Source organism: Haemaphysalis longicornis, unplaced genomic scaffold (genome assembly GCF_048455015.1).
Source record: "Haemaphysalis longicornis isolate Haplotype H1 unplaced genomic scaffold, Haemaphysalis longicornis Haplotype H1 scaffold_4, whole genome shotgun sequence".
NCBI lineage: Eukaryota > Metazoa > Arthropoda > Arachnida > Ixodida > Ixodidae > Haemaphysalis > Haemaphysalis longicornis.
In genome coordinates this window covers 189,998,652-190,142,830 of record NW_027526361.1, presented here as the reverse complement: position 1 = coordinate 190,142,830, position 144,179 = coordinate 189,998,652, and the positions used below count along the sequence as shown (strand labels likewise).

Below are 144,179 nucleotides of genomic sequence, written 5' to 3'. Positions count from 1 at the left end.
GGCGGCAAAGCAGCGGTCAACAAAGTGACTTGCACAGGCGAGTGTCGTCGAATCGAATGCCCCGGCGTCCGCACTGAAGGCCTTTTATCTTTCGGCGCGCGTGGTTCTCGAAACGTCGATTCACATCGAGCACATAGTAGATCCAAGAAGATTATTCTGGGCTGTTCACGTTAGATCGGAATGCTCTCCCTATCACGACAGATAACACATGCGGCACAGAAAGAAAGAATGGAACACGCGCTTCCCTTGGCGCAGAGATAACACAGACCGGCGCAGCCGGGCGGTAAAAGCAAAACACAAATAAACAAACCCAATGTATGGTTCGCGGCATTATTATTCGATTGCACAAAAATTGGGACCTTCCGCCCCTGAACCCATCCCCTTCCCGTGAGCAGTGGGAGATAGTGCTGTCCAGCTGTCGACCTGAGGACCAGGTCCTGCTTGTGACCAGGGCTACGGCAGCCTGGACAGCACATGGGCTCCTGGACTGGGGAACCACTCTCGCATTATTGCGTAATAAAGTTGTCTCTCTCTCTCTGTCGACCGATCACGCATTCACAAATTACCAGCGACAGCGTTTTGGGTATTCGCGGTCGTTGAGGAAACTATACACGCGTCCGACTGTCTACCACCTTAGCGTCGTAATCCTGCGGGGCAACCAGATCTGCCTCGAAGTCCTACTCGCTGAGGCCCTCCTGTATCTTCTGGTCGAAAACCTTAATCTTTTCATTCCTCATGTTGACGAGGTTCAGGGGCCATTGAAGAGCAACAGGGGTGTCTGGATCCAGAAGCAGGAATTAAGTGGTGGCAATTCCCTTGGTTATAGCGGCCCGACCCACACCACGGTCACGGCGGGCCTTGTCCATGACTGCAGACTCGCCAAAACCAGGCGACCGGGGTGTCCTCGGCAGGAGGAGCAGCGGCGGAAAATATTCGATGACGAGGCTCACGGAATGGCGCAGCCTCCCTGGAACCCAGGCCCTGCGTCCTCGACGTCTGCGCCGCATCAGGTCAGGTCTGCTTGTGGCCTCAGTCTCCCGAGTTTAACGGCACCAGAATGTCGCGGATCGCGACGTAAGAAAAAAGCCCGACAGCGGTCGCCCGTTCGATGGGCTCGTCACGCAGAACTGCCACGAGCGCGAGGCGCGAACTAGGCCCGTGCCCCCGTTCCCGTGCGAGCCGATTCTTTATTATAGTCATTAAAACTTCCACGAGCGCGAGGCGCAAGGTAGGCTCGTGCCCCTGGGCTCGTGTAGCTTTCTTCTTTTATTTGCTATCATCCTCAACACACTCCCCGCGCCGCCAAAGTGCGCAGGCGTATCAACATAAAAATAAATGGGAGCTTGTGGTGGCAAGCCACACACTGAAGTAAGATGGACAAAATAGGCGGTCAGAGGGCAGGGGGAGCAGGGCGACCAAAGTGAAGCATTCAAATGCCAGAAAAAGTGTGTGTGAAGCTGGAACAAGCTCGACTACATCGCCGCACACCCAGAGTCCGGCATCAGAGTTGAGGAAGCCCCGGTTAAGGAAGCAAGCAGACAGTTCTTTCGAATACCAGGCAGCATTACCTCGAGCGACCAACTTCAAGATTTCAAAGATGACGGCGCTTCGAGGACGGCATCTTACTTCATTATCCGTGGAGGTGCAGTTAGGAAATTGTGGAACTCGTAAGGCAGCTAAAACGCTAAGCTGACCCCGCAGTAGCCCACTGCTAGATTGCTCACCAAACGTAGGCCAAAACAGCGATGTCCAGGTACTCTGTGTCCTCCTTGGTCAGCTCCTGCTCCCCTGTAGCCAGCACAATCATAGGGAAATTTGCAGTGCAGGAGGCGCAGCCCTCGGTCAACGGGCACAGCCATGTGACCCTTGCAGGCACGTGCATAGCCAGTACAGGACGGCATGGCTTATTGCTGGTCGTAGTAGGTGAACACTCGTAGTGTGGCCTCATGACTCAGGAACGATGTTCGGTGCAACAGATTGTGTGGCTTCAAGGAGATTCCCAGGAGGCCGCCAAACGTGGCAGTTGAAACTGTCGGGTGGCGGTTCATGAAACCTCCAACCCAGGGTGTCGAACCGCAATTTTTTCGGGTTGGGTTCGGGTTCGGGTTGAAGCCTTTCGGGTTCGGTTCGGGTTCAGTTCCGGCGCACCATTCCGTTCCGGTTCGAACCGGTTCGAACCGGTTCAAACGGGTTCGAACAGGTTCGGGGGAAAAAAAAGCAAGCGTGTTTTTTTTCTGTTAATTTTTTTGTGCTGGGTTTTCGTTTCCTTGTCAGGTTTCCTTCTCAAAAATGAAGCCATAATGTAGGTTTTTTTTGCGCAAATGTTTTGTTTTGGCCAAAAATAAGCAACCCTGCAACACTTTTTTCAACTTTGTTCGAAATCGTGAATACTTGCAGAAAGTAGTCAACCAACACATCCAGTACTTAGATCAGGGAGTCGGAAAGTCCCTCAGACCAAAGTACTGCTCTGTCCCCATCAGATAACTTACAAACTTGCTTGAAATATTTTTCTCTCTTCCCCAGTCTTGGCGTTCTTCTACCGCTGGAATGACGTCATTACAGCCATGTAGCGGCTATATGCCGGCTTTCCTTAAGTTGCGACATTAAAATGAAACCACAACAGCGAAGCAGAAACGGAAGGCGTGTCTGCTAGGACGAGCACTGCTCCTCTGTGCTGGCAATAGCTATAACTTTTGCAGTGCTTGAGTGAGAGCGTTGATCTAAAGTGTTGAAGAGTTTCTTTAACTGTAAAATGTACTGCAAAATGTTTTCTATAGTGGGTCCAGGATTACAACATTAAATGAAGCGAAATGAAAAATTCGCTCGGACACATAAGACTGCATATTTGTATGAATTTGAAATCCCTGCTTTTTATGGCCGCAAGTTTATTTTTATTGATTTAGTTTCATTCATTTTTATAATTTAATTTAATTTATTCTTGGATCATAACACTGCAGTTTTATACCCCGCAGTTGTTTTCTTGAGGAAGAAAATGACGGACGATTACGACACTCAATAATGCGAAATTTGAGTGCAGCGCAAACTGTAGTCTTCTCGGCGACGGCGCATAGATGCTGTGCCTCAGGAAGTGATCGCGTCATCAGCTAATGCACGACGGCGCGCGGCATACTCTGTCGTTATCTCGTAAGGGGGCGCCACTGTGAAGCACGTCTAGCACGGTCACGGAATTACGCCCTCCCCCTTACACTTTCGTGATACTTGCAACCTCCGTTTTCCTGCCAGCTCTATCTTCGGTGGCGTCTTCGTTCTCTCGTTTACAATTTAGTCCAACACTGAGGGACTACGCGAAACCACAGGAGCGGGTGCTTAAGGGCTGCGCTCTAATGCATGGCTCTACGTAGCCACTGTGCAGCCATGTGATCCACTCCCTTCGCCGACAAGTGACGGGCCGCACATCGTCTCCAAATAATGCGTTCTCACCACAGTCTTCTGGAAGGCAAACAGTTAGCCTCCTGACCTGTGGGCAGCACACGGGTTCCTCCGACGCCTCCCACTCGGGGCATCTTCGCTAGAATCTTCTGGTAATGGGCAGCCTCGCTGCAGACTGCCTATTGCCCCGTCCTACTAAGCAGACGACCCGTCCGCCCACAATCGTTTTAATGCGCACCATTCTTTGCCCACAGCAAGGACCGTGTAACCCCCTTCATTTCCACAAAAATAGAGATTTCGCGGGAGTTCCACCTGTAATCGCTATAATAGCGTACCGTATTTACCCGATTCTAACGCGCCCCCCCATTCTAACGGGCACCCGATTTTCCTGGCAAAAAAAACAAAAAAAAAAACTTGCACCTCCGATTGTAACGCGCACGGGACATTGTGACCCAGACAAATGAATGCGAGAGAAACGGGCGATTTATTTCCCGAAGCAATCTCACTCATCTCACTCCTCGTCGCTCTCCGCTGACCACAACATCTAGGCCTCGGTGCCTTCAAGCGCGTTCGCGATGCCACACTTCTGAACGAACACTCAACCATGGTCGATGAGATAATGGCCCACGACTCGCACGCCCATCCCGAGAGCTTCTCCAGAGGAACACGCTTCAGCCGACCGCTGGTTTTGAACGCGTGGGAGCCGCTGCTGCCATTGCTGCTATCAAGCGCGCAAGTGAAACGATTTGCCGATTTGTGTGAACGCCGATAGAAAAACCTAGGCGCCTAGGATTACTGCTATAGAATACTTGCTGCGTCCGAAAAATCGTTGCTAAAACCTTTGGCGCCATCTTGAGATGGCGATGGGTGGGACGAAATTTCCGCTGTTTCAGCAGTTTCGGTTTTGTATCCGATTTTAACGCGCATGCAATTTTTCGGCCTATTTTGTCGGGAAAAAAGTGCGCGTTAGAATCGGGTAAATACGGTAAATGGAGATAACTGGTCGCACAAAATTTATGAAAAACTAAAAAATAAAAAAAGTAATCACCGAAACTGGCAAACCGTGTGACACCCTGCATTTCCACAAAAATGAGGATTTCGGGAAATTTCCACCTGTAATCGTTATATAGGGTAAATGGAGATAATTAGTCGAACAAAATTTATAAAGGTAAAAAATAAAAAAATGTAAAATAATTGCGGAAACTGGCGAACCGCATTTCCACAATAAGGCCGATTTCGCGAGTTACAAATGTAATCGCTATAATAGCGCAAATGTAAATGATTGGTCGAACGAAATTTTGAAAAAACTATGAAATAAGAAAAATATTAGGCAATTAAGGAAAATGGGAAACCGTAAAACTGCCTGCATTTCCACAATATTGGAGATTTCGCGAATATTCTATTTGTAATTATAACAGCGTCAATCGAGATAATTGGTCGGACAGGATTTATAAAGACCAAAAAATTGGCTGTAGAAACTCACACTGAGGACAAGCGGTATAGAAATGCTACGCATTAGTAGATAATTGTTTGAATTTCTGCAGAATTTTTTTTAGTACCCTGGAGTGTCGCCATGGCACAGTATTTTGCGTCTCCGCCGCCTCCCCTCTCCGCCCGGGCTTCTAGTGGCGGGCCGCCCCTCGTCCCGAAATCACGCATCCTCACAGGAATCGCCTGCCTGGCAGGCAGCCAGGAAGGCAGGTAGTTTACTGGCGAGCGGGCAGTCTTTTTGGCGCGCAGGATAGCCTGAGCGCCCAACATCTTTTTTGGTTCCACCAAATGTCTAGGCACGCACGCGCGCATGCACCCCCGTTTTTGCACAATGAGCCAAATAATTTTGCATTTAAATAAATTGATTGGTCTGCTACGCTTTTCATGTACCCCTTGTTTCAATGGCGCTTTAGCTTTAATACGAAATCATTAGCACTGCTAGAAGTCGAAAACAGTCCCGCGTCGGCGTCAACCTCCGACTGTCAAGCGAGGCTGGTGGCGTTTAAAGCGATTTCCTTCTGCTCATCTTTCATATGCTAACGCATCAGTTAGAAAGAAAGAACGCCTTTAATGACTCATTGGACGCCGTGTACAGGACGGCATTGGATAGGGAACCACCAAAGATAGGAACTTGCTAAATGGCACTTCAGCGACAAGTGAGAGCGGTTGGGCTCTACGAAAGATAATAGCTACGTGAAGTCACAAGCAGCAGTAATTATCCCTCGCAGAGAGAGGGAAAATGAACTTTAAATAAATCGAGGAAAAGTTTCAGAGAGGCGTCCTCATTCAAGGAGTAGAGTTGACAGTCGTTTCCATCAAGAGAAACTGATCTTCCAGGCCGGAGCTGGCCAAGGCTTTTTCCCAAATCTCTATGGAAACGTGTATGTTGGGTGGATCTAGGGTGGACTTGTCGCAGCAGCCTACTGTGTGTATGAGGTTCCCAGGCTCCCCACAGAAGCGACGAAATGGAGAGAATTGTGTCCGGTCAAAGAGGGGAAGACTGGTGATGTGTGGGAAGGTGTTAATCCGCAGTGCAGGGAATAATCTTTCCTGGTTATTCGCTAGCGATTTGTGCGGGAAGGAATACATTCTACGGGAGAGCCTATAGTGCTAATTAATTTCCTGGTATGTATACAGGATGCATGCGCTCGGCCTCGGCTTCATCAGTGCTGGCTAAGCGGGTCAAATGTCCAGCCACGAGGTTGGTGATCTTGTCTGCCGGCGATGCAATTATGAGCTGGTGCCCATACAATCCTGGCTGGTCTTCGGCAGTGACCATCTTCCAACTTACACAATAATCAAGGGAATTGGTGGTGGTCCGCAAAAACTCACAGCGTGCAGCATGAATTGGGAGAAGTTTAGAGGTATCCTGGAGGATGGCAGTGCGACTTTTACTACAGATGAAAAGTTTGATGACGCTATCTCTAACGCGAGGGCTGCGTCCGAGAGACGTTGTTTGCTTCCCAAAGAAGTATCAGCGATAGACAGTGAGTACGAGCGCCTTCTCGCCCTTCGCAGGAGAGCAGAGCGGCGAGCACGCAAGACGTCGTCTCCGGACGACATTCGAGCTGCTAGACGTGCGCAGAAACATGTCCAAAAGCACATCCGCAAGCTGGCTAAACTGCGCTGGAGCCAGTTCTGCTCTCGGCTGGATCCACGAAAGCCACTAACATGTATATGGCAAATTTGTCGCACCTTAAGAACCCCGTCAAGTCCACTTTAACCGTTCTCGACCGTTGCTCTTCAGAAGGGCGTTAGTGAACTGAGTGTTGCAGAAGAATTTTTCATGAAGATCACCACTTCTCCCTGCAACGTTGTGATCTCGGAGGTGTCCATGTTTTGTCACTCCACCACAAATGCGACGCTGATGGACGAACCTTTCACCATTGAAGAGCTCACCAGGACGTTGAATAATCTCAATTTGTCTTCTTCCCCTGGCGCTGATGGCACCACGTATTTAGCTCTACGCCACTTGGGCCCAAAAGCTCTTCATCAGCTCCTCTCCGTGTACAACGAATCGTGGCAGAGAGGGCGCCTTGAGGCCAGCTGGAAGTCGCCCGGATCGTTGCGGTCTTTAAGCCAGACAAGCCGGCAACCGATATAGATTCATACCGGCCAATTGCACTTTTAAGTTGTATTGGCAAGGTGATGGAGAAGATGGTGTTAGAACGGCTTGCTTGGGACCTTGAAAATTGAGGTGTTTATCCATCGCAGATGTCTGGATTCAGGAGAGGACGAAGCAGCAGGGACAACATACTTTCCCTGGCGGTGGATATCTCGCGACAAAAAGCAGCTGGAAACATCACCATAGCTGTCTTTTTGGACGTCAAGGCAGCGTTTGACAGCGTGGCACACGAAGCTATCCGAAGAGAGATGACGTTCGTAGGGCTTCGAGGACGTATGTTCCAGTGGCTCTGCGATTACCTATAACATCGGTACGTCTATATGGTCACCAGTGATGGCGCAACTACCGAGCATCCTGTCACACATGGAGTTCCTCAAGGCGGCGTCTTGAGTCCGACCCTCTTCAGCATATGCCTTATACGCCTGCCAACGGTTCTTCCCCAAGGCGTCAATATTTCGCTGTACGCAGATGACATCTGCATCTGGGCCTCAGGCAAAAACCGCCGAAACATTCGTGCCGTACTTCAGAGAGGGATCCTGGCGTTGCGAAAGTACCTGAGATGTTGCGGGTTGATCTTTTCCCCTCAGAAATGTGCAGCGATTGCGTTCACTCGGCGTGACGTCTCACGTCACACGCTCAGTGTAGAAGGTACGCAGATACCCTATGTCAAATGTCACAAATTTCTCGGCGTCGTCTTTAACCGCTCAATGACTTGGACTCCTCATATCCGGCAGCTGAAAGAAAGGCTTTTGTCTTTTGTGCGCATTTTGCATGCTGAGTGGACAATCTTGGGGATGCTCCGTGTCCTCTCTTCTTGGACAATCTTGGGGATGCTCCGTGTCCTCTCTTCTTGGACTCTATCAAGCACTCTTTCTCGGCCTTCTCCGCTACAGCCTGCCGGCCCTGAATCAGCTGTCTTCTACAAATTTTAAGGTCATAGATTCAGTGCTGGCGAGAGCTCTACGCGTGTGCCTGGGTCTTCCCAAATGCACGTCGACAATTGGAACACTGCGGGAAGCTCGGTGCCTCTCTGCGTCAGTGCTTCAACATCAAGAGTGCCTTCGAACGTCACTACGCCACGGCACTCGGTGCCATGCGCATCATCTGGCAGCCACCACTGCATCCCATGTAAAAGACTCGCTTCCAGCAAATTTCCAGCGACCTGTGAAGCCAGCATTGCCACTGTGGTAACTTGCACCATGGAATATAATAACGACAATTCCCGGAATAAGCAATAAGTCGTCCATGCCCGCACCTGCACTGAAGTTTTTTACACTTGAGTATTTATTTACCGCGTACGCAAGCCACACCCACGTTTATGCGGATGGCTCAGTGACCGAAGAATCATCTGCCATTGGCGTGTTGATTCCGTCGGTCCAGTGCACAATCAGAAAAAAACTGAGTCATAAAACATCATCCACCGTTACTCAGCTAGCGGCTGTAAGGGCTGCCCTTCATTTCATTGGTGCACATCAAGCTCGACTATCGGTGATCTTAGACTCGCGGGGTGCTCTGCAAGCTCTAAGAAGGCTGTCCAACCACTGCAGTCAGCTTGTGTGTGAAATCAGTGAAATCCACACAGTGGTAGTGCACGCGGGCCATTACATCGTGCTTCAATGGCTTCCTGGTCATTCGGGAATAGAAGGAAATATAATATCTGATGCAGCCACCAGCGCTGGTCACTCTCTGCGTAACACGACACAGCTTCCTTTCTCTCGAGAGGATGGTTGTGCCCTTATCTATCGAACTGGTTGGAGAGAGCAAATGTTGAAGTGGCAGCACCCTCGCAGCGGATATCCACCTCTACATGGAATTGACCCTTTCTGTAAATTCCGTGTTCCACCCGACCTAAGCAAAGCGTCTGAAGGTGTACTGCATCGTTTGCGTCTCAACGTGGCTTACACCCGAAGCTTCAAGTTCACAATAGGGTGGGAGGATTCACCACTGTGCCCCACGTGCGCTGTGCTAGAGACTACCGAGCACTTATTGTGTATATGCCTGCGATTTTCCGCTCCGCGAGTTACAGCGGCGAGCTGCCTGTCTCGTGTTCGACGCGGAGCAAGCCTTCAGTTGTGTCACTTTCTTTGACCCTGGGACAACAACAATGACTCATATTTAGGGACAAAAATTCTTCTGCGTTTTTTTCGAGATTCAGGACTAGACAAAACTTTGTAATTCTTCCATTGTGCGCATGGCTTCGTCTGTACGCGTTTGCGTCGTCGTGTGCGCTTTGACTCCTTTTTCTTGTTAGGCGCTCTGCGCTTCCTGGGCTCCATTCGCTCAATTTTTATCTCTTTTCCTTAACTTTATTTCGAGTTTTTTCCTTGCACTACATTGCGTGCCCTTTTTGTTGAACTTTTTTTTCTCTCTATTGCTGCTTTCCCGATCTCTCACATTCACTTCACTGCATTGTAATCATCCCCATTTGGCGTAGCAAGCACAGCCGCTAGCAGAGCTGACCTCTCCAGCCCACATTAAAGAGTTCTCTCTCTCTCTCTCTCTCTCTCTCTCTCTCTCGTTGGTGGTCTCTGCTTGTTCATTCGAAGTGTTGTAACAGGCAATATGCTATTGGCAAAGTTGCGCCACGCCTGATAAGAGTTTGTTATTATACTTTTGGCGGCCCTTTGGCTAAGCGCACGTGCTATCGCCTCTTCCTCAGCTTGGAAGGGGCTGTGTTCGGAGGTTGAGATGCTACATCTGTCGAAGGCTGCAGAACGGTAGCACGAAGAGAAGGTATCGGAGAATGCTATCGGGTGTCTTTCGCATCAAACCAGTTGATCTTTCCTTTTTTTTCTCTTTCAGTTTAGTTGTTTCCTAGTCTTACCTCATATATATACACATTTCGAGAACCTTTTGGTGAATATAAGACATGCATTAGGCAATTAGTTTTTAACTTCATTGCGAGATGTAAATCTTAAGCAAGACATTACATAAGAGCGTAATACGTACATAAAAAAGGCCTTTTATAGCATTCAGGTGATCGACACATAACTTTCCGGCTATTTTGTGCGTAACTAAATTTCCTGATTGGTCGAGAAAGAGAACGCTGCAAAATTTAGAAATGCAAAGGACCCCAAGTATATCATGTTTGGTCCAACCCTCTAATCCGCCTTAACTGACCCGCTAATTCCTCTAATCCATATTAATCAACACCGCAGTCCCACTAATTCACATTAGTTCATTCACTCATCTCACTAAACCACCCTAGTCTACCCACTAATCCGGGTTAATCGACTTAAATCCATGCATCAAAATGCTATCGCATTTACTTTAAAAGTGAAAATGAGAAGGCCCCTATTTTTTTTCAATTCTTATGTTCTCCTAGGGCAGTAACCAAAGGTCACAATGGCACTGTACAAGAAAAAGTGATGGTGACGTAGAGAAGTTAGAGTGTTTGTGTCTCAGTGCTGTTTTTATATAAGTGTCAACTCAAACTAAAATAAGTATAAGATACGGATTTATTGTTGATGGGGTCCCTGAATGCCTTCACAAGCGGACACGGATGCATTCGAATTAACAACGTGAAAACTTCACACGATTTTAAACACACTGCAGATAGAAACCATAAAGAATACCCCATGATATGTTGCCACGGAATATGCGTTCTAACTTAAGTTATTGTAAATGCAAAAAGATAATTTGGGGAGATGAGCAATACCTAAAGCAAACTAATAGTGTATACGGACTATACATTAAATTTAGGGTAATAATAAGATGAGAACCTTATGGGCCTTGGGAACTGCAGACTATGCAAAATATTGCGTGGTGGCGTCTGGCGAATGGTAAAAATATCTTCGGATGCAAGGTAGGGTACCGGGATGGAAAACTAGAAATCACAGTTTTGAGGCCCCGGAACCGGTTCGGAACGGTTCCTTCAATTCGTTCCGGTTCGGCGTCAGTTCCAAAATGGCGGAAAAAATATGGTTCCGGTTCAGTTCCGGTTCCGGGCAAAAATACGGGTTCGGTTCCGGTTTTCGGTTCGGTTCCGGTTCCGGTTCGACACCCTGCTCCAAACAGAGTTCCTTTGGCAGCTTGGAGAATCCGACAGCACTTGGTGCATCGACCGCAGGCGTCGACTCGTGGAGGCGCCAAAGCCCGCGGTGGTTCCAAGCAAGATGCCAGCGCCTAGAGCAGCCCGTCCACAATCTTGCAAATGACAACGGCGTTCGCTCGCGACGCCCACCCACATCCTCAGTTAGGAAGGAAACCCCATCACCAGCAGCGACGTCCGAATCGTCTGGGAACATCACGCTGGACGGGAGCGGGTCCGCCGCCTGATCGTACATCGGAGTCGCAGGTTCCTTGCAGTGGACGGTTCCGTGGCCATCCTGGACGATGAGGCAGCCCCACCGCTAGGCGGGCAGCTGGGTACCCCCAGTCGTTCCTCGTGAAAATCCGTGGACTTCTAGGCTGGTCGCTGCTGAGAATCATGAAGCTCGTCGGCAGCTGTGAGGGCGTGTTCGCACGCTAAGAATAATACGGCTCAGACGCAGCGGGCACGTTCACCACCTTGTCGGCCTCCGCGGCCCTCCTGCTCTTACCGGAGGGCACCGCGGTCTTGCCGTGCCGGGTGACGACGAAGTAACGGTTTGGTGCGCCGATGCTCGGTGCAGCAACTAGCGAAGCAACCGCAAAGATTCTGCGAAGTTGACCTGCGTGCGTATATCGGCCTTTTCCTCATACTCATAACTCTCAAACAGATCCGCCTCCAGTTCATTCAAATCGATGGTCTCGTGGATGCGCTTGTCGAGGGATTTCAATTCCTCGTTTCTGCTGTTAATGACGCGTAGGTGCGAACGGATCTGAGCAGGCCACGAGAGTGGATCATGCGGCAGTGACCGAATAACATCGACGCCCCTTGGGACGACTTCTCTCACAATGTCATGGCCGCGGCGTAGCTCCTCCATGGCAGTGGACCCGAAGATGGCCGTCCGGGAGGCGTCGGCACGAGTACAAGCGCCAGACAGCATGCGATGACGAAGCTCGCCGAACGGGGTAGCTTCCAGGTGATCCCAAGCCTAGCGTCCTCGAAGTTTGCCAAGCATCAGGTCAATTCTCCTCGTGGCTTAAGCCTCCTGGGTTTCACGGTAACAGAATGTATCGGATATCCATGCATGAAGGGAGCCAGACAGCCAGCCGTCTCTTTGCCGCGCTGATCAGGACCCTGCTACCACGAGCACGAGGGGCAAGCTAGGCCCGTGCCCCTGTGCTCATGCAGCCCTGCTTCTTTTATGTGCTATCATCCTTACCAGTACACGCGCCGGGCGCGCTTAGGATGAAGGAATCCATATTTCAACATAATAGAACAATAGCACTGAACTTAAGACGACGATGACAGCGTAAAGAAACAAAGACACACGAAACGGGAGATGCGATCCCGTTTCTCCCATGCCCTCATCTCCCGTTTCGTGTGTCCTTTTTTCTTTAGGCTGTCGTCGTCATGTTAAGTTCAGCGCTATTGTTCCATTATGTATAGATACCAACTAGCCCAAGACCAAGCTTTATTGAAGACCATATTTCAAACCATTTGGGACTCAATGCGGCGAGTTATCAAGCTATAGTTTTTTGAGAAAGGCCTACGAGGTGTTAGAAATGACACAGTGGGCGGTAGAAATGTCCACTTGCAATTAAACAAATCTGAAAAATGGTGTATCATTTGATACGATGGTCATTACAGGGTTAATTAAAAGCTTCTGGCAGTAATTTTTCCCGGGGGCGTATCCCGAACACAGCTTCTAGAAGGAACTCTAAAAGACGGGTAACGCGGACTAGTTGGTACATAATGCCTAAAGAGAAAAACAGCTCTAAACACAGGACCAAGGGAAGTCTACATACACGAAGCGCTGACTGCCAACTAAAGTGTTTTTGAAAAGAAAGCGGGGTTTTGAGCCCGCGTATCAGAAGGAACCTATACAAAAAATAAGAACACTACCAGTGATTATGAAGTGAGATACCTAAAGTCATTTTCCATTGAAGGACTGCTGATGCAATCTTGGCGCTTTTGGTGTATGACTAATGCTTAGAGTGTCTATCGCGCCTTAGAAAGGTGACTCTTTCAAAGGCCGGCCTGCAACCGCTACACTTCGGGGAGTGTGCTGCAAGGTGTCTGCCCGCGCCTAGTTGAATACTGACAAGGTAGCGAAAGGACCTCACACTGTCAACGCCCCTAGTATAGACGCCGGGAAACAATGGTTTGGGCGCAAATCAGCAGCCGCACGCTGTTCTCGAGCGTCTACCCACCCAGAGCCACTTAAGTCAGAGATGGAAGTCTCGCAACCCATTCAAACGCAGCATTGCGAAATCGTACAGCAATATCTTCCCTCACCTCAGAAGCTGTCCTTGCCACAGGAAAAACTCGGTGTAGAGGTCACCATCTGGCGACGTCTACACACTAACACGTACTCGCCCATGAGCCCATTACATGCCATCTTTGCTAGCCCGTTACCCCCGTACAAATGCGCTCACTGACACGACGAATACAAAACCTCTCTACCACATCAAATGGGCATGCCAAAATACCCAATCTGTCTCTCGTATTACCTATCCGTACCCTTAGCAGTGGAAGGTTCCGCTGGCCAGCTCGGACCGGAACGACCAGCCTGTGCTGATCACTGATCACCAGGGCTCCAGCAAGGGGAAAGAATCTGGTGCCTTAGACTGAGGGCTACAGCACCTCAGGAAGCAAACGAACTTTCGCTCTATAATAATAAGCTTGTTGCTCCTCCTCCTCCGCATCAAAAGGCGGGTTGCTTCCTTCCACTGGGAAGGGAGAGCGTATGACGCCTCCCGGCTCTGACGCCCAACACTGGGCCTCTACAGACTTGTAGCCTAATATCACGGCCCTTACAAAGTTGTCGCCCAAACTTCATCAATAAACTCCAATGTGGAACCAGTCTTCCCCTCCTCTGACCTTCGCCGCCGAGGGCGTGAAACTGTCCACGTTGAACGACTGAAGCCTTACTACGCCCCCTGGCGTCGTCCTCACCATAAGTCGCCAGGTTGGCTCCTTTTCATCGGCGGCGATTGTAGCAAGGATAATGAGCAGCTCTTGTAACGCCATGAGCTTATCGGGGTATGCAGCCCATCAAGAAAGAGTGCCATGCAATGGTGGCCAATCTATGTACGACGGTATGCGCGCTCGCTGGTAGCAGCAGAAGAAGTACGGCAGCAGGTGCTCGGTGCGCCAGTTCGGCCATCGTCTGTACGCTTGTACCTACGCTTGCCTTGCATCTGCTCGTAAACGATGGTCGATCTAGTACCGGAGGGTGTTTAGCTGCCAATTCCTCCGCACGAACAGCAGAATTTGCGAGGCGACGGCTCTGCCTCTCTGCGGAAGTGACTGTTTACTGTCGAGCCGACCCAAGATAACCACAGCTCTGCCGTTTCCGGAGATGTCACAATGTGGGAAACTGCGTGAAACGTTTTTCCCACGAAGTCTCGATTGGTATTCGAATGGGTAGAATGCCCACTAAAGGCGATGCTCCAATGGTAAGGGCAACTGCTGTAAGTAGCGGCAACGACAATCGAATGCAGTTACTCGCATTGACGTACGGTGATAAGTAAGAAGCAGAGCCATTGCTCTACCCCAACTCCACACGCCACATGGAGCACGGCTTTCTAGGTAGACATAAGATCTGATAACGTGGCCTAAATTCGAAAGCATCAAGGCTTTTACTTGCGATAGTTTGCTGCTACATCACCTGTGTGTCAACATAGCACGGAACATAGCACGGAAGAGTTCCAGTTGATCGCCAGAATGGTCGCATACACAGTAAAGGGTGCAAGCCAGATTGTTTAAATTCAAATTCAGTTGAATAACGGCCCTAGAAAAAACAAAAAAATGTGGCAGAAATGCTAGCCTTAAAGTGGTTAATAAAGGAGCTGGACGAGAACTGTACTACCGTCAAAAGCAATTGCAAGAATTACTGCCGCCGGAACGTCAAATTCGATTCACAAATACCACTACACCCACAAAGCCTTCTCTCAAGATAATTGGCTGGTAAAGAATGCGGCCACTATCAAAAGCTCATGGCCAGTTCACAATTGCCATTGCCGTAATGCTTTCGCATTTCAATCACGTATTCCTACCTAGGTAAAGTTATTGAGAAATTTGTAAACATTGGGCTCGAACAAACAGTCTGTGGACAAAAAAACGAGCACGCAACACTGACGCAACGACGGCCACGCACATCCATCTTACTAGTATCTATAAAGAGCCTAGTATCTATCAGCTTACTGGACAAGGCATTGAGAATTGCAAAATAGATAACGACAGTCTCAACAACCGTATCCTTTCACATTGAGAATAGAGGCTATAAACATAATTTTATATTTGTGACCATATATTTATTAAAAATCATTAAAAAAATTAAAAAAAGAAGGTTGATGGGTTTTTTACAGTTACACTGGAACCCCAATAATACGACTTTCAACGGATCGCGAAAAAAGGTCATGTCATTGGGGTGTCGTACGACCGGGGTGCTAATAGATGCCGGCCTAGTAGACCGTCTCATGCAACAGGTAGGCTAAGAACAAATGTACACTCAATCTTAAGTACAAAAACGCCTCATTTGCCCCCTCCCCTTCACAGTGTTTGTGCTATCCCGCCAGCAAAACGCCGCGCGCTACGCAATACCCGTGCCGTATAGCGCAGCGCTATTTATGGTCCGCCAGCCCCGCGCTTGCGGAATCCAGAATAGGCCGACGTGGTCGAGCAAATTGATAGGGGGAAAGCCAGTGTTATACTGCCAGGCCTAAGCAAAACGGACGAGTGCAATGCGGCGATGAGAAAAAACTTATATTTCCGTACAGGACGAGACACCCTTTGAACTGTCCCATGTCGTCACAACTGGGTGAAAGGGCTCAACACATAGCTGTTTTAGTTTCCCGCAATGGCCAGCAACGCAAAATGGGTAACATATTTGAACTTTTGAGTAAACCGTGTCGGGGCGAAAGTTTTAGCTCGGTCTTTGCACAGTGACTTGCGGCGGCGGCACCGAGTGACCCAAAATGGCGGCGCCAACGTATACGCCTCCACCTTTGCGGCAGACGCGAAGCAAAGAAAGGAGCAGAATGACAACGTGACTTCGAAAGACACCGATAAGCAGAGAGCAGGGATATAGGGAGAGATTGAGAGTTGTGAAAGGAAGAAACTGGGATCGAGCGGGCGGGGAAAGCGGGTTTTCAGTCATCACCGTGGGGTTGCGTCGTATGTGTTTTCGCATTCGTCGGGGGCTCGATGGGAGCTTCAAATTCACGGTCCGCCTGCTACCTGAACTTCGACTTTTCGCGGTTGTGCATTGGCGTACTGATGGCGCTTGAAGCCTTCGGAGGTTAACTCCCGCTCACGAGCAGCCGCCTGCTTGCTTGCGTCTGTTCAGCAAGTGGTCTCTGCCGCATGAGGACCTTTGTACATCAAGCAGCATGAAATGGGATTCAAAATAAAAAAAAGGTCGACACCAAGCGGCGAAGTGGTGTATAGTATGGGAACAAACGCCGGTTTACTCGCGCAGGATCCATCTTAAGAAGCGGACCGCGTGCACCGAGCATAATATCATCGGGGTATTTTAATGCATTGTTTCTATGGGGAGTTTGCCGCACCGCGGAGATCCGTCGCAAGAAGCGGGTCGCCGTACGTTCGAGGGACGTACGAGCGGAGTTACACTGTAAAATAAAAATCGTTTTACACTTACAAAATGATGATATATGCTCGGAATATTATTCACTGTAATTACTTACCACTGTGACGCTGTACAATGGGTTTACATCCTGGCCGATGTCGGTTAACGTGGAAAGAGGCCAGGGATGTGTTCTGTGAAGAGCTTCCTCCTTCCCGTTTACTGGTGATGACGTTGTAATTGCGAATCCATTGTTGTAGACCCGCACGGTGAATATTTGCTCTCCAACTTTATTTGGAACTTCAATCTTATCATGGCCTCCGTCTGGCCATACTGTACTGAAAAAAAAACGCATTTAGAAATTACTTTCAGTTTTATTTTTGTTGCTGCAATGGGTACAATCAGCACTAACCTAGTCGGTCAGGTACTGCTTTCATCACTTTATTGATGAGTAACCCTTACAATTTTTACTCCCGACAGACACGTGCTTCGGAGCTTAGCTGAAATTGTTTTTTTTTTCGTGCAGCTTTCGAAATTCCGCCAAAATACTCACACAACACGCAATACCCTGAAGCTAAAGTGAGTACGATAAACATAAGCGATAGCGTCATTTTCTTACTGCGTGTTAACGGCGGCCGCATACGCTGAGAGTAGTTCTGCAGCCAAGCGTTTATACCGCAACAAGGGCTTTTTCGCAGGTGTGGCGGCGACACTTCTTTTTAGTACTGCTGAAATGTTTCCCACCAGAGTGTACTGCCGAATATAGGTCACTGCTTCCTATCGATAAGCATTGCTTCCGTTATTCTTCTTCGCATGGCCCGTTGGCCAGAACTGAGTTTTCTCTTCGTGAGTCCAAAAGCTTCAGCTACATGAAACAGTGGCTCAGGTCGGCTATGCCAGGATATACGCAGCGTGAGGTAAGGTTGAGCTGGTTATTACTAGGTTTCCTGGTTGTGTAGGATGAGCTGGTTATCATGCTTACTGCTACTAAAAGGATTTTCAATTCAATCCGGTCTAGTCCAGTCACTGCTCCTCGCGGATGCGCAGCCCGGCTCTCCAGGAGCAAAACGGCCATCAAGCGGCTCCGGCGCAGCGTCAGGCTTGGCTACTGCGCAACGGAGGAACACAGCGGGGCACGCGCAGGCGCCAGTGCGCCTGCCGCGGCTATCACGCCACTCCTCTGGAATGCGCAGGCCGCCGAATGTGCAGGCACAATTCTCTACTCACCCGTACTCTAATTGGATTGGATTTTCAATACAATCCAATGCCAACCCCAGCCAAGCCAATCCAATTCAATCCAATCCAATCCAATTCAATGACCCTCGCGCTTGCGCAGCACGGCCCTTAAGGTCCACGCGAAACTGCTGAATCTCGGCCAGTGTAGCTTACGCTACAAAATATTCGGACGTAAGCGTTTGCAATACAGCTTTCTTGTTAGTAACAGGGGTAACACACACTTCAGTAACTAACAATGCTGCTTATGCACCACAGCACATACTGATTCAGTGTTCCTTAAGGCAACAACATTATATATCGACCCCTGAGAAAAAAATCTGGCGTCTGACGCCGGCGTTCCTAACAACGAAAAAAGTCACTGCCTTTTGACTATGTGAGAAAGCATGATCGACAAAACTGGCCACAGTTGAAAGATGATGATGATGATGGTTTTAGTTTACTGTCGCAAGGTCGACAAGGGCAAAGAGCGCCAAACCAAAGTAATTGATGAGGAGAGGTGTGCAGTAAATACCCAAAATACTCAGTAAAAGAAAAGTGAAGTGAATGCATGACGAGGACTGGTGTAAAGGGCCAGGTTGTCATGATGCATGGTGTCAGAAACTCAAGCCTACGACGCCTAAAAGTACCGTATATTTTTAAAATTTTATTGTACAGCGCCTAATTCTTTTTAAAGTAGTCCGATTCATTCAGTTCGGTTCTATTCGCCCCGAGACAATGCTGGAACTCTCTCGAAGAAAGAGGCGGTAACACGACCACTCGCCGGCTCACCGGCAAGAAAATACCAAAATAAAAGCTCCGCCGCTCAGCTTACAACGAAGCTTAGAATTCTTTCGAGGGGGCATGCGTGGCCTCGCAAGTGCTAAAGCGCGCCGATGATGCTGGAAGGGAGAAAGAGGGAAGTTATTCGCTTACGGCGGCGGGCGCGTTGTGTGTTGTGCCCTCTCCCTCCGCGCCGGCAGAGTTACAAAAGAGAAGCCGCAAGGACCTCCAAGCCATGCATCCTGATTACCGAGTTGCATCCGGCAAGCCACCGCACGCGCTTCCTTCGAGGCGACTGACCCGAGCTGACCTTGCTCTCCTTCTTCGTCTGCGAATCGGCTGTCACCACTGCGCGGAAAGAAGTCACAGGCTTGGCATCGCCAGTTCACCCGCCTGCCTACACTGTCCTGCAATAGAGACACTCGCGCATGCACAGTGCGAGTGTCCACAACATTCGCAGGCTCGATCAGCGCTGAGAGCGTCGTATGCGAAACTGGGACTGCCTTCATGCACCTCATCAAACCTGTTGTTCCCGAATGGTCATAAATCAAATCGCGAAAAAGCGTTCCTGCTGGACTTTTTAAAGTACACGACACTCTCGGACCGGCTATGATGCCGTCAGGACCGTCCATGCTGCGCGGCTTGTGAACCGTTATCTTATTCTCCCTTTCTACCTTTTTCTGTCCACCCTCTTTCTTTTCTATCCCCTTCCTAGACTCAGCCCTGATTGAGGTGCCCTAAACCTGAGAGGCAGTTATCGGATGAGTCAACTTTCGTTTCTCTTCTAATAGAAGCATCTCTCTAAACAAACCAGCTACGATTGGAAGTCGTGATGTGACAATGGCACCTGCCAGTTTGTTCATCACACCATGGCGACCCGCGCCCTGGAGGACTCAAACGTACTCCCGGGCCTCGAATCACCGTGATCGTCTCGGACAGCCTGACCTACGACGCCACGCTTCCCAGGTAGCCGAATCGCCTCCGACAGCGGTGCATCGTCCGGCCCGGCCGGTGAGTATTGTGGGACTCTGTCTCTCATATGCATCGACCTGTTCGTTTTTTTTCTTTTAGTTAACTGCTCCACTTCGTAATACACATTTGTTAACGCTCCTGATTGTATCATTTTTCTAATTTTGAACTGTTTCCTGCATTTGAATTCGATTTAAGTTGTCTGTGATTATCGATTCGTTACCTCGAGCTTGTGCAGTGTTTTGCCTGTCTAAATATGTCTTTGTGATGTTTTCGTGCAAGGCTCTACTCATTCTTGCCGCTCTGGTCGGCGACAGCCGCACATCAGCATGCCAACCCCTTCGTCACCTATGCCCTGTAGATTCGGTGGGGTTGTTGGCGCGCTTGAGTCGACTCCACATATCTTCTGACAGTGCACCCTATTAAGGAGACGGTGATAATTTCTGGCGTCCACGACACGACGTATGATGTGAGCGGTGGGGAGGAGAAAGTGCCTGTAACTTTTGCGGCGTAGGTTGCTACTGCGTTTATAAGTTCGTGCTGTCGTTAGCTTTCTCTGAGTGGATATACCTAGCTAGAGGCTAGAGTATTGTGACTAGATTGCGATAAATTTGCAATCATGGATTTAGAGAATATTTTAGCGTTTGGCTGTCAGCTGGGCCTGTCAGGGTCCCAACTATGAAAGTGGGTCGCGTAGAAAGAAAAAGAAGACAACGAGAAAGCTGAGACAGCAATACAGAGAGCACGAGAAGATGCTGAGAAAGCAAGACAGGCAGCACGAGAAAAGGCTGAGAGGTCTGAAAGATAGAGGAAAAAAGAAGTTCAGAGACAACTTCAGTTGGAGCGAGAGAAAGCGGAGTGAGAAGAGAAGGCCCGCCAGGCAGAGGCCGAAAGGGAGTGAGCGAAAGCGGAGCAAGAGAAGAAAGCATGCAATGATGAGATTTGGAAAGTAAAAACAGAAATCGAGGCACTGCGTTTGGAGAGAGACTCTACGCCAGCCGAACGGAGCATAAGAGAAGAAAATAACGGCGTACGCCTGAACAGAAGCAAGCTCCTTGTGGCATTTGACGAAGAAAAGGGTGATCTCGACGCTTGCATTCGTCGGTTCGAAGGAATAGCCAGAAGCCAAAACTGGGCGGGAGACCAATGCTCTACTGCTCTAAGCACCCGTTTAAGCGGCGAAGTACTGAGTGTGTTTGGGAGATTGACCCGAGAGGACGCCACTGATTACAGCAAGCTGGAGGCCGCGCTGTTGAAAAGGTTTTGCTTCACAGTGGATGGCTTCCGAGAGAAGTTCAGAAGTGAAACGCCCGCAGATGGCGAAACCGCCACACAATTTGCTGCACGCCTGAGCCACTAGTTCTTCCGCTGGACAGAGTAGCCGAAATAGATAAAGTGTATGCATCACTGCGGGAGCTGCTCATCAAAGAGCAATTTCTGAATGGGTGTCACCCAAGTCTTTCTCTGTACCCGAAAGAAAGAAGAGCGAAGTCTCTTGCCGAAATGCTGGAACTGGCCGATTAGTACCTTGAGGCGCAGAGAAGCACCAATCTAGGAACGGCAAAAAGATAGAAACGAGACGAACCTGGACGCATTGAGCCGGATAAGAAAATGGCCGGTCAGAAGCCCCCGCCCAAGTGTTACCTGTGTAACAAGTTGCGGCACCACGCATACAACTGCCGGTGCAATTTTACCGGAAACAACGCTCCACAATGCTTCAAGTGCGGGCGCCATGGACGCAAGGCAGACGTTTGCAGGAGCAACCACAAAGTGCCTCAAGTTTCGTGCGTCTACGCACCACCTAAGCAGCCAAAGCCCGATGATATCAGAGAATGCTTTGTAGAACTCAAGAATGGCAAGAAGATCGCGGTCGTGAACACCGTCTTATGACGGGATCGGAGTTCCGAGGGGAGCGTATGCCCGTTACTCAGGGAAACTTGGCCGATCAGGATGTTTCAGTGTTGCCTGACACAGGATGCAGCATAGCGATCGTGCAAGAAGACCTGGTACAAGATGAAGATCTCGCCGGGGAGACTATCCCCATGTATTTAGCCGACGGCGCCATTCGGAAGTCTCCCGAGGCTTAGATCCATGTACGGACTCCATACTACAGCGGAAGAGTTAACGCGTCTGCATGAAGACGCCGCTGTACAAGCTCATTTTCGGCAACATCAACGGAGTGAGACCCCCCGACAACCCCATAGCTTCACCGAACCAGGAAGAAATACCCCCTGGCACGATCAAACAGCAAGCTATGGACGAGCCCCACCCCGATGTCTCGGCCGCAGGGGAAGTCGTGGCCTTGGTAACAGGAGCACAGTCAAAAAGAAGGCGCCAAGCTTTCAGCCGTTAAAGACTCCTGCGCCGACGTCCAAACCACCTCAAGAGTTCAGTTATGCCGAAGAACAAGAAAAGGACCACTCTTTGAAATCCTGCTTCGCAGAAATCGGCAAGGAGACGAAAAACTCGAAGAATAAGCATAAGATCGAGTTCAAGCTGGAAGATAACCTCCTTTACAGGCGATTCACCGAAAAGACCGGTCGGGAAGTATGGCAACCAGTGGTCCCCATAGGCCGCCGACAGACCATCCTGAAAACGGCCCATGACGACATCATGGCTGGCCACTTCTGTGTGACCAAAACGAAGGACCGGATGCTGAAAGACTTTTTCTGGCCGCCAAGAGGTTCCTGAAGAGGTTCGTGAAGAGGTTCGTCGCTTCGTGTGACATGACATGAAGAGGTTCCTCGCTTCGTGTGACATTTGCCGACGAACGATCCCCAAGGGAAGAGTACCACGAGTACCCATGGGAAGGACGCCAGTTATAGAAACACTGTTCCACCGAGTGGCGATTGACATCGTTGGTCTGATCCACCCAATGTCGAAGGCTGGAAACCGATTCATCCTCACGCTGATGGACTGTGCAACCCGGTACCCGGATGCCATTGCACTGCCAAGCATCCAGCCGGAACGCGGCGCCGAAGCACTAGTGGAGATGTTTTCGCGCGTGGGAGTCCCCGAAGAGGTGTTGAGTGAAAGAGAGACCAACTTCACATCCGAACTCATGAAGGAAGTGGCGCGGCTGCTCTCAGTACGCCAACTCCACACTAGCCCATACCACCCAATGGCACTCGGGATGGTTGAAAAGTTCAATAGAACCTTAAAACTCATGTTGAAGCGAATGTGTGCGGAGAAACCTCGGGACTGGGATCGCTACCTAGCTCCACTGCTATTCGCGTACAGAGAATTGCCGCAAGCAAGCCTCGGATTCTCTCCCTTCGAGCTACTGTACGGCCGCCACATCCTAGGTCCCCTGTCCATCCTTAAGGATATATGCAGTAATGAAAGTCTAGATGAGGAGACCAAAACTACATATCAACATTTTCTCGACCTTCGTAACCGGCTGCAAGAAACCTGTCGCGTAGCGCACGATGAACTCGAGTAGGCGGGAGTCCGTTATGCGATGTACAAACGAAAGATGAGCAATCGATGATTCCAGACCGGAGACAAGGTCTTAGTCCTGCTCCCGACAGACAAAAACAAGCGCCTTCTCCACTGGAAAGGACCATTCGAGGTGAAAGAAAGAAAAGGGGAAACTGCCTACGTACCCAGTCGGCCCAAACTTTTTCACGCCAAACTGTTGAAGAAGTACGAAGAAAGAGAAACGCAATCCCGAAAAGACGGTGTGCAAAGCGATATGCGGCGTACCTGAACCGAGTTAAGAGAACGCCATAGCGGTTCTGGACTTTGTTAAGACGGAAGGCACCCCAGACGTCAAACTTTCTCCAAACCTTACAGAAATGCAAAAAGTCCTAATTGAGGCAGAACTGAAGCAACATTCTAAGATTTGCTCGAACGTTCCGGGAAAAAATAATTTAGTGGAATGTCACGTGGAGCTCACCACCGACATTCCGGTTCACGTGAAACTATACCCACTGCCGTTCGCTACTGTGGAGAACATTTAGAAGGAAGTGCATGACATGAAGGCCCTGGACATCATAGAAGAATCGGTGTCCCCGTATAACTCCCTGTTGTTGCTTGTGAAAAAGCCCGACCACACCAATCGGTTCGTCGTAGACTACCGAAAACTAAACAACATACTAGTCGCCGATTAAGAACCAATGCCCCGAGCCGATGCCGTATTTGCGGTCACAGGCGGCAAAAAGCACTTTTCAAATTAGACTTTGTAAAGGGGTAGTGGCAAATTCCTCTTTTTAAACCCAAGACTGCCTTTTCCACAATGTCGGACTTTATCAGCTCCGTTACATGCCGTTCGGAACCAAAACCGCTACCGCCATATTTGCCAAGCTGATACAATGAATCGTCAACGGTGTCCCCGGTGTTATTCATTACTACGACGACGTGTTAATATCCAGCAGCAGGTGGGAAGAGCACGTTGCATCACACCGAGAACTTTTCAGCAGAATTGAAGCGGCTGGACTGACCGTAAGCAAGTCTGAGTTCGGGGCAACCGACATCGACTTCCCCGGGAATCTAATTGGACAAGGAGAACTAGCACCGCTGGAAAAGAGCCTAAAAAAGATCCAGACAGCGCCGGCCCCGAAAATAAAACGGCAAGTTCGCGCATTCCTCGGCCTAACATGTGATTATCGCGAATTTATTCCTAACTATGCCGAGATCAACGCACCGCTAACCGAACACACCAAAAAAGGGGAAAACCACATCTTCAAACGGAGTACCGTGCGAGAAGAAGCCTTCAAAGAGCTTAAACGGCGAATCTCTAGCCCTCCTATACTTAGACTCCCGGACTTCACTAAGACATTCGTGCTCCGTCCGCACTGACGCCTCTCAAACCAGCCTCGGCGCCGTGCTTATGCAACGCTGCGAGGACACGCTTCACCCTATAGCATACGCCAGCAGGAAACTTGTGCGCCGAGAGGTCTCTTCTAGGACCATTGAAAGAGAATGTCTTGCCCTGGTTTGGGAAGTCCAAAAGTTTAACGTGTACTTGTACAGACAACCGTTTATTGTGCAAACCGATCACCAGCCACTCCGTTACATTCTGCAAGCTAAAGAGCTGACCAGTCGAGTCCTTCTCTGGAGTCTCAATTTACAAGAATACCAGTTCACAGTCGCGCATATTAAAGGGAGCGAGAATGTGGGAGCAGACTACTTAGGCAGAGTGTAAACCCAGGTATACCTGTAATTGTGTACCGCGAGTAAAATTTTTATGTTGTATCTTCACAAGGTGGCGGCTGACCTGTACACTCAATACGTCTATATTGTACCAAACATCAAGTTTGTAATTATTCGTATTACCTATTGTACAGTACATTTGCCATGTATTCTTGGCGTTACTAGTGGTGGCTTTCGTGAACTCTCGGGTTGCATGTTATTGTTTGTGAACAGCACATTAGTTATGGTTCTTGTGAGTTTCATTGTACCAGTGCATTGTATGTATTTCTGAGTACTGACGTACACTCATTGTATTTGAGCCTACGAGACCTTCGAACTAGAGTGCACCCTCTATTTTCATAAGTTTCGCAATTGTAATAACTGCTGTCCAAACATTTATTGTGATCAATAGCTTATTTGGAGTATTAAGAACTCTATTGTTCTTATTTGTCCCTAGGATGTGTACTTGTTTAGGAATCTGTGACCACCCCTTGGACTGTACGCGAGATATGTACGTGTCATTATTTTTATTTAAGATATTGTACTGTACTAGATTTTGTGTTTGTACGAACTGCACCTTTGTTGGCTAAGTGTGAATCACGCGTACGCACGACTTTGTGAGTTTTCAGAATAATATAGCATAATATTCTGAAACTGGGGGGCTGTGTCTCAAACTCGAGCGTGCGATGCCTAAAAGTACCCTATATTTTTTCATTTCATTGTACAGCGCCTAATTCTTGATAAAGTAGTCCGATTCATTCAGTACGGTTCTATTCGCCCGATGCTCGAAATATCTCGACGAAAAGGTGGTAACACGACCACTCGTCGGCTCACCGGAACGAAAATACCAAAATAAAAGCTCCGCCGCTCAGCTTACACCGAAGCTTCGAGTTCTTTCGAGGGGGCACGCGTAGCCTCGCCAGTGCTAAAGCGCGCCGATGATTCTAGAAGGGAGCAACAGGGAAGTTATTCGCTGATGGCGGCGGGCGCGTTGTGTGTTGTGCACTCTCGCTCCGCGCCGGCACAGTTATAAAAAGATAAACCGCGCCTAAACAAACCAGCTACGTTTGGACGTCGTGATGTGACAACAGCACCTGCCAGCTTGTGCATCACACCATTAAAGACCCGCGCCCTGGAGGACTCCAACGTACTCCCGGGCCTTGAATCACCGTCATCGTCTCAGACGGCCTCGCCTACAACGAAGCCACGCTCTCAGGTAGCCGAATCGCCTCCGACTGCGGTGTATCGTCCGGCCTTGTCGGTGAATGTTCTGGGACCGAGCTGTTCGTTTTTTTTCTTTTTAGCTAACTGCTTTACTTGGTAATATCCATTTGTTAACGATCCTCATTGTATCATTTTGTCTAATTTTGAACTGTTTCTTGCATTTGAATTTGATCTAAGTAGTCTGTCATTATTGATTCGTTACCACGTGCTTGTGCAGTGTTTTGCCTGTCTAAAGATAAGTTTTTGTGCTGTTTTTGTGCAAGGCTTTGACTCCTTCTTACCGCTCTGGTCGGCGAAAGCCGCAAATCAGACGGCCACCCCCTTCGTCACCTGTGCCCTGTGGATTCGGTAGGCTTGTTGGCGTGCTTGAGTCGACTCCACATATCTTTTGACAGTGCACCCTATTAGGAGACGGTGACAATTTCTGGCGTCCATGGCAGGACGTCTGATGTGAGCGGTGTGGAGGACAAAGAGCCTGTAACTTTTGCGGCTTAGGTTGCTACTGCCTTTAGGATTTGGTGCTCTCGGGGGGGTTGGCGCGCTTGAGTCGACTCCCCATATCTTCTGACAGTGCACCCGAGTAAGGAAACGGTGACACATGGTAAGAACAGATATTTAACAACTTGACATCAGTGAGAAACTTGAAAACACGCTTGATGGAAAACATGGGCTCGTCTCCTACAAGGTATGATGGCTGAAACGCGATGTGTTTTATGTACAGTTGTGTAAAGTGTTTTCGTCGTGGGGTGTCACATCACGTACATTGAATGAGTATGTGAACTACGGATAGGTCCTCTCCGCACCTGCTTCACTGGGGTCTTGAAGATCTCGTCAGCAGATACGAGTGCATTGCATTGGTGTGCCCTATCCGTAGCCTACCCAAGGCGACTTCCGTGTGTCTGTTCTGTGAGTCAGTTGTGTACCATCCCAAGTGTGGTTTTATTACGTGTAGATTGTTATCTGTCTGTATATTCCACTGTGCTTTCCATTTGCTACGAAGATGTTGTCGAATTTGTGGCTTCAGGTCACTGTGTGGTATTATTGTTATATCTACTGTGTTCCTGAGTGTGGCAACTGCGGCCTTATGATCAGCAACCTCGTTGCCAGCAATCCCAGCGTGGCCTGGAACAAGTTTTTGGGCATATGTAGACATGATAGTGTTGAAAACCATATGAACGATTCTGTTTTTGCATGGGTTGTGTGATGCCAATGTGCGCACAACGATCAAGAAATCTGAATATACGATGGACTTTGAGATTTTGTGCTCAAGAATGTGTTTTGAAATGAGTAAGATGCCATATGCTTCAGCTGACTAAATTGTGGTGTATGTGCTCATGGGTCTGTATGCATCCCAGTTTGGACAATGAGCAGCAAAAGACACTATGGCTGCAGTTTTTGATGCGTCACTATAAAACTGTGCACAGTCATACTTATACTGCAGGGATAAGAAGTGCTGCAAAATAGCAGTTTGTGGTACCCTGGTTTTATCAATTGTCATAAAACACAAGTCACAACATACATGTTGAAGGTGCCAGGGGGGTGAAGCGTCAGTAAAAGAACATGTGTAAATGTCTAAAAAGGAGATGTTGGAATCCGAACCTTCCTGTGAGAAGGTTCGGATTCCAAGTTCCAAGTTCGGTTCCAAGAAGAACCTAAGTGAGAAGGGCAAATGAACGGGCTTGCGATTTACAAAGAGTGGTGATGTGGATGCATCATTAAAAACACGTTTAAAAAGAGGCTTATTCAACGATGAAATTTTAAAAGCATAGAGCAAGTTCATGTACTTTCGTTGGTCCTCAAAGCACCATTTATTACATCCAACATATAGACTCTTTGCCACGATAGCGCGGAACGCACCCGACGCAAGGCGGAGGCCCAAGTGGAGTACTGGGTCAAGAATGGTTAGTGTCGTTTTCGATGACGACCCGTACACGACGCTGCCACAGTCTATCTGAGACCCGACGAAGGCGGTAAAGACACGGAGAAGCAGTTATTTGCTGCACCATAGGATTGGTGGGAGAGGACTTTGCTAATGTTTAGTGTTTTGAGGCATTTATGTTTAAGTGCTTTGATGATTGCGATGAACGTCAGCTTGTCATCAAATCTGACAGCTAAAAACTTGCGCTCCCTTTTAACAGGAATAGATGCGCGGTTAATAGTAATCTCAGGGTCCGCATTAAGTCCGCGCTTGAGGGAGAACAAAACACAAGTACTTTTGCCCGGGTTTAGTTTAAAACCGTTAAGGCCCGCCAAATCAGCAAGTTTCTTAACACCAACCTGTACTTTACGTTTGCAAATTGACAGGTTACAGGATTTAAAAGATATTTGCACGTCGTCTACATAGATGAAACAGGAAATGGTTGGTGGTAATGCCTTTCGGAGGGGGTTCACCGTAACTATAAAGAATGTGCAGCTCAGAACTCAACCTTGCGGCACACCATTTCCTGCACATGTATCCCGGACAGGTATGCCCCACCTTAACACGACATTTCCTTGTGGGCATGTAACTAGAAATCGTGTTTAACTTGTTACCTGACACATCAATGGACTTGAGGTGCCTAAGAATGCCGTATAACCAGGCTGCGTCGTAAGCCTTTTTAAGATCAAAACATACCGTAAGGCAGAACTGCTTATGAACAAATGCATTTTTTATGATAAATTCGAACGCCACTAGTTGTTCGTTGGTAGATCGCCCCACCCTGAAGCCTGCCTCGCAGCTCTCGTGAAGACCGTTGTACTCATGGAACTACACGGGCCTGCGATTTACCGTCTTCTCGAGCACCTTACACAGTCACCTTATCAGGGCGATGGGACGATTACTGGCGGGAGAGGAAGGGTATTGCGTCAACCAGCGTGTCGAAGTCAGAGCTCGAGAGTGCAAGATCAGGAACATTGTAAATGGAGCACACCGTTATCAACCTATTATATATTATAGTACGGATTGCTATACCCTTAAGGACAGTGTTTAAAGAAAGAGGGTGGCATGCTAATGATTTCTGTGTGACAATGGCCGCACCACCGCAAGAGTCTGTTCAGCCAGTCCTGTCCTTTCTGAATACCGTCTACCTAGTTAAGAAATTTGTCTGTTTCGAATTCAGGTGAGTTTCTTGGAGACACATGACACTTGGCTGATTGGCATGCAGCATCTCATACGCATTGTCAAGATTTTTAGGGAGGCCTCTGCAGTTCCATTGAATTATGTTTTTTGTTCCCATTTGCATTTAAGAATAAATGAAGTGTGTGTGTGTTCTTGTATCGTCTTTCGGGGCTGTTACTCTGGGATGGGAAGTCGGAGGCCGCTTCTTGCGCTGTGTTGCATGCAGGAACGGCCGGACATCCATCTCCTCGTCAAATGTCAAAGAGGTGTCCGACGGGCCGGGCCCGCCTCGACTTAGCCCCCCTTCGGGGACCCTCCGCCACAGCCGAGTCCGTCGGGGGCCGCAGAGTTGCCACGGGCGGTGCCCGCCGGTGTCGATCCCCTCAGCACCCTCCAACGCACTGGACGACGGGTAGGCAGTGGCGGGAGTAGTATCGGTCCCGACAGACACGGTTGGCACCACAACCGCTGCTGCCTCAGCAAGCAGCGTGGTGCCGGGTTGGGCTGTCTAAATCAACCCAGCGGGTGGTGGGAGAGGGACCAGGTAGGACTGGCTGCACTGGGTTTCTGTGGAAACCACAGGCCGCTCCACCCCCCGGCGAGCTGCGTCGGCGTACCTCCCCAGGGGGAAAGAGGCGAATATCTTTCACGTATCTGTGAAGGTGATGTTCTCAGTGACCTTGATGTTGATTGTCTTTCTCTATTTGAAATGTTTATCATTTCTCTATTTGAAATTTTCATCATTTGCGGGAGTACGCTGCGTGCAGCCCCCCGCAGTTCACACAAGTTAGGGTGTGGGATTGCCAGTTGTCGCTCGGGTGACCGTGCGCCACGCATTTCGCACAGGTTGTTCCGCCACGGCAAGAGTTTGTACCGTGCCTGAACCGCTGGCACTTCAAGCAGTGGCGCGGGGTCGGAATGTAAGGACGAATGAAGCATCGAATGACGCCTGCATTTATATATTGTGGAGGCGCCGAGCGGACAAAGGTCAGGATAAAGTGTTTGGTGGGGATTATCTTGTCGTCCTTGCGCATCGTGATGCGCCGCACGGCTGTGACACCCTCATTTTTGCAACCTTCGAGAAAGTCCGCATCTGTTTCTGTAAGGAGATCTGTTTCAGAAATCGCACCCTTGGAGGTGCTCAGGCTGCTCTGGAGTGTGACCCCGATGTCCAGATAATGTATGCGGGTTTGTGCAAGAAGAGTGCGGGCTTGTTGTTTGGGATAGAGTTCTACAAAAATTTTTCCGGTCCTGACCTTTTTAGCTTGATATTTGCCACCTATGGTGCTTTGCGGAAATTAAGAAATCCAGTATACGGACATAGAAGCGAAAGGTCTTGATGAGTTAGCTGACTCAATCACAAGAAAACGATTGATTGATTGTGGGCTTTAACGCGCCGACGCAGCGCAGGCGATGAGGCGCGCCGTAGTGGAGGGCTCCGGATTAATTTTGACCACCTGGGGATCTTTAACGTGCGCTGAAATATATTACACACGGGCGTTTTTCCTTTTCGCCTCCTTCAGAAAAGCGGCACAAGAAAACGAGCGTAGTTATTCACGGTTGTTGACAAGACAGTTGTTGAAAGAGGTGGGAACGAAACTTCGGTGCGACCCCTCTTCGGCGACCGATCACGTTTGGGGAGGGGGGTTTGGAAAATGCCATATGCTACATTGGAAAGCAGGGAGACAAGGGGGTACTTTCTTCATAAGCCTTACCCTGACAGCTGAAGAGGTCCCGGAGCTCCCTCCCTGGTAGACAGACAGGGAGCCCATCCGCCGGAGCTTGACCTTGGCTCTGACGGCCACCTTTTGTGGTTTCTACCCTTCACCATACAACACATCGCCACGCTTGGATCCAGCTTATGTTTTGGGTCTCGGGGTCCGCGGTGTCGCCAACACCGTCACCAAGATTGCTCAAGGTGCCCCGTGCGGGGGACCAAACGAAAATAAGGAATCTCTTGAGGACACAATAAATAAAAAAAATTCTGAAGAATATTCTAAAGATAGAGCCTGTAGCAATTCAGCGGATACACCCTCTAGGGCGAGCTGCCGAAGGAAAAAATAGACCAGTAATCCGGAAGCTGTTAGATTCCCAAGATAAGGCAAAGGTGTTTAAGAACTGTCACAAACTAAAAGAAACAGACTTTGCTATAAGTGAAGACTTTTCACCCCGAGTACGAGAGATCAGGAGGAAGCTGTGGAACAGTGCAAGAGCAACTAAAGATACGGGTGAGAAGGTGACGCTGTTATACGACAAATTGTACATAAACCAAGAAACGCTTATCTGGGACGATGAAAAAATGACAAAGAACCAATCAAAGAATACCGGAATCATATGCCAACAACAAAAAACTCCCAAGACGATACACTAACAACACACACTCGCAGGCCGCGACATCAGAAATCAGCTTCATGAACGTAAACGCTCGTAGCATACATAACAAACTGGAACCGCTAGAATCCCCACTGCTCGGACTTGACCGAGATTTCATTGGCCTGACCGAAACATGTTTAACCACCTATGTTATGAACGATGAAATAGCGCCCCCAAGTTACGCAGTAATGCGGAAGGACCGGCTGCGCGAGGCGGGGAGTGGCTGTATGGTAAAAAAAATCAGTTACACAGTTTTTCCGGAGGTTGACAGCCTGGAGGCTATATTTGTGAGGCTAATGTTTGGGTCATGCGCTGTTACTGTGGGATGCTTCTATCGCAGTCCAACAAGTGACTGTGACGTCATGCAATCACTGCAAGAATACATGCAACGACACGTATTAGGTTCGCGGTTGATATTTCAGGGAGATTTTATTCTACCATATGCCAACTGGCAGACAATGCAGTTTCATTTTGCGTGCTCAGAGATCATGCTTGATATTATGTTTCCTTTTACCCTTGTTCAAATTGTCACCCAAGCGACTCTAATTCAGGGGTCTTCCTCGAATATATTAGATCTAATTTTCCTTAGCGAACGCTTTCCTTCGGATGAAGCGAGGTTTGAAATTATTGATGGAATATCAGACCACAAACTAACCATATGTACTCTCCCCGTTCAGGAGAGGCCAGTTTACTCCCAACCTAAAATAACTTTTCTTGAATTTAACTCCGCGGACGACACTGCAATAGTAGACCACCTTGATTTCGAATTCTCCTGTTTCGAAGAACTTTCAACCGACAGCGTTGCTGATATCGAAACGCTAAGGCAGAAATTTAAAGAAATAATTTTTCACTGCATCGATAACTACGTTCCCAATAAAGTAAAAAATCCCGAAAACATATCTCGTGGATAACGCGCGACATATTACATGCTAAACGTAAAGTAAAACGATTGAGAAAATCTTTAAAAGCAAAGTCTGAATAATCTGCGCGAAACAAGCTTTCTGAAGCACTTCACGATATGAAGTGCGTGGGGCTGTAGAGGGTTGGGTTGATGGCGTAAAGTTTAGATAGGTGTGGGAACGTATTTGTCTGCAAAAACCCGATTTTATTGTCCTGTTCCTTCGTGAGTAACACGTAGCCAGGAGCTTATCCTTGTCTACCCAACTTGTAGTGCGGTTTGATGTTTTGGCAGACTACTAAAGGATGCTCCGCTTGCAGCCATTCGTCTTGTGGTACCCGGTAGGCCAATTCTGTGGCCGTCATGTTGGCCATGATATTTCCTCTAAGGTACAAGTCGGAGTCTTCCATTGAGGGGGTCGCTGGATAAGGATTCTTGCAGCTGGTCTTGATATTCTTCCGTTTCCGAGCAGCAGCTGCGGCATGCTGCTTGAGAATCAGTAGTGATTGTATTGTCTGAGGTGTCAGCGATGGCAAGATGATGGCTGGTTCTTCTGGTTGGGCACTATTGATTTCAGTAAGACTGACACTGACGACGTGCTAGGTGAATGTTTGGATGACATCCGTCATGGTATTCATGCGAGCGTAGGCCGTAGCGTCCGCGTACACAGTTTTGGGGTTGGATCCTTGAATTGTATGTAAGCTCGTGCTCTCGCCGCACGCCTTCATTGGAGACACTGCGGGTTCATACTCCGTGGATTGGGAGCCACCTAGATGTCTTGTGGTTGTGGTGATGCCCATAGAACAATTCCTTATCTTTACTGAGGTGTTCTGTTCTATACGATCAAGCAGTTGGCGTCCTGTTCTTCTGGTCACCAGATGGTGGTGTTGTTGAGTTCCTCCGCCGGTTGATGTGCTACAAGTTTGAGTAGTCGATCCGTAGGCTGCGCTGGCGGGCAGACCAAGGGCTTCTTTATATACCTTCGGAATAAGTGTATGAAGTTCTTTACGTCGCTTTTGGAGGGAATGGCACACCGGATGGTGTAATTTATTTGAGAAACAAAGGAGTGGACAGGTCCTAGTGTGTCGGCTTCCTTGACCCCTTTTTAATCTTGGGGGTGATTCGGCGGGCGTACCAACAATTTTTCGTGTTGTTTGAGTGAGGCGGCGAAAATTATTAAGTAGGCGCAGTCTCCTTAGAAAGTCACCCCCGTTATCATAATCCGCGGGAGGCGAGATTGTAGCTCCTTCGAGTGCAATAGAATGCCTTGATCCTATTTTCGGCCACTTTGGCGTTTCCGGGCAAGGAGAAGTTTAACATTTTGTACAGAGCAGCAAAAGCCACTCTTGGTTCCGTAAGCTTGTACGCTGTTAGCAGCGGCCTCACTGTGTTTCAGGACTGGTTGTCGCTAGTTATGAAAATTCTTCATAAAGCTATATGTTCTGGCTCCGCGGGGCAGGATATTTAGAATGGTGAGGATCATTTGACGGATTACTTTGTCAAAGGCCCCTTTTCAATCAAGGGCGAGAATTGCATGAGGCATGTGAATATTCGACTGCTTTATGATATTTTTTTAGCTGAAGAAGAATATTTTGAGCACTATGACTTACCATGAATCCGTGCATCCCTACTGAAAAGTTCCGTATATACGGAATTATGGAAATACGGAGTTCATACGGAGTGTTTCCGTAATGAATGTACATATTAGTTCCACAAACAGGGAAATGATATGAGTTCGCACATGTGAATGTTTGGCACAGTTTTCGCGTTTTCACCTTCAATAATAAGCACAATCACGCTCCGTATGATTTCCGTATACTCCATATATACGGAATTCATACAGACAATGATTTCCTATAATTGCGTATATACGGAGCGTTTCAGGAGGTATAGATGTAGAGATTTCCCAGGTATTTATTATACGCGTGCAAGAATTACATGTTTGTAACTCTTTCCTATGGCGGACATAATAATATTGGGCGGAGATTCGGTATGCTTGGTTACTTTCCTGATATCAGCATAAACCTGTGTAGTCTCCCATTCTGCCGTTATGACCCCTTTTTCCCAACACCCATTCATGTGTTGTGTGAGGAATGTGACGGAGATATTGTCAATGTTGGCGAGGATCTTGTTTGTGATATGGCATTCGCCGGGTGTGGTGTTTTTGCATATCTTGGCTAGCGCCGCCCGTACCTTGGATTCGTCAACGGGCCTTTTCAGGTGCACGTCTGGATCGTCCGTGTAGACGCAAATCACCCGTCACCTCTTGGATGTGAACATTTCCGACAGAACCTTGTGTAGTATAAAAAGCAACTTTGCAGCAGTTTTTCTACATAGAGTTTTGTCGAAAGTATTCCGATCCACGGGAAAACCGGTGATTTGCGCGTGGCCTGAAGACTTCTGCGAATGCGTCGCTCAGAAAGCTGTTCAAGCTGGACTGAAAAATTAGTGGTCAAAACATCACTTTAGAAGCCATTAAAGAAGAAGACACCACGCTACCTACTTGGCGTAAAAAGATTCCATTATGCGTCCACGCAGACAATGTGTGGACACCGGGGCATGTATAGCTTCGGAGTAACAACGGCAACTTGGCGATTGTTTACAGCCACGAATTTCAGAAGGCGAGCTTGAACTTGGTACCATTAAGAGGTGGCCGTACGTGCCAGTTCACTGACGATGAAACCACCGTGAGAACCAGCAAAGAGGCAAGCAGCCAAGTTGACCGCCGTCATGTTATCTCCGATGTCACGGGGGTAGCAAGAAGCAGCGGGCCAGTCTTGAAGTATCGAAGCCCTTGCAAAGTGTCAGGGCGGATCACAAAGGAAAGCGCCGTACGCGCGAGATTACAAAGCCCTTCAACAGCGCGAGGCGAAAGCAAGACGTCCTAGGTGTTCCACTGGACATTGATGTTTTTATTTACAACCCAAAATAATTGCTAAGGGGTCCTCGGAATTTTGTATTGGGTAGCATTTGTCATTAACAGGTGAAGAAGACCGTTATATACACCAACCTTTTTTGTATTGTGTACCGTTGCTATGGCGCGTTCTCTGCATGCCTGTGTAAATTAGTACAGATTTCTGGCTTTTTTTTAGCCTACAAATAACAGTTCGTGGTGTGGTTGTAATTTAATGATGCGGGGGCATGCCTCATGTCACAGCGCAGCAGAAACACCAATTTATGGCCTTCACGAGGAAATATTATAAATTTTAGTACTTGTGGTCACAGTTTAAAAGATATCGTAATGGTTCATTGTATAAGACATGAGAGAGGCTGGACGTAAAAAGCGATAACAATGAACCTATCGTGAAAAAGGAGCCAAAGGCCCCAGACCCGTGAAAGCGATTCCCTGGGTACAGAAAGGGACGAGACCGGCAGTACCTGTGTGACAGAGAATGTTTTCAACTTGTTGATATGCCGTGAACTATCGCTACAGACTTAGTGAATACAATACCACACTTGTTTAGAGAAAAAACCGTAGAGTTGAGCGAACAGAGCTATGCGAAACAAATCGCCGTCCTGGGGCTAATTTGTAGCATTCCTGGAGCTGGAACCGAGGATGTTCGCACGGCGCTCGTGCGATTCTACACTGAGGCTGTTCACTCGTAACACAAGACGGCCTCTAGAAATTTTCCAAAATGACTGGGGTTGTGTTCTAGGCGACCCAGTTAAAGACTGTGGGGTCCTGTTGAAAACCGCGGGGCCTGTGCCTAGCCAAGAAAATGAATGTAGCCCCTCGAAAACATGCCGCTTGCCCTGACAACGTTTATGAGGTTAACTGCGCCCACAAAGGGCTCCTCAGCACCTTGGTCAATTGAAAGGGTGTGGGATGTTCTGGGCGGAATGGGTTGGTCACTAAAATGCCTGGTCCTATAACATGCGATGATTGATGTTCAGCTAAAACTATTTCTTAGTCTTTTGGAAACTGTGGTGGCTGTAGAAGAAATGTGTGAGTAAAACGTTCACAATAATGAGTAAAAAGTTCACAGAAACATTTACACTGCTACGGATTGCGACATGAGTGGCGCTCTGGTCAGCCATTTGATTGCTCTGGTTAGAATGAACTAGAACACAGAGTGGTTCAAACACCTATACTTTGAATACATCAAAAGCGAAGCAAAAAATGGGTGAAATTTGTTAGGGGCGCTGCGATCGCAAGACTTTAAAATGTGGCGCAGTGCTAAGAGACTCACTTCACTCAAAATGCCGGGATACGAATCCCACCAGCGGCGCAGGGCTATATCTTTCTTTTTTCTTTTTTTCTTTTAATGTCCACAAAACCTTGGGTAACAACGCTCAAAGATTACTATATAGGCCTTTATTATTTATTTTCTGTTCGGCAAGACATACAATAGTCATATTCTCACAGTCAAATAAATATTTGTGCTTCCTTGGAATGCACAATCACGGGCAAATTTGTAGTTTGCGACTATAAGAAGCAACGGCACCGCAATTTTCGAAGTACCGAATAGTTTCATACATATGTCATTGTAAGAACTCTATGTCTATACATGCTTTTGTTCTACGCAACGTCACATTTGCTAAATCTTCCCCTCAAAAGTGCGTGTTCATGCAGCGAGGTGCATGAACACGCACATTTGAATGTCCGGCAGCCCTTTTCACCAAACTTTAGGAACTGAGGGTAGATTAGGCGAAGAAACACATATTTGACGAGCGTATGCGCTACCGGTGCATATTTTAGCCGAGAGGACTACTCGCTTCACGCACGGTTTTTAAAATGTATGCGCCGTCTTCAAGCCACGGGGTGCATCATCTTCCATGCAGGCTCCGCGTCGCAGAAGTTCATGTAGCAGACGACGCGAGAGTAGTTGGTGGCAGCCGCATGGCGGCGTCGCCATCGCAAGAAGACAGGGAATTTCTGTTCACTTTCCCGTTAGTAATAGTAAGTGCAATTATTTATGTAATTAATTATTTGCTTGCATATATTTTCATATAATTTTATAATTATGACTTCTTTGTTTGCTTGTTTTTAAATTCTCAACGCAGAAGCTTAAGTTGCCATTGACCACCGCAAGGCGGCGAGACGATCGCAACACTTGAAGTCATTAACCTGTTTTTGCTTCATTTTTGGGTACTCGTTTGAACGACGGTCTGTTTCAGTTCACTCTACTCTGGTGGGCCATCTACCATGGATGTGGATTTGGATTCATAAAAAGACGAGTTCAAACGGCCATTTATTTGGCTTTCCAGATTGCGACGGTTTTCCACAAACTAAGGGGCCTCCAAACATTAGGTATTTTGGTGTTTTGGATTTGTGTATTGTTTATTTTTGTTTCTACTGTGTTGCACTGTGGATTGTTTCTTTCTGGTATTTTGTACTTGTGTATTTTTTGACGCTCTTCATCGTCTCTGGGCTGCTAAAATTTACTTCTTTAGAAGCACATGCTACAGCCCAAGCCAACTTCGTGATTTCTGTATAAAAGATAAGGGTAAGGGATAGATGCCCTTGTAAGGATAGACGGCCTACCCACGATTACAACGGGCGTTCGGCGAGGCGGTCAACCATCTATCCCCGACAATTTTGCGCAGCACACTGGAACGGGGAAGTGAGCTGATGAAACTCATGTACGAACTGACACAGGAACTGATGCCGTGAATAATATAGTGTGACGCTGGCCCAAAGCAATAGGCTTTCAAAAACTGACAAGAGGCCTAAAATATGAACGTAGGGAACTAAGCTGTCTCTTTATTAAAAATTAGAAAACTACCAAATAGCACCTAGCATCCCAAACATGCGAAGTACACTTTTTTGCAACCAACGCCATCAGCTCTAGCAGCCAAACGCAGCCATACGCCACGGCGCTCACACAAAGGGTACATTTCGAACTAGTTATTATGCCGCATTGTCACACTAATATAGCAATATCTCCGCATCGCCATGCTCCCGTTGCATGTTACACCACACATGTATTGAAGTCCTCTTCTTTCTCATCGTTTTAGCTCAGGGGTACGGAAGAGCAATCACTCACGTTCTGATGGTTACTTTCCGCAATGACCTGTTGCATCGTGAGTGCAAACTATGCACCAGGAAAGATTATTCCTGCTAAAAGTGTCATGGCCTTGAGAGAAAGCACAACGAGCAAAATTTAAACAAGATGCCCTTTACGTCTTTTGGTTATGAACCTTGTATTTGCTTTTGGTAGAGTGGATATTTTACGTTTTAGTCAATGGAGAGAGTTACCGACGTTCAGTATGCCCGGGCAGTCTGTTCACTCCGTTCAGATTCTAAAGCCATTATCATCGTTTACTTCAGCTTTAGCGCAGCAAGTGGTAGGAAGTGTTTGCGCCTCCACGCGAGCAAACAGAGCTTAAAGGTTTCATGCGTCCAAAACACTTTTGGTTCCTTCGAAGGGTTGCATTGTTACAATCTTAGTGACACTACTCTTAACGTAAACGTAACTCAAATAAGCTATACAATCATGAAAGGGAATAGCCATGCGGTCAACAAGCTAATTGTTTGCAAGAGAACCTATGATGTCATACGCCGAGCTGTGCGATTGGCTGAGGCCAGGAAAAGCAAACGCAAATTAGGCAGGGCTTACAAGCTTGCCGCACGAGCTATTTACGCCTAAATGTAATGCATATTTATTTTAGAGCCACAGAAATGGTGCTGCAAGCAATGAAAGTTACGAAAATACAAGTGACCATCGAAGTACAGATACAAACTGCTGTTGGCACTGGGTGCATAATGCTTGTTTTAGCTGCACGGAAGTCCGCCCCATTGAAGTTGTCTTACACGTCACTGGATGATCGACGTAAGCGGCGGTGCCTTACGCGACCCTGCACGGCCGCTCGATTGAAACAAGAACCTTTTTTCCATCGAGCAGCCATGGTCGAGGATACCGCATATTTAATGAAATGATTATTTTCGAGAGTAACGAAAACACACCAGGTGCAAATTCGGTCAGGACCAAAGCAATGGCGGAAAACATTCCGGGGCTGAGTATGGTCGCGCCACCTGGGAGGACTGAAGGCAAGCAAGGCTGCTGAGCCGAATGACGCAGTGGTACTTCGTTTGAATAGGCGCGCTTACGACTTCCCGGTAGACGGCACGAAAACACACGATTAGGCGGGATAATGAAGATCTTAAGCTAGATGGAATAATTTCTCAGTGAATACGGCATAATTTCCTGCCGGGCAAGCTCTGGTGGCCCTATGAAACACGATATTTTTCGTATAAAACAACCTTGTATTTTGTCTGCATGGCTCCTTTAAGTGACTCACTAGATGTGCCGCTAGACACTCTTCGTCTTGAACCATCTGGTCGACAAAAGACAAAGGTTGTGGGGCTTTCGCTTATGCTGAGTACCAGTCACGCACTGTTGGCACAAACGAGTTAGGGATACGCCGGATAGGCAAACTTTTGCGCACTCAAATATCGTTATTTCTTTATTTTTTGCACTAAGGCCACCGTTCCTTTCGTCATTGGGCATGTATGTAAAGTGTTTTAGGTTCCTTTTAGGCGTTCCTCACATGAAAATACGGCTGTCGCAGATAAACATTTACAACGCAACACGTGCAACACTTTCCCTATGCCCACGGATCAACGTCCGGGTTTATTCGCTTCGCAAAATTTTTATTCGCTGCTGCCCAGCACAAACCTAGAATTCCCACAAGTCCATGCTGTACTGTGTAATTGGCGTTTACCATCTATATTTTTATGAGTTCTTTTAACGGGAATGCACGATGTTGTGATTGATACACAGACTTGTTTGCTTGAGATCCATAACAACGTGACCTAAGTTCGAGAAATCGAAGGGTAAGGTGTACATTTTTGTTCTCGGTGGGTGCACACACAATAAAATTAACCCTCTCGGAAAATTAAACACTGCAATGAACATTGTAATATAAATATATCGTCACCGCTTGCATATTGCACTGCACCCAGATTCCAAAGTTAGGTTTCACAGTATTCGGGGTCGTCTCAACACGACGGTATGCTTGGGGCTAATTTCACAGGACTAAACTGTTTAAAGCCGCAGCTGCGCATGTAGCCTTTGCACACCGGGAGTCTGTGTGAGAGAGAGAGCGAGAGGCATTTTTTATAAATAGGAAAAACGTAGAGGTCTGCTTATATGAATACGCCGGCAGGCGGGCTAAGAAGGACAGGGAAAACGCAGTAGGTGTATTTAAGGATGAGTGTAGTACAGAAAAACCTAGGAATATAAAATACAAATAAAATAAAGCCTTGCTTCAGGGCATTGTGTGCAGCTTCTTGCAATGAAGAGAAGGCTACAATAGGGAAGATTTACCAATGTCCTGCAGAAAATATAAGAACGCCGATAGGGTCTTGCGCTGAGCATACATAGTGCCTGAGTATTAGCTTCCCCAGCCATGCAAAATATATAAACATTTGTTATGCCACATTTCGACGCTTTTATAGTGTAGCTGGGTTTATCAGCTTCCAGCAAAAATAAAGAAACAGCTTCCAGAAAAAATAAAGAAAAAACACTAGTTCGCAACTGACTGAAAAGATTTGTTTGATTTGATTGATTGTGGGCGATGCCGACGCAACGCAGGCGATGAGGCGTGCCGTAGTGGAGGTCTCCGGATTAATATCGACCACCTGGGGATCTTTATCGTGCGCCAAAATCTCGTACACACGGGCGTTTTTGCTTTTCGCCACCATCAGAAAAGCGGCCGCCGCGGCCGAGAATTGAACCCGCGACCTCGTGCTCACCAGCGCAACGCCTTAGCCACTGAGCCACCGCGGCGGGTCCCGACTGAAAATAGAACCTTACGTTCGTTTCCCTTCCATTTTTGCTTGTTTGGCCCACGAGAGTTTTTGCTCCTGACTTTGTGTCACCCAGTTCAGGTTCCTACACCGAAATTATGCATCGTTTGGCTGGTATGTAGACAAACAACTAGTATACTTTTTTACGCTTTAAACAAATGTTGCGGTCAGATCAAGTCAGATAACCTCATACCAATGCATTCGCATATTTTTTTTTCAAGCAACCAAGTTAGCAATAGACGGAAACGCACAAACCAGCATTAAGAGGTGTAAACGCAATACTTACATAGTCGCTGTCCAGTTTGCGTGAATTTGGATGTAGCTTCCCACTCCGAGCAGCATATAATCGTGAAGGAAATGAAATTTCGGCTGTAACAAAATTAAAAACCACATTGTGGTATGTCATTTATCCTCACACATCATGCAGTACGTGTTTATCAAAAGCAAAATTGATACAAAGTAAACAAAACTGTTCGAACGCACGTCTTCCAAATGAAGGACGCGGTTGCATTGAGGGCTATCAAAACTTAGCAATATACGAAGGCCAACTTGCAAACAGCTTTTAATTTACTTTTCTGCGGAGCAGAACCATAATTAAAAAATTTGCTGACAGATACGCAAGCCTTCACAATATTTGGAAATAGCAAACAAAAAAGTTCGAAATGGTGCTTAATATTTAAGGAACACCAAGCTTATCGAGTTGGTAGGAGTTCATCAGAAAAAACTGTTATGACAATTTCTTTCAAACGACAAATACACGACTCTAGGAGAGAGAGAGCGAGTATTAGCGGAGTTTAACCGCTTCAAACAAAAGATAGAGCGTTCATGAAAACTCAAAACACAGGGCGCACATTGTCGACGTCGTTAAAGAATTTTTGCGTGCAGCCCAGCTAGGTAGCAGAAAACTAGTTCACTTTGCCAAATCTGATCCAATTTTGCGTATTGCAAACTAAGTTATACCAAACTTTATCTAAACAGTAGCGCTTATAAGGCCACGGAAGATATTCGTTGCATAAAGCAACCACGCTTTTTTTCCCATGAGGTCGATAACCATGGAATGACAGCCGTCTCTTGTGAACTATTACTGCGGCAGAAAGATAACGCTAAGTGAGAGGCACTACTAGTAGTTCTCACTATACACAAGTTTCTATTTTATTTACTACTGTCAGAAGCGTACTCAGAAAACGCACACATGTGTCATCCGCTATTATTTCTACATCGTACACTAGCAAAGCGCAACACATTTCACAAAGGACAAGAGAGGACAAATAGGACAAGCGGTTTTCCCTATTGTACTCCGTCGTCTTTGTGTATTTTTGCCGTCTAACATGTATACATTCCAGTAGGAACTTCCCTGGAAGTTTGTCATATTTTATACGTCCGCATTTCTCTTATGGCGAAATGTAACATGGCTGTAAAAGAATTATGTGTTTGCAAGTTTTCGAACTCTTCTAACCAGTTCAATTTTAATCGCCATGATAAGGGAACAAGAAAAGGAGGCGACGTCCTCTTTGCGGCAGAAGGAATTGGTATCCGCTAACCTGTCGTTTCGCATTATAATTACCGGGGCGTGTTATGCTCCGCCAAGGCCTTCTTCACGACCTTCACGATTCAACAAACTTAATTTAATCCCTATACCTAAGATATTTTGTTTTCTTATTAGGGGATTTTAGTCATCCAGGCATTGCATGGTTTACCCCAGTATGTTTTGCAAGTACGTTTTTGTCTGTTACCGACTGGTGTCCAGCCTATAAGTTAACTCTAATAAAATCAAAGCGTGCAGGTTTTACGGCAATTACCGCAATCATACCAGATGTACTTCATGCAAATTGCCGTAATCAATGAATCCAAATAACGTACTTCTTCGACCTGAGTTATCTCAGAGTTTAACCTGAGTCACAATATCAGTTCAAGAACGGGCTAGTACAGAAAAAAGAAAATCCAAAATTACCCGAAACACACTTTGTTGAAATTTATATTGAAATGGTTTATTATTTATGTGTGTTCGATGTACAATCAATGGAATAAAACTGGGCGTAATTCAAACAGCATATTATTAAAAGGAAATAGCACTTCCCCTTACGGGGAATCCTCATGCAATCCAAATTGTCCTTGGTATAAGCTTGATGTTACGCTCCTCTCAAACCGAAAAACAAAATATTTTTACCGGCTCTCCAAATCATCTCACAGTATGGACAACAATTCCTTGTATCATCAGGAGACATTGAATGCAGTACCGCTGTGACAGCTGCAAAACAAAGCTTCCTCACACATACGTTGCTAATATTTTGATAAGGAACTCCAGAAATTTATTACGTGTATTTACCCCTGCTGACAGCACCCTACAATGGATGGGCTAGTGTATTGAACACCTGAAGATATTTATTAGTTCTCTACAATTTACACTACTTGTACACCGAACTTCAAAGATTAGGACTATTTACCAATGTTCCTTGTGCGCTTGACCCTACAAAATGATTAGGATCGCTGACTCCCTGAAAATATCTTCTGTTGACATGGCCGGCATCATTTTCCAATTTCATAGCAGGGATACGCTAAATAATTATTATCCTGGCTAATCTCATAACGCCACCATTAAAACGAAAAAAACCACCCTGCTCTTTTGAAAATAGGATATGTGTAAACAGTATTGAAATGCGGGGGTAAACAGCCATATTTTTACAGGCCAGTAACTATTGCCATCATACCATTACAATCTCGCATCCTTTGTTCTCATGTTGCCAAACCTTTTTAAATTTGTCTCTTTTTGCATTCCACAAAGGATGGTTCTGAAAAGACTTTCTTGTGTGAAACCCGAAAAATTTGCTTAACGCAAACATCACACTATTCACAATATTCCTTCCTTTGCAAATGGGCGGTTGCCAATCACTCCGACGGGCGGGTTGTACCCGAACGTTACGCCGACTCCTGGAGCCACGCCAATTCCCTAAACGAAAAATATACAATGTTTGTGGAGCGGGCCACTCCGACCACCAAGGAAATCAATCGGCACACGGGGTCTCTCCCACACTGACCACCCGAGAGCCCAGTGATGCTGCAGGACCTCCTCAACAGTTATCCGATAGGGACGGCCTATTCGCTCACCGATCCGTACTCGAGCCCTACTGTCAAGAGCTCGCTTCCCACAACCTGCCCACTCCCTCTCCCTCCGCCACTCTGCAGTATGCCGCCAACCTCAAACATACCTTCCCCATCTCTGGCTCTCTAGAACTCCACTACTCCGGGTTGCCCCGTAACAAACGCCCTATATGCCATCGGTGTGGAGAGGTACCAGAAGTGATCTGGTCCTGCGACGAGAAAGCCCCAAAAATTACTAAATGTCGAGAGCTTGCTTCGCACCAACCGACCATACCTCTCCCGTGGCCACGATGCAATATGCATCCAACCGCAAACATGTACGTGTCCGACCCCTGTCTTCCTATCACTCTACACTCGGCGCTGCGCTGTAACCAACCCCCTATGTGCCATCAATTTGCAGACCTATCGCATATGACGTGGTCCTCCGAAGAGAAAGCACCACAAACTCTTAAAAAGCAACCCATTTTATTCCAAATTATGAACACAGAGTAGTGGAAGTCCACACTGCTTAGCGCAGGTCCTCTGACCAAAGCCCTCACTAATCCAGAAGGCCAAAGACGTTGCATAAGAATCAAGCTGTCAGCAGAATGGCACTGAAGTCGACCTGAAAACCGTCTCTCCCGTGGAAACAATAAAGATTTTTTTCGGATCTCTGATCTGCTGTCTACATTTTTTATATTTTGCAAAACCCTTCTATAAAGTTCCACATAGGCTGTTCGTGCACAAATGAAAACTCATTGGCCTCATAGCAGCACTGCTACGGTAGCAGCACAGCAGTGCTGCTACGGTGGCAGCAAAGCTTCAACAGACATTTAAAGCGACACTCTAACGCACCGGTTTCCTGCTTAAGACACCGCTTGAAGCCATTCTGCACCCCTGGTTATGGTTACATCGCCAGACGCGAAACGCCTGCAACGACTGAAACACGACATTGGCCAAATACGCACACATCTATTACACGCACATAATCATAACCCCGTAGAATCGCCTCGGCTGCGTACCTCAAGCTGAAGCACAAGATACAGAAAAGCCTTTAATATCATGCCTGTGACTGGGACTCCTAAACCTGCCTTAAGATCGATCGAAATGCTACGTGTCGGTGTGAGCATCCCAGTGCAGTAAACAACAATAAATTGCTTACCGTTTGGAAACAAACATTCATCTCATCTTAACAAGTATCATTTTCTTACCTATGTACAGTCAAACAAATCACATTAGGGACCATCAAGAAACCGACATTAGAGCCCACATTATCATATTGTTACGTGGAGGCAGGACACAAATGCGACAAACGATGTGATGGGGCGAAGCGATTTATTTACTGTAAGTACATGGCGGCCATAAGATACTGCGCTCAAGGACACAGCTACTTCGTCGTCTTCGTTGTCTCCTTCCTGAGCCCATGCAATAGGGAAATTTTCTGCCTATATGTGTCCCGTGACACCCCTCACTCCGTTGAGATTGACTGTCCCAGTCGAAGCCGTGGCGACGTGGATATTGCGATGCGAATGGGCAATGCGGTGAAAACATACAGGGACGATGTGCCTGCCGCCACCGACAATCATGTACGTGATGACGCCTGGCCCCGTAACAGCGATGTCTTAAAGCCAGAAGCGGAGCGTCTGAGGAACTGGACCCACGTCAGACGAGAGGGCTGAGGAAACGGCAGTACGGTTGGTCTGGTCTCGGCTTGTAACGGCTGGTCTTGATCGGCTGCTCTTGGGCTGGGGTCACGGTGCGGGGGACGTCGTCGAACGCTGTTCACAGTGGGCAGGGGCACCTCGACACGGCCCACATTCCCTCGATGGTTTCGCCCAGGCCGAGATGATGCGATGCGGAGTCCAAGATGGGGATGAATACACCACACCCTCCACCGAAATGTTACGCGGCGGCAGAACACAGGTGAGACGAACGGCGGGATGGGGTGAAGTGATCTATTTCAGAATGTACATGGCGGCCATAAAAGAGCGTACGCAAGGGTAAAGCCACCTCGTCGCCTTTGTCATCTCCTGCCTGAGCTCAGGCAGTATCGGACATTGCCCGCCTGTATGTGTCCCGTAACAATATATACTTGACTTGCTCTCGTAATGGCAATCGGGTAACGCTATCGGCCAACTACCACCAACACGTACACCCCGAGTCTCAGGCTTCCACTATGTGTGGTGCAGTGGCTACCTATATCTCCACAATAAAAATACCAATAAGTTACGAACAGTTATGGCCCTCTACTACACCCTTCACAGCATTACACTTCATTGTAGTCACACAACACTCTAAAGCTCATGAAACAGTCTTAGTAATTGATCCTACTTCCAGTACTCAAGCTGTGGAGGCAAAATGCAAAGGTCGACATTGTGAGGGTTATATCCTTGTGTCAGAAGGGGCGGTTAAGAGCCAGGAGCTGCAGCAATAGAGGTGAAGATTATGAAGTGCTCGTGCTGGTGTAGGAAAGAATACAGCACGCCAGGGAGGAGGGGGACGAAGAAGAGAAGCGGAATTGAGGTGGCATGTCGAATACAGAAAGAACAGGGTAATCAATGAACTCTCTGCTGGTGGCGAATGCCCAGGAGACCACAATCCGAGCCACGTCCTCCTGCTGTCCTGAGAGACTCACGGCCCCATTACAGCGACTGAAGTCTGCTTTCTTCTGGGAGCAGGAAGCAGCGTCTTCAAGCCGCTTGGGGCGAGGGGTTCGGGAGTTATCATGTGGCCGACAACGCCGAGGGTACCTCCGTTCTTAGTTACACCTCCTTCATGATCTTCGAGACTGGCAAGGCCCCAAGCATCCACAACGTAGAGCTTTTCCTTGACAAACGAGAGCACCGTCAACAGAGCCGCGTCATTACTTCAAAGGATACCGCCAACGGCAAGCGCACCGCTCCAGAGCTCTCAAGCCACCGACTCCAGAAGTAGGCGTGAAATGTTTTGAAGGAAGGAATTCTGTTTTGGACAGACACTGTTGGTTTGATTTGGTTAATGTTCATTTTTCTATTTTGTAAGTTTTCTTGTCCCGCTTATATATCGTGTGGTTTGTCCGTTGCCAATCCTGCCTCACAGCCCTTTCCGCCTAACGAACCACAGCCTCCTCATCATAAAACAACCCGCATACAAAAATAGCGTCCGCGACAGGATTCTGCGCAATTTCCAGAGATCCGAGGAGGAAAGTGTTGTGGTGGAGACGCGGGCACGTGCGCCGGAATGGACATGGAAAAATTGCTCGCGGTGGAAAAAGTTAGGTTTGGCGTGCAGTGAGGTGAAGGAATGGGTCGAGTGAGCGAAAAATGCTGCGAGACAGAACAGGCCACTTAGGAGAGATGCCGAGCGCGAGAGCCTCGAGCTGGAACGGGAAGTGTTTGGGCACAAGCTACGACTCGAGGAGACCCGAGCTCACGCGCCAGACGCTAACGACTATGGTGAAGGAGCAGCGCGTGGTGCGAGTAGCTCAGATGTTATCAGCCCCCATAATCTCATTCTTGTTTTCAATGACTCCAGAGACGACCTGGACGCTTATATCTAGAGGCTTGAGCGTGTCGCTACTGGTCAGGGATGGCCAAAAAAAGTGGGAAGCCACAATTAGTTGGAAGCCTGACTGGTGAAGCCCTGTGTGTAGTGGGTCGGATCTCTCCAGAGGATTCAGTAGACTACAAAATGGTCAACGGCACTTTTTTCTAAACCTTTCGGTACACCGCAGAAGGCTACAGAGAGACGTCTCGAGGGTCGGTGCAAGAGGGTGAAACTGGTCGCCTATTCGCATCAGGGCATTCCGGATATTTTAACGGTGCATGGAGACAGGACGAGTTGAAAATAATTATGCGGGCATGCGACAGGAAATTACCTCCTAACAGTTCATGAACACATGCCCTCAAACCTGTTAGTCTTCCTAAAAGAAACAAATTGCGCCAAGCTGGAAGAGACATCTGTAGCTGCCGATAACTACCTAGCCGCATAAGACCTACGGAGTCTTCATTCTTGGTCCGCAGAGCACGCTGAGGCCAGCCTCAGTTCTGATTACCGCGGCAGAACCCCTTCTCAGAAGAAAGTTAACCCTCGATCGGAAAAGGTATGTTTCCTGTGGGACAAACTGGGGCACACAGCTGCGGAGCATTGGAAACGCACGAAAGCTTGTTTTAAATATGGTCAAACTGGATATAGGGCTGGTAAGTGCTATCAATATAGCAGCGATGGCTAGAGGTAGAACACCCGCCTCGATGCAGAAGGACCGTGGTTCGAATCCGGGTGCCGGACAATTCCCACCGGATTAAAAAAATTCGCGTATTCATGGAATTGCACAAAGAGGCTTGAGGTACGGCATGACCCCGGCGACCATTGCCGGTAATGCACTCCCTCACCAGAGCAGGATTAGCCACCCTGGTGTAGTAAGGGTCACAACCTCCCATAAATACGAATATTACCGCTCGGCCCTCAGTCCACAGCGGCTACGAAGCAACTGACCACGGCGGCGGTCAGACCTGTGACGCAACAGAGGGTGCTAAAAATCCCTGGATCCCGACAGGCCGCCAATGGAATCTGAACCTGGCAACGCTTAACGCGTGAACCTTATCTAGCGAAGAAGTCTCGAGGTGTTGTTCAAGGAATTAGGGGGCATTACATGGGATGCAATTGGGCTTAGCGAGGTGAGGAGGACAGGCGAAGCCTTTACGGTACTGAAAAATGGACACGTCCTATGTTACCGTGGTCTAGAGGAAAGAAGAGAACTGGGAGTGGGATTTTTAGTCAATAAAAGCATAGCTGGCAGCATAGACTAATACCATAGCATTAACGAAAGGGTAGCAGGTCTTGTAATTAGGCTCAATAAGAGGTACAAGCTCAAGGTGGTGCAGGGCTACGCGCCCACATCCAGCCACGACGACCAAGTAGTGGAACGCTCCTGTGAAGATGTGGAATCGGCAATGGCTAAAGTAAAAACACAGTATACCGTAGTTATGGGGGACTTCAATGCTATAGTAGGAAGAATCAGGCTGGACACAAGGCAGTTGGGAACTATGGTCTGGGCTGTAGTAATAGCAGGGGGGACCAACTAGTTGAGTTTGCAGAACGAAATAACCTACGCATAATGAATACCTTCTTCTGTAAACGGGAGGGTCGGAAGTGGACCTGGAGGAGCCCGAATGGGGAGCACAAAAATGAAATAGACTTCATATTAGGCGATAACCATGGCGTCGTGCAGGATGTGGAAGTGCTCGGAAGGGTAAGGTGTAGTGACCGCCGTATGGTAAGATCTCGAATTAGGCTAGATTTGAGGAGGGACCGCAACAAGCTAGTAAAAAAGAAGCCGATAAATGAGCTAACAGTAAGACGTAAAGTAGAAGAATTCAGGATTGCGCTGCAGAACCGATATTCCACCCTTAACTAGGAAGCCGAGCTTACGACACAGGAAGAGAGCGACAACCTTACAAGCATTATCACGGAGTGCGCAGTAGAAGTCGGGGGCACTATGGCTAGACGGGATACTACCAAACTTTCACAGGAGACGAAAGATCTAATCAGGAAAGGGCAAACCATGAGAATCTCCACCGCAGCTGACAGAATCAAAAATAGCCGAGCTCTCGAAGTTAATCAATAAGCGTAAGACAGCTGACATACGGAAGTTTAATATGGAGAGGATCGAATACGCTGTAAAGAACGGAGGTAGCCTGAAAGCAGTGAACAGACGTCTTGGCGTGGGGAAAACTCAGATGTATGCACTTAAGGATAAGCAAGGCAATGTCATCACAAATAGGAATAAAATAGTCACAGTGGCCGAGGAGTTCTACAGGGATCTGTACAGTAGTCGTGACATACAGGATAATGCCGAAAGAGACAGTAGTTCAGAGGAGATAGACATCCCTCCAGTAACGACCGAAGAAGTAAGGAAGGCTTTGAAAGAAACGAAAGGGGGAAAGCACCTGGTGAGGATCAGATAATGGCAGACCTCTTGAAGGATGGCGGAGAAATTGTACTTGAAAAACTGGCAAACCTGTATACGCAATGCCTAATGACCGCAACGGTACCGGAATCTTAGAAGAACGTGAACATCATCCTAATCCATAAGAAAGGCGACATGAAGGACTTGAAAAATTAAAGGCCCATCAGCTCACTGTCACTCGTCTACAAGGTATTTACCAAGGTAATCGCTAACCGAATCTCTGCAACCTTAGATTTCAGTCAACCTAAAGAACAAGCGGGGTTCTGTAAAGGTTATTCAATAATGGACCATATTCACACGATCAATCAGGTGATAGAGAAGTGCGCGGAGTATACTGAATCCCTATATATAGCCTTCATAGATTATGAGAAAGCATTTGACTCGGTCGAAACCCTAGCAGTCATTCAGGCATTACTGAACCAGGGGGTAGATGAGCAATATGTAAGAATACTAGAGGATATCTACAATAGGTCTACAGCTACCATCATCCTCCATAGGAAGAGCAGCAAAATACCTATAAGAAAGGGTGTCAGACAAGGATACACAATCTCTCCAATGTTATTCACAGCATGCTTACAAGAAGTATTCAGAGCGTTGGATTGGGAACAGGTGGGAGTAAGGGTTAATGGAGAATACCTCAGTAACCTCAGATTTGCTGATGACGTTGCCTTGCTAAGTAACTCGGTGGACGAATTGCAAACAATGCTTTCGGCACTGGGCGAACAGAGTAGAACCGTGGGCCTGAAAATTATTATGCAGAAAACTAAATTAATGATCAATAACCTCGGGGCAGCGCCGCAGTTTGAGATAGGTGGCGAGGCAGTGGAAGTGGTAAGCAAATATATCTACTTAGGCCAAGTAGTGACCCCCGATCCCACCCATGAGACAGAGATAATTAGAAGGATCAGAATGGGGTGGGGTGCATATGGCAGACATTCTCAGATAATGAATAGCAGCCTACCATTGTCGCTGAAGAAAAAAGTGTATGACAGCTGCATCTTACCGGTACTCACCTACGGGGCAGAAACATGGAGGCTCACTAAGAGGGTTCAAAATTAAATTGAGAACAACTCAGCGGGCAATGGAGTGGAAAATGATTGGTGTAACATTAAGGGACAAGAAGAAAGCGGAGTGGGTCAGGGAGCAAACAGGTGTTAAATACGTATTAGTAGAAATTAAGCAGAAGAAATGGACGTGGGCAGGGCATGTAATGCGAAGGCAAGAAACCGCTAGTCATTAAGGGTAACAGACTTGATCCCTAGAGAAGGCAAGCGCTGGAGGGGGCGGCAGAAAGTTAGATGGCCAGATGTAATCAGAAAGTTTGCGGGGATAAATTGGTCACAGTTGGCACAGGACGGAGGTAATTGGAGAATAATGGGAGAGGCCTTTGCCCTGCAGTGGGCCTAGATAGGCTGGTGATGATGATCATGATGATGATGGAGTGCTATCAGTCAAAGTACAAGAATTACAGGCATCGTGCGTAGTTCAGCCTCGAAAACAAAGCCAGAAAGTCGTCACTATGAAAACTACAGAAAAAATTCCATTCGTAAGTGCGGTTACGAAGAAATGTCTGACATCCCTTTGTAACCTGCATGTTGTTAAAGGGTGGCTAGGAAGCAAGAGTATCAGTGTGCTGCGGGACACCGGTTGCAACACCGTGATTGTCAGAAAGGACTTCATTATCACCAGCCTATCTACCCACACTGCAGGGCAAAGGCCTCTCCCATTATTCTCCAATTGCCAACTGTGACCAATTTATCCCCGCAATCTTCTTGATCGCATCTCCCCATCTAACTTTCTGCCGCCCCCTGCAAAGCTTGATTTCTCTAGGGATCCACTCTGTTGCCCTTATTGACCACCGGTTATCTTGCCTTCGCATTACATGCCCTGCCCACGTCCATTTCTTCTTCTTAATTTCTACTAATATGTCTTTAACACCAGTTTGCTCGCTGACCCACTCCGCTCTCTTGTTGTCCCTTAATGTTACACCTATCATTTTTCGTTACATTGCCCGCTGAGTCGTTCTCAATTTAAGTTGAACACTCTTAGTGAGCCTCCAAGTTTCTGCCCCGTAGGTGAGTAATGGTAAGATGCAGCTGTCAACACTTTCTTCTTCAGCGACAATGGTAGGCTGCTATTCATTATCTGATAATGTCTGCCATATGCACCCCACCCCATTCTGATCCTTCTAATTATCTCTGCCTCATGATTGGGATCTGGGGTCACAACTTGGCATAAGTAGATATATTTGCTTACCACTTCCACTGCCTCGCCACCTATCTCAAAACGCTGCGCTTTCCCGAGGTTATTTATCATTACTTTATTTTTCTGCATAATATTTTCAGGCCCACGGTTCTACTCTGTTCGCCCAGTGCGGAAAGCATCCTTTGCAATTCGTCCCTCGAGTTACTTAGCAAGGCAACGTCATCCGCAAATCTGAGGTTACTGATGTATTCTCCATTAACCCTTACTCCCACCTGTTCCCAAGCCAAAGTTCTGAATACTTCTTGTAAGCATGCTGTGAATAACATTGGAGAGATCGTGTCTCCATGTCTGGCACCTTTTAAGGTATTTTACTGCTCTCCCTATGGAGGATGATGGTAGCTGTAGACCCATTGTAGACATCCTCTAGTATTCTTACATAATGCTCATCTACCCCCTGGTTCCGTAATTCCTGAATGACTGCTAGGGTTTCGACCGAGTCAAATGCTTTTTCATAATCTATGAAAGCTATATATAGGAGTTCCGTATACTCAGCGCACTTCTCTATCACCTGATGGATCGTGTGAATATGGTTCATTGTTGAATAACCTTTACGGAACCCTGCTTGTTCTTTAGGTTGACTGAAATCTAAGGTTGCAGAGATTCGGTTAGCGATTACCTTGGTAAATACCTTGTAGACGACTGACAGTAAGCTGATCGGCCTGTAATTTTTCAAGTCCTTCATGGACTCCTTTCTTATGAATTAGGATGATGTTCGCGTTCTTCCAAGGTTCCGGTATCATTGCGGTCATTAGACATTGCGTATACAGGTTTGCCAGTTTTTCAAGTACAATTTCTCCGCCATCCTTCAAGAGGTCTGCCATTATCTGATCCACACCAGGTGCTTTCCCCCTTTCGTTTCTTTCAAAGCCTTCCTTACTTCTTCGGTCGTTACTGGTTGGAGGACTATCTCCTCTGAACTACTGTCTCGTTCGGCATTATCCTGGGTGTCCCGGCTACTGTAGAGATCCCTATAGAAGCCCTCGGACACTGTATCTATTTTATCCCTATTTGTGATGACATTGCCTTGCTCATCCTTAAATGCATACATCTGATTTTTCCCCACGCCAAGACGTCTCTTCACTGCTTTCAGGCTACCTCCGTTCTTTACAACGTATTCGATTCTCTCCTTATTATACTTCCGTATGTCAGCTGTCTTACGCTTATTGATTAACATCGAAAGCTCTGCTAGTTCTATTCTGTCGGCTGTGGTATTGATTGTCATGGTTTGCCGTTTCCTGGTTACATCTTTCATCTCCTGTGAAAGTTTGGTAGTATCCTGTCTAGCCATAGTGCCCCCGACTTCTACTGCACACTCCGTGATAATGCGTGTAAGGCTGTCGCTAGCTTCCTCTGTCGGAAGCTCGGCTTCCTCGTTAAGAGCAGAATATTGGTTCTGCAGCGCGATTCTGAGTTCTTCTACTTTACGCCATACTGTTAGCTCATTTATCCGCTTCTTTGGTACTAGCTTGTTGCGGTCCCTCCTCAAATCTAGCATAATTCGAGATTGTACCATACGGTGGTCGCTACACCTTACCCTTCCGAGCACTTTCACATCCTGCACGACGCCAGGGTTATCGGATAATGTGAAGTCTATTTCATTTTTGTGCTCCCCATTCGGGCTCCTCCAGGTCCACTTCCGACTCTCCCGTTTACAAAAGAAGGTATTCATTATGCGTAGGTTGTTCCGTTATGCAAACTCAACTAGTAGGTCCCCCTTGCTATTTCTACAGCCCAGACCATAGTTCCCAACTGCCTTGTCTCGAGCCTGATTCTTGCCTGCTTTAGCATTGAAGTCCCCCATAAGTATGGTATACTGTGTTTTTACTTTGGCCATTGCCAATTCCACATCTTCATAGAAGTTTTCCACTACTTGGTCGTCGTTGCTGGATGTGGGCGCGTAGCACTGCACCGCCTTGAGCTTGTACCTCTTATTGAGCCTAATTACAAGACCTGCCGCCCTTTCGTTAACGCTATAGTATTCTCCTATGTTGCCAGCTATGCTTTTATTGACTAGAAATCCCACTCCCAGTTCTCTTCTGTCCTCTAGACCACGGTAACCTAGGACGTGTCCATTTTCCAGCACCGTAAAGGCTTCGCCTGCCCTCCTAACCTCGCTAAGCCCTATTACATCCCATTTAATGCCCTTTAATTCCTCGAACAACACTTGGAGACTTGCTTCGCTAGATAAGGTTCGCGCGTTAAACGTTGCCAGGTTCAGATTCCATTGGCGGCCTGTCCTAATCCAGGGATTCTTAGCACCTTCTTCTGCGTCACAGGTCTGACCGCCGCCGTGGCCATTTGCTTCGCAGCCGCTGGGGACTGAGGGCCATGGGTTAATTGGCGTATTAATGGGAGGTTGTGGCCGTTACTACACCAGGGTGGCCAATCCTGCTCTGGTGAGGGAGTGGATTACCGGCAATGGCCGCCGGGTTCAGGCCGCACCCCAAGCCCCTTGGTGCAGTTCCATCAATACGCGGATTTTTTAAAGTGCGAATGCACTTCTTAAGCGACCCTGAATCACGCGTCCACCGCCGTCCGTCCGTCCGCACCACATACCCACTTAGGGCGATTGGCCAAGAAGAGTTCCTAATTTCTTTAGCACATACCCACTTAGGGCGATTGGCCAAGTAATCTGAATCACGCGTCCACCGCCGTCCGTCCGTCCGCACCACATACCCACTTAGGGCGATTGGCCAAGAAGAGTTCCTCATTTCTTTAGCACATACCCACTTAGGGCGATTGGCCAAGAATCGGGCGTGAGAAGGGCTAATGCACCCGCTTAAAGGAGTACTGACACGAAATTTCAAAGCTGAGATCCGCTCTAGCAATCAAGTACAACGACAACACAAATAGGTGTCTGTGAATAAATGCATCTTTCTTTCTTTGTAGTTGTGTGTGTGTGTGTGATCTCTCTTTCGCGAACATTACCGAACCGCGCAAATTCAGCTCCTGCATTCGCACTTTCACATTCTTCCCCTCGGGGAAATGCGGGGAAATTTTTTTAATCCGGTGGGAATTGTCCGGCACCGGGATTCAAATCACGGTCCTTCTGCACGCGAGGCGGGTGTTCTACCTCCACGCCATAGCTGCATCCTCAGAAAGGACTTGGTTCCTGCCAAAACCTTCGCAGGAAAAATAAGGCCTGCCCTCCTCCAGACAAAAACATCAACTTCTTCCCAGAAGCAGACTTCGAGGTCGAAACTGTTCTTTTTGGGAAAACTCAGCGCAAAATGTACGGAAGACCCTCTCTGTGACTTTGTCGTAGCAAATGCAGAGGGTGTGTCGCCGTCTAGGCCTCCTGAGGAAATGGCATTTCGTCCTCACACGAGAAGGGAACAGGCCGATTTAACCAAAGAATACAAAGAACCTTCGAAGAAGATGTCCCGCAACCTGAAAGATTTGTGTCAGGAATGCTTAAACCAGACGGTGTTAAAACTGATCTGGTAAAATCGGTCAAACAACAACCAAAGCATGGGAAGGAAACTTGTTTCGAAGTAAACCGAAAGCAGTTCATGGAGCAGACGAGACCGAAGGCGAGACCCTTGACAACTCACAAAAAATTCTTCGGGTGACGCAAAGTACCATCCGGGGAAAGGCTTAACCAGTTGGTCTTGCCTAAGCCACACCAAGAACACCCGAATCGGTTCTGACGGGAAAGTTTTTTGGCGGGCCGCAAAGGTTCCCAAAAAAGTTAATCCTTAGTTGAGACAATGTCACAGGCGAGACATGCACGCTGACGTGGAAAGATTCTTCACCTGTCGTGACATGAGGCTCAGCAGTATGCGGGAATTTTGGGTTTTTAGTTGCTTCATTTTTCCTATTTGCGCAATTCCAGCATGCTCATGTTGCTCGGTAATAAATCCGGCACTCGTTCGTTTGCAATACAGATGTGAGGGCTCGTGAATGTTTAAGCCTACCGGCCAAACATTCATCAGAAATGTGACAAGGCTGCGAGCATCCATTTTTTACATTGTGTACGCAGAAGCCTTACAACCGCTTCCTTCCACACTGCGCCAATACCCCTGATTGAACGCAGCCAGGTGAGAAAAAATAATGCAATCTGGACAGCAGCCCGGCTTACCGGTGCGGTACTTCTGAATTATTTTGACACTCAACGCGTAAAGCCTAAAGCAGAGCTAGCTCTGGTTAGAGAAGCTAGACGATGTGGTGTTGGTGCTGCTTTACTAAAACAACCTTGTGGTGAGCACAAAAAAGCGATCGTCAGGCAATGTCACCAATTAAAAGGCAGGAAACGAAGGAAAGGAGGCCCTGAAGGAGTAGAACAGAAATGATGCATAGGAGTGAGAGATACGAGCCATCACCCAACAAATCGCATTTCTGGAATCTCCCGCATGTCCCGTCAATCCTGACGTACATGTGTACAAATGACAGGCTCTACACCTAGTCACATGTCTGATACATTAGTGCTTCCCCAAAGTGAACTTGAAAATAACAGATCACTGGGAAAAAAGACCATATGGGCTGAACAGACAAAAAACAGCATAAAAAATATTCTTCAGTACGAACACATGATGTAATAATTGCGCCGAGGATCACGTGACAGGCACTCAGTTACTTGTGGCGCCGACGATGATAGTGAATTTAGATTATGTTACAGAGCACAGATTTTTATACACGGTGAAACGTACACACCACGGGCATTAGGAAATGTTAGCATTGATGAAATAACCCATGCGGTCTTCTGCAATGTCGGACGCTGAAATGTCCATGAACTTCCCGTAAACGTGCAAGAATAAAAGGAACAAGCTCGCGGTGAAGCCAGATGTGGACGCGGGTCGTTTGGTGTGCGCTCGAACCCATGACGGCGAAGCGACAATAAGGAGGAAGGAATGTGACCTTTTCTATCCGCGCGGGCAACTCGAGCATCGCATACCAGGCAAGTCTGACTGACTGTATTTCTTTGCAAAAAGTGTCCCTTCTTCTGTATCTGAGAGACATGAGGCATCGCAATAAAGTAAGCTTGTACCACTAAAAAAGAATACACAGCTGCTAACCGTGCGAGCTTTGTTGTTAATCTATCATCGAAACACCTCTTTCTTGTTGCCTTAAAGCCAAAGGCCATGGCTTTAATGCAACAACTATCCCGCCTATGTGCCACAAATGGGGACAACCATCGAAAGTTAGATATTGTGCCTATCATGATAGAATATTGCCCCGTCGTGCTTGAACTGAAAGGCTACGAAAGCAAAATCCAAGACCTCAATTGCTCAACGTACGAAAGACTGAGAAAGGATCCAACCTCACAAGTTGAAAGGCAGCTGCACAAACTCTTCGTAAAAAGTTTAAAGACGTACCGCGATTTGCGAAGCCTTATTCTACAACTTATCTGCGGGAATGGCTAAGCGCCTGGTTTTTATAAACTACCTAGAATTCATAAGCCCGATGATCCGGTCCTACTGTTGTGGACTTTACGACTTCACCACTTCGACCCTGTCCAACTTCCTTCATCAGGATCTCTCCCCTCTCGACGGAAAAATTTCCATCCCCGTGAAGAACGCCGGCAACTTCGTGGAACTTGTTTCAAAAGTGCCGATCGACCCAGATGGCAGACTTGTCTCTTTTGACGTCGTATCGTTTTCCACCAGGGCACCTATTTTCCTGGTCGTCGCAACCGCCACTGACGACCGTCGGAGCTCCAGGACCTGCCTAAGCTCCGGCGGAATAACCCACATTTTGCAGTTCAGCCTGCCGAGCACACATTTATGCTGGAAGCAGGAATATCTAAAAGAAGCGAGCGGAACTGCAGTGGGGCTGCTAATGTTGTAACCACAGCGAATGTGATTTTGGAAAAAAAATTACCGCTAAAGTACCGCTCTAGAAAATTTCCCCTAAAAGCAAAAGTTTTTCTCCGGGTACGGAAATGACTGGCTTTGTATTGTCAAATAAACCGAAGGCAACGTCCTGTCGCAGCTAAATTAAATCGAACCAGCCGTCCAGTTCACCAAAGAAAAAGAAACGGACAACGCCTCGATGTTTTGATCAAGAGACAGACAGATGAACTCAATTTTACTGTGTACATGGAAACCCACCCATACCGGCCGCCAGCTACAATTAGGTTCTTCCCACGCAAATTCCCACAAGTCTTCTGTAGTCTGAGCTCTCTTACTTAGATCTAGAGCTGTATGCTCAACAAAAGATGACCAGAAGAAGCAAGGAAAACAGCATGTGATGAGGTACCAGTCAACGGAAGCAGCGCAACCACCGAAAGAATGGTGGAAACCTTTCAGCGAGGAATCTCCGGCGAAAAGGGGAGCGAAAGAAGAGGAACGCCGATGTGCGGAATAGATTAGGACTACCCGGCGGGGCCGTCATGTGTTCCTGAAGCCTGTTGCTGCACGGCCCGAACCTTGGGGTCCTACGGCTGTTGTAGAAGGCCCAGGCACCCCGTCCTGACGATCTACCATGTGAGCCTTTACAACATGCCCAATGGGACCATCTGCCCTTTTTCTCTGTTGCTAACCTCGTCAAGCCATTACCTCTGTCGCGCCTCTAACGCCCCACTACCGTGTGCTTCTCCGGCATAAGCCATTTCTTCGCTTGGTAATGCAAAACGAATTTGCATTTACAACATCATATTTAGCTTTGACTGCCTGCTTTATCACCTCTCGTGCTACTCGGGCGTTTTCACCGTTGTGAATGCGCATGTTTTAATGTGCCTTTCAGCGTTTACAACCAGGCTTTCATGAATGCCTATAAATCCACATAATTTGTTCGTCAACCTGTGCTCCTATTACCTCGCTTTGAGTTTTTCGTAACCTTACATCACACCGTAATCGCAGACCTGTTAAAAATGGGATACACGAGGACCTTCCTACACTGCGGCCAACGCCATCTCCACCGATGTAGCTGCAACCATAGAAATTTCCCTCTATTGACTCCATCGGACAAGAAGCTCTCTCACGTTTCCAACGTCTTCCTTCCCCACAGCCTCTCCGGCTGATGACTCACCCGTAGTTCTGTTCCCTACGGTAAAGGTACAAGTGACACATCATCCCGCCTTCTTGGGAAGGAAGACATTATTGTCTTTCACAAACCTGTGTCAACGCTTGGGCAGCTGATGCCCTGGCCGAAAGAGCATTCACCAAAAAAAGCCCAAGGCAAGAAGTCGTCTAAAAATTGTTTCCGCAGAATGCCCGGTAGTAAGGTTTGCGAGACAAGGAACTTTCCAGAACGCCTCTGACAGCACGAAATTGACGTTCGGAAGTCGGAGATTCCGCGCAGTGCATTGCAAAACACTGTGAAAAAGATGACCACAGGATTGACTTGGCACCGCGCAGGTAATTGGCACCGAAACCAATTTGCTCACAAATGCTACTCCTCTAGTTGTGGCGACAACAAAGTACTCGGAAAGGGCTGAATTAATCCCACGGAGTCCTTCCTGCTATCTACTCCAACGGCCTGCAATGCGCAAGGGCAAGATGCAAGTAAAACAAAAAGTCATCTTATGTAACTTCTGCTTCTAGTCCTACACACTCACCTCTTACGGAACAGCTGAGTGAGCTCCGAAACGCTCGAACAGCTTTTAATAAACACTTTGTTATATAAGAACTGAATACCCCACCAATACCGCCTCTTCATCTCACTCTTTCTACTCAGTTGTTTTTCTTGAGGCTTCTTTATAACAAGCTTTGAGTTTGCAAAAACAATAATGGCTGTCATTGGGGTCAGGTTCGCAAGAAAACGATTCCCAATTTCAAGCACTGATAAGTGAACGGAAGCAATCGATCGTGGATAGCGTTATTTCATGATAACACAGCGTGTGTGGAATAGTTTTGATCTATTGCCTTGCGTGTACGAAACAAGATATTGGCAGTTCTGTACTGATATCCGCACCTACCAACGCATCTGATACATTCGGGGGGAGGCACATTTGTAATGTGCAAGTCGAAAAGCGTTGCACTTTGCGCTATATGTACAAGGCCCACAGCTGATATGATGAGATTTTGGCAAGCATATGTGCTAATAAGTTGGTCTAGTTCTCTACTGTACAGAGCGCTTGCAAGTATGTTTGTGTTCGTATCAACCATCAGTACAAATGAGTTCAGGTTATTGCTAAAGGTATGTAGCATATTTTTAAGAAAGGCCAAAAACTGTGGCCTTCTGCCACATGGTGCTGTTTACAGGACAGCAATGATGGCAGATGTGAAACACATATCAAGACATTTTCAGTATTGGTCAACCATTGTAAATCCAGGGAATAAATTGATTAACTCGTGCTACAATCGACCCACCAAGCGGCCCCGATTCCAGGGTGGCAATATGACCGGTATAATCATTAGATGTAGCGAACTTTCATTTTTGGACAACCGTGTTTCGGAGACTAGCAGAACATCAAACTTTACGTTTATACTTGCACGCATTTCGTTTATCGTCCAGCTTTGTTCTTTATGCTCCACGAATTTAAACGAAGTGCTCAGAAGGTATTGAATGAGGGGTCAAATGTTTTGTTAAACAAATAGTAGCCATATTAGCCCATGGTTAGGGTTAGAACTAATATGCGATCTCGACATATTCCGCTGGTAATTTTTTCAATGTCACCCTTTTCGGAAACCCGTAGCAGCGGGGAGCTTTCGACCTTCCTAGCATATATCCTCTCTCCGGCGGTCCACGTGAACTTCCAGCCTAGTTATTCCTTTTTCGTGACAACATCACCGTCTTTCCCGTTAAATGGTCATTAATAAATGCGGGTTGGGATTCGTCAAAACCGCCGTCCTTTGTGGCAATTCTAGCTTTGCTCGCCTTCCCAAGAAAAGCATTTATCTTTTGCCGTCAAACTAATCTGACAATGATATTGGTCTCACCGTGTTTTGTGAATGGTACCTTGTGACAGATGTCACTGTCGTTATCCTGGGCTGTTTCAGCAATTATCTCCCCAATTTTCTTTATCATGGCTGTTAGTGCAGCGTCGAAAGAGATGTATAACTTAAATGGTGTTGGATCAGTGGTATTGCTTCAGCTGCTCCAGCCTTTCCGTTAGCCTTTGTTCTGTAACTTAATATCCCTGTTCTCCCACAGCACAAAATACCCTTCATTTCGTTCCTGAGAGATGTGAGCTCCTTCACTTTTTTCCTTTGGGATTTCTAACTGTTTTGGTTCATTTAAAACTTCTTCATTCGCTGCCTGTCCATTCTATTTATTCCCTAGCTCTTCTAGTGTCTGGCGCGTCATGGCCATAACTTGTTAAGCGGGAAGCTCACTGCTTTGCCAGGGCACTTTTAGATGCGACGCAGAGAGCATCTCCTGCCGGCGGCGCTGTCCTGCCTGCGTCCGTCGTCTGCGTCCGCACAGCTGCATCTCTCCTCCGCTCGCCTCCTCTTCTCTCTCCGATAGCGAACACTCTTTCGCAACATGTGCGGTCGCGCTGCGCGCGTCTAGAGTGTACTAAAAGTTTTAGAGTGGCCCGAGCGGCGGCCTCTCCCATTGCTCCGCCTGGTCGACTTTCGCGCAGAAAATAAAACCGGTATAGCGGCGGCGCTGCTGTCGTCAACAACTGAACAGCCGGCGCTCCCCGGCACCAGCTCCCAGCCTGCGCGCGGCAATATTTGCGTTGCTCGCTGCTGTGTTTTGCGCTTGCGAAGCTAATTTGATTTGGATTATGAGGTTTAACGCGTCGGCGGTACACATGCGATGAGGCAAGCGCTACTGGAGGGCTCCGGGTTAATTTTGACCACCTGGGGATCTTTAACGTGCGCCGAAATCTCGAAGACACGGGCGTTTTTCGCTTTTATCCTCCACCACAAAAGCAGCCGCCGTGGCTGGGAATCGATCCTGCGCATTTGGTCACCTGGCTTAGAAAGTAGACGCAGAAACGTTATGACTCCGCTTGAGCAAACTTTAAACTAGTACGACCCGCCATAAAATTATCGACCTCCCCTACCCCCCCCCCCCCCCAACGATACTTTCTCATTTTGTATACGTTTTCTGAAAACGTTAATTGGTGATACACAGTAATCTCTCGTTAAGTCAAAGTCGTAAAATTAGCTGGAAATTTTCAGATAAGCGCGGAGTTTCGAGTTAAATCAAATGCAGAAAATTTGTAGCCAGGTCCTTGAAATAACAGCTATATATATAGTGCTGCTAACAAAAGCACTATTGCACAGGGGAGATTTCGTAATAAAGGCAAAATGATTCGCAAGAAAAAGAAACTTTTATTATTGCAGAAGAAAGAAACAGCTGTTTTGCGCTCGGCTGATTCGCGTTCGCATCTGCATCCCAGAAAAGCGTACCCGAGAATTCTCAACGCATCCCATGAATTGGTGGTCGCCACCGCTACATTCTACCTTGTTACAAAGCAGACGCAGCATGTATGTTGTTTCTGCCGTTGTAGGCACTTCTGGAGGCTCCTCCCCGTCCGCATGATCAGCCGCGTCGTCCACAGCTATCTTATGCGCCAAACAGCATTAATTCCGGTAACGGGGACGCGCAGTCCGCGTTAATTTGCACTTCACAACCGGGTTCGGCGAGTAGTGGGAATAATCATTCGAACGGGGGGACCTTAACAGCTGCCTGCAGTGGACTTTGCCTTGTGTCCTCTCTGTCAGTATTTCGAGACAGCCGTGGTCCTCCGAGAAAACGTTTTGAGATAAAGCGGGCAAACGCGTGCCGCCTATGGGAGGTAAACACGGCGAGAAAAAGTTTCGAGAAGATATTTTGAGATATAGCAGAGTTCGAGTTAACGAGGGATTAATTTGACGGACAGGCACCAGGAATGTTCTTCCCTTCCCCTTCTTGACTGCGCATGAAGCAAAAGCGGCGGGGCGCACATTCTATGCTGCAAAACGTTTACTGTTTTTTACGTTCCTATTTGGAACGAAAATACCAAAAGCCTTCTTCTGGGATACCCCTACCGTTGATGCGTGTACTGTCGTTAGTGGGCTTATTTTATTAACCTACTTTGTCGCAGGCACTTGGTAAGAAAGTGTACTGAAAACGAAGTGCCAAGTCTGCGGGACCAACTACTGCTTCCTGCATGCCAGGGGACGATGCCGCTGTGTTTACTACCTCTTGTAATTTGGGGGGACTTCTGAATCCTTCCGCGCATTTTTTAAATTTTATTAGCGATCTCTAGGACGTTTTTACCGGTTGCTTCAGCGACAAGGAGCTCCACCATGACAGCGTTATGGATGTGCTGCAGCCCTTATTCACAACAAACACCTTAACTGCGTTGGTTGCGACCAGCACGTGAGACCTTGACCGCAAATTTGGTTTGGTTCTGTATACATTTCGACACGGATTCATTTCTACATAAAATGTTTAAAAAAGTTCCGTGATTACATGCGGAGGTGGGAGCAACACCTCAAACTTAGCCGTCGCTAATGATCGAGGGCGAGTTATGAAAATGCGTTGACCACAAATGTCAATTTAAATCTCCATGTTACCGTTATTCCTAAACCTTTACATGTGTAGACTTTGTGCATGATTTCCCGCGTTACATTTAATTTGCTGGGCTATTGAAAATGAAAACAAAATGCGTATTTGTTCCAGTTCCGTTTATTGGAACCTCCATGTTAGCCTTCTTGAACCTTTACCTCTATAGTAGACGTGTTATATTTCATTTTTGTCGCGGTCAATATATCTTCTGATCGATGTTTTGCATTTGTTTTATGTGCGTGTAATTGTACTCTCAGCATACTTGCGAATTAAATTTGTGTTCATCTGATTCAACTCCTTTCTTCATCGAATCAGGTGAAAGGTGGTGCCATTAATAGAACGTTGCGGGAATAGTTCTATGAAAGACGGTCATTGGGACAACTGAGCTAACTGAGCTAACCACTATAAAAAGATCTCTCGCTTGCGCGTGTCATTTTCTGTTCGGCCACCACGGTGACCCGTAATTATCCCAAGCGGGCCACTGCTTAAATACTGCTATAATAACAACTCACGCAATAAAAAACAAACTCAACAACTTATGATAGTAACCCACATAACTGCAGCCCGAGCGTAAATTGCAAGACAATAACTAAGAAATTTTTCTGAGAAGCTATCATCCCAGTCCTCATATTTTTTCGTGTCATGTCCATCAAGCAGCCCAATAAGGACACCATCATAAAGCAATCATAAACTGGTTCATATTAGTCAATTCAACGCAAAATACGTTTTTATAGGACATTGCAATAGCGAAAATGTCGCTGCAATTACTTTATTTAGAATCCGTTACGAATGCTGCACTGAAGAAAAATCCGTAATTTTCCTTGTTGTCGAGCGGGAAAGGCAAAACTAATGCCAAATGAGCTGCAGTGTTTATTTTTCATTTCGTTACCCACAGTCCACTGTACCTACAGTACATTTCAGCAATTGGACGACCCGCAGAAAAAATTTCCAGCGCTCCACGCGTAAAGCGCTTCCTGGCCCGGCTGGCCGCGCGGCCCTGCGCGCGGCCAGCCGCCGCTTTCGCTTTCAATGGTTGTTGACTACAGCGCCGCCGCTATTTTCTGCGCGAAACGAGCACCTCTCCGGGCGGCCGGTCGGGCCACTCTAAAACGTGCGCGCCTGCGCACTGTGCGCATGTGCAGTACTCTCTCTCCGCGGTCCCCTCTCCTTCGGGCGCGCTGCGCATAGAAGCGGAGTGCCGCGCTCCGGCCGATCTCTCAGTCGACGATCGTCCGCGCTTGCTCTCTTGCCGTACCCGACGACTGCTTGATGCGACGCCAATGAAACCCCCTTCGGCGTCGCATCACACCAGGGTTCCCGCGAGGGGAGGTGGGCGTAATTTTTTATGTGGAGCGGTGCACTAATTAACACAATATTCGTGATGCAAAGAAATACTCGCTCATCTTTCAGAGAGGATACGTTAGGTGTGTGTGTTGGTGCACGTCTTCCACACTGCAAAAGCACGCTGCTCCGTCGACACTAAGCATTCGCTGCTCCGGTGCCCTCTTGTGGTAGGGCCACCCATTGAAATGCCCGCCCAGCAAGGCAATCGGCGGTGTGGAGGGCGACCAAGGAATGTGCAGCCAGTGGTCAGATGTCCAGCGATGATGCGGCTTTCGTGGTTCTTCGCTCGGCGTGCCCTTAAGAGGAAGCTCGGATCGGATACTTAAGGCGTGTTGAAAAACAGGACCCATGGTCATGGCACTGCTTAAGACGCAGGTTTATACCTCACCTTTTTCCTCTAGCTCATGATGGTGATGATGGTCCATTGGCACGCCGTCTTCGTCCTTTTCCGCGACATCCTCCAGCCCGCGACAATAAGGCTGACGCCAAGACGCCGACAATTCTTCTAGAAACATCAGTTCAAACGAATAAATTAGTGACTCCTTCCGCAGCTTCGTTGAATTTTGTTCTGCCTTTCGGGCACAGATCATTAGTCGTTTTCGGCTCTAACCGTGCTTTGCGGAACGATGTCGCTTCCTAATTACTGTCCTAGTTAGGGCAGGCAACAAGGGTTTACCAGAAATGTGTTTTGAGGAAGGTATAACAGTATGCCAGTCAAAGTGATTCACTACATCTGCGTGACCGAGTTTTCTCGTTCTTCGACTGCCCCTCCGGTGGCATAGCCAGTCCACAATGCTGTCTCATTTTGGCGAGCTGAGACATGTCTGACCGTCGTTGGTCTCCAGGATCTTTCAGTTCGCCGACGACCTTGCTGTCGTCGGTAGGCTCAATATCAACAGGGAGGGTGTTCTGGTCGCGGAGCTGTATATGTAGATCTCTGGGTTCAAGGTGGTCGGTGCGATTCTTCGAGCTGCCAACCATGGCGGACGCCGTTCAAGGGCAAGGCCTCCGGGATTAGGAGATTAAGGGGTTTCCGACGCCTCGCGTGCCTCGAAGTCACGTGTGCCGCAATCACGAGGCCAGTGGGCCGTTCTTCTAGGGTTCACAGACAAGTAATGTTGCGTACACTACCCAAGGTCATGGTTCTGCTGAAGATGCTTTTGTACCTTTTCTTTTTGTCCCTGGCTCATGATGGTGATGATGGCCCCTTGACACGCCGTGTTCGTCATTTTCGGCAACAGTGATTTGAAACTGCATCGCTGTCAAATTTTCTTGGCCGTTGATACCTTGTCCAAGGATTCCATCGTTCTCGAGGCCGTGCAAAGCCTCGATTTGACGGGTGGCCGCCACTGACACCATTGCTCTGTCATTTGCCGAGCTCAGCTGAATAGGGATCAGATTAGCACATTATGTGTGTTTGGCCGTACTTGTAGTACACAAGCGCGGGCCAAAATTCTAACCCCTCCTTGACAACAAGGGGCCGACTTGAGTGGTGATTTTAAGTGCAGAGCACTTATGGGCTAGCCTTCTCGTCTTAGCTCTGTAACGGTCGATGCGACTGCCGGAATCAGGGTGCGCAGCGAGATAACGGACCCAAGTACAGCCTTCTGTAGCGGGGTCAGGGTGTCCTCCTGAGGCTGCGAAAATCTACGCGGTTCAAATAGTCATAACAGCTCGAACCTCGTGGACCGCTGGTGCTTGTCGTACATCGCCCCGTTGGTTATCGCAAAGAACACTTCAGGTACATTTGGGCCAAATCTGTGTATACAACTGGCAGCTCCCGCGTTCATTTAGTTAGGAACGCTCCTTAGGTTGGTTGTTACGAGAGTAAACGAAAAACGCGGCCACGCTAGAAAACAATGGCGCGTTCGAAATGAAGCAGAAAGTGTCCAGCCGCGCAAGAATGACGCGTTCAAAATGGCTCAGAAAGGCTACACCCCTGCAAGAAATGAATGGAGCGTTTGAAACGCCATAGAAAGGCCCCAGCCACACAAGAAAAGAATCGCGCGTTCGAAATGACGCAAAACAGCTTCATACGAAGTTAAGCAAGAACAAAAAAAAACAGGCTCCCGCTGGCTTAGGCTCGTAGAGAGGGTGAAGGCGGCAGCAAGCTTTACTGGGGTCCTGGACTGTGGACTCCACTCACAGTGCTGTTATTTGATATTGTCACGGGACCGGTGGACAATGCCTCATGGAGGCATAACTCGGCGCGGAAGGCGACGAGGAAGAGGGCGCGTGGAGACTAAGCGGACTCCACCATGGCTATCTGGTCGCCCTACATAATGGGCATAGCAGGCCGCATCTACCGCTTAATGTTGGGAAAGGTGCTGTTTTAGTTTTTCGGGTTACCATTCCCATATCGTTATGCTTATTGTACCGACAGCAATCCATCCCTCAAGTTACAGAAATAAATGTCTTGGTATAATTTATGATGACAAGCTTACATGCCGTCCTCATATGAACCATGTTGCTGATAAAGAAGAGCTGCAGGCGTACTCCGCAGACTACGTAACCACAAATTCGGGTTACGTCGGGAAACACTGTTAATAATATATCGGATATATCTCCACCCGGTATTAGAGTTTTGCTGCGTCCTATTTTCTGGTAGTGTGGCGTACCAATTACATCCCGTATTTATCGTTGAGAGAATTGCTTTACGACTATGCTTGGGATTACCAAAATATGTCGCTAACCCTATTTTACACATAAAGGCACGAGTTACTCCACTGAAGAATAGATTTAAATTATTGACTGTATTAACCTTCATCAAATTGTTTGACTTCCCACTGCATGACGCACAGTTCATTTTCCGTCTGAGGCCCGGATCTTTTTCTAGTCATTCAGTGGCCGCAGTTCCAGAACCCCAGATGGATCTAGTACAGTTATGGCTTCAACCACTTCACGCAGACCTTTTTCAGCTCCCCCTGCTTTTATTAGTGTGTCATCTGTGGAAATAATCTTTGATAATATCTTCCCCCCGAATGCAAGCATGTTGCTGGTCTGAATCCTCAATGGATTGATGAAGGATCATTTGTCTACCCTTCATTCCCATATCATAATTGCTACCGATGCCTCGCAAAGTGATGAGAAGGCTGGAGTCGGGATATTCTCCCAGTCCCTCGATTGGTCTTTTTTAATTAGGTTACCTGATCCCACACCTATTTTCCACGCGGAAATATTATCAATAATTTTGGCTCTTCAAAAACTTCAGCATAGATTTTCACTTGTTGTTATTCTTTCTGACTCCCTCTCTGTGGGTTCCGCATTAACATCCAAAAAAGATTCTTGAATTATTCGTACATTCTGGTCATTTGCTTCTCATCAGCTTTGTGAGGTTAGGCTAGTATGGGTTCCAGGACATACAGAAACCTCATACAATGAAGTGGCTCATCAATTACCCAGTATGACCCTTGGTGGCCCTGTGGTGCTGCAATGTCCAAACGATAGCTTTCTATTTGTATTGTATTTGTATTGATTTTGTATTTATTGTTCCGTTTAGGCAGTACAATACAGAAATGACGGCGGGGCAAAACAAAAGGAGGTATGCCCTCCTGACTAGGCTTCAGCCCGCTTGAGCAGCAACAGAAGCAGCTGTAGTGCACAAACAGCATACAATATACAAATAGTCTTCAGACTATGGGGGCGAGATTTAGAAGCTTACAACTACTGCAGACTTATCGGCAAGACGCCCTCTCTCTTCTAGAGATTATAGCCATCTTCGTCATGCATGGAAGCCGATGTTTTGTGAAGCAAGGCTAAGCAAGGTAGCATTCACTAAACTTCGGTGCAAAGCTCCCCCATTAAATTTTTATTTTAAAAATCTGGTCTGGCTACAATTCCGCAACGCCCTTTCTACGACGAACTGGAAATTACAGAACCTTTCCTGTTTAATTGCCGCAGCTTCTCCCAATGCGACGCACGCATCTGGAGTGAACCTTTAGGCGCCTCCACATTCCGCTACCTACTTCCGAGGTTCCGTCACTAGGTGCTTCCGCCCTAGGAGTCTGCCACAGGGATGTTGTGTCCGCCCTTCACTCTTAAGTTGCGGCGACAGGCCGGTTTTCCTGCTACTCAGCTAAGCGTTCACATTTATTTAATTTTTCTTCCTGACTCTACTTTCCTATTCTATATTAAAAAAATCTGCTCTGCATTTCCTTTTCTAAATTTTGAGATCTAAAATAAATAAGGTCACATCCTGATTAGGTACCAAGCATCTTGGCCAATCCCCCACGTGGGTATGTGCCATGGTCTGAGGCAACCACCCAACCAACCAACCAACCAACCACGACCGCTTGTAAATACTCTGAATAGATCTTTCCCTATTCTTCGCCATGGTTCGTGTCATCTGTCCTCCCGCCTCGTTGCATTTTGATGGAGGGTGTGGGGTACAGTCCCATCTCGGCCCCGAGCTTCACCCCGGGTCGAATCATGAAGCTCTTGGAAAGCGTCGGCCCGCCCCAGCCCTGGTAAGCCATAGACGCGACCATTCCCCAGCCCGTGTCCCCTGCCCATGCCCCGCCGAGACCAGACGAACTTACCAGCCCCGACCAGACGTAGAGCTGACGACGTTCCCCCGCCCAGATCTCCGGCGCTTCTCCGAGGGCTTTGGACGCTGCCTCGCGTGGTCGGCGGTAGTAACAGCTGCTGCGGGGCCGGTGCTTATCACGACCATCACCATCATCTGTCGTGGCAAGGACTTCACTGTATATACTCATCCCATCTCGTCCTCACCGCAGCTATAGACATCAGAACTTTCCGACGGCACGTCGACATCATCGAGCTCGCGCTGGTCACCTCCGACGGATTCTCCGTGACGGTAAAAGCTTTGACGCGATGAAATGGAGATACTGGTGCAGCAGCTTGTGGACCAGGAGCTACCTGGAGCTGCCCGATTGAGAGGCCCCAATAACCAAGCTGAACGTCGTATTGGCGGTGAGCGCGAACACAGGCGGCGCTGCGAAGCGCGCCTACGTGACGTCAGCTTAGGGATTCTCGCATTTGTCGTCTGCTTCACTCAGGATTGCTCTTCCTGCTGTTTCTTTGCGCTCGGTCAACGTCTGATGCTTGTCCGCACAAGAATTGGCGTGTAGGTTTTTATCATAGTAATAGGCTTAAAATCGCATACACCAGCTCATGGTGTCAATTAAAGTATAGTTTTGGATACCGCTACGGGAGAAACATTGCCGGCGCCACCCCATTCCTTGCGAAGCCGGTCCTGTGCGAAGCACGAAGAGTCGGAGCTAGGCGTCAGCTTCTGTATTAAGCAATCTTTCGAGCCAGCTGCTAGTAACCGACAACAGAGAGAATACAAGACAAAAACAAATTCTAGGCCTTCAGGGCTGTCGGCTTTGGCAGAAGGCATCACGATTCCCGGCAATCATATGTAAGGTAAAACAGTTTTTGCAACCTTGCCCAACGCTCGGACGCGTTTTGTCACATCACTTTACGTTGTCAAGGCATGAAAGTTTGCCGACATGCACTATAGACTGCAAAAACTGTAGGTTGAGTTCTAGTGTGTATACACGCGCGCGCTGATTCTATACCAGGCATCTAACCAGTATGGAGGTTTATTGAGCAAAACGAGTCACGTCTTCGTTAAATTTATAGTAACAGATATATGTTTGTTAAGACCTGGAGGGATATTTCGGAACATTTTGCACAGCCATATCTCCCAGATATTCGGATATGCGTTATAGGAAAACTGAACTCAAGAAGAGGAGGGGGAGTAAGTGGAGGAGGGGAAAACTTTGTTTAACAATTAAATGGATCTGTTTAGTGGGCCGGGTCCTCAGTCCAGGACAAGAGAGTAAAAGTAATTTTCTTCAAATCATAGAACGCCATCCCGAAATAGGATTTGTTCTTCGCGCCTGGAAGGGGAAGCAATAAAGAGCTACTTGGAATTCTTCTTTGGTTTCGAGTCTTATAATATATGCAGGTATACTATTTATTACGTTAGTTAGCGAGTATATCATGCCTTCAACACCGTAATCATGTCATAATTGTTTGAGTTGAGAGTCAGTTCGTTATGATAACGATATAATTACGATAGAAATTCGGAGCACAAAAGCCGCCTTCGAGTACTGTGGACCACGTTGTTTAGGGCGCGATCGCGGTGGCGTAGCACAAACCGTCTCATTTTATTTGCATGTGAATAAACAAAGACGCTGCGGATACGCACCTTCTTGCACGCAGCCGTAATGAAAGCCAATTTGTGAAGAAGGGAATGTATGCCACACAAAATGAAGCAAATATCTACACGACCTTTGTGAGGCTCCCAAACATCCCGAAACCTCCTAATAAGAAGTTGGTGACGGAGCAGAAAAATGAATGCGTTGGACAGAAAAAAAAAGCATGAAACATTAATCAGATACAAGACAACAACGAAAGAAACACAAGAAAGCCGCTTTATTTCCTGCTGTGCGATGAGCGTGTAGAGGCCGCTGCTTGGTACGTGTATTAGACTGCTGTTTCTTCATAGGAGCATCTCAAAAATACTGCAGGGAAGCCTACGCATTTTGAATACTTATCGAGAAGCTTCTGATCGCTGATCCTCGCGAATAAGCAAGAAAGGACGAGCTACACACGATCTTCTGACCGATACTCTGAAGAAAGTTGTTCTCTATCTCTTCGTGTGTTGCAAACTTGTGGGGGATACAGCTTCAAATTATTCAGATGCGTCAGAAGTTGCCAAAATAACTGAGTCGCTAGAATACGCTTTTTAACGCACTACAACAACGAAGCGGGCGATTTCTAGCCCTGGCACTGTTGCCCCTCACAAGCGGATTGTAGCAGACGACAGCGGCGCGAAACCCTAAGCCGACGTCAGAGCTTCGGGGCGCCACTCAAAGATCTCACCGCCAATAGGGACTGGGCGGCCGTTGTATGGCACCACCGTCGTTTCAGCGAACAGCGCCGCCCGTGGCGAACCGCTCGTCAGTGGAATGCCGGTGGCGGTCAGCGCAGCGTAGTTGTGCATGGCTTTCTTTCGTTTTTTTGCGGTGCAGCTTGCAAAGCGAACGTAACCCCACGTGCATTTTTCAGCTCGGTAAATCTTGAGTGTGGACGTGATGTTTACGAGGCATGCCATGTGTGTTATTTACGCCCATACTCAGTATTTACAAATAGCAGACAACGCCCAATGCGCCAAGCTGGAAGTCAAGCTGGAAGTGAAAGTTCGTTGCTTCATGTAATTTTTTCATGTCTGCATGCAGTTTCGCGAATCGAGGAGTATATTGAAGCTAAATGCTCCCACAAAGCCGGTGTGTGCAACCGATCTAGGAATGCTGCGGCGCTGGCCTTTGGTAGTTGATGACGAAACGGCGCCGACGTCGTGCACAAGCGAAAGACAAAGTTGGAGGGTGTCTTCGAAGATTTACCTCAAAACAGAAATTGTGACGGACGACGCTTCCGTATCTTCTTTACCTACGGCTGAAACGTGTTTAATTTCACAGAAATGCTCTTACTACAGTCATCGGGAATCATTGATGGAATAAATACCGCATGATAGTAGAATGTTATTGCTTGTCGTGGAGAAGCGTTGCTTTACAAGAATTGCAATGGTCGCTGGCTAGTTGGTAAATGGTTTTTCAAAAACCAATTCCTGCGTGGCTGAAGGACGCAAGACAGGGGGGTGCCCGAAACCTGTACTCAGCTTCACAACTGAATGCTGCGGTCGGTTTACAAGCTGCTACCTACGCTTGAAAAATCATGCACACTTCTGTCTAACGACGATGATGGTTTATCGCAAAGCTCTATCGTATGGATTTCCTTGGTGGCCTTCTGGATTTAAACTGACTAGTTAAGCGTCGAAATTGACCAGTACGCAGTTTGGTCTTTTGATCGCAGCGTCTTTGACTTTGACCATTTCCCATTCGATTTCGCACGAAGAAAGCTTTGTGTTCAACCACCATAATCATTAGACCGAGGGCTAGATGAGTTTGCTGTTTAATTTTGAACTTCCATGCCCCCTCTCCAAATCTAAGCTTTTTCCAGCGTGTCGGAAATGTGTCTGTGGTGGAGGACTCGGGCTAATGCACCTATATTTGAGGCAACTAATCGCGCGTTTTTGGTGTCTTCACCAGGCATTACACGATTTTTATAGGTACTCTGTAAAGAATAACTAAGCATTAAAAAACACCGGCTGACGTTAACACTGCCACATTTCTTAACTATCGGTGCCAGCCTTGATTCTACGCAGGGGGTAAAACGGGAAGGGGAGGAGGGATGGTTTGTAGCTTGGGCTGTTGAGTTGGTGAATAACTTTGGCTCTTGATAAAATGACCACCACAAACGTGGGATTTCCACTTCGGCTTTCAGGCTCCCATGCTGTCACAGTGTCGCCCACCAAAACTGAAGGTACAAAGATCACGGTTACAGAAAGTGTAAACTACCGCAACATTTCTACGGCTACACGGAAATCCACCTCGTATGCAGCTGCCTTTCTATTTAAAGCACACGTATCGAGGTATCCCAGCGCTAAGGCTGGCGTGGAAACCGTAGTCATTGAAACCAGTGAAGATAATTTAAAGTGCTAGAAAAGAATTCTAATATTGCTAATAGTTTTATTCCTACTCAGATCACCCGCAGCCAGGCGCAGAGCGCTGCAAAAAGCGCTCGTGTCAATGCACAGGTGAAGTTGTGACGAGGGCACTCTACTACGACCATGATTGGGGTATCCAAAAGGAGCCGTTCAGGAGCCACAAGGGGTGTGTTTGGGGGTACATCTAGAGAGAGGGTGAACGATACGCCATCACACTATTTTATAGAGACCTGTTTTGAGACCGAATTCTGTAACAACTTCACCTGTGCATATCGTGCTAAGTGAACGCTCACAGTGCAGTGCAGACTTTATATGAACAATCTTCCCCTCCCCTTTTCCCCGTGCCCCACACCAGGGCCTATTGGCCTCCTCCTGTAATAAAGTCATCCATTCCATTCCATTCGTGTCAATGTAGCCCTTCCCCAACCTTACAAGCATCCAATAAGTTTGCGTAGCCGTGAGTGCATTTAAGAAGAAAATAATACTAATAATCGTAGTTTTATTCGTAATCAGAACGGTTGGAGCTAAACGCAGATCGCTGCAAAAAGCGCTCATGCCATTGCAGCCGATACCCAACTTTAGACGCGTCCGACAAGTTTACGTAGTCATTGCTGCATCTAAGAACCCAGCACATCTGTTTATACTTCGTTTCATCTCATGTCTGCTCACAACGCCACCAAAACATACAAAGCACCGAAGCAAACACGACAAAAACAATGGGAGGCTGTGTAGTCCAATGCACCGGCTCATTCCACTGACGAGGGGAACGCCGAGTGGTGGCGCCACCCGTCCAGCTGCCCGGTCCCTATGGGCACCTGCAACCGCACAGCACCCGTCTTCTGCAATTGCACTCAACCCATCAGCAGCCGCGTGACCCACTGCGGCTGGCACCCGAGAACTGCTAAGAAAAGGTCGAACTGCCGACGCAGACCCTCGCAGGCGACAGGAATCAACGACACCGCCTTCGAATCGTATCCTTATTACCTCGACCGAAACCATCGTCTTTACCGGGGGGGGGGGGGGGGGGTAGTGCCGCGGGACCGGTGGACAAGGCCCCATGGTGGCGACGGTTGGTGTGGAAGACAAGGAAGAGGGCGCGTGCAGACTGAGCGGACCACAGCTTAAGTTTTATTTGCATCGCGCTGGTCTCACCTCCTCCGGTCTTTTGTGCTCCTTGCGGTGAAATTGAAACAATTGAACACTTTTTCTTGTACTGCCACGGTTTTTCTTTCATTCGGGAACGGTTTCTAGCCAGAGTTACTTAATATGTACAGTTGCGAAACACCGCTTCAGAATCCGGGCGGCGCTAGCCCCCCTACTCCGTGGAAGCTGAGGGGCAAGTCGACGCGCGCGGCACCTAGGGGATAAAAACTGAACTTCGCTGGACTATTATTACTCAACATTTTTTTTGTAAAATAAAGATTGCTTTTTAAATTAAAATACACTAATTACACGTAAAATTTACTTGCGTTCTTGCAGCTTTTCTATTTATGACTTACGGCAGCAGCCGCAATCATTGAGTACTACTTCAACTTTATGCCGACAGACGACAGGCTAGTCAACTTGCCCCGTGCTTTCCCCGGCGCAGGGCGGCAGCCGAAGACCGGCTTTTGATACATGAGGCCTATGGGGAGTTTCGCAACTGTATATATCCAGTAACTCTGGTATCCAGCAGCACCAATTCAACAGATTGGCCTTCCTCTGTCGATGCCGGTGCTATTTTTGTTTGGGGCCACGTCCCTGGTGTTTTGTCATACAGGGAGTATTGCGGCCATTCACGCGTAAATATCAGAGACCAGGCGCATGTCCTGCTAACCCGGTCAAAATTTTTAGATGCGGAGCGTCTTATGCTCGGGGCTATGTCCCGCGGCGTCGGCGGTGTCCGGCGTCCGCACACTACCTGCGCATGCGCCACCGTCGTCATCTTCCCATAGGGGAACAGCTGAAGACGAAGATGGAGAAGAAGATAATCTTATGCTCGGGGGTATGTCCCGCGGCCTCGGCTGTGGTCCGGCCTCCGCACACCCCCTGAGCATGCACCACCGTCGTCATCTTCCCATAGGGGAACCGCTGACGACGAAGAAGGAGAGGAAGACAAAGCTGCGAAGAGGAGGGCGTGTACGTTGCTGTCGCCCAGTCCGCAGCACTTCTGATGATGATTTTGGCAGGATGCCCGTAGGGATTGGCCTAGGGATTGGCCGCATGCTTCGATTGACTCCGGTTGTGCTTGCGCTTGACTCCGTGATTCTTCAGATGAAGTAGGATGAAAGCAACAGCCCCGTTAGTGAGTGCGCTGACCCAATTAAGTGAGAGCATCAGCGCAAACACTAACATACCTTTAGATACCACTTCAATCTCGTCTCTCTCGCGTATATACGCATGCAATAAGGAAACTTACACCCATCTCCCCGAAGGGAATCATGAGTAGGATATATGCGCAGAGGTCGGTGAACTCACTCATGAGTCCACTCACTCACACTCATTTGGACTCAAACTCACGCGTGAGTTTGAGTTTGAGTGAGCGCGAGGCTAGTGTTATGGTGAGTTTGAGCTTGAGTGAGTTTGAGCCGAGTGATCCCGACTGAGTTTGAGTCCAATTGAGTTTGAGTACGCCTGAGACCTAGTGAGTTCTGAGTCCATTTTGAGTTCTGAGTACATCTTGAGTTTGAGTCCATTTTGAGTTCTGAGTACATTTTGAGTTTGAGTCCCTTTTGAGTTCTGAGTACATTTTGAGTTGGAGTCCATTTTGAGTTTTGAGTACATTTTGAGTTTGAGTCCATTTTGAGTTTGAGTCCATTTTGAGTTCTGAGTACAATTTGAGTTTGAGTCCATTTTGAGTTCTGAGTACATTTTGAGTTTGAGTCCATTTTGAGTTTGAGTCCATTTTGAGTTCTTAGTACAATTTGAGTTTGAGTCCATTTTGAGTTCTGAGTACATTTTGAGTTCTGAGTACATTATGAGTTTGAGTCCATTTTGAGTTTGAGTCCATTTTGAGTTCTGAGTACATTTTGAGTTTGAGTCCATTTTGAGTTCTGAGTACATTTTGAGTGTGAGTACATTTTGAGTTTGATTACATATTGAGTTTTGAGTGCATTTTCAGTTCTGAGTACATAGGAGTTTTGAGTGCATTTTCAGTTCTGAGTACATAGGAGTTTTGAGTGCATTTTCAGTTCTGAGTACATATGAGTTTTGAGTCCATTTTGAGTTTGAGTACATATGAGTAGCCTAGCAGGCAGGTATGGTTGGCTGTTAAGTTTCATGCGTCACTGTGGGCTCGGAATTCAGGTTACCTGCGGGTACGGAACCAATCACGGTCAGCATGATCGGTTTGGAGGGATGGGGTGTCTGATTTTTTTTTAGTTTCTTGTTGAATTTTCATGGCCATAAGCACTTGCTGTATACTTAATTTTCGCGGCTGGGCGCGTGAGTAATAATTGACTGGTGAGGTCATAAAAAAGGGTTGTCTTAACTTTTCTTCCTCACGGATCCACTAAGAGCGTGGGAAGGGTGCTGGGAAAGCACACGCCGGCGCTGGCGTGCTGGTTGTTCGCCTGCTACTGTTAATGGCTTGATATACTAGGGGTCACAAAGGAAGAGGTGAGAGCCGGGGGGAAATGGGGGCGGGGGCTGTCCTTTCTACTGTTTCAAATGAATTAGCTGAATTGACTGGGCAGCGCCCCTTAAGACAGAATAATGACCACATTAGATTGGGTGAAAAGTGAAACTGATGAGGCTAAGGCGTGTAAGGTATCAAGTGAAAGGTCCGGAATAACGGAATCAAGCGGGGTAAATAAAAAAATGCTTCCTGATAGTAGTCATCAGGCAGTCATAATGAGTCATAGATTGGTTTAAAATTCAAAATGACGCTTCGAGAGCATGTGGGGAATCAAATTCAAGGTCTCGATGAGGGGAATCATTCGGGACGAAAATGAGTTATGGATATATCATGACGTAGTCATGGTAAGTAATAGATTCGATTAAAATTCAAGTTCATGACGCTAGGGCGTGTGGCGTATCAAATTAAAGGTCTCGATAAGGGTAATCACATGCTTCCTGATTATTATCATGACATAGTCAAATGGGTCATAAATTAGGTTAAAATTCACAATGATGCCACTCCGTTTCTGGGGCATCAAATTAAAGGTTCCGATGGAAAATCACGCCGGACAAAAATGTGGTAGGGCTATATCATGAGATAGTCATGGTTAGTCATTGATTGGTTTAATTTCAAATTGATTCCGCTAGGATGTGATGGACATCAAATTAATGGTCTTGATGAGCGGAATCACGTGGGAGAAATACAAAAATGCTTCCTGGTTATAACCATTAGATTGTCATGGCGAGTCTTATATTCGGGGTAAAATTCGAAGTGACCCCGCTAGGGCGTGTAGGGTATCAAATTTACAGTCTTGACGAGGGGAATCACGTGGTACAAATAAAAAAAAGGTTCGTAGCTTGAATCATAAGGTAGTGATTTGAGTCATAGATTGGGTTATATTCAAGGTGAGGCCGCTGAAGCATGTGGGGCATCAAATTGAAGGTTCCAGTTAGGGGAATAACGTCGGACACCTAAAGAATGCGTCCTGGTTACAGTCATGAGAGTCATGGTTATTTTGACTGGTATGAATTCCATATGACCCTGCTAGGGTGTGTGGGGTATCAAATTAAAGGTCTCGTCAAGGGGGATCACGTGGGACAAATATAAAAATGCTTTCGGGTTATAATTATGAGGATATAGCAAAAGATATATAGCAAAAGGTACCCACTCACACTCCCACGCTCACTCACTCACTCACACTCACTCACTCACTCACTCACACACTCACTCTCACTCTCACTCTCACTCACACTCTCACTCACACTCACACTCTCACTCACACTCCCACTCCCACTCCCACTCACACTCTCACACTCACTCTCACACTCTCACACACTCACACTCTCACTCACACTCACTCTCACTCCGCTCACACTCACACTCTCACTCTCTCACTCTCACTATCACACTCTCACTCTCACTATCAATCTTACTCTCACTCTTACTCTCACTCTCACACTCACTCTCTCTCACACTCTCACTAACGCTCTCACTCTCACTCTTACTCATACTCTTACTCTCACTCACACTCACACTCACACTCTTACTCTCACTCACAGGTACACTCTCACTCTCACTCACACTCACACTCTCACTCTCACTCTCACTCACACTCTCACTCTCTCTCTCACTCTTACTCATACTCTTATTCTTACTCTTACTCACACTCACACTCTCACTCACACTCACACTCTCACTCTCACTCTCACTCACACTCATACTCAAACTCACACTCACACTCTCACTGTCACTGTCACTCTCACTCACGCTCTCAGTCTCACTCTCACACTTACACCCTCACTCTCACTCACAGGCACACTTATACTCTCACTCACACTCTCACTCTCACTCACACTCTCACTCACACTCACACTCAACTCACACTCACTCTCACTCACAACCACACTCACACTCTCACTCTCACTCTCACTCTCATTCACTCACACTCACACTCTCACTCTTAGTCACACACTCACACTCTCACTCACTCTCACTCTCTCCCTCACTCTCCCTCTCACTCACACTCTAACTCTCACTCACACTCACACTCACACTCACACTCTCACTCTCACACTCACACTCTCACTCACACTCTCACTCTCACTCACACTCACACTCTCACCCACACTCTCACTCTCACACTCACTCACACTCTCACTCTCACTCACACTCACACTCACACTCTCACTCTCACTCACACTCACACTCACACTCACACTCACTCTCTCTCTCACTCTCTCTCTCACTCACACTCTAACTCTCACTCACACTCACACTCACACTCACACTCTCACTCTCACTCTCACACTCACACTCTCACTCTCACTCACACTCTCACTCTCACTCACACTCACACTCTCACCCACACTCTCACTCTCACTCTCACTCTCACTCACACTCTCACTCACACTCACACTCACACTCACATTCTCACTCTCACTCACACTCACACTCACACTCACACATACATTCGCACTCTCACTCTCACTTTCACTCACACTCACACTCACACTCTCACTCTCACACTCACTCTCACACTCACACTCTCACTCTCACACTCACTCTCACACTCACACTCACACTGTCACTATCACTCTCACTCACACTCTCACTCACACTCTCACTCTCACTCTCCCTCTCACTCTCACTCTCAGGCATACTCACACTCACACTCTCACTCTCACTCACAGTCACACTCACACTCACTCTCACTCGCACCCGCACTCTCACTCACACTCTCAGTCTCACTCATGCTCTCACTCTCACTCTCACACTCTCACTCTCACTGAAATCGAGGCTTCGACGGACGCCCGTCTGGTCGGGAATGACACTGAAGTACATAATAAAGAATACGCCGACCACCAGAGAAAATAAAACAACTAAAACAATGACGTTTCGGCACCCCGAACGGGAGCCTTGTTCACACTAAAAGCAGAGACAGAAAGCTAAGAGTTTAAGTAGTATGAAGCACGTGATCTAAACACCTTGCGTAAGCGGGGGGAAGATTGCCGTCAGTGCGGTTCAGGGTGTTTTTGTTCGTCTGTATCATTATGGATTCAAGATACAGCCTAAAGGCGAAGTCCTTCTCGGTGGCGACAACACGTGCCTTGCCCCAGTCTATCTCATGGTTAGACGATTGTGCATGTTCCGCGAGGGCATTAGTGGACACTTTTTCTTTTTTTTACGTCATTACAATGCTCTTTTAACCGTCTTTCAAAATTTCCAGATTCCCCTATGTATAATCTATCACAGTTCGCGCATGGCACTTCATATACAACACCGGGAAATCGTTCTTTCGGTAATCTATCTTTCACTTTCAGAAGAGCGTCATTTAGCTTCTGGGTAGGAACGTGGGCAACGTGCACGTCATACGTGCGCAGGACTCGGGCCAAAGTATCACTCACTCCCGGCACATACGGAATGCTGCATCTTTTTGAGCATCTCTGTGAGGCTGTAGAGGCGCGATCCAACTTCTTTTCCACCGAAGTCACGAAGGAATCCGGGTAGCCGCTTGCAGAAAGGTCGCGACGTACACGTTGGACATCAGCCGAGTGGTCGGCAGCCGTGGAGCAGATAGTGCGGGAACGTTGCATTAAAGAAGACACCACGGACCTCTTGTGCGCTGCAGGGTGCACCGACTTGAAGTTCAAGTAGCGTCCCGTGTGCGTGCGTTTTCTAAAAACAGCGAAAGATAGTTTAGTACTATCCCGTTTGATTAGAATGTCCAGGAAGGGCAATTCTCTGTTGTTTTCTTTTTCCACTGTGAACTGAATGGAATCTTCAATGCAGTTTAAGTGACCCGCAAATGAGTCCAAATTTTCTTTCTTGATTATGCAAAAGCAATCGTCAACGTAGCGAAGGAAAATCTTCGGGGCTGGAGCGAAGAACGAAAGCGCTCGTCGTTCTACAGACTCCATTGTCAAATTGGCGGCTATTACCGAAATTGACGCCCCCCATGGCTGTACCGTGAACTTGTTTGTAGAAAACACCCTTAAACACGAAGTATGTGTTCGATAAACAGAAGAATAAAAGCCTCACAAGGTCCGGCACGTCGATGGGCGTTCTTTCCGGCAGGGTGGGGTCCGAATCCAGTGCGTCTTGGCATACTTGTACTGCCAAGTCAATTGGCACACTGGTGAAGAGGGACACCACATCGAACGACACCATGATTTCACCATCGTCCAGCGAGAGGTCCGTGGCTTTTTCTATGAAATGGCTTAAATTCTGGACGTGAGTGGGACTCTGACCGACAAGAGAGGACATCAAACGATGCAAGTAGCCAGAAAGCCTGTAGAGGGGAGACCGGGTGAAATCCACGATGGGTCGTAACGGAGTACCGGGCTTGTGAATTTTGGGAACGCCGTAAAGAGCCGGGGCTGATCCGTTGTGGCATAGGAGCTTGTAGTAAAGTGGCTTATGTTGCGCTGGGATGACCCGGAAAACGTCAGCAAGTAGCTTCTGCAGATCCCTTTGTAGTTTCGACGTCGGGTCTTTGTCAAGGCGAGTATACGTGTCTCCGTCAGAAAGCAACGCGTGCACTTTATCGTCGTAGTCGCTCCTGTTCATTATGACAGTCGCGTTGCCTTTATCTGCAGGTAGCACAGCGATGTCCGTATTATCACGGAGGGTCTTGATGGCTTTGCGTTGGTCAGACGTAAGGGGAGATTCCCGAGTACGGGTACGCAGCTTGGAAAGAACACCTATTGACCGGGTGCGGGCTTCGTCACGGCGGGACGGTTCCACACGGGCGACAGCCCTTTCCACAGCACAGACCACTTTCTTAACATCTGATGCGGGGCCAACATTAAAGTTGAGGCCTAAATGCAAGACGTCCAGTTCCGCACGATTCGGGCTGTAGCTGGAAAGATTATGGACCGTGGCATTTGCACTTTCAGTGCGGGTGCTGCTTTTCTGGCGAGCCATCATTGACTCCAACTTGTTTGATTGCGAGAACTCGCTTTGACGTGACTGTACACTTGCCTTGTAGTTAGCGTGTAGCTGCACGCTTGGGAAGTCTACGCCACATTGATGCTCCAGACGGCGTCGTGCAAAGAATGCTTCATTCTTCAAGGACCTAATCTTCTCTCGGCAATCGAGGATCCTTGCTTGTAGAAGGCGTCGTTCCGCTTTTTCGACCGCACGAAATCCAGCCTTAGTGGGAACCAGCCTAGGAAGGCTTAGAGAACGAGGGATGAGGCCGCGGGCTTTGCAGGTCAAGTTGAAATTGAGGTGTCCCTGGAAGGACGACAGGCGGCAGGTCAAGGAGACGTACCGGCGGACTTCTGTAACGAAAGACTGGCCGTACGCCCGGCGGAGGTTGATGAAATCGAGGCTTCGACGGACGCCCGTCTGGTCGGGAATGACACTGAAGTACATAATAAAGAATACGCCGACCACCAGAGAAAATAAAACAACTAAAAGGCTCCCGTTCGGGGTGCCGAAACGTCATTGTTTTAGTTGTATTTTCTCTGGTGGTCGGCGGGCAATAGGTGTTCTTTCCAAGCTGCGTACCCGTACTCGGGAATCTCCCCTTACGTCTGACCAACGCAGAGCCATCAAGACCCTCGGTGATAATACGGACATCGCTGTGCTACCTGCAGATAAAGGCAACGCGACTGTCATAATGAACAGGAGTGACTACGACGATAAAGTGCACGCGTTGCTTTCTGACGGAGACACGTATACTCGCCTTGACAAAGACCCGACGGCGAAACTACAAAGGGATCTGCAGAAGCTACTTGCTGACGTTTTCCGGGTCATCCAAGCGCAACATAAGCCACTTAATACAAGCTCCTATGCCACAACGGATCAGCCCCGGCTCTTTACGGCGTTCCCAAAATTCACAAGCCCGGTACTCCGTTACGACCCATCGTGAATTTCACCCGGTCTCCCCTCTACAGGCTTTCTGGCTACTTGCATCGTTTGATGTCCCCTCTGGTCGGTCAGAGTCCCATTCACGTCCAGAATTCAAGCCATTTCATAGAAAAAGCCAAGGACCTCTAGCTGGACGATGGTGAAATCATGGTGTCGTTCGATGTGGTGTCCCTCTTCACCAGTGTGCCAATTGACTTGGCAGTACAAGTATGCCAAGACGCACTGGATTCGGACCCCACCCTGCCGGAAAGAACGCCCATTGACGTGCCGGACCTTGGGAGGCTTTTATTCTTCTGTTTATCGAACACATACTTCGTGTTTAAGGGTGTTTTCTACAAACACGTTCACGGTACAGCCATGGGGGCGTCAATTTCGGTAATAGCCGCCAATTTGACAATGGAGTCTGTAGAACGACGAGCGCTTTCGTTCTTCGCTCCAGCCCCGAAGATTTTCCTTCGCTACGTTGACGATTGCTTTTGCATAATCAAGAAAGAAAATTTGGACTCATTTGCGGGTCACTTAAACTGCATTAAAGATTCCATTCAGTTCACAGTGGAAAAAGAAAACAACAGAGAATTGCCCTTCCTGGACATTCTAATCAAACGGGATGCTACTAAACTATCTTTCGCTGTTTTTAGAAAAAGCACGCACACGGGACGCTACTTGAACTTCAAGTCGGTGCCCCCTGCAGCGCACAAGAGGTCCGTGGTGTCTTCTTTAATGCAACGTTCCCGCACTATCTGCTCCACGGCTGCCGACCACTCGGCTGATGTCCAACGTGTACGTCGCGACCTTTCTGCAAGCGGCTACCCGGATTCCTTCGTGACTTCGGTGGAAAAGAAGTTGGATCGCGCCTGTACAGCCTCACAGAGATGCTCAAAAAGATGCAGCATTCCGTATGTGCCGGGAGTGAGTGAGACTTTGGCCCGAGTCCTGCGCACGTATGACGTGCACGTTGCCCACGTTCCTACCCAGAAGCTAAATGACGCTCTTCTGAAAGTGAAAGATAGATTACCGAAAGAACGATTTCCCGGTGTTGTATATGAAGTGCCATGCGCGAACTGTGATAGATTATACATAGGGGAATCTGGAAATTTTGAAAGACGGTTAAAAGAGCATTGTAATGACGTAAAAAAAGAAAAAGTGTCCACTAATGCCCTCGCGGAACATGCACAATCGTCTAACCATGAGATAGACTGGGGCAAGGCACGTGTTGTCGCCACCAAGAAGGACTTCGCCTCTAGGCTGTATCTTGAATCCATAATTATACAGACGAACAAAAACACCATGAACCGCACTGACGGCAATCTTCCCCCCGCTTACGCAAGGTGTTTAGGTCACGTGCTTCATACTACTTAAACTCTTAGCTTTCTGTCTCTGCTTTTAGTGTGAACAAGGCTCCCGTTCGGGGTGCCGAAACGTCATTGTTTTAGTTGTTTTATTTTCTCTGGTGGTCGGCGTATTCTTTATTATGTACTTCAGTCTCACTCTCACTCTTACTCTCACTCACACTCACACTCTCACTCTCACTCACAGGCACACTCATACTCTCACTCTTACTCACACTCTCACTCACACTCAACTCAACTCACCCATACATTCACACTCTCACTCTCACTCTCACACCCACACTCACACTCTCACTCTCACTCTCAGTCACACAGTCTCACTCTCACTCACACTCTCACTCTCACTCTCAGTCTTACTCCCACTCTCACTCTCACACTCACTCTCACACTCACACTCACACTCTCAAACTCACTCTCACTCTCACTCTCTCACTGTCTCAATCTCTGTGAGGCCATTTGAGTTCTGAATTCATTTAGAGTTCTCAGCCAATTTTGTGTTCAGAGTTCATTTTGAGTTTTGAGTACATTTTGAGTTTTGAGCCCATTTTGAGTTTTAGTACATTTGGAGTTTTGAGTACAGTTTGAGTTTGAGTACATTTTGAGTTTTGAGTACATTTTGAGTTTTGAGTTCACATTGAGTTTGAGTACATTTTGAGTTTTGAGACCATTTTGAGTTTTGAGTCTTGAGTTTGAGTACATTTTGAGTTTGAGTACACTTTGAGTTTGAGTACATTTTGAGTTTTGAGTCCATATTGAGTTTGAGTACATTGTGAGTTTGAGTACATTTTGAGTTTTGATTACATTTTGACTTTGAGTACATTTTGAGTTCTGAGTACATTTCGAATTTTGAGTCCGAGTGAGCTCTGAGTTTTGTGCTCAATGTGAGTTTGAGTTTGAGTGAGCGCAGATGTGCTGCTCAGCATTTATTCTGAGTTTGAGTGAGTGGTGATTCGAAAAAATAATTGTGAGTGAGTTTGAGTGAGCCGCGCCAACTTTGGCGAGGTATGCATATGAGCATTACGGGGTTCACTACATTTCCACCGAATTTGGCTAAGCAACATCACACAAACGCAAACGGAGCCCCCATGACGCTCCGCATCATACTCATGGTTCCCTTCAGGGAGACGGGTGTAATTTTTTTTATTATTTTCTCCAAAAATTGCCTAATTCATTAATTCTTCTCTAGATCTATTTTATAATTCGGTAACCGTTTCCCCAATTCCTACAGGCTGATTGTATAGCGCTATGAGGTGGCCGTTTTAGGCCCAAAAAGCCACCCCGTTTCTTGGTCAACGCCCCATGTCGGTATGTGTCACTGGAAGAGGAACCACAACAACAACAACAACCATGGTCGCTTGTAAATACGGTAAATATATCGTTCCTCATTTTTCGCCATGGTTCGTGTCATCTCTCCTGCCACCTCGTTACAATAAAAATAAAAGTTTTCCTTCTCCTGCTCCCGCTTGCGCAATTCAGGCAGGGGGCGTGCGAGCACTGATCGAAAGTCTTGAATATTTCGACGGCGTGCCTCAGGGGGCTCAGGAAAGTAGAGGTGTCTAGCGGATGGTAGGAGCGCTGAGAGTGACGGCGGCGCTTCGGGGTGAGTGCATTCTGAGGGAGGTCTGATTTCTCAATAGAGGCGGTTTCATTGTCGTAGACAACAGCCTCGGAAACAACGTTGAATGATTACACCACATCAGTCAGCCCTATTCTCTTACCATATCTGATACACGTACCTGCGTCGCTTGGAGATGACCTACAAACTGCCTCAAAGATTTATTTGTGCGTTCGCTACACAAATTTTCTCAATACAATTGTGTTGGCGTACATCGCATCAGCTGTCGAAAACGAATGTGGGTCTACAAAGCAGGTACTTACTGTAATGGTCTTGTAATTGTCAAAAATGTAGTGCCCTTCCCAAATTGAAAGAGGGCTTGCATTCTTTGGGTAGCATTTAAATACTGTGTAGGATTCTACGTTGTCTCTGACCGTATTCGGAGTCAAGCATGCTGTACCATCAAGGTACACCTGAAAAAATTGTCAAAGAAACGACGTGATTACCTGCGGCAGGCTTTCGATCTCAACGCGCGCTGTTGTATTTGCAATTACCTTGAAATTGTGTTCTGAACACATTTTATCAGCCCTAGTGACAATACCTAGGGAATTGTAAGAATGCAATACGTACTTTATTTACCCTCCGCTCACCACTGTGAGAACTTCGTAGCGGAGGCTTTGTACTGAGGTTTCTATGGACAGGAACGAGCGAGAGAGCCCGGTCGGCTCAACCAGTAAGCCATTATCGAGTCATCGTGTAGAGAAAATGGCGGGGTAGCATTACTTTCAACTTCCTTAGCTTCAACACCAGAGTGGCAGAGGATTGTCTCATGAGCCTGCCCAAACACCGGAGTCACACCACGCCGAGTCGCGGATGAGTGGGACTGCTCCATCCATGGCTCTTTCGGTTTGCGCAAGGTGCAACGCACCCCTCGTGCGGCTGCCATCGGCTTCCTTTAATTAAGAACGGAACTCTAGCGGGTAGCGCAGGCGCAAGCACCAGTAATGAAGAGCTGCGTCTCTCCAACGGCAACCGTGATAACGGCCGAGTTACCCTACGTCGCCCGGTGCCTCGGGCAGCTTTAGTGCAACTCACAACGTGATGCAGTAGTCGCTGGTTGAGGTTGTATGAAGTCCGCGACCACCTTGGGTAACCCGAGGATGTAAGTTAAAGCCGGGGTTCGACATTCCGAACTAAATATCCGCCATCGTTGAGTAAATCGGAGCTCTTTTCAAACCGTTTTAGCATTTATTACAAAAATGTCAAATTTTTATCCCTGTCGAGCGAGCGAGTATATAATATGATATTGAATTTACCTGTCCAATAATTACTCTACTAGCAGTGGAGCTGTTGCAGCCGGCCGTAATGGTTGGGGCATAACGCGTAATCCGCAATGTGTTAAAAATACGAGGAAAATGCCTAGCGCTTTTGAAAGCGTGGCTCGTGGCGACTTGCCAGCCTCCCCGGTTCGCACAGTGGCTTTAGGGGAAAAAAATGCGGAAACCCTGAGCCACCAACAACGCCCCAGGTGGCCCAACACCTGCTCCACGGAACCTTGACGCGACACTAGGACCCCGCGCATGCGTCGTGTAGGTACGCACCAGCGCTGCTCCACGACTGTCGTCAGGCGCTTCCACGCATGTAATATAAGGCATGACGAACACGACCATCTCGATGCGTTTCAAGATAGCTAGCACAGTGCAAAGCGACGACGGAGCGTGTGAATAAGCCACTGCAATGCTTGACGATGCGTCTTTTATTGTTCACGTGCCAAGAAGTCCTGCAGCCTCGCTATGGTCCAAGCATTGCGCCACTAACTGCAAGCTTCGCCTGCTCCTTTTTACAGTGTGTTATGCTAGTTGTGACATCGAATTTAAACCAGGCGACCGCACAGCGGCTGAAGAGTGCAGTCTCGCCCTATAAGGGCTGGTAAAATATTTATAAAGTACTGCGTATCGAAAATATTGGACCGTATTGTCAAAAGTTGGATAATATGTTATTCCCTTGCATGGTAGTTTGAGACTTGTAATGGTATAAGCGCTAAATCTTTCATCGAGTAATGCGCCCAAGAAGCTGTTTTCGTTTTCTGTCGGGACACCCCCACTCAGGGACATACATTTGTGCGGACTCCTCTCGCTGTTCAAAAAACTCAACAAAAGTACTTTTTTCATAAATACAATTGAAATCGTTCTTTTTCCTTCTAGAAACCCTGTCCACGCCCAGTTCAAGTTGCCTCTAAAACATTGTCGAATAGTTATTAATAGTTAGGGAAATAATAGTTAACGGAAAACTTCTGTTAGTGTCTTCTAGAATGCAATGTAAAAAGGAAGCAAAGTAAAATATTTCAACGACTTTATCTGAGCAACTAAACATGTGCTGCTTAATACTGCCCCCGATGGGCGCCGTTCATTCATTTGTATGCTCACGATGACATATTGCGCAGCCTCATCTTGAATGCCCATGTTGAATGTTCATGCTTGTTATACCCGTGCTACACTGGCACGTTGAATGCCTTCGAACCGAATGTCATTCGACTCAAACCACTGTGCCCCACTACAAGTTCAATAATATGTGAAAGCTTTTACAATCGCTCGCCGTGCTTACAATCGCTCGCGTGCCGCTGCTGCTGACGAGTTCTGTTTTCACACAATAATGCAATACTCAATGTTAGCGGCAGTCTTTGGAAGAAATAATATGAGATAAAAAAAACTACCCTTTGAACCAAGCTTTGAATATTTTTAAATGACCCCCCGCGGTGGCTCAGTGGCTAAGGCGTTGCGCTACTGAGCACGAGGTCGCGGGTTCGATTCCCGGCCGCGGCGGCCGCTTTTCTGATGGAGGCGAAAAGCACAAACACCCGTGTGTACGAGATTTCGGCGCACGATAAAGATTCCCAGGTGCCCAGGTGGTCGAAATTAATCCGGAGCCCTCCACTACGGCGCGCCTCATCGCCTGCGTTGCGTCGGCGCGTTAAACCCCCACAATCAATCAATCAATATTTATAAATGGAAGTAGAGTTTTTTTATACTTTTGAGTGCATGTTTTGTGCGGTTAGGCAACACTGTTTCGTCGGTTTCTCATACTGGTGCTGAGAAAATAGAATTATTGCATCATCATAACATTATTTATTAGAATAAAAAGCAAACCAAGTCCGTAAGTTAGGAATATTTTGTTTGGTTTAAGGATGCCAGTAATGGTGTTGTTGCATCTCACTTGGAAGGAAGAGTGCGAGAGAGCCAGAAATGGCATTCCTGAGCCCCAAATATCTCTCGGGGAGCTCATTCAACTCGACCGTCATTTCAGCTCAATGCCATTTGAAAACCCAATTTAGCAGGAAAACTTAGCATTTGAGTCAAATGACATTCCGGATGCCAGTATAGCAGAGGTATTAGTAAGTTTTCGAGAAGTGAAAGATGTGCAGAAACTCGTACAATTATCTACTAATACGCATTATTTTATTCGCGCTTCTCCTGAATGTGCATTTTTTACATCCAAACATGCCCGGCAGTAGCAAAAGAACGTTAGAATATTTTATCCTTTGAAGTTTTCCTTTATTTTTTTTACTTAATGATGTACCTCGATACCACCACAGCGATGAAGTGCCTGTACTTCGGTAGTCATGTTTTTTTTACGAAGATGCAAGACGCACTTATGCTTGACCGCCTACGCTTTCGTGTTAGGTACGAAGCCCGTAACAAAAAACCGTAGGTCTCTTGCCGTCATCGTCGCCGTCGCAATCGTCATCGAATTTGTCGTGTCATGCAGTCAAGGTACTAAAACACCGGGACAGGAAGTCGTTTACGCCTCGCTCTTGAACAAAATGCATACTAAAAAAATGCCGGGCACAGGTGTACGCCTCGCGCTGGACCGCTTTGTAACGCGTACTGAAAAATACCGAGACACTAGTTTACGCTTCACGCATGAGAGCTTTCTGCCTCACAGACAAGAGACTTTTACAGCAAAGCTGCATACCTCTACCCCCCCCCCCCAAATGGTTTCATTTCCGTTGGCAAAAACGCCAAGGCGGCCAGAACATACTTATACACTGAATGCATCGCCCCTCTCCAGGTTTCACGTTGATTCGGATGGCCCCGGCTTACGTACAACCCGAAAGAACTTTTTATGGCTGGCATATTGAACATCTTTTTGCGATCTTTTTTGTTCATCTTCGATGTTTGGGGTAGGTGTGCGAGATGCATATTTCTGATTATGCAAGACTATTTTTGTTTAATGTTTTATTTTAACACGGAAGTGTTTTATTTCGGCTTACACAAAGATTCCACTGAGGTCATATTCTTCACGGAAATGACGTCAGTAGAACGAAGAAAGTGGCCTGTAAACGATGCACCCCTGCACACAGGGTCTCCTTGGGGTAAGCAGCCTATAGAACTAAAGTGTAAGTTATACTTTTGGTTGTTCGTTGTCGGGTTTTTTATTTTCACACGAAAGTGTTTTATGCCGGGATACACCGAAATTTCAATAACTTCCACATTGTTCCCAGAAATGACGCGACACGCCAGGAGGACGACCACCCGCAAATCATGCCAAGCTGCAGATTTCGCTGCACATTTCACTTTGGTGTTTTACCTACTGCTGTTACAGAGGAATCGACTACAGTTTTTATAGTTTTCTTATAGCTCGTTGTTTTCAAAATTGTGTACGACTGTTCATCTTTACGCTATTATAAGGATCACAGGTTTTACTTCCACCAAATCTAAAGTTTTGTGGAAACGCAGGTAGTTACGTAGATTACCATGCTGCAATTTTTAATGTATTTCCAAGTTTTTTTGCGGACTTTTTTTTCTCTTCGGTTTTGGGATAAATGCACACCAATTAGATGCACACCATATTAGATGCATACTTTTGATTTTGCAGATCATCTTCGTGAAACCGGTATTTTTTCCATTTTTTATATCTTGGAGTCCGGCTAAATACTGCCAATAACGCTAAAGGTTATAGGTGCTACTTTTGCCAAAACTGCCTTTTTTGCGGAAATGCAAAAATTTGGACATTCCTGGCCCTGGGAAGGAAGAATGGGGGTGGTCAACAAAGAGTGCTACGCAATAAAAATGCCGATATGCAGTGTTTGTTACGCATCAACCATCCTCCCGCCCAGGGGAGAAGCGGTAGTGCCCGAAAATCAGCCGACTTGAGAATAGGCTCCAACTCGGCTGGATATTTAAAAACCCTTGACGCGTTTGGCGACGTATTAAAAACATGCCGGGGCAATCCTCAAGGCCATTATGACTATCATAAACAAGAAACCCTCACTCTCTTTAGAGATATCGGTTGCCACTCCCGCACAGGAAGTAGCGTGAACATTGTCGGGAAGGGAGTCGTAAAGGTTGTCGGAAAGGGAGTCGTAGAGAAAACAAACCTTAAGTACTACGTGGGCAGTGCCCAATTGATCGTGACCGCTCAGTTTGGGACGGGCGTGACGAAAGATAAGCGCTGTAATCAACTGGAGCAAGTTGAATGGGATTTCTTTGGGCTCCAGAGTCGTTACGAAAAGATCATGACTATGCTCATGGAGAAAAAAGATTAGGAGAGGCCCTGACGTCACACCCAGCGCAGCCGGAAACGCCATTTCTGTAAGTCGAATTGGGGATTCCTTCCCCCTCTCTCTCGGTGCACCTTCCCGCCTCCTCCATCCTGTATCCCCTCTCTTGTCGTCTGCATCTGCCAGCGCCGCGCCGGCGGAAATCAGCTCCAGAAGCGCGTGACGTGAACCTAGGCGCGCGGTAACACGGCCTTCAGTGTGGCCGCAGCAGCTTTGCGAAGCGGCTTGAGCTAGCAATGTCGCAATGCTCGGTGCCAGGCTGTAAGTGGCAGTCGGTACCCAAGAAATCGGTTGCCACTTTCCGCCGGTGAGTGCATCATTCCTCTGATTACTATTGCTGTACATTGGTGTGCATTCATCCTTTGTTTGCAATCTCCCCCGTTTATGGGCCCCCAAGCAATGGAGAACACCGCGAATAGTGGGCGAACGCCGTGCGGCTACCAGACTGGAAAGTGCCAAATTTTGCGTTTTTCTGTTCCAAGCACTTTCGTTTGCACGACGTTGATTTTTCGTCAACGAGATTGATTCGGCTCCGCACAGACGCGGTCCCTGTGGTCCTGGTAAGGCACAAAAGTTTAGTATTTGCTGCGAAGATGCTTCCAAACGACGTATGGGACAAACTACGCTCGATCGAGTGACATATTAGTAAAAGTATATACGCAAGCTCTTGGCACATTGCGGATCCAGTGCATCATAATACATATGTGTTCATTTTTGTACACGAATGACAATCTGCGTCTCGTAAACAAATTGTATGCATGCGTGCAGTCTTGAAATGTGAACACGAAAATATCAACGAAAACACGTTGAAAAAGTGTATGGAGGTCGAATGTTAATAGCGCGGTATCGGTAAATTAAAAAAAACTGCATTTTCCAGCCTTGTTACTCCAATGAAGCCACACCAAAATTTCACTTGCACGGAAATTAATCACGCTATTTGTGTATTCTGGTTCGTACTTCCGTGTTCGCGTTTCATATTTGTGTATATATTGAAGCACTGTGGTTCATAATTCCATGTAATTCATAAAATTGATCAGTGTAATGCCGCGGGGAAGTAGTTATTCATACGAGTGTAAATTATTTTAATCACGCACACACAGACAGGATTGAGCATGCGTATCTGGCATATCACCGCACGCAGCTTGATTACTTCGACAGTTACACATACAGACGGCTGTGCGTGCACACTTGCCTAATTTCTGCGTAATAAAAAAATCTATTTAGTATACACCATATCCTACTTGCTTAAAGTAATTATAAATTTACAATATATGCATTACATTGATTCTACTGATGAAGAAAGGAGTCAGAAGCCACCATACAGAAAGAACATCGGTATTTACATCAAACTGAATTGCTTAATCTCCTACAAACATGGCGTCCGAACGCTGCTCACCTCCCTTCTCTTCTTTTCTGTCGACCCCTGAATCGTCCTCTTCTTTATTTTCATTCTTGCCCCAATGTTCCGCGCAGAAAATGCAACAAGTGCCACCCTATAATATCTATAGCTTAATTACACGTGAGAATCGAGTACGCGCTACATGCGTATACAGCAGGGTCAAGCTAAAGTTGCATGCTTTTACAGCAAACTGTACATGGCTAGGATCCAGCAGATCGTCTCCCGCCAGAGCGATGTAGACAGGAATCGCTATCGAGCGTAGCGCCACGTTGCTTAGCCCACTCAAATCCCCGGAATCGTAATACTGCGCCACACCCCCGGAGTAAAGATCCTTTCCCCGAAGTCCGGTGTCGATCAGGAACCCAATCGCCCGGGCTCCGGTTGATTTGGCAGGAGGCTGGCTGGGTGATGGTGTTGAAGTTCTTGGAGGTGGCGGTCGAATTGACGAACTCGAGTCGTTGAAGTTGATTAGGTGAAACGGAAGTTTATGTACAGCTATTTACAGTGGGAAAACTGGGTACATGAATAATAAAAAGAAAAACTGCAAACTTCAACTAGACGCTAGCTCCGAATGAGCACAAATAACTCGAGCTCCACAACTTCGTCTAACTCTCCTATTCTCGGACCGTACACAAACCGCTCGAGAAACCACGGCAGAGACTCTGTCTCGCCGCAAGATCCGTCTAGTTGCCCGGTGCGGCGCTGCACCCTAAACCTCCGACGCGATCTTAACCTCGACTAGGGGGCTCCTAAATCCCAACCTAGCGTTAACGGTCGAGACTCCTTGCAAGCCGGGAACTGCCAGCTCAGCGCTCAGACAAGAACGATTTCCAACGGCCAAGTTCGGCCTTATAAAACCTCGAGATCACCCTCTCTTGGGAACGCCCCTGTTGCGTTCGTACACGCGTATGAGATGCCCGAACTCACGTAGACAGCTGTCACTCAGCACTTCACGGAATATTCAATGAGGCGCCGCTATCTTCGGTTCAACGGTACGCTCGCAGACGAGTAAGTTCGGGCGACCCCGCGGGGTGAAAGCGAATGATGGCGACAGCGCGTCATGCTGACCAGGGCGCGATAACAATGGAGACGGCGGTAATCCCCCCACCTCCGCGCGTCGAGCCGACGTTCCTGGAATTCGGCGGCGCCGTCTGCTTTCTCAATGGGGGATTAACCCTGACGTATGCGGTGGGCCAGACGATCCGTCTCCCGTGCTCGCCGTGACGAATTAGCGTCGACTGCTCTGCAGTGTTGGCAGTGCTACGTCATCAGACACGGCGGCGGTTTCCCAAGCGCAGCCCGGGCGCCTGGCCGTTAATCTCACAAGTGGACCTTACAACTCCCCCCTTTAAGAGGGTTACTGGACCTCTTGGTTCAGTCAATCCGAAAAGAATTTAAAAGGACCACTCGTTTCATCTCTCCTTCAGCAATAACAGCAGGACAAACCAACCAACAAACAAAAATATTCACCCCACCTCCCCGAAGGGAATCGTGAGGAAATGCGAATGCATTTCTTTTGCGTGAGAGTGCGCGTAATTTATAATTAATGAGCAGACGGTGATTTGTAGCTTAAACATTTATTTAACACCTGTTTGTGTTGTCGTACTTGACGGCCACGATCACTGCCTTGTGGTCGGTAAAGTGCACAGTCAAAGGGTCTTTGAGAAGCATGCGGGCGTGGGAGCGTGGGGCGAGCGTCGAGAGGAGAAGCCCCGAAGCACCGCGCCTACCCTCGCCTACACTCTCCCACACACGCGGGAGCTCCGGCGAGCTCCCGCGATGCGAGCGCCCTCACACGCCCGAGCGCGCTCCTCCTCCCCACTCACTCGACGCTGATCCCCCCGCACCACCTGCTCCGGTTGCTAGGGGAGAGGAGGAGCGCGCGCCCTCGCAGCTGTTGCTATGGGAGAAAGGGGTGAGAGCGGAGCGATAACACCTGCGGCCGCGGGAATGCCGCACGGCACCTGACATGTCTCGACTAAGAAATGCATTCGTATTTAAAACACGTGGAAGGAGCTAGGTATAACCACAAATGAGCCCCCTTCTATTTCTGCAGCTGATCCGAACTCTCTCTCGCCTAAACTACAAACACAACCTATTCACTAACCGTTCAACAGGGACGGAATACTCTAGAAACTTGGAAACACACCAAAAAAAGATGCTAAAAACACTAAGTGCGAGTAAAAAGAAATCGGGTCGTGCCTCCAGAGCGCGTAAACGGCCCGAACAACGAGACAACTCAACCTATAACACTGATGCGCGCTATAACTGCAAACACGCACAATCATTTCGGCACTTCGACAACAAGAACAAAAGGAATAAGGACTGGCAATGAACACGGGTTATTTCGCAGTCAACAAAAATAAAACGCTAAGAAAGTTTGCATAGCCACTATGCGCACGCGCGCAAATGTCCTCCCTGACGGCGTAGCCTGATAACGTTCCTTCAAGAATGTTCGGCTGTGCTTTCGCTCACTTGCGGTGCACAGAAAGTTCAGTTCGGTGCGCGGATCGATCAATTCGGTACATCGATCGAGCACTCAAGGCCTCTCCCTGCGCACAACCGCGGCACATACACACACACACACACACACAACCAACGAAAAAGGACGGGTGAACGGAAACGTTCACGTCCGTCGTGGCGGTGTTAAGGCTGGGAGGCGATTCAATGGTGGCCATCCCAAGCAACATTGTCAAGGCGCGACAGTGCGTCCCCGTTTGCGTTCTTTGATCTTGTCCTGTGAGAAACCACAACGTCAGCCCCATCAGGCGTACAGGTGGTCAGGTAAGACAGAGGGTTATGGTCAGACACGACATTGACTTGTGCCCCAAAACCCAATAATCAAACTTTTTCAACCCCCAAATGATGGCAAACGCCTCGCGCTCGATGGTTGACCAGCGGGTTTGGGTTGGAGTGAAACGATGGCTGGCAAACGCGATGGGCTTTTGCGGCCCTCTTTCTCCTTTGCGCCAGACACGCTCCGGCTCCGATCTCAGACGCGTCGGTAAACAGCCAATAGGGTTGCTGCGGGTCAGGGGTATGCAGCGCCGTGGCTGAAGAAAGTGACTCCTTTAGCTGCTGGAATGCTCGCTCGGCATCGCTGCCCCAAGGGATCGGGTTCGTTACACTTCGCTTCGTCATGAACGTTAGCGGTTCGGCTATTTCGGCGTAGTCCCTGACGCATTCTCGGTAATAACCGCAAAGGCCGAGGAGACTTCGAAGGTCCTTTTAAGTCGTGGGTTGTGCTAAGCCTCGGATCGCGGCCAGCTTCTCTGGGTCAGGCCCCTGCGCTCCACTACCCACTATATGGCCTAGGTACTTAATGTGACCTTGCGCCAACTGGCACTTCTCTACGCTCGCCTTCAGCTTCGCGCCGCATAACAGGCCAAGGATGGTGTCCACGTGCCCAAGGTGCTCCTCCCATGAAGAGGAAAAGATGGCGATGTCATCCAGATAGGCCATGGCGTAAGCCTGGTGTTTGGCGAGCAGCGTATTCATCATCCTCTGAAATGTCGCCGCCGCATAGAGTCCAAGGCGGGAAATCAGATGGCATGAGTTTTCGTCGTTGGGTAGGCACAGGGATGTTTATAGTATTTATCGTTTCTGCGAAGCTCGAAATTTTGTTGCATTTTACAATACCTGCCAAGAATTTGGATTTTGCATGCAGCGTATGCCTCAAGTATATTGGAAATGTTTCCTGCATTCTAAGAATATCTAAAGGTAAGCAACCAGCCTCTGCGACAGTGCCAACACACGATGAGCCCTTAGGAAGGCCGAGACAGGTACGCAGACAGTTATTCCTAGCCACATTGAGTTGCTTTTTGCATGTGGGCGACAGCCGTTGCAGAACAGGCAGGCTGTAGCGCAGCAAGCCGTCTATATATGCTTTGCAGAGAAGCACCATGGATCTGCAGTCGCTGCCCTATCGACATCCAGCAAGGTACCCAATAACTTGTGCCACCGCAGAGAGACGAGTACGTAATCGCTTGACTTCCGGCGCCCATGATAGATTTCTATCTACGATGATCCCAAGGTATTTTTGGGTTCGTGCGTATTGCAGACAACGACCGCCAAGGATTAGAGGGTATTGTCTCATCCGCTTGCGGGTGAACGCCATGGCAACGCTTTTCTCGGAAGAAAGGCGGAGACCCTTGGACGCAAGGTACGAAGACACATTGCTCAAAGCTTTCTGCAGCCGCTGTTGCGTTGTACGACGTGACTTTGCCGCACACCAAATGCAGATGTCATCCGCATAAAGTGTGACCTTGACCCCGGGAGGGAGCGCACGCTTTAGGTGGATAAGCGTAAGGTTAAATAATAGAGGACTTAAAACGGCTCCTTGAGGCACTCCTTTCTGTATACTGTGATGGGAAGTAGGGCCTTCTGGCGTGCACATGAAAATTTCACGTCCTTTGAGGTAGCTCGCAATCCAGGCGTACAGTCTTCCACCAATACCGAGGACAGCTAGGGACTCTAGAATTGCAGTGTGCAAGACTGAGTCAAATGCTGACTTTATGTCAAGAAATACTACTGTCGGTATGTGTCCGCTTTGTAGTTCTTCTTCCAGTGAAGCGACGAGAGCGATTATGTTGTTAATAGCGGATCTGTTTTCCCGGAAGCCATTCATTTCAGGTGGGTAAAGGTTTTTGCTTTCCAAGTACCACGTAATTCTCTTAAATATCATTTTTTCCATGATTTTGCCAATGCATCTTAGTAAGGCGATAGGCCGGAATGAGTCGAATCTTGTCGGTTGCTTCCCAGGTTTTAAGATTGCATTAATTTTAGCGATTTTCTATTCATTAGGAACACTACCACAGAGCCAGGTTGAGTTGTAGTATTCCAGAAGGCGTAGACGGGAATGGTGAGACAGATGGGAAATCGCTTCGTAAGGTATGTCATCATGACCTGGAGAAGAACGTTTCTTGGCATTCGAGATGGCCGTGTCGAGCTCTCGAATAGAAAACGGAAGGTCCATTGCGGCTAAAGCGTTTGGTGGCGTCACGTCGGGGACACGTTGAAGGAATAGCGGAGGCATGGATACTGGAGATATGAGCCGACAATACTCCTCAGCGGCTTCTTTTTGTGATATGCCTTCGTGTAACGACGGCGCTTTGAAAGGATACAGTTGCTGGTTATCTGTGCGCATACCTTTTATAATGCGCCATATCCTGGATAATGGTTTGTGGACATCTAAGTTTGTGCAAAAATCACGCCACCGTTGTCGGTTTAACTTTTCTAAATAACGCCTCACGTGTCTTTGTGCTTTGCGAGCCTGCCTCAAGTCCTCTAAGTTTTTACTGCGTCGCGCCTTACGCTCAGCGCGTCTGCGGATGGCACGCAGCCTTTCATATTCTGGATCGGTCTTAATATCTAAGCGCTTCCTCACTACGATCGATGACTCTGTCAGACAATTAGCCATAGTTCGTATTATGTCATGGTCGGTAGTGGCCTTGGTTATTCCCACGTCAGTGCGGTTTTTGAAGGCTTCCCAATCTGTGCGCTTGACGTAGCTTTGACGTCGACCCACAGCTGCATCTTGCAAGTCTATAACTGTGATGAAACTCGCCTTTCCTACTTTCAAGATCAACTCCTACGGTGGCGTCATAGGAAATGCATCAGCGCGAGTCACGGCATTTAGTCTGCGGTAGTCAATACACATTCTTCACGACCTATCTTTCTTTCCGACGCAAACGACCGGGTGAGCATGCTCACTTTCCACTGGGTAAATGAGGCCCTATTCTAACAGTTCGTCTACCTGGTGGGTGACTTCTTTTTCAGCAGCTCCGGAACACGGAAAGGAAAAGCCCTCTTGGGCTCATAACTTCCCTGCAGCTCGATCCGGTGTTGCCCCACCGCGGCGAGTCCTGGCGTTCCATCGAACAGGTCGGCGTGTTTTGCAAATACGCTTGCAATCTCAGAGCCCTCTCGCTCACTTAAGTGGGAGAACTTCTCGATCGGTAAGGGGAGGGTACTCCGACACGGCGGCATAAAGCGCGGGGCGCACTCTACGTCCCCAAACTCGCTATCTTCATCGAACACTACCCCCACGTGACTGACGCGACAGTAGTAAGGCCGCAGGCGGTTCGCGTAAACCACCGAAGTTCTCTTTTCCCCTATGTCGAGACTGCTGCCTCTCCTGTGCAACAACCGTGAATGGGCCGAACCATCTTGGGGCCGTCTTACGTTTACCCTCCGTGTCGAACAAAAGGACCTGTTCGCCAACGCTGAACGTTTTGTTACGCGCGGTTCTATTGTACGCCTGCGCGTAGCTGCCCTGGCGCGCGCTCGCCGTGAGCCCCGCCACTTCCGCCGCTACCTCTAGCTGCTCGCGCAGCTGCCTTAGGTATTTCGCTGGCTCCTCCTTTAATGTGCCCGGTACGGGCAGTTCCCTGTCCAACTGTGCTGGAGGATCGCCAGCGGTCCTGTGGGGTTCCTGCCATATAGCATGCGAAACGGGGCGACTCCGGTTGTGTCGTGCGGAACCTCTCGGTAGGCCCACAACACGAACGGTACTAGTCTATCCCAGTTCCTTGGATTCTTCTCGATGACGGGAAACAGCATGTTCTTAATACCCTATTCCAAAGCTCTACTGTGCCATTGCTCTCCGGGTGTTCCGTTGTCGAGAAGCCTGGCGCGCAGCCCAACCTTTCCAAAAAGCTTTGTGTCAGTTGGGACGTGAAATTAGTACCCTGGTCAGAGCATATTAACTCAGGGATGCCAGTCCTGCTGAATATTGTCAGGAGAGCCTCGCAAGTTGCTTTCGCCGTAAGTGACCGCAAGCACACGACTTCGGGCCAGCGTGTGCAGAGGTCAACCAGACAAAGCGCATACTTGTGGCCCCGACCCGACGGTACGTCCAGGGGACCGATGATGTCCACGTTTACTACCTGGAATGGGTGGTCGGGCCTTGTTAGGGAAACAATAGGGACCCGGTCGCTGAGCCGTCTATCTGCCCGGATTTGGCAGCCACGACATGTTTGCCAATGATTGGATACGTCTGCCTCTAGGCCGGGCCAGAAAAAGCTATATTTTATCCTAGCCTTCGTCTTTTTGGGGCCTAAATGGCCTCCCTATAGTGACTCGTGGGCCAGTAAGAGTACCTCCTCGCGTCTCTCTGAGGGCAGCACAAGTTGCGTTACCTTGGCGCCGGCTATAGACACACATGCCGGCTTTCCCTCTTTTCGCGTCGGCCCAAGCTTTCTTTAGGCTGTCATCAGCCAGCTGAGACACCAGCAGCCTTGCCCGTGGGCCCTCAACTTTGACCGCCTCATCAATTTCCTCGGCCGGAGCTTCGGGTGCCGTCTCTCCCGTAATCTCACACACGGCAGCCGCCGGTTGCGAGATCGCCCCGGTGCCGACCTCGCGGTCCCAACTTGAGGAGGCGAAAGTTTCAGCCGTGATGTTCGCCTCCCGGTTGGGGTGGCATTTTGTCAGCAGCTCGCAATCCTCTCTCGAAAGCAAACAGTCTAGTCCCTCGGCGAGATTGTTGGTGACAGCACGGATTAGCTGCACCTTGGGGCTCCCGACCACCGACACGGCCTGCCTCAAACTCACAAGCAGGCTGACCACTCTCGCGTTTACCGACTCGCTAAATGCTGGAACTAGCCTGATGGTGCCCGATGGCTGCATAGCGTCCGGTGGGACTAGACTTTCTCGTACCACCGTAACTTCGATTCCCGTGTCGCCCGTCGCGGTAGCTGTCTTGCCTGCACAGTCGAGTTCCACCTGCTGCAGTCTAGACTTTCTCAGCTCATCAATGCTTCCGAGCGCATTTACCTCGGGCACGAGAATCCGCTGCCCCCGCTCGTCAGGCCGGCATCCTGAGCCTGCAGTGCACTTGCGTCCTCTACTATCACTCTCTGCACGTGCGCGCTGCGCCCTGGGTTTCCTGACTTCTCAGCAATTTTCGGGCACAGCCGGAAATGTTGACCCTCTCCCTTACAGACGCTACGCTTCGCTTGCCACTGTTGGTATTGCACGGAGGTACTTGATCTCTACGCCCAACAGCGGAGCCTCATCCCTTGGCCTGTTGGAAGGTTTGCAGCACGTTAGCTATCTCTGGCGGCTTGAGCCACGTCTCTGCTTCGTGCAGGCGAACGTACTCCAGTCCCTCAGCACTCAAACTGTTCTTAATTCTACCGGCCACCATAAGGGCCACTACCTCCTCTTTTGTTTCGACCTTCCTTGATTTCAAGTAGTAGTCAAACTGGGTGCCAACGCGGGAGGCATATTGCGACCAGGTTTCGTCGTTACGTTTCGCTGCCTTTGTAAATGGGTCGAGGTATTCTGCGGGGCTTAGCTTAAGCTCCTGCAACACAGCCTTTTTTACCACTTCGTAGTCATTGCACTCACTGTCCCCGAGTCCACGTAACGTGTACCTCACCCGTTCTGACAACGCAGGTACAACTAAATGGACCCGACTCGACTCCGGCACACCGTACGTCACAAACAACCTTTCAACTTCGTCGAACCACAACGGAATGTCCGCATCACACGGCAGTTTAAGCCCTTTCAGGACCTTTGAGCACTGAGTGACCGGGTCTAAGCCCGGCCGCCTACCCTCGTCTGAGTCCGAGCCCGTAGGAGTTTGCGTGCCAGCCCTCGTCTCCAGCTCCAACCTTCGCAGCCGCTCATCGGATTCGAGCTTCAGTTTTTGTATGCGTTCTTCCGATTCTCGCGCCTCTCTTCTCTGTCGCTCCGCCGCCTCTCGCGCTCTTTCCTCCGCTTGGCGCGCTTCTTTTTTCTCTCGCTCCGCCGCCTCTGGCGCTCTTTCCTCCGCTTCACGCGCTTCTTTTCTCTCTCGTTCTTGAAATTGCAACTCCATTTGTTTAAGGATTATTCCCTCGGATTCCACTTGGGGAGATCCTCCTGCTGCCAACCCTCCTTGAGGTGGCACCTCGTCTGTCTGACCATTTCCGTCTCCTTCCGCCATGTTCGTCTCCATGCTCCGCGTGAGTACCATGCAACCCCAGACTCAGCCTACACCGCCACAACGAAGCGCAAGAAATCCCACTCACCCACACCTCCGGTAGTCGGTTGCCGCGTCGTTGACCCCGTGCGCTGGTTGGCTCTGCCGCTCCACTCCGCGCGGAGCTCGGCTGCCGCCGATGAAGGCGGGCTTGCGTCTGCTTGCTGGCCCTGGTTGTGGCCTGGTGGTTTCTTCTGCCAAATGCTGTTGACTGCGCCAGTAAAGATCCTTTCCCCGAAGTCCGGTGTCCATCAGGAACCCAATCGCCCGGGCTCTGGTTGATTTGTCAGGAGGCTTGCTGGGCGATGGTGTTGAAGTTCTTGGAGGTGGCGGTCGAATTGACGAACTCGAGTCGTTGAAGTTGATTAAGTGAAACGAAAGTTTATGTACAGCTATTTACAGTGGGAAAACTAAGTACATGAATAATAAAAAGAAAAACTGCAAACTTCAGCTACACGCTAGCTCCGAGTGCGCACAAGTCACTCGAGCTCCACAACTTCGTCTAACTTTCCTATTCTCGGAGCGTACACAAACCGCTCGAGAAACCACGGCAGAGACTCTGTCTCGCTGCAAGATCCGTCTAGTTGCCCGGTGCGGCGCTGCACCCTAAACCTCCGACGCGATCTTAACCTCGACTAGGGGGCTTCTAAAACCCAAACTAGCGTTAACGGTCGAGACTCCTTGCAAGCCGGCAACTCCCAGCTCAGCGCTCAGACAAGAACGATTTCCAACGGCCAAGTTCGGCCTTATAAAACCTCGAGATCACCCTCTCTCGGGAACGCCCCTGTAGCGTTCGTACACGCGTATGGGAGTGCCCGAACTCACGTAGACAGCTGTCACTCAGCACGTCATGGAATATGCAATGAGGCGCCGCTATCTTTGGGTCAACGGCACGCTCGCAGACGAGCAAGTTCGGGCGACCCCGCGGGGTGAAAGCGAAAGACGGCGACAGTGCGTCATGCTGACCATGGCGCGACAACAATGGAGACGCCGGTAATGCCCCCACCTCCGCGCGTCGAGCCGACGTTCGTGGAATTCGGCGGCGCCGTATGCTTTGTCAAAGGGGGATGAATCCTGAGGTATGCGGTGGGCCAGACGATCCGTCTCCCGTGCGCACCGTGACGAATTAGCGTCGACTGCTCTGCAGTGTTACGTCGTCAGACAGGGCGGCGGGTTCCCACGCGCAGCCCGGGCGCCTGGCCGCTAATCTCATAAGTGGACCTTACACCCCGGGCATGGAAAAAATCATGCAAAATAAAAAGGTCCTAGGGCCTTCATAGAGCATGCGCCATGATTACCATACCCGGCTATAATAAATTTCTACCCACGATTCCTGTGTGTTTTGTAGCGTAAGCTACACGGGCCGAGGTTGAGCAGTTTCGCGTGTGCCGTGAAGGGCCATTCTCGGCAAGCGCGAGGGGCATTGGATTGGTTCGATTCTATTGGCTTGGCTTGGCTGTGCTTGAATTGCATTTGAATTTGAATTGGATTAAAGTGGATTGTGTTGAATTGTGTTGCGCAATAGCTGCGGCAGACGCGCTGGCGCCGGCGCCTGCCCAGGTGTGCGCCTCAATTGCGCAGTAGCCAAGTCTGACGCTGCGTCGGAGCCGCTTGATAGCCGTCTCACGTGGCTCGTGAAGAGGCCTGCTGAGCATGCACGAGGAGCAGTGACTGGACAGGACTGGACTTTCAGTTAACAACCAGGAACAATGCTCAATCGCAAATTACAAACAAACGTGTTTTGTTTCGTGCACCCCTTGGACTACGACCCAGTGAAACCTGACGTGGAGGCTCCACACCGCAGCTTTGCTGGCCATCCCTCTTCACGGGGTGGAAGGGCTGTGAATTTTTCACTCAGATTTTACAATTATGTACTTTGCACTATATACGATTCTGCATCTAACCTATTCTTCGGATGCTGGGTCACCGCTTGGTGAATCATCAGAGCAGAGCGTGTCGACACTACCCGTGCTTCCTTGACCGTCGCATGAAACAAGCCCAGGCAACATACCTGTGGTAATTTTGATGGCATTTTGCCTGCTATGAAAGCAGGACGCTGTTTGGGGAGCAAAGGTCACGATTTCGTATAAAAAATGGGACAGGCCGCATAATGATTGGTATTCCTGGTATCATGACTTTACGTTCACTTGTTCACGCCTGTAATTGAGGCACTAACACATTAAGCTTGTGACAATATTTTTGTTTGAGACTGAACAGGTACGGTTGAGATACATGTCCACTATTCTCTCTGCAGAGACTTTATCATCACTATTGCTGTTATCAAAATTAAAAAGTGGTATGTTTAGCACTTCATACATTTCAGGTTTTTTGGTCAACGCAAAAACCGCATGGTGAATCAGTGGAGCAGAGCGTGTTGACACTACCAGTGCTTCCTGGACCGTCGCATGCAACAAGCCCTGGCGTCATACCTCTCGTAAATTTAATGACTCGACATTTTACACGTCAAAACCAGGAGGCGCAGTTTTGTTCTGGGAAGAATTCTAATAGTTTTGCGTAATGGCTTCACACTGCTGGGCATCACTAGTTCTCAGGTTTGGACATGCGGCCGCCCCCTCCAATCGTGCTGCTAGAATGGCCTATGCCCACAGCTGTAGACAACGCCTTAACCGCAATACCTGTCTTAGAGAACTGTTTACAATCGCTATTTACATAAAAACATTGATTTCTGTGGCAATGTTGTGCTGCGGCCACATCAAAATGCTTTTCTTCATGTTTGTGGTGTGAAGAAGTTGAAGAAGGGAAAGCTATCCGTGTGTCAACATATCCACATCCATATGCGAGCACTGTATGAGAGTCCTCAGAAATTGGCCTGATAAATATGCTGGAAAAATTACAAAGGGAGCCGCCGGGTTCATTCTTTCGAATGAATTTACTACTAAGTTGGTAACAGAAATGTTACACTCGCTAGAACTGGCCACCTAAGCCGAACCTCGACAGTTGACCAGGATGACGTTTCTCTTTTCATTGTCGAAAAATAAGCTAAACGCGGAGACAACATAATACCTAACTCCACGTGGCAGAAGGAAACCTAAGGGGAGCAAGTGAATATAAGTACTTATGAAGTGCTTAAAACGCCTTGTAGGGCAACGGGAAATATCGGTCTCAATTTTTTGTTCCCCACAGAATTGCTCGTGAGAGGCAATGGGACGCAGCAAGCCAATTTTTTCTGTGCTGCCATCTACATTGAGGTTTTTACACTTACGTTGAATCTGGTTCGGAAGCTGTACAATAGGTGGCGTTAGCTGTACATTATTCCCGTTTCACCGGCGGCACAAATTTCCGCATTGTGAGTCTCCGGAAAAGAATAATTCAAGATGACAAGTGAGTGTACCCTTTTCTGTGCTTCAAAAGAAATAGTTCCAGCGTGTAATAATCGGGTGTTTTCAACAATATAAGCAATACTTACTCCTAAAAGCTTTTTGAATGGTGCCAGGACAAAAACTGCATGACGATGGGCTAAGCCTAGTGCCACCACTGCCTGCATTCGATGTGTAGTGAAACATTTCACCGGCTCTTTTGTTTTCTGTTTGCTCACAAAAACGCAGGTAAACGACTGGTGACGCGAGAGGAAGCGCTGGAATTATCTTTTAGCCTTCTTGACGACCCTACGTCGAGTAATTCCGACAGAGATACGGATGAAGACTTCGCACCCGAGCTCGCTCCGCCCGATTCCGATGAGGAAACCAGTCATGCCGGAGTGGCGGCATCAACGAGCAAACCACAAAAGCGAAAGGCTACCTATACAAGAAAGAGAAGGAAGCAGAAGAAAGTGCCTAGAATTTGCGACGAAGCAGAAGTTGAAGAGGAGGAGGTTGGGGCATAGAATAGCAGAGAACCGGATGCCGTCATTCGTGTGCCGAAAATTTGGTACCCACCATACAGTGCAAATCTCCCGATGACGCCGTGTGAGGCTTTTGCTCTTCATTTTGACGAATGTATCATGTTGACACTGGTGACTGAGACAAACCGCTTTGCCAAACAGAAAGGCCGACAGCTTAAGAAAGAGCTTACAACTGATGAACTCCGTGCATACTTCGGCATACTTCTGCTGCTGAGCACAAACCCCAGACATCAAACGTACCTGTACTGGAGCAGTGACAGTTTTTTCAATTGTCCTGAAATATCAAAGGTCATGTCGTTTCCTCGTTTTCAAGCCATTATGAACTGTTTGCACCTCACCGACCTAACCAAGGAAAAAAAGAAAGGTGAAAAAGGGTACGACAGATTGGCAAGAGTGCGTCCTCTCATCCTTGCACTGAATAAAAGTTTCAAGAGACACTACACTCCATCAGCGCACCAAGCTATTGATGAGAATATGATACGATTCAAAGACCGGTCTTCACTGGAGCAGTACCTTCCAATGAACCCTATCAAGCGGGTATACAAGGTGTGGTGCAGAGCCGACTCCCAGACAGGTTACCTGATTGAATTTCAGGTTTACAAAGGTAAAGGTGATTGATTGATCGTGGGGTTTAACGCGCCGACGCAACGCAGGCGATGAGGCGCGCCGTAGTGGAGGGCTCCGGATTAATTTCGACCACCTGGGGATCTTTATCGTGCGCCGAAATCTCGTACACACGGGCGTTTTTGCTTTTCGCCTCCATCAGAAAAGCGAACAAAGGTAAAGGTGCAGACCGACCTGCGAACACAGGTCTCGGTGAGCATGTTGTGCTCTCCCTCATTGATGGAGTAGAGGCTGGCACGCAGCTATATTTCGATAACTTTTTCACGTCCACACGCCCAATGGAGGCCTTGAAAGGAAAGAACATTTTGGCCGCAGGAATGGTTCGCCCAAACCGCAAGGACTTACCTGACGAAATCAAACGGGATAACAAGCTACAGAAGGGAGAGCATATCTGCCGGGCGAAAGGGAAATTCACAGCTTATCAGTGGCGGGACACCAAAAACGTGCACGTGCTGTCCGACTTTCATCACCCCAGCGACACTGAGGACGTTGTTCGAAAGCTTTCCAATGGCTCATCCATATCCGACCGTGAGAGTTTCAAGGGCTTGGTCGTCTAAGTTTGCCAAAACTTTGTAGGTGACCTGGTCTAGTCCTGGGGCGCTGCTTTTTCTGCTTTCGGCGATGGCTGCCTTAACTTCGTAGAGCTGTATCTTTTTATGTGATGCAATCGGACGCGAAGAACGACGAAATGATACAGCGGCTTACAAAAACATCCGAACAGGTTCTACATATGATCAGAAGAATCACCAACCGGCACAGAGGCATGAAAGAGAAAGACACACTTCGTCTAGTCCAGGCCTTCATCCTCTCCAGAATAACTTACTCAGTGCCGTATGCAGTTCTAAACAAGAGAGAAACCGACAAACTTAACACCGTTATCAGGAAAGCAACAAAACAACCTCTAGGCCTTCCAATGAGCGTGTCCACCGACAGGCTATTTAGCATTGGGCTACACAATACAGTCGATGAGCTAATTGAAGGTCACCTGTCTAACCAAAAAGCTCGCCTCGCACAAACCCAAACGGGCCGGAAGGTACTTGCCCAATTAAAATTGATGCCAGTGGGGTACGCTGTCTCAACAAAAGGAAATGCCGAAGAAATGGCGGAAGCACATCATAATCCGTCCTCTACCGAAGAATATGCATCCCGTTCACCATCAGGGTAGGCGAGAAGCAAGAGCCAAAGCTCTGGACAAAAAGTATGTATCTCTGCCCACAGTGGTCTACACACATGCAGCCGGATACCCCAAAAGACCAGCCAAAGTAGCGGTGGTGACAACGAAGACAGACCTCGTCGTCGGAGCAACCCTGCCACGAGCCTCAAAAAAAGAAGCGGAAGAACTAGCTGTAGCCTTAGCTCTTTCACAAACGAAGGCAACTGTCAAAATTACTGACTCCCAAGAAGTACGCAGGAGTCTCACGTCGGGATGGGTAGCTCCAATGACATACCGCATATTGTCAAGCAAACCACCAGACAGGGTAGTCGAAGTGGTGTGGACGCCGGCCCATTCCTCCATGGAGGGCAATAATCAAGCCCACCTCAAGGCCCGAGGTTTCGTCGACCAGGCCGCGGAGGACTCAAATGAACCTATGCCACTCACGACGTACCAGGAAATTACAGAGCACTACAGACTTAGTCGCAGAGCACTTCCACTGCCCCACCCACAACTAACAAAGACACAAGAAACTACGCTCATACTTGTGCAAACAAACACGTATCCCCACCCAACACTGATGCACCTTATGTTTCCAAATCAGCACGAAGCCCAATGCAAATTCTGTACGCAATCAGGAACACCTGCGCACATTATCCTTGAATGCACCCAGAACCCTGATTTGCCACCTCCACCTCTTCCCTGTTCCCCCGAGCAGTGGGAGACGCTGCTGTCCAGCTCCCTCTTTTGCGATCAGCTCCTGCTGGTTGAGAGAGCGGTAGCATCAAGGACAGCACATGGCTACCTGTAAGAAGGCTCCACTTCCACTAAGCTCTATCTGCCAAATAAAAAAAGTTTTCTCTCTCTCTCTCTCCATATTCGTCCAGTGCCCAAACGCAGTCTCCGACTACAATACCTGGATGGGTTGAGTCGACAAGTTTGACCAAAGAAGGAACGCATACCCAGTAGGTCGACGATCTAAGAAGTTGTAGTACCGAATGTTTTACTTTCTGCTTGACGCAGCAATAGTAAATGCTTTTCTTCAAATGAAAGCAGTCAGTGAAATGAGCTAGCTTTGGTTCCGGCTCGTCCTCGGTCGCCAGCTGATAAACGGGCAAACATTCAAAGGGTCCAGCAATCGCCCGTATCGAGTCAACAAAAAAGGTGCAAAAGATGGCCAGAAAATGGTAGGAGTTGCTGATGAAGTCCGATTTCTGGGAGCTGGACATCACCCTCAGAAGACTGCAAAAAGGAGGCGGTGTCGTTGGTGCTCAACTGCCAAGAAGCGCGCACCAACCTTCTGTGTTCTATGTGCAATGTGCCCCTTTGTTCAACGTGTTTTGGACCTTTTCATGCCAGCCGAATGTAACCCAGGAGCCCTCAAGAAGCATTGGGACAAATGCGTCCCACTTTTTGAATTTCAATTGAGCGCCAGTGGGACGAATGTGTCCCAGTTTTTTTTCATAAAGTACTCGTTGTTCAGCCTTAAAATTTCCGGCAAACTACTTCTGTTGGCTTGTTTAGTAAAATAAGACAACCTTCTTCTGTTTTTTTAAACATATCCTGCCCTACAAAGGTTAAAATGCGTGTTAATGCGTATGCGAATTTGTTTTTACCTAAAACAATTCGCCAATGGAATACGTTACCACTGCCACTTCATTATTGTAATTTGCTAGAAAAGTTTGAGGAAGGGCTCAATAAAATTTTTTCGTAACCTTGCTTTGCTGTTATTGATTGTCCTCCCTGTTTGTATGAGTGCTTTGACGGAAACAGTGCGACTTTTGCTAGCAATGCTGATGTGTATTATGTACGCTATCTAACATATCAAGCCTGGTGTGTTGTTGTCATACTGCTGTATGAGTTATAATTGATACTTAACTATCCTAAAGTGTCCTAACATTGTAACACCCTTAAGGCCAACAGTATTCTGTATTAATTAAGTAAATAAATAAATAAATAAATTATTGCCTACACCTTGAATAAAATCATACTGTGGTCAAGGGTACACTGGAATCACATTGCATGGAGGGGATACAGTCACGTAATGCTTCAAATTTTCCCCCATCCGAATTTCTGACAGCACCATACTGTTGCCCTGAGCACCAGGTCGCGGGTTCGATTCCCTGGCGCAGCGGCCGCTTTTCTGATGGAGGCGAAAAGCAAAAACGCCCGTGTGTACGAGATTTCGGCGAGCACTAAAGAACCCCAGGTGGTCAAAATTAATCCGGAGCCCTCCACTACGGCGCGCCTCACCGCCTGCGTGTCGTCGATGCGTGAAACACTACAATCAATCCACAATACTGTTGCCAGCATTATCTACGAAGGCCTGTCTGACGTTTCTGTTCCGAATGCATGAATAGATCAGCTTTGTGCCATACGTTGTGTGGAAGGCCTTGCTTGCTATGAATGCAAACGATGGCTTTGTCCTTCTGATCTTGCACTTGTGAAATAGGTTTGTAAATTAATTACGCATTTCAGCCACAACGTTTTACACCTATTCCTTTGTGTTTACACATTGCACAGATGTATATCTTCACACTGTAACGTTATTTTCTTCGTCTCTTTGCGTGTTCTAGACTGAGGGGATTTTTGTCCGGAGTGGGACCGGCATCTCTGTATTGAAAAAGCAAGTAGCTTCAGATCCAATCAGTGAAGTAAGTAAAAAAAATATTTGGCTGCTCTCCCCCCTACTGAATAATTGCTTTATACCCAGCGCGGTAGCTGAGTGGCTAAGGCGTTGCGTTTCTGAGCACGAGGTCACGGGTTCGATTCTTTCCCTGCCATGGTGGCCGCTTTTATGATGGAGGCGAAAAGCAAAAACAACCATGTGTTCGAGATTTTCGCGCACGTTAAAGAACACCAGGTGGTCAAAATTAATCTGGAGCCCTCCACTACGTTGCGCCTCATCACCTGCGTTGCGTCGGCGCGTTAAACGCTACAATCAATCGAATATTTGATTCATGGCTTTTAATAATTTTCATGAGTGTACAACAAAGTTTAACTGTATTTAGTTAATACAAAGGTTCTTGCAGGACCTGCGAAGCTCACTACCCACACCAACCTCCAACAATATATCGAGTAAAAGTGAACTGCAGTTTGCAATTGTAAAGATGACTTCAATGTGAACTTGGGTACAGAAACCAGTGCACATATATGTATGTATATGTATAACCGTTGACTCTGGCGTCCCACAGGGTACTGTTCTTGGACCACTTTTGTTTATAATTTTTATCAATGATATTGTGAATGAAGTTCCTGTAAAAATCAAGTTGTATGCTGATGACTGTGTCATATATTCTGAAATATCCAATCTAACTCATCAAAACATTCTAAATAGTGCCTTTCATGAAATTGTTAAAGGGGTCCTGAAATACCGTCCGCCGATGCATGGATCTACATGTAACCAAATAAGACAATGTATTAGCACTCTCCTCCCGCAAGAATTTTGTTAAAGCGATGAGTATTAGCTGAGAAATCGTAAATCAAAAACCGCGCATTATCGTCGCGCCGCGTTTCCTCCTCTTTTCAACTGTTGACGGCGCGCGAGCACTGCCTCCCATGATGCTGCGCTAGTCAGCGGTGACGTACTTCCGCATTACGCTCCTCCGACTGCCGTCTGCTACGGGCAAGTTTTGTTGACACCATGAATTCCGCACTCCGCTCAAGGATGGATAAGCGAACGAAAAATCTGGCCGCCAGTGTGCGGTGGCCTGGCCTTGCCCTTTCGCGGTGTGCGTTTCTGCAGTGCAGCACGTGACTTTTAATCGGCGGCGAACTCGCAGCCGCTGGGGAGGATCTTGCGCTCGGTACCTTTCATGCACCGCGCACTGTTTATCCAAAAAGCGCCGTATCAGATATGGCCCCGCTGGTGCCGGGTCTTATTTTGCGGTGGTGGTAATTCCTGCCGGCGCCATGTGAAAAAGACATTTTAAGCCGATACAGAACCCGTGCACAAAACGCTTCAATCATGTGACCAGTTCAGCTTGGGGCGACGCGTGGTGGAGGGCGGCAACGTTGGCTAAACATGCTCCGGCGCGGCTCTGAGCTTTCTAGCGCTGGAGCGAGCGCCTTTCTTTGACGATCTCAAACATCGGTTGCCTTGGCAACAAGGCACAAACCGCCCCCAGAGGTCAGTTACGGTTGTGTGATCCCGGTTCAGCTAGGGGCCCCACCTCGCGGCATATGGGCACTGCAGGCATACTACTCACTCTCATTTGGAAGTGCGAGATGCGTTTGGCATTACAGGAGGCGATGGTGTGTGTGTTGTGGACGCCTTTGTTTCGCGATGAAATGCGACGTTGTGCTTCTGCGGGTGGATACTGCTTCCCATGGCCTGGATTATCTTTCTCGAGCGACGTACGACTCAACCTCGCATGGGGTATGTGCAGTGTGCGTGGCTAAAAGCCATCTCGGCTTGCGCGCCAGAGTTAAGTGACTTGCTGTTCGTCCCCGCAAACCGCGCGCGAGGTGAGTGCCGAATTTACGAGGGGCAGGAGGAGGCAGCCCATCGTCTGTCAATCGCGGTTCAGACTTGCAACGCATGTTGTGACGTTGTGTTCGTTCGAAACGCATCTCTGGATTGTTTTGAAGTGGAAAAAAATGTATCCATCAAACCTGGGCATTCGGCTCAGGGCGTTCTCTGCGATTGCACAAAAGAAGTGCCACGGGGCTTCAACGCTTTCTTTATGGGACGTACTCCGGTAAGAGAATATCCATGTCGTGTTATGGCCGTGTTGCATTCAATACGAACGGTTAAGCGTGTGTTTACACTTGTTTCGTTTGTCGTAAAATGTCCAAGCACTCCGGCACTACGCTGGCAGATCAGCCGGCGAGTCGACGCTGAGCAGACGACTCATCTCTTTGCCGGAAGTGCGTGAAAAAGCCGCCCAATAGCAGGATGTCTAGCTCATGACGAACATCGGGGAATCGATGATGTAGACATGTGAAGATGGCGGCGTCCAAAAACACGAAGGAAAGGGTGAGAAAAAAGCGACAAACTTTGCAACAAAAGTGTGAGCTTTCCGCTGCGCGTAAAAGAGTAATACTTGGCCCAGATGACCTTGACGACCCAATCTAACGATTGCGCTACTTCATTTATAGTGCTCAAAATGCGTTTCAGGGCCCCTTTAAGTGGTGTGATTTATGGCAGATGTCAATGAACTTCGATAAAACAGCATTTATGCGAATAACCCACAGGAAAAACCCTTACTCTTTAATTGTTCCACCGCAAGCTTCACCCTGAGGTAACTAACATTAAGTATCTCGGCCTTTGGATTACCAATGACCTTAACTGGACTAAACATATTGACTCCGTAATTACAAATGCTAACCGAAAACTATTTTTCCTTCGAAGAGCTTTAAAATATTCTCATTCCACGGTGCGTACTCTAGCGTACAAGACCATCATTCGCTCAATCTTAGAATATGGAGTGATTGTTTGGGACCCCTTCACTAAAGCTAACACTTTATATCAGTCAAGTAAATAAAATATATTTGCCTAATTCCCCCCTCGCGTTCCCCTTTTACCTTAAAGTGAATATTTGCTTTATGGGTGTTAATAACTTTCATGGGAGTACAACAAAAGTGTTTACCTGCCTTTAGATAATGAAAAAGTTCTTGCAGGACCTGCCAAGCTCACTACCCACTCCAACCTCCTACAAATGTCATGTCTGTGTTTATGTGTAGCTGCCAGCGTGCGTGACCGCAGCATCCCCAGCATGTGTTTTTAAAATAAGCTATTTACAATGCATGATGACGTACACATTAATGTTTTGTTGTTGGATTCTGACGATGATTCTTACTAATCTTTGATAATTAGCATGTATTTTGCATGCCATGTGCAATCAATGAACCAATGAATTTTTAAGTGTATGAAAGGCCTGCACTTCAAGGTGAAAACATCATTGTGGAGTCTATTCACTAACTTGAGAGGAATTCCGAGCCCCAGAGAAAGACGGTAAGTACAATTCTCCGCTATTTTACTTCAATCTTATGGCAGTGTGCACGTTTTGCGAGAACTGCAAACTCACAAATGGAGGTAATGTAATTGACTGGAGGTTGGCAAATACATTATTGCTTCAAAATTATGTTAATTTAATTAAGCTAGGTTGGTTGTTCTCAAGTTCCTAATGAATTTTTTAACGAGGTGTTGTGCACCTAAATTTCCTTTTGGGGCCATTTGTTGTATGTTCATGATGTTTGTGTTAGTGCAATACCTGGAAATAACTACAGTTTGGCCATTTCATACAGGAATGAAATTCAGAGCTGAAGTTAGGCGCATCATTACTAACCTTAAAAATTCCAGAGGTAATTTAAATTTAGGTACCAGGCTATTTAGATCGCCTAAGCTAATAGGGATGTTGGCAGATGTAAGTAAGCTAAAAAGTGTCCCACATTACTGCACAGCAGGCACATTTCGTGGTTTCGGAAATATTTTTATTGACGTTTACGCCATGGATATGCTAACAAAAGAACTACAAAAAATTCATTGGCTGCGGGCTGTTTACATGTGCTGAGACACAGAATGGGATACAAATATATTTTTGGGCTGCCCTGATGCTACTAATTGTTCTTTTGAAAGAATATAGCCTTTCTTGGGCTACTAAACCCCAAAATTGTGGTCTGTCTGTACGTCTGTCTCTCTGTCTGTCCATATGTCTGTCTGTAACTCGATTCCGGCAGCCGGTCAAAGTAAAATGCTTACTGCGCCATAGTCTTATATAGTCACAGCCAAATGTAAACATCTAAGCCTGGTTTATATGTTCATACTTGTGAACTTTGTTGAACAAGAACAAGGCATTACGCAAATATAAGACAGGAAATTAGTGCACAAGGGATATTTACACTTTTCCTTTATTAAAATTCCTGGGTGCTTGGTTTTTCGGTAGCAAATGATATTGTACATCTACTGCAGAAACCCGCCCCCTCCTGGCGGCATATAAAAAATTACGCGGCATCAGAAACAAAAGGTTCCACTAACTAGGTTCCACGTTCTGCTTGGAACGCACGGGGAGCACGGCCATGCGGTTTATAAACCTTGTAGTCGGCCGCCTCCATTCACGCGCATCTCTGCCGTACTGCCGCGCTGGCATCGAGGAACCCTGCCTATAGCAGTGGAACGCGGTAAAATCAAATCGCCTTGAGCAGCCTTTAGTGTGTTTACTTTGGGAGGGGCGCGACGGAACAGGATGAAAGGTGAGCGGGAAAGCAAATGGGGGCATTTCCTTGGCAAATGCCTACAAAGACTACAGTCTTTTGACGACATTTGCAACGAAAGGAGCAGATACGCGGCCACTTTTTTCCCTGCTGTGGATAGGTGTCAGAGGGCAGGCGTGGGAACTCCGAAAGCCCCCGTGCAAAGGTGTATCTAGACTCACAATAACAAAAGGCGTTTCGGGATTCGCAATGGCCAAGAGAACAGGTTGTGTGGAGGGTTATGGCTTGTAGCGGCCTCTTTATCAAAGCATCCTCCCACTATGATCACCATGGGCCGCTGTGCCAGCGTCATCAGCGCTTGGCCTCGCCACGGAGGCAGACTTACGCGCCACAAAAGAGAACACACAGGCTTCTGCGCTGTTGGGCCGCATTCTACGAGGGGCGCTCCACGACTCGCGGTGCTTGTGCTGCCACCGAATTCTTTGCAAATAAATGTAAGGTCAGCCGCATGACCACATCGGCGCCCACATTAATTGGTGACCTGGACGTCGGCAGTATGGAGCTTGCCCTCTGCCGCCCTATCCGCTTTCGAGCGACCCTACCCCCGAGCCTGGTTCTTCAAAATGTGAGCGCACTTCCTCATTTGCCGTATCGACTCACAGGCCGAGCGCTACCGCATCACCACCGCCCTGCTTCCGGCCGACATACGCGGTTAGCACCTAGAACGCTTCGAGCGGCCCTACGATACACTGCAAGCCTACGTGATGGCTCGCCTCGACACGAGTCCGTCTCGCCACAATGACAGTGCACCGCCTCCTGCCACGTCTTCCTCGCACGCCGTGACTATGATGGAATGGGAACCTCGCTGCCCGGCTTGCAGCCTCCCTCGCGCCATGAAGACGACTCTCCGACCCAAGCGCGTAGTGGCGTTCTACCACCACCACTCTTCGTTGAACGGCATTCTACGGGCCGCTCAAAGCCGGCTGCGCGCAATCACTCCATTCAAAGTGCTTCCACCACGGCACTCAGTCCGGCGACCTTGCCACCCCGCCCACCGTTCTACCCTAAGAACCCCGACGTGTGACTTGTGCAGATGGAGTGCTTTTTCCATCTGTACCACGTCACAGCCAAGAAGGACAGTTACTCGCTGATGTACGAGCTTTTACCGTCAAGCTTACCCTCCACCCTGACTAAGCCCGGAGCACAGCCCTAGGATGAGCTCAGAGTAGTCCTGGTCGCGCGCTACGGTCGGTACCTCAAACAACCCGCCCCAGCCGTCCAGCCTTGCACCACCCCAGTCGAGGGCCTCGTTCGTAGCACCAGCGTGCTGGCATCGGCGGTACCACCCCTGGACGACACTACTACCACGACCACGCTATGCCCAGCGGACGGCGGCTCAGCGGCAAAGACGAACGAGTGTGCTTCTCACCCCAGCAGTCTATTGCCCACTGTATCAACGCTGCTTCCCTGCTGTACGCAAGCACCGGGCTGTTGGCTGTACACACCGCTCTAGTCCAGTTCATGCACCCCCGCCAGAAGACTCTAGAGGGCAGCTTTACATTGGAGAGTTATAGCAGATCGGAAAAACGGTTCCGGTACGGTAACGTCTACCGTCTGGACGCCACCGCGCATGCGCAGAACCTTACCGTATACCGGAGCGACTTGGCCACACGGTACCGAGACGGTCCGTCGTTCGAAAGCGGGCAGCCGCTTTGGAAGAGTTTGGGAGACGTACGATTGGCTCACGCCTAGTCGAACGGATTGTAAATATGAGATCGCTAAGAAAAACGAGGTTGCAACAAGTTAAATCCGCGCGATTCTGACAGCTCAAGCAGCAAGCGAAAGAGTCCCGGCCCAACTGCCGTGGCTTGTGTCGTCGAGCGACGCATCTCTCATAGCTTCTTTTAGATTAAATAAAGGCGACACTGCTACATAACTTGTATTGACAGCCACATGAGGCCCGTCTACAAATCGACGAGTGAGGAACAGGCGGTGTCAGGGCGAGGGACTCTCAAATACAACGAAAAACGAGAAACAGCCAGCCGTATGTACTGAGAGCCCAGCTTGACCTGCTGGCGCCATCTATTGAAATGTCGTAGAGTTAAAATGCCCGCTTCATGTTCACGCATTCGCAGTTTGAATCTCCGTAGGGGCGTTGGATGATTTTTTTTTCTGATACTGTTTTTAGCGCTTTTGAGAACTGAAAACTAATACTTCAGCACAGGAAACCCCACAGACTCACGAAAAATTGCCATACGACGTACAACACAATTTGCTCCCAGTCACGGTAGCATGGACGGTAGTTACGGTCTGCTATAACTCTTAAAACGAGCCTTCCCGGTACGGTCCGGTAACGGGTACCGTGTGCCGTACCGGAACCGTTTTTCCGATCTGCTATAACTCTCTATTGCCAAGCAATGTTAAGTGGCCGATTTTCGGTTACGTCTGCACCACGAAAGTGCCGCGGTCATCATCGGCGTCATCTCCCGATTCCAAGTCAATCATACGCCTCGATGCTGCGACCGACTGTACCCTCTCCACCTCAACTTCGACAGATAAGGCGCACTGCTACACGGGCACACTCACGATGCGGAGCACTGCGCTTACAGCGCCCGCTCTTCCTCAACCGTCTCATCTGCATCTGTGTACATACCAGCGGCAACTGGGGATGGGACCGGACTACTTCTAATCAAGCTCGACCACTCCACCACACCAAGCCCAGGCCACCGGAAGCAGCAATGCGCTCCCGAAGCCGCTAATATGACGACTTGGACTGCAACCGGAACACCTTACGAAAGTGACCACTTTAATATCGTAGCGTTCAAAGACCTGGACCATAGACACACCATGTGCATATACTTATGCAGCCTTCGTCACCCCCGTGCTACCCTGTGTATACAGCTCCCAGCACTAGTTTCTTAAGTTCGTTTCCCTTTTGTCGCGCTCCACGCTAGGGGGGAGCTTCCTTGTAGCGGCCTCTTCATCGTCAAAGCATGCGCCCACTATCATCACCATAGGCCACTGTGCCAGCGTCATCAGCGTGTGGCTTCTGCACGCTGGCAGAACTACGCACCACAAAAAGAGAACACCCAGGCCTCTGCGCTGTTTGGCCGCATTCCACGTGCGCTCCCCGACTCGCGGGGCTTCTGCTGCCACCGAATTCACCTCTGCAAATAAATGTAGGGTGAGCCACACGACCCCATCGCCGCCCACAAGCTACTAAATACAAAATTGTTTGAGGCAGGGGGCCGCGTCGTCTTCATCTATCACTGTACGTAGAACACCTACATCCAAGTGTATATTCAACTAGCAAAGTTATCAGAGTTCTTGTGGCCTGATTTAGGGTGTGCCACCTATCGGTATATTACTTTGAGCATATGAACAGCCTTTGCATAAATTATGACCGCACAAAATATATGAGAGACGTGGGACGTGCTACAAGACACATCGATTTCTAATTTGATGTCCGAGGCCTAAGGTGCAGTTTCACTGGCAATCTCAGAGATGACTAGTCAAATAAACGGTCGTTCTATTTTTAGGTAAGCCGCATTTCGTGCAGATTTCAAGCTACAAAAATTGTGGAATGTTTTTTAGCGTTGTTCGTGGGCCTTCGATATAGTTTTTTGCGAAAACAAACGTTTTTTTCGCAAAGTTTCAACTTGTCTCAGTGTCAATAAATTCAAGGTGATATGAGTTGAAAACGTTCATACACTAACCTCGAAGCATCTGAAGCGTTGAAAAGCTAAATCCACAGAGCGAGACCACAAAAAGATGACTAAGACAGAACGGTACTTTTGCCCCATGCGCGCGGAAAAGAACAATGGCACAGTGGGGATCCAGATCCAGCACTCTTCCAATCTACAGACGGACACCCACCAAAGTAATAGGACGATGGAATTATATCAACCGGGAATCTACCTTGTAACATTATTGCAAAGGCACTGCCGCGCATCGCCGGCCTAGCAAACTAAATGCAGGTGAGATAACCAAAAAATTCGGTTGCAAGTCACCTACGCACTGCACACCGTGTATCACTTCCCGAAAATCTACTTGAGGGGGGTGCGCGAGTAGGACGCGACGGCGCGTTCAGAATATATGCACTTCAACAGGCGCATCGTGACCACGACCGGAAGAAAAGCTTGGCGTGCTATAAGACGCACTTGAGCATAGAAATTAAATTACATATTCACATCGGCGCAGCTATCGCAACTCGCAGCATCCTTTTAGAGTTCCGTAAAACCACAGCGAAGCAAAGCGAAGCAGCAATCTTCGCAATAATACGACAAGGCAGGCGCTGCCTTTCCTTCATGGCTGGCGGATGGCGGGCGGCCCGTTGGTAGGACGCTGTTGCTAACGACTCCGATGGCCGTCGAAAACACGTCACTTCTTCCACACTTTTGCCAATACGCGGGGATAGCTGCGGGCCTCTCCTCAGCTTTTTTTCCTTCCATGACTATGCTGAATCGGCAGAGGCTACGCGTGACACAACAGATTAAGTATCATAGGTTATGCAGCTGCTCGCTGATGTTAAGGCGTCGAATAAAACGCTAGCGGAGGCGGCGGGGAAGGCGGCGCCAGGCTGCCGCACAGGTTGGAGCCAAAGCACAGCTGCAGTGACGCCTGGCGAAGCGAAGGTGACTGACCAGAACTATTACAGAGATCGAGGATTCCGCAAATATTTTGACACAACAGACTTGTTACAGGAAATGTGACGATATGCAGAAGCAGATGGGTCTAGCAAAAACCTGGAACACTTTCAGGTGACTCGTAGTCCGTCGCACACGCGGAAAACGACTCACAAGCGGAACCTAAGCGAAATCATTCACACATTCTATGCTAGGACTAGGAGATCGTAAAACAGATTCGAAACCAATACGCGGACGCTAATCAAGGACTACAAAGCACCTCTGAATCCCAAATTGTAAAAGCTTTGGGCGCTGGGCGAAGTGTGCCAGGCCAGTCAGGCGCAGCGTGCGAGATCATCTTCGTGTCCATATTGAGTAACAAACATGATACTGCTAACCTGGGCCACGCAGCAACAATAAGACAGGAGGGGAAAGCTTATACTAGGCTTGGACTAGGATAAGCCAGCCGCATCTATCGCGGTAAACAAACGGAGTGACCGTTGAGATTTGTATTTCACTGCGCAGTACCGTAAAGAATTAAGGCCGCTATTATTTCGTCCATTGGTTGCCACTGCCTCACCTTTCGCCGTCTCAGCTACGAAGCTTTGTAGTCTTTTTTCGTTTTCATTGTCACAGTGCCTGGTCGCCCGTACCCGCTTGTCGCAATGGGGACTTTCAGCTTCTAATATTGTGCCTCCGTTACCCTGACGAAGGTTCGGTAACGGCGCTAACCCTGTACTTGAACTGGTTCAGGGAATGCGTCGAGATACTTCCCAGAGGAAATATGGAGAAATAGTAAATATTCCGAAGCGAGGAAGGGGGGAGGAAACACTGTTCTCGTCTCTTCAGACGGGGTAGCAGTGTCCTCGTCCCTTCACACTGCTATCAGGAACCTGGCGGCGTCTTCCGCCAGGTTGACAACTGTATTTCGACATCGGGTTGGGATTTAAGCACTTGGGCGTCCCTTTCTTTGTGTCTCATGATGCGCACGCCAGATGTGCGTGTCTCTGGATTACTGCGACACGATGCAACCATGTGTGGCAGTGTGGCGCCTGCGGCGCCGCACCACTGCACTGAACTGGGTATGTAACTGGGAAGTTGCGGTTGCACAGGGTGGCTTGTGGGAAGGTGTTCGACTGCAACCTGTGCCATCCAACCGATCCCCATCTGTCAAGTGTGTGATGCGCGGCGGCAAGTTTGCGGTGGCCCAATGTATAGTGCCGGATAATTCAGCGATATGTAGCCAGCCTGTCCTCCCCGTCCCGTCCGTCCGTCGATGACGGCAAGTTGTCTTCGAAGTCGGCCTGGTGGCTGAATCCTCAGGCTGCTTCGTGTGCCGTCTCGTTTTCAGGGAGCGACTAGAGTGCTAGTATCCATATCACATGGATGTGACGTGAGGATAAGATAGGCTTGCTTGGCTTGGTTTGGCTTTGCTTGGCTGCTGATTTGAATATTCATTATCTTGCATAATGGCGTCGTGAGACATCGTAATAAGAGATAATGGTCGTGGCTGACGTGACCACAACGTCCACACCGATGGCTACCGGTTCCCTTATTTCTAGATTAGCCTCTGTGGCAGAGCGTGACGTGACCGTATTACCTTCCTGGCTTACCACCACAGCCACGACCGCATGCCGTATAGGTTAGGATGCCGCGTAAACGTAATGAACTTCGAGGCGGAGTGGTACTGCATCTGAATTGCCAAGCCTCGGTGCAGCCGTTTTCTTGCTGACGCTCCGGATGCACATTTTTTGGTAGGAGGGCCACACTATGGTACAGGCGTAGCTCGTCGCGAAGCGAAATTCTGGGTGTGTGCTTGTCTGCGCCAACAAAGAACCAATCTTCAGCCCGGCCAACAGGCGGAGATCGTGTTTACGTCAATGAATTGTCTTCAAATAGATCAGTCATCTCAAACCTAGAGGGCAGCTAACAAGTCAACCAACTCTCTTTAAGCAAAACAGTTGTCGCAAATCAAGACGACACCTGAGAAATTATACGCAAGTCTGCTACCGAGAACCCCAAGTTAACATCGTCAGAAAACCAACAATGCAAGTCCACGACTAACTATCAACACGGCAGTATCTCCCAGGCTCTGCTCGGAACGACCATCGAAACCTGACGACAGTCAGCTCCCCTACCAATGACTTCGGACAGTTTTTATTACCTATGTTCTTCGCTGCTATCAAGGCCATCTTCCGTGCAGTTTCGTCTTCCGAAAGCCCACCCGAAGTAGGAGCTGTCTAGGCTTTGGAGGCGTGTGTGGACGCCCCATTCTCAGCGCTGCGCTGCTCGTCTGGAGGCACGCCATGACAACGCAAGCTACCGACACTGAAATGCACTACATCCCAATCACAGGAATTCCACGGTTTTTTAGTCGAATGGTCCTGATTTGCGGTCCAACGTTTCCTCTCTTATTAAAACCTACCACTTTCCTTCCATTGTCATCTCACAGTCTCGTGCGAGGGTGAATTTTGTGTGAAGGGTCATCATCAGTTGCACTCACGGTGATTACGGGCCAAGCAGGTTATTTATCGCTTTTTGTGATGGCATGCCCTTTATTGAACTTGACGAAACACTGAATGACACAAATGAGTGTTTTGCGGGACTATTGCTATCGCCGGTCAACGTTTCACTTTATTATCGGCGGACCTCGAGCAGAATGCTGCCTTTGACGGGTCAGGGTTGGAAAATCTCCTAATATCCGCGGACCTCGAGCAGAATGCTGCCTTCAATGGGTCACGGTTGGAAAATCTCACGGAGATTACGTATGCTGCGTACATTATTACTACGAGCCAGTATATATCTAACCCCCAAGTTTTCATTCCAGTGAAGTCGATTTACTCAGTGCCTCTCCGGTGCTCTTCCTCACCAACGCAGACACGTATTTCACAACTCTTATTCCGCGCGCCACGACTGATGCGTCTCTCACAAGTTTCCTAATCGGATGATAATTGCGCCACTACCGTTACCAGGGATTACACTTTTAACTCGCATTAGGGCGGACGCGTGTCTTTCGCTCGGCGGAATAATTACGGCGATTGAAGGAGCATCGGCGCGTACACTAGCTAAACATATGCAAAAACAACAGCAATCCGGTACCCCACAACATTCAGCCTGATTTACTTAATTTCAAATGCTATTTCGCCGATCGCCATTTCGGTGGCGGTTTCGAAGTGTGCGATAGACTCTGGTATGATAATGACGTCATCAAAATGGAAAACCCTTAACATTCGCATGGCAAGGAGGCGGTACTTCGGGTGCTGGTCGAAAAATGCCCGCAAAGGGCCTCCAACCTTGAGACGTTCATGGTGTGCGCAGCGTGCAATCCTTCACTGCTGAAGACTGTTACGCCCTAGTATGCGACCACGTTCTTTACGTATACCAGACGCGCCCGCCTTATATACATCGCCTGAACGCAGTCGAAGAGCGCCTGATCACACCCCGTTTGCCGATTGTGTGCATAAGGCATCTCTCTTAGGGCCGCGGTCAGTACGGCACCCTATCCCACATAGTCAACGTTCACATCAATGTGGAAGGAATCCTGAAATCCCCTCATCACCACATCTCAGACGGCAACGGTACTTGGCCTGCTCATATTTTCCGCACAATGGGCAAATTTTCAAACAAGAAACTGGAACCGCAATGGGGGCCGCTACCTCTGTAACAATGGCTAACTTGACGATGGAACACGCGAAAGGGAAGGCTTTGAGCTCCTTTCTTCCGCAACCTAAACTTTTTCTTCGCTATGTAGACGACTGGTTCTGCATAGTGAAGACCTCTGCAGTTGACAGCCTTAAAAAACGCCTAAATTCTGTTCACCCCGGCATCCAGATCACGGTTGAATGTGAACAAGATGGCTCCATTCCCTTTCTTGACGTCCAAGTGAAAGAGGAGGCGATAGCCTAGTGTTCTCCGTTCACAGGAAGCCGACGCACACCGGCCGCTAGCTTCATTTTAATTCGGCCCACCCCGCTAACCACAAAACATCTGTTGTGTCCTCACCCGCCGCGGTGGCTCAGTGGCTAAGGCGTTGCGCTGCTGAGCACGAGGTCGCGGGTTCGATTCCCGGCCGCGGTGGCCGCTTTTATGACGGAGGCGAAAAGTGAAAACGCCCGTGTGTACGAGATTTCGGCGCACGTTAAAGATCGGCAAGTGGTCAAAATTAATAACGGAGCCCTCCACTACGCGCGCCTCATCGCCTGCGTTGCGTCGGCCCGTAAAACCCTACAATCAATCTATCTGTTGTGTCCTCTGTATTTACCAGAGCTGATTCAATTTGCTCGTACGAATCCGAATATAAAAAGAAGTAAGCCGTGTATTTGCGGACCTCCAGAAAAACGGCTACCCGAAAAAGATAATTCACTCCCTAACCCGCCGCAAAGAGCCGAACAAGGTGACAAACTCTCCAAGGGCATCAGCCTTCGGACCTCTGAAACGCGTGCCGAAACGCGTATTGAACAGTCGCCGAAGATCTGCGACTGTTCAGTCGGGTCTGGCGGACTGGTGTCCTCCCGCCACCCTGGCTCGTGGGGCTCATCTCGCCAATTCTCAAGGTCGGCAAGCCCCCGACGGAGCCAGAGTCCCACCGTCCCGTGTCCCTGACGTCGGCTGCTGGGAAGGTCATGGAGAGTGCAGCCCTGGCCCGTCTCGAGTGGATTGCGGACCACAGCGGCGTCTTCCGGGAGCAGCAAATCGGCTTCAGGCGGCACTGCTGCACGGCTGACTCCCTGGGGGACGTCATCTCCATGCTGCAACAGCCGCGCAATGACAAGAAGGTGGCCTTCCTGCTCCTGCTGGACATGCGGTCGGCATTCGACACGGTTGCCCACGGGGCCATCCAGGAGGCCCTGGACGGCATGGGCTTTGAGAGGCGCCTAGGAGGCTACATCCGGGCGTTCCTGCGTGACCGGACCCTGCGGGTGAAGGTAGGCCGGACGACCAGCAGTCCTCGAGACGTCCGCTCCGGGGTTCCCCAGGAAAGCGTGCTGAGCCCGTTTCTTTTCAACTTGATGCTGTCTCCTCTCCCCGACTGCATCCCTCCAGGCTTGTGACACCCAGTAGAGGTGGCGGTGTATGCTGACGACGTGGCACTCTGGACCCATGGCCCCACCAAAGACTGCCATATAGTCAAGGCGTTCCTCTAGGAGGCTCTGGGCGCAGTTGCATTCTTCCTCGACAGCCGTGGCCTGCAGCTCTCGGAGGCCAAAACTGAGGACCTTATACTGCACCCTGGAGGATGCGGGGCTCGACGGGCAACACCGCCCATCACACTCAACGGGCGACCTCTTCCCTGGCGGCTGGCCGTGAAGTAACTGGGGCTGCTCATTGACTCGCGGCTCACATGGCTGCCAGCTGTCAAGGCCCTCCGGGCACGCAGCGCACAGGTGCTCCAAGGGGTGCGGCAGCTTCTGTCACGAAGCAATGGCTGCTCACACCAAGCGGCGCAGCGCGTGTTCCACGGCATGGCCTCCGCAGCTGTGCCGTAGGTGCTTCCACTCGCCTACCTGGGACCACGACGCTGGCAGGAGCTGGAGATCGACCAACGCCACGCCATCCGCCTCAGCCTGGGCCTCCCCTCCACGTCGCCGGTTGCGGGAAATTACACAGAGGCGGGCACCTGGCCCATCGAAATGCGGACCTTGCAGACGGGGCTGCGGAACATCCAGCGTCTGCTGGCTGTACATGACGGGGCTCCGCTCCTCCAGAGGTTCCGTAGCCGGCCTAACTCGCACATGGGAGCGCTGATCACTATCTTCGAGGAGGAAATCTAGTTTCCGAACCGACCCTGTCTGGAGCCGCCACAACCTGACACTGGGGAGGCCCTGCAGATCACCACGACCCTCAGCGGGGTCCGCAACAAGCGGACCACACCACACTAGGCCATCCGCGAAGAGGCGGCCGTCCTGCTGCAGGACGAGCTGAGCAGCTACCTGCATCTCTTCACGGACGGCTCCGTCAAGCACAGCACGTGCGAGGAGGCTGCTGCGTGCGTGGTGCCTGAGCTGGGAGCCAGCCGGAGCTGCCGACTGCCCTTCCCCACTTCCTCCACACGGGTGGAGCTGGCAGCGCTGCAGCTGGCCGCCGACCTTCTTCTCGAGAGGTGGCCCCATAACCACGCCGGGGTGGTCATCCTCACGGACTCCAGGACTGCCCTGCTGCGGCTGCACGCGGCCGATCAACCCATCAATAGCAGCGGCTACCCGGAGCGCTTCCTTGCAACCAAGCTGCGCACTGTGGCCTCCCGAGGCTGCGACCTGCGGCTCCACTGGCTTCCGGGCCACAGTGGCATCCGGGGCAACGAAGACCCCGACGCCCGCGCCAGGGACGCCCACCAGGAGGGCACCCCAGTCTCCCAAGACCTCACCGCGTTCGACGAGGCCCGCCCTGCCCTGGCCCGCATGGTGCAGACGATGCACCCCGGCCCTCGGGTCGTGAGCGGCCTGGCGCCCAGACCGTTGCCCGCACGCATCAGCAGGGACGCCCGCTGCCTGCTTCTCCGCATGCGGCTCAACTGCTGCAATGTGGCGAAGCGTCTGCACCGACACGGGCGGAAGGACTCCCCTACATGTGCGGACTGTTCCGAACTGGAGACGGTCGAGCACCTACTCTGCTTCTGCCCCCACCACGCGGGCCCGAGAGCACAGCTCCACCGAGCGCTTCAGCGTCGAGGCCTTCCCAGCGCCGACATGGAGGACCTTCTGTTCCCGAAGGGACCTGCGGCAACCCAACGGGAAGTCTTCACTTATCTGCTTCATTTCCTGGAGACGACCGGCCTTACGCAGCGGCTGTACCCCGGAGTCGAGTGATTGACTGGTGTGCCCGGACTGACACCGTTCTAGGAGTGGCAGCTCTCTTTATACCTTTGTCACTCTCTCTTTCTACTTTATCCTATCACTCTCCCTCTACTTCCCTTCCCCTGCACTGGGTTGTATGCAGGTAAGCTCCCTGCCGAGCTGAAAATATCCCCAGTGAATTTCCTTTCATTTTCCCGTCGCAAACCGCAACCCCCCCTCGCCGGGAGCGGATTTTCTTTGTCGCGTGCAATCGTGCTTCTCTGCAGTGCGACACGCCTTGGATTCCCGCTCGTCTTCTTCGCAGCAAATGAGATGCCTCCCTCCCGTACAGCGGGAAAACCTGCGAGGACTCGAGCTTTATTCTATCGGTCAAACATATCCGCTTTATTCCCTTAGTGACACTGCAATACACCGACCCAACCCTAACACGCTCAGCCACGGACATCTGACAGGTCACATTTATTCGTGAGACTTCCATGTTTAAATCTCCAGCCACCACGAAGGACGTGTTAGCGGTACAGGTTTGAAGACTAGCAGCGGGTGCACTGCCCCTCCTTCCACCTTCAAACAGTGAACGGATAAACCGGCAACTCGGGATTAGGTGTTTAGGCGTGAAATGCAAAGGTGAAAACGTTGCTCAGAAAATCTTTCAATCTGGAGTGCGAATATGGGCTCACGTCGGCGTTCCAATCGGGCAAGTTGCGGTACTTCCAGGCGGTTTTCGCCACTGCTACACAAGGTACAATTTCAGGCAGCAAAGGTGGAGGCTAAACGTTCGGCGGTAGCGGCTACGTCGTTTGACAACCATTCGCGCTTCTGTTGATTGTCAGCTATCATCTGGTAACAAAGCTACCGCCATTATTGCCCGCATGCGTAACTTATGGAGGATTCATCGGTGGTGGCGAAGGGTATAACGGTACTTAAAAGGGGTCGGCGGTGCCGAAAAGGGTCATATAAGCAGCGCAGAGTAAATCGGCTACGCCGCAATGAATACTGGGGATTTGGGGGAGGTGAGACATACACTCCTTCGTAGTAAAAATATATGGCAACGTTGCGCCAATGTTTGCCTCGTAAGCAGCAGCGCCGGTTTCTATGCCCTGGTGGTATCGGGGGTTATTTCTTGCAGGAAAGATGCCACGCATTTCCCCGGCTTGCTTCGTAGCATCAGAGTCCTTCAATGCTTTACTGGTCACGAAACTGCTCTGTACCTCAATGGGAGAGCTTCATATGCTGCGTTTGGCCGCCGCGCGGTGGCGCCACCCTCTCACTGAGGTCACTCCTCGGGCGGCGTTGCGCTGGCTCGAACGGCGGAGCCACGGCGAGATGTGTTTGTTTTGTGCGGGAAAAAAATATAACGTGCATCTTGCGCTCTTGTGATGCGACTTAAGTAGTGCAACGACGATGCCTAACATGTGTTGCGTCCCGGGATGTCGTTCCTTGTGCAATGCTACCACAGAAAATGTTTCCTTGTTCTGTTGACCGAGCGACGGGGAGCTGCGAGAGAAATGGAGGCGCGCCATTACAAGGCAATAAACGGGAGATTTCAGCTTCGATTATGAGTGTGTGACAGTGCGTGGAAATGCACTGTGTGAGAATGGAAAAAGCAATGTACCCTTTTGAGAGCATCGTGCATTTAGAATTGTGCAAGGCTAAATTAAAGCCGGATTTTTGTCATATCAGTCAGGTTGTAGCGGTGCTTCATTACCTGTTTGCAAACTTGTATTACCTTGCGCTCAGGCTCGCGTGTAAAGAGCTTTGGAACCTCCTTGTGCTTTTACTTTTCATATTTCCGCGAATTATCCCTTAGGCTTCGTCTTGTTTGTTTTGTAACCACGCGTGGCCGATTCCGGTTTCTTACCTGGCGTTTCAACGAGAGCGCCCGTTTGCTCTTTTTGTCGTACGTCCTTCAGGCGATATTGTTTCATATGAAAAGGGTGCCACCTTGTCGCCAACTTGATTTTTTGTTTCTTCGACAATGTTCTAGATCCCATTTCTATGGATCTGAAATTAATAACGTTACGAGAGTAATGCATGCATAGCAGACGCCGCGCAACTCACTTTATTGACGTTCATCTGTGCACGTCACACTGCGGACTGCTTCTTCGACGTTTGTGCTTCATTCTAGTCTTCTGTAGATCAGCAGCTCGCTAGCTAGCTGCGTTCAGAAAAGCTTTGCGTCGTTCTTGGCTACATGGCAATATTCTGTTTCCTCCGTGTGCTCCACATCGCAGCGCGAAAAAAAAAATTTTTGTACGCTGGACCACACTCGTTTGTCTCCCTTCGTAACATTGAATTTTTGTTGCGTGTGATAAAATAAGTTTTAATGTTCTTTTTTCGCTTCCTGCTTTTGCAAGGATTGCAAACCGTGGAAGCGGAAAGACACATGGTGCAACATATATCTCTCCGTGTTTTGATCGTTCATGTTTCTACAGCGTTTTTAGATGTTCTCAAGTATGTACCCACTCATTGAAACGACAATACTATTGGGTTATCTCTTTTAGTGTTGTGTGCATTCCAGATGAATCAACGGATTCATTAAGCGTAGTCTGAACGACGCGTACTTGGCTTCTTTCGGGTTTTAAATTGTATTATCGATAGGCCCGCAGCAGTCCGTGACTACGCAGCTAGCGTATGTGTGGTATTTACAACTTTGCTTTAAGAAAAGAAGAAATAGAGATTTAAAAATCGGAACACACGACGGCAAAGCGCTTGTGCCAGAGCACGCAGAAGCCGTTGCCGTTCGCGGCCGGAGTCTACGGTAATTTACTACGAAAAATAAAACCCCATTGAAGGCAGGTGATGACTGGACTATTCATCGCTAACTACTACGAAAAAAAAACACACTTAATCAGTGCGCAGACACCAAAAGCAGCGAGCGTTTGCACGCCAAGAGCAGGCCCATTCGCCGCGAAAGCCGCGGCTGGATGACCTTCGTGCGGTGGTGGCGCCTGTAGTGGCGCGCGTGGTCCCTAAATGAAACGAGCCCCGAAGTTTCGTGACCAGTAAGGCATTGAAGGACTCTGGTAGCATTCATACTACGTAAGTTTCGGTGCTCTGTCCCAGAAACCAAAACTCGGGATTATCACTAGTCAATCAAGCACGGGAGCCCACACAAAGAAGGCATCTAAGGTAACGTCATGATAACAAGGTCGAGAACAACGAACAGTTTAGGTGCCGCAAACGAAAATTTGTTAGCTGTCGATATTGTAGCCCACCAGTCAAATTGCAGATAAAACAAATGACAGGGAGGAACCGATGCATTCATCACGGTAGTACTTTTTTACACAGTGTCTCAGTGTCAACTCCACAGATTGTTCCACGGCATGCTGCAGGGAGTGGGTGATAACGGGTTGACGAATCACCACTCCTGTACCGATGCCCTAGCGAGCGCTACAGGCACCTTTAGTAGGAAAACTGCTGCGCTGACAGCGGCAACGTGCCTATAGGGGCAAGTCCATCGCCACCCCGAGTCAAACAAACCTTTTTTTTTGTTTCCTTCCTGGGCAGCTCTTTCTTGGGGATTTTCTTCCTCCTTCCCCGTCACTTTGTAGAGAAGCATGTAGGAGACTGTAGACGCCGCAGACCCCTCCGTTTCTTTAAAAAAGAGCCTTCTCTCGCTGTCTCTGTCTACCTCTCTCGAAGATGGCTCTTTAGTTAGAGCTTCCGGCAGTCTGTTGTACTGTGCTGTGACCTTGGCTTCCAAAAGTTCGTCTAGTGTGTTGGGGCTACCTAACTACATCAGTAGCTAGGTACAGACCGAAGCAGGTATACCCACACTTCAGTAGAGGCCGAAGCTGAAATGGCTTTGCGTGCAATTGGCTGCGATTGGTCGTTCTTGTTCGAGTGAGGTTGAGGTACGGAGAGAAGTAGGTAACTTGCTGCAGTGTGTTGTCCTTTTTGAGCCCGTGTGGTCTGTTTGGTATTCTTGCTATTATCCGGCCGCCAATTTTAGTACCAGTGTTTTGAGGGGCCTGCGTTGTGACGGTATTGAATCCAGTTTTTTATATGCGCAGAACGAGAATGCGATAGTTTGTTCGAGATACGAGCCTTCCCTGCAGCTGAGCTTGTATATCCGGATTTCTGCATGGTGTTAACACTGAACGGTATGTTCACACCATGCAGAAATATTTGTCCTCCGTCGGACTGGCGCTCTCAGCCGAGAAGTCCTGTTTTGTTCTTTTCCCTAGAAATCGGCAACCGTCTACCCGTGTTAATTTAACATTGGACAGCCTGTCTATGCGTCAAGCCGCTCAAGTGCGGTTCCTTGGTGTCACCCTGGACAGCAGACTGTATTGGCAACGGACTGTTTCGGCGCTACTTCCCCGTGTGACCATTTTGAGGAGGATTTCTGGAGCTCAGTGGGGAAATCACCCGGCGTCGATGATTAAGCTGCACTTAGCTCTGATTGTTAGTCGCATTCTTTACCACTTGCCTCTGATCTCTCCTTCAGATTCCCAGTGTGAGCGCCTCGAATCGTTGCGTAGGAAAGGGCTGAGGATAGCACTTGGAGTTCCTCAGGGAGCGGCAAACGAGAAGGTAATACGGGAGAGCCAGTCAGCTACACTCCGCTTGATGCCGTCACAGAGGTTACTGACGCAGGTAATGCCTCTTGGGGCAACCAGTGCTGGAAGAGCAATAGTACGGCGGCTTCGAACCAGGACGGCGTCTCATGCGCACACTGCTCCGAACACTCTGAAGATATTGTGCCATCAGTGGCCGGGGAAACTTCCCATCTCAATGCCGCCATGGTCTTACGAGAGCCTTCTGTTCCAGCTACAAGTTTCTCACATGAGTGTTCGAACTGTAAATGCACTCCTATTTTGCCTGTGGACTCTGTTAAATACTTGGGTATATTTTTGCGTCTAACATGTCTTGGAATACGCATCTGGCCTTTAAATGTTCTCAGCTGAGGAAAACCGCCTCTTTGATGTACGGGCTCAAATCACTTTGTTCCTTAACAGTACGTAAGCAAATTGCTTTTGCCGTAGCCTATTCCACATTAAGGTACGGAATTGGTTGTTTTTACTTTTGCTCTGATTTCTGGAAACTTAGGGTGAATGCTATTTTACATTCGATACTCAAACACGTTTTGTATGGTACACCAGATCTTGATAAAAATATTTCTTTCGTGTTTTGCGCATGCCCGATTTTACCTTGTTGTTTAACAAGCAATTGTACTTGAGTATATTTGGCCAGCCGTACACTCCTGTGCGGGATTTACGCCCTCGCGATCGTTTTCTTTTACCACGAAAAAGAGCTAGATTTGGTTAACATGTTCGCGAATACTATGTCCCGATGGTCCTGAATTCTTTGCCAGACGACTTCTTTTCGATGAATAGTCGAGCGAAAATTGATGTCTGGGCTTGATGTCGGCTCGACATCAAGCCCAGAGCTTGATGTCGAGCCGACTGCAATGCCCTCAGCGATGCGAAAGCTTGCCGGCAGCCCCACACAGCACTATGGCCCACATCGTCTTTCCAAGGCGACATTGGATGCTGCGCAGAGAAGTGTCACGCCTTCTCCTAAGCTTCCTTCAGGAGACGGAGCTGGCAACTCATGGTGAAAGGACTCTACAATTGGCTGATTAGGAGGAGCTTGGGCGGAGCAATTGTCCGCATATCCAGCCCGGCTAACACCGCGTGATCCCACACAACAAGCACCACCACCACCACATATATCCGGATTATTTTTCGCCCTCTGACCGTATGCGGCGGGTATGAAAAAAATTATTTCCTACTTTTAAGGCGGGCACGCGAGCACGCTGGAGAAGACGTAGTTTTTTACTACTATGGTAGCCTCTTGTCGTTTGGCTTGACTGTCGCCATCGCTCCCTCCGGTGGTCCAGATTGTTATATCATCCGCATAAAGGCTCGATGCACGTCAGGGATTTGCCGAAGTAAGAGTGCTATTTAACGTTTGCCTGATTAAATAGAAATACTTATAAGACAGACTCCTTCGGGGTGTCATGGCTGCCAGTACAGATAAGGTCAGATGTGAGACCCAGTACCGTTAGTCAGGTGGTCCTTGCAGCATAACGTCAGCATTGTAGTTGTACGCCTTGTTTCCTTCCTTTTAGTCACTGAGAGCATAGAGGATGGCGCTGTGTGCAACAAAGTCACACTTTAGTTAGATCAAGCGCCATTATGACTCGGGGGCAGGGTTGCGGATTTTTCATGTTGAAGTTGTAACATCAGTTCTTGCGTCGATAATGGATTCCCGAAACCCACCATAGTGCGCGGGAAAGCTTATGTGGGTCTATTTGTGGTTCAGGCGTGTAAAAACGCGCTCCATCGTGTCCCGAATGCAAGATGTCAGTAATATAGGCCTCAATCTTTCTACCTTCAGAGCCTCCCCAGGTTTGGGAATGACCTACATATGGCGCTTTTCCTTGTCGGTGGAAGGCTTCCCGTGCCCCACAGCTTGTTAATGTAGGCGGTAAGAGCGTGCATTGAGCAGTCGTCAAAGTTGGTCATTACGGGATTGGGAACGCCTGTAAGGGTATGGTGCAGATTTTGTGTTGAGCTGAGAGGTGACCTCATGTGCAGCTGCTTTCGTGATGGGTGTGTCCATCTTAATGTTGGGTTCACCGCTATGTGCACTCGCTGCTTCTGAATGGGCAGTAGGAGTGTAGAGGTCCTGCAGCGTTTGGAGTAATGATGTTCCACCTCCTTGGTACGCCTGCTGAATAGAGAGTAGGTTTTCGCGCTCAGTAACGCGTCTTATGTCTTTGCTGAGTAACTGGGGAATGTGTGCCATGTTTTGGGGTATTCATCTTCCGCTCCATGCGATCACACAGCAGCTCATTTTTGTTTGCTGAGGTAAACGGCGTGTTTTTCGATTTCTTTGTTATGTAGCAGCCCGCAACGTAGGCTGCTGAAGGAGGCAAGAAAACAGATATAGAGCTGCTTTGCAGTTTCAAGACAGGACTGTTTACTTTCCAAACATGCTTCAACCGAGAGCTTTCCCAGACAAGGGAAAGAAGGGGAACCACTGCGTCGTTCAAAAGAGAGAGGAAAAAAGCTCCCCGAGCGAGGAGACGAGAAAGGCGCCAGGACTAATCCCTAAGCCAGCGGTGGCGTCGCCAGTACACGTCTTCAGTGCACTGTCGTCGAGCCGGCCGCAGACGGGGGAGAAAGGAATGAGCGCGGGTGCCGAGTGGCTTCCGCTACAGAGGCTCCCCCCTAGATTGCGCAGCTTTTAAAGAAACGCAGCAGTTACCGGCTGAATGGCGAAAGGACAGAGTCCACTGGTTATCACTGAAAACGTACGTGAGAGGCAGCATGTACAGAAGCCTCAATATGAGCATGCTTGGCGTGGTCGACGGCGGCGACTTCTCGTTTGCCCCGAACGTCGATTGTGATGGTCCTATTATTACGTCCCAAAACTTTGAAAGGGCCTTCATTGATGGCTCTGTCGCTGTCTGCCAGGCACTGCCGTTCAAGCCCACTGCGGCGTTGGCAGGCCCGTTCCTTGTTTTGTATTTACTCATGTCATCAATAAAGTATTATTATTATTATTATACGGCGGAGTCAGGGGCGGTTTCGTTGAATCGTGCCGCACGAACACATGTGTAGCTGAGTGCATGTCCGGAAAAGGGTACACCTTTCAGTTGCGTGCGATGCGAGGTCCTGTTGGCCTGAGTTGCGGAAGCCACGCCTGCAGCTTCTCGGTGTGGTCGGAGGCTGCTGCGGCGGAAAGTGTCTTGTCGGAGAAGGATTCTACCGGGAGACGCCCTGTCGAACCGTACATTATTACCGCTGTGCAGCCGAGGTCTTCCTTCACCGTTGGGCGTAGGCCAAGAAGAACGAGCGGGAGCTTTTCCACCCAGTGCTGGCGATCGAATTTCGTTGTGTGTGCAGCTTTGGGTTGCCTGTGCGAGCGCTCCGCCATTCCATTGCTGGAGGGGTGGTAGGCGGTTTTATGCTGCAGCCTCGTGCCGAGGAGGATCGAAAGCGCGGAAAAGAGGTTGCTCTAAAACTACCGTCCCCGGTCAGTTGTTATGCGGGCGGGGCTGCCAAAGCGGGACACCCATGTCTGAATAAAGGCCTGCGCGATGGTCTCAGCTGATATGTCCGCAATTGGTATAACTTCAGGCCATCGGCTGTATCTATCGATGCATGTGAGCAGGTTGCTGAATTCTGACAGTGCGGTAGCGGTCCGACAGGTCGAGGTGAACGTGGTCAAACCGCGACTCAGGAGTCCAAAATTCCGGTAGTGGAAACTAGCAATAGCTTGATATGGGCCAGTTGGTTCGACATAATCACAGGGTTTAAAAGCGCAAAAAAAGCGCGGACACTAGAGGAGAAAATAAGCGGGTCAAACGAAACGCCACTTCCAACTAAACTTTATTAAAGAAATAACAAGCATTTATATGTTATCCAAACATGACGTCACCACTGACTTCGCTTATTAGGAATTCAATCTTTGTTGCTGAAAGGGCAGCAGGTGGCTTACTTATGCACTCTTCACCCGGTTTTCGATTAAAAACGCTTCGATAGTTTCCCTTTCAAGCTTATCACTAGCCCTGCTGAGAAATCTTGTCTGCTCTAACCTTAATACACACTTGCATTGCTTACAGTGGTCGGACATGTGCCCTCCAGCTTTGTTTTTCACAGCCCAATTGTGCTCACCGGCTCGTTCATTGAAACAGGGACCGGTCTGCCCAATGTAAACTTTCGAGCAAATCATTGGGACTTTGTAGACAACATTTTTTTTGCGCACTCAGTGTACTGCGTCTCGTGCTTCTTTGTGCGTAGCGGGGCCTTCTTCTTTGACATCATGGGGCAAATGTTTGACATTTTGCCAGGCGCGGTAAAACCAACATTAACACCGTACCTCTGCGCCATTCTGCGCCACTCTGCGCCACTTTTAGTTGAAGTGGCACTTTCTTTGTCTTGCCTGTTCATGTTTTTCTTCCGCCTTTAAACCCTGTGATTCTGTAGTGGAGTCAGAGTGTGGCGAGTCACCTACACTTGCTGATACGTTTCACATGTCCGAGCCCAACGTCGCACGTCCGTGTTGACGCAGGGCCAAACGAAGCGTTCTGTTATCAGCAGCTGGGTGGCGCCGACACCTGGGTGGCTGATTGAGTGGAAAGTGTTGAATACCACTCGACTAAAATTCAGTGGGACGAATGGTCTCGAAGTAGCCTGGGAGGTATCGCAAGTTATCGTGCCCAGGAAGTAGGAAAATACCACCACCGAAAGCACGAGTGAAGATTGCCCACCTTTCAGTGTCGCCAACCCAGTATCCTCCCGCTGAGCCACGGCCATTACCTCGAAGTCCACGAATTTTGTGCCGGAAACGTTGACGCGAGACAAGGCGTCGGCTGCTTCGTTTTTGACCCCGGGAACGTGGAGGATGTCTGTAAAAAACTCAGAAATGAATGAGAGCTGACGAATTTCTCGTTCTGAGTAGAAGAACTGTTGTTGAATACGTAGGGGAGGGGCTTGTGGCCTGACAAGATGTACAATTCACGGCCTTCGAGGAAGTAGCGAAATGCTTAAAGGGGCAATTGAATGTGAGCATCAAGTGCTCTACCGTACTTTTGCAAGCTTCAGGCATTTCGAAAGAAGCGCAGTGGCTTCCACTGTGCACTCTCCTATTGCTGCTGCACTGCTCCGACCGATATGGAGGAGGCGTCCACCATAGGCGTGTAGGAGCGTCAGGCAGTGGATGGATGAGAAGGTGGAAGAGAAGGACAGCCACGGCCACATCGTCCTTAGCTTTCTGAAAACCGTTCTGGTGTTCTCCAGACTAACAAAATTCTGGGGCCTTTTGGTCGTCTCGGCGTAGCAGCTCGGTCAACAGCTGGAGTACTTGAGCACAAGACAGAATGAACCGCCGGTGGAAGTTTGAGAGCTCGAGGAACTCTTTCAGCGTGCGGAAAGATTTTGGAGCAGGATACGTCTTGACAGATTCCACCCTCGATTGCAATGGTATAATGCGTTCAGCAGTGTTGTGGTGGCTGAGGAAGTTGAGAGCCTCGACACCAAACACGCACGTTTGAGGTTTCAACAGCAGACCGTGCTCATCCAGACGCTGAAAGAGCAGGCGGAGGTGGTGTCTGTGCTCGCTAGGAGTTCTGCTGGCCCCCAAAATGTTATCCAGGTAGACAAAGAGGAAAGGAAGACCCCGGGTAACTTCATCCATGAACCTTTGAAAGGTCTGCGCTGCAGTTTTCACGCCGTAGGGCATACGGAGAAACTCAAACAGGCCAAATGGAGTTCTAATGGCTGTTTTTGGCATGTCCCCCGGTTCGACTGGGATTCGGTGGTATTCCGCTACGAGGTCGATCTTGCTGTATATTTTTGTGCCTGCCAGCCGCGCACTAAAATTGTGAATGTGTGGCAGAGGATACTGGTCCGGCGTTGTCGATGCGTTCAAGGCTCTGTAGTCACCGCACGGGCGCCAGACGTCCCCGTCGTCTTTAGGCCTCATGTGAAGTGGCAATGAATGCTTGATAGACAAAGGGCGAATATTTCCCAGCTGCAGCATATGCTCAAACTCCCTGCGTGGAGATTGAAGCTGTTGCTGGACCATCGTCGTGGCCGGGCGGTGACTCGCGGCCCGGTGGTGACGATGTGGTGTCATAATATGTTTCACCGGCTGTTCTGTGTTGCGGGGCTTGGTGAGAGTAGGGAATTCGGCCAGGACGTGGTGGTAGGCAGATAATGGTTGTTAGGCGCAGATGAGAAATCAGCAGATGTTTGATTCTAAACCTCGTACTTTGAGTGATGTGTTGTTATCCTTGAGGCACTAGGTCACGTACGCTCACATCCCGGTTGAAGTAGCTGAGGTAGTCTGCTCCAAGTATGGCGAAATTTACGTCCGCCACCACGAAGACCCAGCAAAACAGGCGCCTGAGTCCGACGTCCATTGTCAGCGAGCGGAAGGCGTACGTAGCGGTGGCAGTGTTGTTCACCGCCTGCAGCGACGGTATGTTCTTACTACGTCGGCGATCCGCGGGGGTTTCCGGGACAGTAGGGATTTCGCCTCCTGTGTCGACTAGGAGGCGCGAGTTGCTTACGCGGTCGACTACAAAGAACTGGCTGCTGGGTAGAGGGCTGATGCCGTAAGCCGCCGTTAACGACTGGCCGGAACGTTTCCCGGAAACGAGCAAGTTTGAGTGCAGCGGCTAGCACTCGTGCCGAAACGACGGTGGTACCCGCAAATTCCAACTCGCCTATCTCGTGACTGGCTTCTCTGGGAAGAGCTTGGCTGTCTAGAAGGGGATGGGTTGCATCGTTGGTTGTCCTGTTAGGAGGCACCAGACAGCAAAAGTTGCTGCATGGTCTTGGAAAGTTGTTGCACTTTCTCCGTCAGGCTCCACAGTTGATTTGGTTGTTCGTGTGTTCTTGCAGCAGCTATGGGCGCGAAGGTTTGAGTAGAGTAATCTGCTATGCGATCGGCAAGTTGCAAATATCGATCAAGGGACGTCTCACCTGAACCCGCGAGAACCACGCTCGCCGACTGGGGTAGCCGTAGCACAAAAAGTTCACGAAGAAGTGGGAGCTGGCCGTCCTGACGCGCGTGCAGACCGTGTAGTTGCCGCATCCGGTGAAGCAGTTGGAAAGGTCGTTGGTCGCCCAACTCTTCCCGACAAAAGAGCTGTTGAAGTCTGCTTTCTTCAGGCGCCTCGAGGCGGTCCAACACCGTCTTTTTGAGGGTGTCGTATTTCCTTTGTGGGGGGGGGGTAAAACCAAAATGTCCTCGATAGCATCGGCGATTTCTGGGGGCCGGGCTGTGACGACGTGAAGGTACTTCGTAGACTCCGAGGTGATTTGCCGGAGCTGAAAACGGGCCTCCACTCGACTGGACCAACTCTTGGATTCTTAGGCCAAAATTTGGTAGTTTCAGTCCTGTGGTAAGGCTACAGGCGTGGAGGCAATAATGTTGTCGTCGGAGCTCATCGTGGCGTGTTCGTTGAAGCGTTGTTTGGGTTACCAATTTTGTAGCTGCCCGGAATGTCGGCTGGTGAAGGAGGTGAGAAAACAGACGTGGAGCTTGTTTGCAATTTCGAGACAGGACAGTTTCTTTTCCAAAGATGCATGCGCCGAGAGCTTTCCTCAACGAGGGAAAGAAGGGGAACCCCCGCGTCCTTCAAAAGAGAGAGGGAAAAGGCACCCCGAGCGAGCAAACGACAAAGGCGTCAGGACTAATCTCTAAGCTGGCCGTGGCTTCGCCAGTACGCGCCTTCAACAAAGGCGCACTGTCGTCGAGTCGGCCGCAGACCGGGGAGAAAGGAATGTGCATGGGTGCGGAGTGGCGTCCGCTACAGTCCGCTACCTCATCCAAAACACAAGCCTTGCGATCACATGTGTCCCCACAAACTCTTGCGACTGCATCTTTGTTGAGTTCTGGCTGAGTTTTCCCTCTCCACTACTTCTCTGGGCACGACTGACGCCTGAAGTCCTGGCGTCCAGAGCACGGTCTGAATTCTGGCAGCCGATTGCGGAATTTCCTGCCCTGCAGAAAGTCTGTTAGAGATCGGCCTTCGTCTAGTGGCGTCGAGCGGTAGCTTAGTAGACCAAGCCAAAAGCCCTCCTTCTTTCATCAGTCTTCACCATGATGCTTTTGACAATTTGAACTCCTTTTTCTACGAGCCCGTGTGACCACGGGAATCTTGGACTGGAAGTCACGTGCGTGAAGTCATATCTGGAGGCGAACAAAGAGAACTCATGTGATGCGAACTGGGACCGTCATCAGTGGAGACTTCTAAGGCAATAAAATAGCCACAAAAAATTGAGGTAAGTTTATTTATGACAGTGCCCGTAGTTGTGTCCGGCAGCTTTTCGACTTCAGGAAAGTTCAAAAACGCATCAACCACGCACAGGTAGGAGCTCCCGGCGTACATAAAGATGTCAACGCCAACTCTGTACCAACTGTTCTCGGGGCTTGGCGTGAGCACTATCGGTTCATTTCGTTGCCTGCACACATACTTTTGGCAAACAGCGCGGCTTTTTACTAGCTTTTCGATGTCCCCATTCACCCCGGCCCCGAATACCAGTCGATGGGCCCTTGCTTTGCACTTATTTATGTCTAACTGTCCTTCATGAATGCGACCCAGTATTTCAGCTCTCATAGCCTTAGGATGATAATCTGTGTTCCTTTCACTTGAACTTCGGTCAACTCTGAGCTGAATGGTTTCAAGCAGCCTTGTAATTCTTCGCCGTTCCTTATGCAGCGTAGCACAGTTCGTAAATCTGGATCAGCCGCTGTTGCTTTCGCTAGACGAGCAAACGTTTTCTTGCTTACCACTTCTGAAGACACGCTCACGGCATGAACGTCAACATCATCCGTGAAGTCATCCATAGTCCCTGGTTCAACTGGCGACGATCTACATAACATATCAGCCGGGAACAGCTGTTTACCTGGGACAAAGTAAATAACATAATCTAATCTGAGCAAGCGCAGAAAAAAACTGCTGAAATCGTGGCGGCATGTCACGAATGGCCTTCGTAGCAATTCCTATCAATGGTCTGTGGAAGTTTAAATGACGAATGTGAGGCCGTATACGAAGTGAAAGAACTTCTCGATCCCAAAAGTTATCGCCATTGCCTCTTTTTCGATTTGTGCCTATCATTTTTTTGTCTGTGTCATTGTGCAGGACGCGTAGGCTACCGGCCACCAGTTGTCGTCAAAACGCTGATGGAAATCCGCACCGATGCCGTTTTTCGAAGCATCTGCGATGACATTTGTTTCCCTAGGAGGATCAAAACGGTTAGCAACGTTGCAGTGCTCAGTAAAGCGCAAACAGATTTCCATTCGCGGGAATGGTTCTCAGACCATTCAACAATGCTGTCTTCCTTGAGGAGGTTTCGCAAAACCGTCGTTCTTTGCGCCAGATGTGGAATGAGTTTACCATAATAGTTGACCACCCTTAGCAGTCTGTGGACGCCGGCTTTGTCAACTGGTTGGGGCATTTTGCTTAATGGTGTCGTCATTGCGGGTTTGGGTCTGATCCTGTCTTGGCTTATCACGTCGCCCAAGAAGTCGATTTCGGTGACCGCGAATTTGCACTTAGCAGCATTGAGTGTTAGGCCGGCGCTCTTGGCCAACTGCAGGGTTTCGCGGAGGCGGGCGTCGTGCTCTTCCCTCGTACTACCCCATATCAATATATCGTCAATATATATTCGCACTCCTTGGACCTGGTCGAATATTTCACGAATAGTTTTTTGAAAAACCTCAGGTGCCTAAGCGATCCAAAAATGTAGCCTTAGGAAACGGTAGCACCCAAACGGCATGCCAATCATGCACACCTTCGAAGTAGCTTCATCTAAACGAATTTCATGAAAGCCCGAGTGCGCGTCGAGGCGAGAGAAAAACTTGGCACCGGCCAGCTTAGCCTCAATGTCCTCTCTTTTTTGGTATTTGATAGTGCTCTCATTTTAGGCACACAATAATGCGCCTGGGGTCAATGCACACACGCAGTTTACCATCTTTTTTCTGGCGGCGACAAAGAGGCTCACCCAATCCGTCGGTTCGCTGACTTTGACCATGATGCCTTCACGCTTCATGCGGTCCAGTTCCGGTCGCAAGGTCTGGAGCAGCGCTTGGGGCACCCGGAGTACCGGTTGGACCACCGGTGTTGCATACGCCTGCAGAACCATGTGGTACTGCTGTGCTAGACAGCCGATTCTCTGAAGCAACTTGGGAAATTGTGTCATCACTTGGGCGGTGCTGCTTGCATTCACTACGTCGACGGGATGAGAGACGAGTCCTCAGGCTTCGCTCGCCAACAGCCCCAGGATGGCCTGGTTGCTCCTCTTAACAATGAAGAAGTCGAAGTAAGCACTGTGGCTGTTGGCGACAATTTGTAGCGTAGTAACCCCAATATGCTTGATAGTGTCGCCTGTGTATGAGCGCACAAGCGAGGAGCTTTCCTTTAACCTGGACTTCGCTTTTAGGCTTTGTAACACAGACTGATATAACAAGTTGGCTTGTGAGCCCGCGTCAACCTTAAGAAACACTTGTTTGGAAGCCACTGTTGGCTTGATCAGCCAATCAGCATTGCTGCCAACGTTGACATCGAGGATGCCAAAGTCACCTTGCTCATCGCGTACCTCACTGACTTGAGGAGCTTTCTTGCAGCAGGAAGCAAAGTGGTTAGCGCCCCTGCACAGAAAACAAGTTTTGCCAATGGCTGGGCATTTTCTACTCTCGTGCGAACGATTGCACCGGGAACACCCGAATCGTCGACGTGCCTTAACATCTGTAATTGCCTTCTCTGATTCCGTCCAACATTCGTCGGCACATTCGGAACATTTTTCACACGCCTCATGTTTGTCCTGCCGCTACATCTTGATCGGCGCTACTTTCTTCAATGTATCAGCCAAGGCATTATTTTGCTGAGAACATACTTCGTTCTGCTTCGTTAGGCACCCGCCGCGGTGGCTCAGTGGCTAAGGCGTTGCGCTCCTGAGCACGAGGTCGTGGGTTCTTTTCCCGGCCGCGGCGGCCGCTTTTCTGGTGGAGGCGAAAAGCGAAAACGCCCGTGTGCACACGACTTTGACGCATGTTAAAGATCACCAGGTGGTCAAAATTACGCCGGAGCTCACCACTACGGCGCCCCTTATCGCCTGCGTTGCGGCGGCGCGTTAAACTCCCACAATCAATCAATCGTTCTGCTGCTGTCGACAGTATGTCTTAAAGTTTCTCGTAACAGTTGCGCAATATTCCTTGCTTTCGTTCTCCAAGACGGCAAAGTTGTTGAATACCTCTAGGGCGTCTTCTCCGGCAACGCTGAGCAGGAGTGCTGTCTTGGCTGCCTCCGACCTCGGTTCTTTCCACGGCTCCGTTGCCTGCAGGCACAGCTCGAACCTCTGCTTGAAAAGTCTCCAGTTCTTCGCTGTACTTACCAAGAGCACCAATGGCTGCGGTGGCTTCAGTATTTCCCCCATGAAGGTGCACGGCGATGCCCCTCTGCCTGTTGTTACTGCCTTGGCGAACGTAATAACACTTCTGACAACATGTTCTGGCGTCCATCAGTAGGACGCAGCGGTGGAGCAACAAAAAGAATAACGTTTATTTGTGGTAGCGTGCCGGTTTATATAGCGTGGGGCAGCTGCATTATCACAGCCAGGTGGTACAGAAACAGTGATGAGCAAAAGGCAGATACAAAAGGCGCATCCGCAGCTAACACGATACATAGTCCAGTATGAAATGTTTCGTACCCAAGTCTTTAAAGGTGTTTATTCACGTATTATCCGGAGCATTATATGCGATTGTGAGGTCTGGGGTGGGTTTTTTTGGACACAGTTAGCTAGCCTTTTCGGTGTGCCGGTTCCTTCAGGTGTGTCAAATTGTGTGGTATGGTTTCTCAAACGTTTGTCCCTTTTTAGAGTGTTCGTCTTGCGCAGCCCCATGCAGAGTGTGTAGTATTGAGTAGCCCGAAATGGCCCACAAGTGCCCATTGGACGTCTGGAGTGCTAGGTGTAGTATGTGCGCAAGGTTGCGAGACTATGTGAGTGCACCATACACATTTAAAATGTACATTCTCCAGAAGCGGTGAGCACGGGATGGAAGCAATTTTAAAAATACGTTGTGAGCGCTAGTGCAGTTGACATGCACTTGCTTTGCGGGTATGTTTGTATGGAGCAATGTAGTTACCCGCTCTTTCTGTGGAGCGTTTGGTGTCGGTTGTTCTTGATATAAACCCTTTATACCATGAGAGCTTAGCCGGGACTTCTGTTTCTTGATCGGCGATACATCTTGTGTAAATTATGATACAGAACATTTAGGTATTTACTACCCTTTTGTATCGCTACCGTGTACATTTCCCCTCTCTTGTGTGGTAGCTGTCATTACGCCTTAACGTTATTATACCGAGCTGTGTTTGATTCAGTTTTGAGGCAGTGAGCAGTGGCGGTCTTCGCTACATGGGTACAAGTGTGGAGATGAGGTCATGTGGCACCTGCGGAGCTCTGCATTACACAAATGAGGGTATATATTCCAAGGCCGTTACGTTCCCGCGAGGTCTAGCGGTGGCGTAGAGGTAGAGCATCCGCCTCGCGTGCAGAAGGACCGTCGTTATAATCCCGGTGAATCACAATTCCCACCGGATTAAAAAAATCCCCGTGTTGACAGAAAAACAGAACGTGGCTTGGGGTGCGGCCTGATCAGGCGACCATTTATGGTAACGCTTTCCATCACCAGAAAAAGATTGGCCACCCTGGTATAGTAATGGCCACAACCTCCCGGGAACACGCCAAATAATCTACGGCCCTCACTCTCCAGTGGCTGAAAAGCCACTGACCAAGGCGGTGGTCAGACGTGTGACCTAGTAGAGGGTGCTAAGAATCCCTGGAGCCGGACCGGCTGGCACTGTAATCTGCACCTGGCGAAGTTTAACACGAGAACTTTATCTTGCGAAGCGAGTCTACAGGTGTTGTTGGAGGAATTAGAGGGCATTACCCGGGATGTCATAGGGTTTAGTGAGGTCAGGAGGACAGGTGAAGTCCTTATGGCGCTGAAAATAAACACGAACTATGCTTCCGTGGTCTAGTGGACAGAAGAAGACTGCGAGTGGGATCTCTAGTCAATAAAAGCATAGCTGCACACATACACAAATACTAAAGCATTGAAGAAAGGGTAGCAGGTCTTGTAAATAGGGTAATAAGAGATACAACCAAGGTGGTACAGGGCAGCGCGCCTACATCCAGCTACGACGACCAGATAGTTGAACACCTGTATGGAATCGACAATGGCTTAAGTAAGAAAACAGTATACCATAATAATGAGAGCTCTAAATGGTAAAGTAGGCAAGAAACAGGATGGAGAAAGGCAGTTTGGAACTATGGTCTGAGCTGTAGAATTAGCAGGGGGGACCTACTAGTCGAGTTCGCAGAATGGAAGAATCTGCGCATCATAAACACCTTGTTCTGCAAACGGGAGAGCTGGACATGAACGTGCAGAAGCCCGAATGAGGAACATAAAAATGAAAGACTTGACATTGCCGCGAACGTTGCATTAGGTTTGTTAATGTTTTGTTTGTTTGCTTATGAGCGAGCCCGCCTGTCGTCTCTCGTTTCAAC

General features: G+C 48.6%; 1 protein-coding gene across 1 annotated transcript; it reads right to left on the bottom strand.

Moving 5' to 3' along the window:
* Positions 1–100,977: 100,977 nt before the first annotated feature.
* Positions 100,978–140,756, bottom strand: LOC144180161 (uncharacterized). Its single transcript, XM_077708548.1, has 2 exons — positions 140,616–140,756; positions 100,978–101,607 (listed from the first exon to the last, which is right to left on the bottom strand). Exons 1-2 carry the CDS (start codon positions 140,754–140,756, stop codon positions 100,978–100,980), a joined length of 771 nt encoding a protein of 256 aa, XP_077564674.1.
* Between the last annotated feature and the right edge of the window lie 3,423 nt (positions 140,757–144,179).

Coding starts and splice junctions, on each gene's coding strand:
- LOC144180161 (XM_077708548.1), bottom strand. CDS start 140,756: ATGGTTCTGCAGGCGTATGCAACACCGGTGGTCCAACCGGTACTCCGG. Junction 101,608..140,615: donor TCAGCGAACCGACGGATTGG/GTGAGCCTCTTT, acceptor CAAAAACTGAAG/CTCGAATCCGATGAGCGGCT.